General features: G+C 45.8%; 3 protein-coding genes across 9 annotated transcripts; 2 read left to right on the forward strand and 1 right to left on the reverse strand.

Moving 5' to 3' along the window:
* Positions 1–6558: 6558 nt before the first annotated feature.
* KAT7 (lysine acetyltransferase 7) lies at positions 6559–40869 on the reverse strand. Of its 4 annotated transcripts, none has more exons than XM_059670668.1 (15): positions 40560–40869; positions 37605–37859; positions 34707–34883; positions 32471–32710; positions 28077–28159; positions 24998–25087; positions 23484–23582; positions 20569–20679; positions 18692–18883; positions 15443–15532; positions 15077–15217; positions 13928–14021; positions 10291–10437; positions 9785–9891; positions 6559–8926 (listed from the first exon to the last, which is right to left on the reverse strand). In XM_059670668.1, exons 1-15 carry the CDS (start codon positions 40852–40854, stop codon positions 8825–8827), a joined length of 2223 nt encoding a protein of 740 aa, XP_059526651.1. In that variant the 5' UTR covers positions 40855–40869; the 3' UTR covers positions 6559–8824. The 4 variants fall into 4 exon arrangements, with proteins under 4 accessions (XP_059526651.1, XP_059526653.1, XP_059526652.1 ...); XM_059670670.1 differs by having other exon boundaries at positions 37605–37752; positions 40560–40720; XM_059670669.1 differs by lacking the exon at positions 24998–25087.
* A 19956-nt stretch (positions 40870–60825) lies between these two features.
* Positions 60826–102030, forward strand: FAM117A (family with sequence similarity 117 member A). Of its 2 annotated transcripts, XM_059670673.1 has the most exons (8): positions 60826–61063; positions 85349–85509; positions 93366–93461; positions 94903–95013; positions 95461–95595; positions 96684–96885; positions 98069–98219; positions 100801–102030. In XM_059670673.1, the coding sequence occupies exons 1-8, from the start codon at positions 60868–60870 to the stop codon at positions 101099–101101; spliced, it is 1353 nt and encodes a 450-aa protein (XP_059526656.1). In that variant the 5' UTR covers positions 60826–60867; the 3' UTR covers positions 101102–102030. The 2 variants fall into 2 exon arrangements, with proteins under 2 accessions (XP_059526656.1, XP_059526657.1); XM_059670674.1 differs by lacking the exon at positions 93366–93461.
* Positions 102031–104362: 2332 nt separating this feature from the next.
* Positions 104363–110553, forward strand: SLC35B1 (solute carrier family 35 member B1). Of its 3 annotated transcripts, none has more exons than XM_059670675.1 (9): positions 104365–104596; positions 105320–105423; positions 106226–106356; positions 106646–106676; positions 107244–107401; positions 107894–108020; positions 108780–108886; positions 109046–109199; positions 110351–110553. In XM_059670675.1, exons 1-9 carry the CDS (start codon positions 104391–104393, stop codon positions 110401–110403), a joined length of 1071 nt encoding a protein of 356 aa, XP_059526658.1. In that variant the 5' UTR covers positions 104365–104390; the 3' UTR covers positions 110404–110553. The 3 variants fall into 3 exon arrangements, with proteins under 3 accessions (XP_059526659.1, XP_059526658.1, XP_059526660.1); XM_059670677.1 differs by having other exon boundaries at positions 104457–104596; positions 106251–106356; XM_059670676.1 differs by lacking the exon at positions 105320–105423 and having other exon boundaries at positions 104363–104596; positions 106251–106356.
* Positions 110554–119649: the final 9096 nt, after the last annotated feature.

Below are 119649 nucleotides of genomic sequence, written 5' to 3' on the forward strand. Positions count from 1 at the left end.
GGAATTTTTACCTAAAGCCTAGAATTGGAAAAACTAATCAATTCCCCACCTTGCACCCTCAAGGATCTTAAAAGTGCAAATCGGAGCAGCCTAGAACTCTTTGGTGAAAAGGAAAAACAAAACCAAAAGAAAACAACCATCATTTACCCATCCTCTATCTTCCCACCCTTTACCCCCAGTGCTCTCAGGATCAAGACCAATGCCCTAAGGACTCACCCACATCCTTCGGGGCTGCCCTCACTGACTTAACTTCTAGCCCCATCTCTCCTTTCCTGACCACCTGCCCTACCCAGACGGAGCTAGTCTCCCTGGCGTGGGCATGATGCTACCCTTGGCACACCACACTGTTCTCCTGGGTCCCATGGCTGGGGTCCCTAGAGTGGAAACCCTCCCACAGTCAGGTAGTAGGTCACTCACTTTCCTAACAGAACACCTACTCCTTCCAACATAGGCTCTTGGCCATAAAGACGGGGGAAATCTTCTATTTTCCTCCAAGATTTTTTTCTAAGTGTTTGAGCCATTCCATTTGAAGGGCCATGGGAGTCACCCCGATACCAACATGGAAATGAATGTCCCTCATGCAGAATGCGGGCAGAATGCCACGTCATCTTTCAGTGAGCCGGTAGCAGAGCCAGAACTAAAAGCTGTGCCTCCTGTTTCCCTGACCAAGGCACTTTCCATACCCCCAGGAGGGCCTTTGGGATTTTAAGTACTGGCTTACCACTTCCCTTCCTTTACAAGGATAACGGAGGGTTGGCTCTGTCCATGCTCTTGAGGCACATACGACTGAATAACAAGATATGGCAGGTGAGTCTGTAATGGGGTCACCCCAGATATCTACAGCCAGAAACATGAATTAGGCACATGGAGGGCCTTGTGTGGAGTGACTAGGGAAGGCTCCAAGGGTGGAGGAGCCAGGCAACCCTCCCTTAACCACCGTCCATGTACAAAACTCTTCCCAGGCAGAGGATGAGGACCACGGGCCAGAGTGAGAGCCCCCATCCCATGCTCCCCAGAGGATGAAAACCCTCCTCCGTACCTGGACGCTACAGCTGACGAGCCGGCCAGGCCAGCTCTCTTCTCTGTGTCTGTCCTGTGCTCAACACCAGCATGTCCCGCGAGGCTCGCAGTGAACACCGTGGGGCTCCTTCCAGGACTCTCGGGCTCAAGAAGCCGTCGTGCATAAACGGGCACTGTTGTCAGTCTCATGCTGGAGTGACCTTGTCCTCCCTCAGTTATTTCATTGCGTAGCAGGATGAGTCTGCCCCCCACCCCACCCCCACCCCTTCTCTATCTCCTATGCCCAGAACATAGTAGGGGCTCAATAAATGAATGGACAGTGATGGCTTCTTCTCTAGTACAGGGCAGAAGGCAGAAGTGGCCTGGGCTCTGCACCATGCCCAGCAGTTTGTCACATCAGCAGGCCAGGCCTTTCCCAGAATTGCGAAGGGCAATACTAACAGTCCTGGCCCCCACCCTTGAATGGGAAAACAGGTTTGCAACACAGGTAAGGGCAACAGCCCCAGCCTGAACGCAGACACACTCTGCCGACTCAGCCATGATCTCAAGGACCCAAATCCATGTGTCTTCTGAGTTGGAGAATTGGATCCCCCGTCCTTCATCCATTCTCTTGTAGAGGGTAACTGCTGGGCTATGGGGACACGGGCACTCAGTCATTCCCTGGGCATTCAAACGAGCTCCAGAGGAGTGAAACCCTCCCCCCCGCCCCCCCAGTCGATGGGGAGACCATTGTCCCTGTGGTTTATAGGCAGGTGAGACACAGAGGACCCCAGGGTGCTTAGAAAGGGGCCTATCAACCACAGTCAACTCCTAGAGGGCACGCTTAGGTAATAAACGTCAAGGTGTTGAATGAGTTGGGAGCTCTGTGGGTTCAGCAGGAAAGGAGGCTCATCAGTTCACTAGGCTACATAACACTGACCATCTGTGTCCCTCTCCAAAAAGAAGGAACTGGGTGATGTTTTAGGGGATCTGATTCTTGGGGGGACAGGGTGGCACTAAGCTACTTAAAAAGAAGGGAAGCCCTAACTGGTTTGACTCAGTGGATAGAGCATCGGCCTGCAGACTGAAAGGTCCCAGGTTCGATCCTGGTCAAGGGCATATACCTTGGTTGCGGGCACGTCCCCAGTAGGAGATGTGCAGGAGGCAGCTGATCGATGTTCCTCTCTCATCGATGTTTCTAACCCTCTATCCCTCTCCCTTCCTCTCTGTGAAAAATCAATAAAATATATTTAAAAAAAAAAAAAAAAAAAGGAAGGGAAGATGAGCCCTGGCTGGTGTGGCTCAGTTGGTTGATCATGTAGGTTAAGTTCCAAAAGTCTGCCGCCACCCTCCCCCACACCCAACCCCAGCATTCTGGTCTCTCAAGAGGCTCTTTCCAGGGCACATGCCCTGGTTGCAGGCTCGATCCCCAGTAGGGGGTGTTCAGGAGGCAGCCGCTCAATGATTTTCTCTCATCATTGATCTCTCCCTCTCTGAAATCAATAAAAAAATATTAAAAAAAAAAAAGAAAGTATATCCCAAGAGGAAACTCCACACCCATTAAAGAGTATGCCCCCCCCCACCCCCCCGCCCCTGGGAATGAGGAAAATGTTTGGGAACTAGATAGAGGCCAAGCTTGGACGACATTGGGATGTACTAAATGCTACTGAACTGTTCACTTTAAAATGGTTAATTGTTATGTTATGTGAATTTTACCTCAATAAAAAAACTCATCACTTAAAAAAAAAAAAAAAAGAGGCTCCCCCAGATCAGATCACTCCAGGAAATGTTACATTCTGTCTCTTCCTCATGGAAACCCCCAGAGGGAGGCTTTGAAAAACCATGGAAACAAGGAACATACTGATATCCAACTTCAACTTGGTGTTTCCCAGTATCCCCTTTGCCGATAGTACTACTTTGTGTCTAATGGACACACTTCCGGGGAAGCTGGAGGCTTTCCCAGTAGAAGCAGGAAAGGGGCTGAGACTGGTCTGGTTGCAGTGAGTCTGTGTGTAGGGGAATGATGAACACTGTTAGATTGAGCCAGCTCAGGGGAAAACCTGAAAGCCAGAATGAGAACTTAATCCAATGAGCAATGGGAAGCCAGGTCAATTCTTGAGCAGGAAAGTGACCAGCCATGTCTTGATGGTAGAACAGTCACTTTTCCTGATCCACTTCCACAAGGAGGTAGCCAAGAATTCCAAGGCCAGGCAGGGGCTCAGAAGCAATCTGACTGACAAGCTGAGATGTGCTGAATGAACAAAGGGGCTGCAGTGGCTCTGAGGGCCATTAAATGGAATATGAATAGTGCCCCCTGGATTTAGACAAGGTGGTGTCCCTTTTCTGGGCACATCTGGCTTCCAATCACAGGCAAGCAGTTAATGGAACTGATAAGGCCAAACTGAGTCCCAGCCCTTTAGTTTCAACAGTCCTCTTCTTTGACTTACCTACTGCTGTTATCAAACCATCCGAAGACCATTAATGGCTTAAAACAGCGTTTCTCACAATTCTCTAGGTTGGCAGGACTCAGCTGGATGTTTCTGTACCATAAGGTATCAGCAGGGGAGGCTGTGTTCCGCTGGGAGGATGTCATTTGGATTTTTGGTGCTGCTGGCTGTAGCATTCAGTTCTACAAATGGTCTCTCTTATTTAGTCCCTCACAAAACATTCAGTTCAACTCAAGCTTCTGGTTTGGGAATATGTCACCTGGTTTCCAAGAGCAAACGTGGAAGCTACCAGAATATTATTCTGCCACATTTTTTTAAAAAAAATGTTTTTATTGATTTCAGAGAGGAAGGGAGAGGGAGAGAAACATCCATGATGAGAATCACTGATTGGCTGCCTCCCCCTCTACTCTACCCCCCCACCCCCCAGGAGCCCGCAACCCAGGCATGTGCCCTTGACTGGAATGGGACCTGGGACCCTTCAGTTCACAGGCTGATGTTGTATCCACTGAGCCAAACCAGCTAGGGCTATTCTGCCACATTTAATGAGTCAGAAGTCCAGCCCACACAGGAGATGGGACACATTGGCCATCTCTGGAGGTGATGTGCTGCACCTCCTTTGTGAGATGAGTGTAGGTTTCTAATAACATCAGAACAGAGTAAATATAAAGTGAGCTCTTCCCAGAAATACCCAGTTAAGACGAATTTCTTGGAATGAATATGGTTTGTCAAGAACAAAGGTGTTTATATCTCACACAGATCATCTGAGGGCAATGGAGCTAAAGTTGTGCAATGGCACAGGTTATTTTCTCCTCTTGGGCACAAATAAACAAACCCCCAAGCCCCGAAGCAGTGGTGGCATGACCTGCATCTGTAAGTATTGCACAAGACGCAGGATATTTCAGCACCGGGGACACTATTCATCACTGGACAGTCCTTTGTTTCTTCCTTAGTAACATTTATTGGTATTCGTTGAAGATGCCACAAAGGAAGTAGGTAATTATACTGCCCCCAACACTAGGAAGCAGTCTGAAAGAGGATGTCACACAAATCTGTATCAAAAGGTGCTGAGGTCGCCCTACCTGGTTTGGCTCAGTGGATAGAGCATCAGCCTGTGGACTGAAGGGTCCCGGGTTTGATTCTGGTCAAGGGCACATGCCTCCGTTGCGGGCTTGATCCCCAGTAGGGGGCATGCAGGAGGCAGCCAATCGGTGATTCTATATCATCATTGATGTTTCTATCTCTTTCCCTCTCCCTTCCTCTCTGAAATCAATAAAGATATTTAAAAAAAAAAAAAAAGGGTGCTGAGGTAAAACCAGTGGAGATCCAACTGTCATTGCATGATCCCAATGCATAGCTAAAATGTCTTCTAAAATTCTAGAATTCCTAGCACACATCACATTTAGTTTCCATTAACAAGCAAAACCCCTGTACAGAGTTTTGAGCATATGTGCACCTGCGAGGCTGTAGGAAACGAATGTTCAAAGCCAGCGAGACAGGCCTCTCCCTACCTGTCATTTTCCCTCACTGAATGGGTTACCTGAGGCTGCACACACCAAGACCTAGCTGTGTCTTTGTTTGTGAAGGCAGGCAGGAGCCAGATCCCTGCTTTCTTAAACCAGAGTACTTTATTTCCTAACCCCGGTCCAGGAATGGACGTCAAGGGCTCAATTTTTCAGCTATACATGAATGTGTGCAGTTTCATTATGTGAATTTTTAAAAAGGCTCAATACTTACATTTTCAAAAGCAAGGATCACTGCTGAGCTGAGGTGCTTGATCATAGCACCCCTCATAAACAAAGTCTCTTTAATGTCATTTGGCTGCTCACGTGCTCTTCAAAGACAGGCAGGTGTGTTTAGGACCACCCTGAAAGTCACTTGGCTCTAAAAAGCCATTTCTCACTTGTTTCATATTCCAGGAGGAATGTGTACTGTAAGCAAGCTGTAGTCTATTTTCCTATACTGGCTTTTCATATATAGTTTCAATCTTGACCTTGAACTTCATTTGAGGACATTCCTAACCCCAGCTAGGCCTGCCCAGAACGAAAGGGATAAACCAAAGCTGAGGACAAGTCAAAGCATCATCTTGCTAGATCAAGGGCACACCATGTTAAAAATTAAATGACTCTATTCTCTGAGGAGAAATGGGAAGCCAGGAACAGAGGCTACCAGACAGCACTGTCAAGTATGGAACTTGGAATCTGAGAAGCAGGGCTCTCATTCCGTTGCTGCATCTCAGCAGCAAGACCTGAGCTGCAATTTTCTCACGTGGAAAAGGGACAGAATACCCACCTTGCAGTGAAGTTGTGTGAGGACTGAAGGAAACCATGTAAAGGGAGGGCTTACTGAACAGTTTATTCCTAAATCAGCAGCAGAGCCAGAATGGGCACAGCTTCTACTTCCTGGGTTAGGTCTCTGGCCCCCACCTGCTGCTTATAGAATCAACTAACATCCTTTGTCCAAAAGTTTTCACCAGTTCCATTATTTTTTCTGCAGTGGAAGCCACTAGAAGCATGGGAGCTTGTGGCTAAAGCAAGGAAATCTAACTAGGAGAGGATTAGTCAGGACCCAGATGCAGCAATAACGCCAGACTTGCTCTTCTAACGAAGGAGCCTAAGCAGCTGAGATTCTTTCGTGCAGATAAAAAAGGAGTCAGAGGGGATAGACAGTTTTCCTACAAGTTGACAAGAAAACCGTTCCTATACTTGTGATTTAAACCAGAGAAATCCTTTTATAGTAGGTCCTCGAATAACACCATTTCGTTCAATGTCGTTTTGTTGGAAGTTGACGAGATGTGGCAGGAACTTAACTCTGTTTATATCAATTAGCTATGGTACAACTGGTTTTGTTAACATCGTTTCACTTAAAGGCGCAGGACCTACTGATAATGTTAAGTGAGAACTTACTGTATCCTTATGTAAAGAAAGGGGGGTGGCAATCAGTAGAGGTTGGGGACCGGGACTGTGCACAAAGCTTCAAGTGCCTTGACCTCTCACCATTCTATTTCCATGGTCAATATTACCTACTTCAATTGTCTCAAAATGTGAAAGCATAATTTCCCTTTGATGCAAATATTTAGAACCGTGAGATTTGGGCACACATCATACACTAAGAAAAATGTTAAGCGTCATTTTATTTAAGCTTCTCTTTGTGCGACCCTCCACCCCTCATAAGTGGCACACAGGACTCTTAATCTTGCAAAGGAGGACCCTTAGCTGCCCGCAGGGATGGGTTCTCACCACTACTGGCCATGGTGAGCAAAACCACCCCAGCAAATACAAACCCCACCCTCCTGCTTTCCATCATAGAGATAAGTGCCCAACCTCCCTTCCCCTGCACTGGGTAAACGCTGCAGGAAAATAGAGCTACTTTCAGGAATCATGCAACCCGAGAGAGTCAATGATTAGAGGTGATACAGCTCACTATTGGCTAATGAGCTGGAGATGAGAAGGGAGACAACTCTTCCCACCTTTCCACAAGCATCAATTAATTGTAGCCCATCTATCCTAACTTCCTACTGAGTCATTTGCCCTTGAAATCAGAGGAAAATGAACTTAATGAAAAAATGACTAATACTGACTAGTCCTTGCTACACATACCTATTAGTTGGAACCAAAGTAAGGCAGAGAATTTATTCCACCACCTGCACAAGTTCAGAGTAAGCATACCTCTGCAGATCGGCTGCATCACAGAGAAAAGATATCCCACAGCCACAAACCACACCCTCAGATAGTTTACCGTTAGAGAAAACAGACCCCAAGTGCATTTCCTATTAGTGGCAGGTGAGCTGCACTGTTTCGTAATAAGACCTCCTGTGTGAAACAGACATAAGCAGAGAACATGCTTTATTGAGTAGATATAGAACAGCACATTCTACCACATGTGGGGAAGGGTTAGCTTCAGTAAAAGGCCTTACCCTTTAAAAACCCCCAGTGAAGTTGCTTTTGGATAAATTTTAACAGTGACACTGAAACTGGCAGGGAGCTGCCACTGAACATGCTTAAAATGAGCTCCCCCCAACCCACAGTGAATATTAAGTAGTGTACAGAGATGACAAGAGAAAGGCACAAATGACCAGAGTCGGGATTGTGGTGAGGGCTCCGTAAGAAGACAGCAGTGTTATAGGCGATCAAGTTGGGAAGGGTGACATGTCACACATCAAAAGCTGCCCCAAAATAGCAGGTTATAATGGGCTAGAGAGAAATTAGAGGGAGCATTTCTTCCTTCACTTCAATACCACCAAAGATAGGAGATCAGAGAAGAGGGGACGGTGGCAAATCCCAGAAAGGAAATGGAGGAGTTCTTGGATGAGCATAAGCACTTGAGCCTAGAGGGAGGGTGAGGCACTGCTGAAAAGAGAAGCAAACTGTGGCGGGTGGCCATTCTACCTTGCTGAGTCATGGGTGGAGATACTTTCAATTAGTTTCCACTTCTCCAGGGATGTTCAGACAGAAATCAGTGCAACTTATGTGGAAGTAAAGGTGTGCTAGGTCAGACTGGTACTGGTGAAATGGTTTTGCAGTTAATGAACCAGTCAACATGCCGCATAAAATGGAGAACGGGAAATTATTTTGGCACCTGCCAACATAATGGGGGCATGGAGTCAGGAGGGAGGAAAACATTTACTATTGGGCACTTTCTGGTGAGGCAAAAAGCATTCATTCCCTTCCACCAAGACATGGCCCACTGCCCACAGGTGAACTCGGCACAGAATCTCCGCCTCTTCCCTCTCTCCATCTCATTCACATAGAGGATGTGCTGTTCTCAAGACTAATCCCTGGGGGAAGCTTCAAAAGGATTTGGCTCTGGTCAGCCTGACACTGATCAAAACAAGTCTTTCCATAAAAATGGAGGAAAATATTTCAAGTGAGATGAAACCCAAAAGGAATGGACCCCTCCCAGCACACACACGCTGAAGTGTTACCTCTTCCCTGCCCGGCCAAAACACACATGTAAGGAATAATTGGAAAGGTCCCGGCAGTGGCAACTATATTTGGAGGTCTGGCGACCAGGCGGCAAGAAACACTATTACAAGTTTAGAAGACACAACACAACCTCATGGGGCTAGAGAGCATGAGGAGAGAACCGGTGACTGGACAGGGACGGGACCAAACAGAACACCTTGGGTCAGTGCTATGAGGGACCTGCGCTCAAGTCTAATATAGATCCCATCCGGGCAACCTCACTGAGGCCGAAACAACAGTTCCTCAGAACCAGCGTCTGCAGTGTACACGAGGATCGGAGCCAGGACAGTCCTGAGGGGGATGGCCTTCCCAAAGGATACTGTACTTGCCAATCACAAGAGCAACAGAAATGACAGACAGATCCCTAGGGTACGGATTCCTACTGCTGGGGTTCGCTGGCTCAGGTAACAGGTCACTTTAAGTGCCCTTGGGAGGGGTCCATTTTAAACAGCTGGGATCCATGGTTTTATTGGAATTGGATCTCTTGGCCTCTTTGGCTATCCACTCATCAATCAGGTCCTAGAGGAGAAAAATGGGAAAAATTACACACATTAAACTAAAATGGCATGATATATGAATTCCAACATGACTGTTAGCAAAGAAGGAACCACGAAAGGTTTAATAATATACTAAGGTGTAAAAAAATTATCTTTAACTTACAAAATGCTTTACTAGCAAATCCATTCTTCCTACTACAGCCTTAGTAATAGCTGAAAATCATTAGTCATCTTCCCTAATGATAAATATGAGTCAACTAAAAATATTTTAAATGGCCTAGCCTATGTGGCTCAGTGGATAAGCATCAACCTATGAACCAGGGGTCACAGTTCCATTTCCCATCAGGGCACATGCCAAGTTGCAGGTTCGATCCTCAATGGGGGACAAGCAGGAGGCAGCTAATCAATGATTCTCTCTCATCATTGATGTTTCTATCTTTCTCTCCCTCTCCCTTCCTCTCTGAAATCAATAAAAAAAATATTTTTTTAAAATTGAAAATGGATTTGAGAGAGCTTTCTGGAAGGAATTTAAAACCACTTTCACAAGCCCTGGAGTTTATTCATTCCACTCTACAGATGAGTAATTTTCTCCAATCTAAGAAAATTATTGAATGCTAGAAGTGTTGTATAAGATAGAGCTGCTTAACTAGTGCCATCCAAATGAGACAGGAGCTACCAAAAGCTTCTGACAGGATAAGGTAGGATAAGCCGATGGAGGCATCACTGCACGCTAAAGAAAAGAGTCCATATAAAAAGATGCACATAGTCAAACTCCTTTAAGAAGGGAAGCTTACCTTCCCTTAGGGTGAGTAGGGCCCCACTTTGCTGTTTAGGCTTCCAGGGACATTTATTAATGTGCAAGGAGCTGATAAAAACTTACCTGTCTCTTTAAAACTAGGTGTTTTCCTTTCCAATACTTGAGCATCTGAAGGGCTTGCAGAGTGCTGACAATGTCCACAGGATTCACAGCTGTCTCCTGGCTAATTTCTGAAACAGAAGATCTACTAAGAACCTGGCCAAAATGCAGACTCCCTGATCAAGTCCCCTCCTAAACCCCTCCCCCTTACAGGATAGGCAAATGATCTCCAGATGGTTGGAGCATTTGATACTCAACCCAACCTGCTCAGAAAAAGTTTATGAAGCATTCATTTGACCAGTCCAAATAACTACAAAAATAGACATTACAGCAAGAAACCACTCTTGGCCCCTACAGAAATCAAGTTCAAAGACCCATATTCAGTGGGCCTCCTGTTAGGTCCAGATAAAACACAGAATGGGGCATTATCTTTGCAGGTTACAAAGCATGAATAGGGCCAAGTGGAAACGTTAAAATATTCAGTGGAGTTAACATCTTGGGTAACAACCATTCTAGAGTCAAAAACCAACCTTTGATAGAAATCTCTTTGCCTTGGAAATTATGCAGGTAACGAAGAAGCACTTCTTTCCAGTAACTGCGATAGCTTATGAGCCCCAGATCTGAGAGGGGACGTTCTGGGGAGCCAACTTTTTCTTCCACTTTGGAAAGCAAATAACCTGCCAGGGAACAAACACACAGGCTTTTTTTTAGCAACACCATATCCCATCCTAAGAGAAAAGAACAGTGTGCCAACGTGGAAGAAGTTGTATGGAGTACTCCGCAGTACCAGTTAGAGTTCAGTCAACTTCATTCATTCAGTGGGATACTATATAGCTGTTGTAGAGTATGCTGCCTTTGTATAAGCCAAAGGGGAAGAATGTGTATTTGCATTTACTATAATAGACACTGAAAATTCGGAAAGACTAATAGGAACTTTAATAGCAATGGTTATCTGTAGGTGTGAGTTGGGAACAGGATACATAAGAATTGGGATGGGAAGCCATTTCATTACATAGCTTTTATTTTTCACATTTTGAACTAGATTATCGGAACTATACCTGAAGAGGGCATGAAAGCGCTACTACACTCTTTCCTCATACCTTGCCCTGTGCATCTTTCACTTGGAGGTTTATATATATGCCTATCATATCCTTCAATAAACTGGTCAAAGCCCTGATGAATTTTTCTGAAGATCTAGTAGTCCTGAGATTGCCTTCCCTTAATGATCCAATTACCTTAAAAAGATTTTCAGTGAGAAACCTCTAAAGATGAAGAGCTAAGAAAGAAAGTTTCTCATCAGTCATTCATGCTCTTTCAATGCTATAAAAAGTCTTTGCAACAAAGTACTAATACATGCTACAACATGGATGAACCTCGAGAACTTATACTACATGAAAGAAGCCACACAGACAAGGAGCAGACTATATGCTTCCATTTATATGAAATGTCCAGAATGGGAAAATTCATGGAGACAAAAAGTAGATTAGTCCATAACACTGTATGTAATACCTATGTACGGTGTCACATGGGTACTAGACTTCTGAGATAATCATTTCATAATTATATAAATGTCTAAAACTATGCTGTACACCTGAAACTACTACGTCAACTGTAATGGGGGAAAATTTAAAGTATTTTAAAAAAAGGTTAGCCCTGGCTGGCGGCTCAGTTGGTTGGAGCGTCATCCCATATAGCAAAGACTGCAGGTTCGATTCCTAGTCAGGTCACATACCTAGGTTGCAGGTTTGACCCCTGGTTGGGGCATGTATAGGAGGCAACCAATTGATGTTTTTCGCCCCCTCCCCTTTCTCTAAATCACATTAAAAAAAAAAACACCCAAAAAACAAAAACATATCCTTGGGTGAGGATTTAAAAAAAGTAGATTAGTAGATGCTAAAACTGGTGAGATGGGGAAATGGGAAATCAATCATTGCTAATAAATATGAGATTTTTTTGGAGGGGAAGATGAAAATCTCAACCTGGATTGTGAAGACTATCGCACAACTCTAAATGTAGTAAAAAAGAATCACTGAATTTTACATTTAAAATGGATGAATGTATAGCATGTAAATAACACCTCAGTAAAGTTGCTTTAAAAAAACAGATTTTCTCAGTACCACCTATGAAGTAGTTGGGGGGGGAGGGGGGGGACCCGAATCTCAAGAAGCCTCTATCTAAACATTTACCATTAACACTATAGGACACAGTCAGCAAAATTCAGTCTGGGAAATACTGGAAAATGAACCTGCTTTCTGCAACAACTAAAGAGCAAAGAAAAAGAGATGGAATGGGAACTTTCAGATTTAAAATGTTTTTGTTGTTTTTTTAAAATACATTTTATTGATTTTTTACAGAGAAGGGAGGAGTACAGAGAGTCAGAAACACCGATGAGAGAGAAACACCGATCAGCTGCCTCCTTGGTATGTGCCCGCAACCAAGGTACATGCCCTCGACTGGAATCGAACCTGGGACCCTGAGTCCCCAGGCCGACGCTCTATCCACTGAGCCCAACCGGTTAGGGCTCAGATTAAAAATGTTTTACAAGCCACACCTATCAATTCCAATATATCAAATCTATCTGGATCTGAGTAACAATAAGAACAAAAATCACAATATAAGGGTATTTTGAATACTGTAATTTATATTAAAAACTTTTTTGGGTGTTCTTATATGTAAGAGGTCTTATCTTTTAGCAATATTAAAATAACTGAGGGTGGGAATATAAGTAAACCAAGATTTGTGCACCATGGGGGTCCCTTGGCCTGTCTTGCACCCTCTCGCAATCTGGGACCCCTTGGGGATGTTGCAGTGCCCGAAGTAGCAGGAGGCCGGGGAGAAGCCCAAACCAGGGCCGGGCGCCGCGTGGCTCCTGCTTATCCTGGCCCGCTGTGCCTGCCACCTAGCCAGCAGCGCTTTCTGCTGCAGCGGCTCCCAGCTGTGAGCCTGGCTTCTGGCGCCCCCCCTGTGGGGAGCACACCGACCACCAGGGGGCAGCTCCTGCATTGAGCATCTGCTCCCTGGTGGTCAGTGCACATCATAGTGACAGGTTGATTGGTCACTTAAGCTTTTATATAGATAGAAGATAGGCAGATTATTCTACTTTTGTATATGTTTGAAAATTTCCATAAAAATCATGCTGGTAATAGGTGTTACCCATTAAAGATACATAATCTCCGTCCCCTAGAATTCTAATTTGGACTAAAGCATGTGGAATGACAGTGAACGCAGTAAAATACAGTTGATTCTCGTTATTCACTGTACTTATGTTCTAAAAAGTCACTGCAAACACTAAATTATAAAATACTGAATCATCGCTCCTAGGAAAATAGAATTAGGTTCCAGCAAGCCTCTGGTCACATTTTTGTCAACCAATCAATATGTAACCTTTTTATGTATTTCTGTTTAACAACACTTCATTTAATAGATATTGTTGATACAGTAACTTTGAACTTACAGCACAATAATCTATCCCGAATGAAGTGTAATACATATTTCTCTGTAATGTACATCAAAGCCTTTCTAGACAGTATTTCAGCACTATGTTAGGTGTCATTTAAAATCAGTAACAAAAACATGAAAAATATGACACTAATAGACCCTTGAAAGAACACTTGATTATACTGAGAGAGCTGAAACAAGTCACCTGTTTGACCTCAGATGGAAATGTGTGGTGACTTTTTTGCTGCTACACACATATCCACAAATGGCAGCAAAAGTATTGCTGCCAATACTCTGCCAAGAGTATTGATTTTGGGGTTACAAATAAAGTTCTAGGTAGTAAGAAAATTCCCAAATACAGAAGCCATAATTAATGAGCCCCAAAGCCTCTATCAGGTATACAGGCTGCCTCTAGAAAAGCCCTTACAAAACTGAAATCCCTAACACCCACGAACAGATTTGATGCCTTATGCATGTATGTGCTGTTCATAAATCCCAAGCTGGGATCATCCTAACAACCTTACTTTATTCTCCTCTAATCTCCCACCAAGCTCAGGGTCCTGTATTCAATGTGTACCAGGCCAACTGATGATATTCAGGTTCTGCCGACTTACTTGTTCACTTAACACCAGTATGCATAGGCTACAAGCCAGGAATTGTAGAGACCACAGGACAAAAAGACAATATTCACATGTTCCCTGCCATACGGAGCTTAGCAGTTTCACTTACTGAAATCAATGAGCATCTTGCCATAGCCCTGCCTCATGTACTGAGGCATAGTAAGGATACAGGATACATTGTAGTTGAGGAATGAATTCTTCTCCTAAAATCAAGAACAGATGAGCAGGTCATACGAGTTTCAAACTAAAGGTGTCAGCAGACAGATACAAAATAAGGCTGCTTGCAAAGTATCTGGCTAACCAGTCCTGGGAGTGGCTGTCCGGCTCACAGCTGTTCCACACTCTTTATGATGGCCAAGCCATTAACCCCAGGGTTTCCCCAGCTCGGAGACCTCCAGTCTCTCTAAAGGGGGCTGACTCTGGGCTTTTTATAGTCACAGAGCAGGGCCAAACGGATTAGACTGCAGAGTCAGGCTAGGGCAGCTCCCTTCAAAAGCAATTTCTCAAAAGGGGGCTGGTTGCCTACTGAAGAGAGAGATCCCAAACAGTAAGCCCATTCTGGAAGGAGGTCAAAAACAATCCAATCATATATTGTAGGATTCCATTTATGCAAAATGTCTAGAACAAAGACAGAAGGGCTGGGAGGGGTTGAGTGGAAATGGGGAGTGATGCTTATGGGTACGGGCTTCCTTACTGAGGTAATGAAAATTGCACAACTCTGCGACCACACTAAAAATCACTGTACGCTTTAAATGAGTGAATTGTACGGTATGGGAATTACGTTTTTAATAAATTTGTTATCTTAAAAAGTCATAAACACATTCTGGCTTTGAGTCTTTAAAGGCACTGTGGCATTATCATGGGAAGAACCTAGTTTTTTTGTTTCGTTTTTTTCCAAAAAATATGGCAAAAGGAATATACTCCTGGTTTCGAGCTAATAACATAGAAGAGGGCAAAGCCAGGAGAGTTGGCTTGACTACAAGTTGTGGGCTTGTGGGTTAGAAGGCAGGGCTCTGGCCAGTAATTAATAGGCATCTCCAACCCTCAAGTCCAGAAATGAATAAACCAGAAGCTTTTAATAAAGAATGGCACATTTTCATTAAACAATCTTTGACATGGATTTTCCTTTTTTTAAAAAGGGAAGGGCTGTCATCATTATCCAGAATATGACCTTTTCCTGTCAGTGATTTGCGTTCCCAGTGCCAACATCAATCACCCTGCTCCGACCATAGCTTCTTAATCTCCAGATCCTGCTGACCTTGGAAAAATACCCAATCAGGTGACAGCCAGTGTTGTCCGCTTCTGTCATAACATAGAACAGGAAGGGCTCCACATCATAATATAATGTTTTGTGGTCCAGGAAAAGCTTGGCCAACAGGCACAGGTTTTGGCAATAGATCTGGAAGCAGAAAAACAGAGTTCATGTGTGGGCCAGTGACTTCTGAACTTATCAGATAAAGGCCTAAAATTACAGATCAGACCATTGTAGTTAATGAAGCAGAAGTGTATTTTGGCCAACAGAAGAGTTCTATCTTCTTTACAAGGTGAGATGGACACAAAACAAATTCCTTCTGAAATCTGTCAATGTACAACCACCCCACTTTCTTAGGTCACCACTTTTTACCTTGTTTTTCTTGCCATCCACTTCAAACACGGATATTGAACCTTTGCGATATATCTCATCACCAGGTGGGTGTTTCCACACACACTTGGCCTGCAAGAGAATGGAACGGACATCAGGGAAACCAACCTTCCCAGCAAGATTGCTGCTCAGAAAAGAACTACAATGTTAGTCAGCTGAGATGACAAATAGCTGAACACACTTGAGAACATGTAGTAAAACAAGATGTTTTCAGTATAACAATTTAAGGCTTCTAAATCACTGTAATATATTTATGATATTTTCTACCAGTTTGGAGTGTTTTCTGGGTTATATTCTGGCATCGTTTCAATCCAGGAGATTAAAACCATCTACTACATAAAAGCCAGATAAATAAAAATAGCCTTGCTTATTAGAAAATGCCTTGCAACAACAGGAAATCCTTAAGCAGCTTATTTCAAGCAGCTTAGAGTTAAGATAGGAGTGCTTTACTCTCACCTTTACCAGTAACTCCTCTGGTTGCCCCAAGTGTCCCCTTTGTTACATAAGGAAATAGGAGCAAATCCTTCTGTGCAAAAAAAAAAAAAGGGGGGGGGGGGCGGGGAGGCAAGGCAGCTTGGTTGAGCAGCAGGAAGCTGGGGTGGAGGGTGGCCCCCAGCAGCGCTGGCAGGGCACTTGGCCACAAGAGGGCACAAGGTACCACTTTCCTTACTCTGAATCGTTAACAGATTTAAAGCAGCCAGCCAGCCACTGCTGTAAATCAGGGATTTTCAACCTTTTCCATCTCATGCACACATAAACTAATTATTAAAATTCTGCAGCACGCCAAAAAGTATATTTTTTATCAATCTGACAAAAAAAGGGTATAGTTTTGATTGTAATTACCTATCCTTTTTGTTCCAAGGTTACTTTTTTTAAAAAATATATTTTGATTTTTTACAGAGAGGAAGGGAGAGGGATAGAGAGTTAGAAACATCAAAGAGAGAGAAACATCGATCAGCTGCCTCCTGCACATCCCCTACTGGGGATGTGCGTGCAACCAAGGTACATGTCCCTGACCAGAATCGAACCCAGGACCCTTCAGTCCGCAGGCCGATGCTCTATCCACTGAGCCAAACCAGTTAGGGCCAAGGTTACTTTTTAAAAAATCAGGCCTACACTTGTTTATAAGAATTTCTGGTTCCAAGAATTAACCAATCAGCTCTAGCTGGTGTGGCTCAATAGGTTGGGCGCTGTCCCATGCACCAAAAGGTTGCCCATTCAATTCTGGTCACATGCCGAGGTTGCTCATATGCTCAGGCTGTGGGCTCAATCCCTCGTTGGGGGTGTTAAGAGCTGATCAATGTTACTCTCACATTCTCTCTCTCTCTCTCTCTCTCTCTCTCTCTCTCTCTCTCTCTCTCTCTCTCCCTCCCCCCCTCCTCTCTCTCTAAAAATCAATAAACTATTCTTAAAAAAGAATCAACTAATCAGATGCAAACTTATTATGCAACCTGACCAATAAGATGCAGCTCTATTATATGACCTATATGTTTATGGTTCAAGACAGGGCATTCACACTGGACAGACGGCTATTGTGTTGCCTGTCTTTTTTGTATTTTACAATCTAAGGGGAAAGATGTCAGTGCCTCTGACTAAATAGTCAATTATTGTATGTTTTAAAAAGTTCTTGCAGCACACCAGTTGAAAATCATTGCTGTAAATAGGTGAATTCTTGAAAGGTTTTATGTAAATACATTTAGAAAGCATACGTACATATCCAGAACATTTTCCATTATATTTTTATTGTGACTTTTGGTCAACTTAAGAATCATGACCTAATTTGTCACATGCAAATCCAAATATTAATTGAAACTGCTTTGAAAAAGTTTCATCTATAGTTTGTCCCTATCACCACCACCCCTTTACTCATGTGGCTTTTCCCAAAAACAGACAAACTAACACAATTAGTTTAGAAACAGAAGCCAAACTGGGCCCAATTCAATGATTATGCCTGAAGCAATAGGAATCAGAAGCATGGCTTACTAGGTAAAGTAGGTTTTTATTTCCTGAAATTTGGTTTTTGTAATTCATATAATACAGTAGAGACCCTCAAAAATTCAGAATGTTTACTTGACCTTCAGATTTATCCAGACCCTGTTTTCTCCACCTATTACTAGTTCTTGCTCTCTTTGGCTGTTTTATTGGTTAGTGCCACTAAATAACCAGAAACAAAAAGAAAAAATGGCAAAAATGGTAAGTAGTTCACATCAATAAAAATAGCAGCCTTACTTTCACATAGCAAAACCATACTTTAGTTTATCTCCATGGTCTACAATCATGGAGACCAGTCCTGCTGATACCATCCTCCCCTGTGCCCTAGTGTCCCCACCAGTCTTTGCCCATCACCTCCCCTCCAGCACTCTATCCTCACCCCAAGTCAAGCGTGCCAGAGTCTGAAGGGCTTCATTCATAGGAGTGGTTTGGGCCACAATGCTATCAATTGTGTGCTTCAGGGTTAGAAACACACACAAAGAAAGTATCACCAAACTGGGGAGAGGAATGTAAGAACAGAAACCATGGGAAGCCTGGATTATGGAGGTTCACCATATGGAAACCTTGGGAAGTAAAGATGGAAGGGGAAGGAGAGACACCATAAAAGGCCTAGAGCCAAATTATGTTAGGACAATAGAAACAAGATAAAAGAAAGCTTTCCCTGTCTGAAAGAGTTATCTCTGTCCCTTACCCTTTCCTCAATCCTACTCCATGGCAGAAAGTCCCTTTAAGACTTTAATTCCACAACTAGGGAAAGGTGGCTTAAAGCGGCAAAATAGCTAATAATAAACAATAAAATCAGATTCAAGTCTTTATTCCTAAAAGAAGAAAGATGTTCTGAAACGAAAAAAAAGCAATAAACAACTTCAGAAGGCACCAAAGGACCCATTCTGTTAATGAAGTCTATTTTCATCTAATTTGCAATACTTAAAAACTAAGGGCAGAGGTCATCCATCTGCAAAAGAACAATGGAAAAAAGCAAGCAGCAAGAAAAAAAGACAGGGAGGTGTGTATGACAGGATGTGGATAAAGGCCATTGGCTGCTTTAAGTGCCACCCAGCACCAGCCAAGCCACAGGCTGTGTACCACCACCCTAATGTGGCTTTTGATTTTCTATGCCTTCATCCCATTCCTGTGGACCACTGAGAGGTGCTTAGATAATTGTCATTAGGACACATGTCAAAATGTAGAGATCCTATTGCTTACGGCCAACATGATCATGAAACCCAGACAACTTACCATGTGTCGGCGGAGTATCGTTTGGCTCTTCATGTACTTTAAACAGAATTCACACATATAGAGCCGTCCGAGGCGTGCATATTCTTCAGGATAGGGAGAATGGTACCAAGTATCAAGCTCATAGCGGCCAAAAGCTATTGTTTTAATCATGTTGCTCCCCTCTGTGATTTGGCCTTGCAGCCTTAACTTCTCCTATTGTACAAAAGACATCAAAAGTCAAAGGAGGTTTAGAATTATAGTTCACCTTTGAACAATATGGAGGGTTAGGGTCACCAACACCCCACCCCATGCAGTTGAAAATGATGTTTAACTTTTGACACCGCCAAAACATAAATACTAATAGTATAGTGTTGACCGGAAGTCTTATCGGTAACATGCAGACGATAAACACGTTTTTAGTATGTTATATACTGTAGTCTTACAAATGTAAGCTATAGAAAAGAAAATATTAAGAAAATCATAAGGAAAAGAAAATACATTTTTAGTATTTATTGAAAAACATTCATGTTTAAGTGGACCTGCAGAGTTCAAACCCATGTCAACTGTAATCATCTTTGTTTTTGTAAACTATGTGCATGCCATCATGCTAAGCTATGAAAAAAACACACACATTTGGCTTCTAAACTCATGAGAAGCTAACTGAAGAGGGCTGGCGACATGGCCAAGGGTAATAGGGAAGGCTCAGTATAGGTCCCAGTGAAGAGCAGCTTTTCTCTGCTACTTAGAACACTTAGGGTCTCCTCTCTTGAACATCAGAACAAGTCTCTGGTAAAAGTGTGTTCTTACTAGTCTGAACCAAACTGAATTCTAAAAGGCAATCTACCACTAATATAAACCCCCCACCTTTTATAAGACATTCTAAAATTAAACAGAAAAAAATATCTAGAATGTGCTTTACATATTTCCAGCCCTATGTATATCTACATGACATATACCCACCCTCTCAACCTAGGTCCTTTAAAAAATGTTTTTTGAAACATGGACAGTGCTTTACTTCTGAAATCTGAAGTCCAGGAAGCAGAAATATGTTTGGATATCTATCTCCACTCAGTCGCTATGAGGTGGCTATAGGATTTTAAAGCAGAACCAGATAGAGCATTGAAAGGCTAGCCTAGGAGTGCCCTGGTTCCAGAGTACACCTAGAGAAAACCAGCAAAGCCGCCCATCCCAGCCAAGAGCAGCTAGCAAGCCCTGCCACCTACAAAACTTTCAACAAGCGTATCAGAGGATTTTTAAATGAAGTAGTCAATAAAATGTAAAGAAACAAAAAAGAGAGGAAGAGATTTACTTTACAGAGATCCCCTCAATCCATTTAATCAATCACAATTTTCATAAAGCAAACTTATTGAAAATTCTGCCGACAGTATCAAAACTAAATGTTAACTGTTGATAAAAATCAGAACAGAAAACCAGCTTAATTGTAAAACTTGGTTTTGTCAAAAGATTAACTCTAAAATGTCTGACAAAAGCCTTTTCCATTATCCCTCTTCAATATTCTTCTTATTCTTTTACAGTTGTATTGAAGGGCTGAGGCACCCCTGAAAAGGGGAGTCCCAGTTTAAGAGAACAACAGGGTATCTCTCAGTCCACAGGTTCTCAGAATTGCAAATTACTAGAGGCAAGGGGGGTACCTATTGTTTTATTCAGCCAACCACCTCCACCAAAACAGGTCATCAGGAAATGAGGTGGAGGGAGGAGGGGTAATTAATTTTAAATATGAATGGGAAGGCAGACAGTCTCAAGTAAGGATAGCTGGGGGAAGGGGAAAGGGATTCAAGCAGCAAGGTACATTAATTCCCATCTAACTGATCACTAATCATTTTTCTTGGGCGAACTGCTCCTCACAAATGGTCCTCAGCTAGAGGCTTACTACTCACCAAGTCCTCTGAAGCGCGGGCTTGTGCTCTTCGGAAAAGATCTAAGTCATACTCGCTCGTCAGGTTTTCCAAGAGAGGTTCCCGCGTGTTCCCGTAGGTCTGCCTGTGTTCCTAGGAAAACAACCAGAGCGTGAGACTTTCTTCTTCTAAGAACACCATCTACTTCATTTCAATCGATGCCAAGCTATTTTTTCTAATGCCTACCATATGCCAGGCATTAATTACCCTAGGCACCATGGATTTGGCAGACATGCTATTTATCAGGTAGGTTAACGCCAGAAGACACCCATACTCGCTCTGGTGAATCTGGAAAGGAAATGCTCCTACCACCTCTCCAAAAGGGAGTTTCATTCTTCTCTATCTCTAAATGAGCACCTCGTGGATAAAAATGCTACGCCACCGCCCCCATTTGTCCCTTTGAAAACGTGCACCACAGTATAAGTAAGTATAACAAACCCAAAAGCACCACAGATGCCTAGAATCCTGAGATCTGGAAGAAACCCTAGTGGAAACTCCCTCCTTTAGAAACAAGACAAAAAAAACAAACAAATCTCAAAGCCTTAGAGTCTGAGATTTTAGACTGAAAGGTAAATTTGCAGGTAGGAAAGGGCAGCTGTATGAAAGTGTTTTGTAAATTCTTTCCCTTGAACTTCTTCGCCATCATTACACTGTCCGCCAAAGGCATTGTCATGTTCTCACTTTAGAACTCCAGCCCAAGCATGTATGAAAAACTAGCTAGCCCCTTTGAAAAATATTTTACTAAATACTAAGCAAGAACAAGAGGAAAGAGTCAGAAAATTAGAAACATTAAAATAATCCAGTTTTAAACAAGTATCAAACCTTACCATGGCATTCACTACAAGTATCCTTTCACTGGAAAGACATCCTACAAGAGGAACTTCCCTTTTAAACCTTTGATTCTAGCCCTTCCCACTCCATCCTAGACTCCACCTCCCACCCAGAGAATAGAAGATAATGGCAGTTAGGAGGAGTGAATGGCTCATCCCAAGAAGAACATTACAGATTTCACACATATATTAGCACATGAAGAAACCATTCAACAGTACCTGTATGCCTAGTAAAGTTTCTTAAGGTTAACCTGGGCCCACCTGATGTATACCTTTTTCAATTTGGACTACATCTAAGTATTGTTCTACTGTCATGAACTTTTTATTTTTTAACTTAAAAAAAATCCTATCCAGCATTTTCACCAGGAAGGTTGGGTCCGAATAACCTCACCCAAACAATAGAAAGCAGATGTTTGTAAGATAAATTTCAGGAACTTTTACTGCAGACACTCTTTCTACCTGTATGATTCTGGGCGAATTAGCTCTCTAAACCTGTTTCCCATCTATAAAATAGGTGAAACACCATCCATCTTTGCTACAGATTATGGGAGCAAAATAACCACAGTGCCTAGCACAAGCACTCAATAAATGGCATTATGTGTTACCATACCATTACACCTCTACCCAATTTGTAGATAAAAACATTGAACAATACAAACAGAGGTATACAACCTTGCAGGCTCCTTCCTCTACACATCCCACACAGTCTAGTGTAAGTGTTTAGCTACAAATTCACCCCACAACCCACAATTCATCTCACATTCGCCCATCTCCATTTACTCATAAAGTCCTTTTCAAGACAGTGACGACTACCAAAAAAGTAAATACAGTTGGCATATTTTTGTCTTAGTGACGCCATGCTGACTGCCTAAGTAATCACAAACCATACTTTCAATAATCTACTCTAAGGACTAAATAAGCAAACATTCCACCTCCATGAAATAATTAAAACACACACACACACACACGGACACACACACACACACACACACACACACAAAATGCATCAAAGAAAGACTGAGCGATCACATGCCAAAATGTTAACAGTGATTTATATTTTGGAGGGTCATTTTTACTGTAATTTTTCTTCTCTATTTTTTTGGTATTTTCAGTAGTTAAGCATTTGTTAATAGGTTTATAATAAAGTAAATCTTTACTTAAAAATTAAAGTTATGCAAAATATTTTTAAATTTTTTTTACTGATGGATTGATTTTGGAGCGAGGAAGGAAGAGAGAGAGACAGACACATCAATTTGTTGTTCCACTTATTTATGCATTCATTAGTTGATTCTTGTATGTGCCCTGACAGGGGATCAAACCTGCAACCATGGTGGATTCATCTGGACAACTGACCTCTAACTAACTGAGCTACCCGGCCAGGGTATACAAAAGTTTCTTGAAGAAACTTTAACAAAAATGAGGAAACTAGTTTAAGATATTAAATTAAAAATAGAATTCAAAGCTGTATTTATAGTAATAACCAAATTTTATAAATAAGGCATTATGTAAAAAGCTAGGCTACATCCCAAAATGCTAACTCTGGTTATTTTTCAGGTAGTAGGATTAATGTTTATTTCTGCATACTTTCCTTAATTGTTCTATATTTTCTACTACAAATGTACATTACTTATAAAACTAGAAAAAAAGTTAAAATACTACAAAAAGATTTATAGATTATATCACCAAATTAATACCTATTATGTAGGAATTTTATTTTTCCATTAAAGTGGACTATAGCTTATTTTGAGTATTTCTCCTTAAACAGACATCTCCATTATCATGGCATTTGAGAGGGTAAATTTAACCCTTTAAAGCTAAAGTAAAGTTTACAAACAACTAGAGGACTGAACTTTTTTTTTCATCTAAATTCTAACAGTATTTTTTTTTTTTTTTTTGGAAGACCTCTGGTTTCCACTCATAACAGCCAGTTTTGGGGGAATTTAGTAAACTTTAACTGCCAGAGAACAGTCCTTATACTTATAGAGAATACCAAACAACAAATCTGAAAAACAGAAGCTTAGAAACCAAAAGAAGTTCATGCTAATTAAATAGTTAACTTTTTCTCACCAAGTATTTCTCTTTCTGTTCTTTGCTCAGTCCGGAATTTCTTTTCTTCCTGAGTTCAGCGACCTTCTCCTTATATCGCAGCTGCCTGTCTGTTGGTGCCTAAAAGGAAGAAGAGGAGAAAATTGGCAAGCTAGGTAGAAAACTTATTGTGTAATTAGTTTCAAAATGAAAGTAACAACAAACCGGGGAGGGGGTGGCGTGGGAATGTCAGATGTGTTACAACCACCATGTTAAAATGATTGGCAATTTTAAAATTCCAAATCGAGTGCCCTGTCAGTTAATATGAGTTCAGGAATGTACTTATTTTGATATTAACCGAAATAGAACATGAATGAAGGATGGAAGTCTCCACCAAAGCAAAAGTAGTAAAATAAAGATCATTTCAATTCAATAAGCATTTACTGAAAGCTTACCGCTTTACAAGCACTGACATAAAAATTCAAAAACTGAGTAAGAATAGAGCCAAAGATAAACAAAGAGAAGTGTAGCTACCATTTACAGAGTGCTTATCCCCCAAGCACTGAGGATAGGGACGTTAGATGTATGATTTAGCTGACTACCCTGCTAGGTAGGTATTAGTCACTCCTTTTTATTAACAAGAAAATAAAATTTAGGGAAGTTAGCTGACCTGTCCAAGACCACACTGCTAGAGTAAAAGAATCACAGTATTCAAATCCAGATCTGTTTGGTTCCAAAGCCAAACTTCTCCCTCATCGCCATGCTTCCTCTGCTATCCACCTATAACCTACCTCAAAAACAGATATCACATGGTGAGCTATGTATATATAATATGTGACAAGGCCAAACAACATTCTGAGAACATTACAGTAGGAATGCATGAAGAAGAAATGCATTAATGGTAGAAGTTTTGGGAAGAATTTCTACAACAGCTGAGAGTTGTACAAGGCCTTGAAGGGTAAGTACAATTTCTTCTTGGTACAGGAATATAGAGTTTGGGCAGAAAACCAGCAAGAGTAAAGACCAAGGGCATTCAGGGAGAAAAAAGGAATTAAGTGTAATCAGTGGGTATGAATGTTCAGAAAAGCAGAAGGATTAGGGTAAAGCAGCATCTTGGAATTCAAGGGAAGAGAGAATTAGAAGAAAAAACGACATCAGCAACAAATGTCAAATGCTGAGGAAAAGTCACTGGTGATCTTGGAAACATTCTAGCAGAGTGGAAGCGTTTGAAGGTAAATTACAATGGGTTAAAAAGTAGATGCAAAATGAGGAAATAGAGCAGCAGGTGTAATCTTTCAAATAACCAGGATTATCTGTTGTTGTTGTTATTATTATAAATTGCATGCTTTCTTTATTTATGATGTAGAAGTGTTGGTTTCATGAAAATTTACTATTTGAAAAACAATTATGATTCTGAGTTTGACTAAAGACCAGTTATTTAGACATAATACCATAGGAAACAAGAGGCATGAAATACCCAAAGACAGTCATGGGCAGAGCATATCCAAAACTTGGCTCTCAACTGGGAATGGCCAGAGCTTTAACAAGGCCCATACCTGATGCCTGGTTGCATGCCTGTTGTTGTCATCTTGCCTGTGGGACAGCATCCTTTCTTCTATCTGCTTATCCCGGCTCTGTGCTCTCACCTGCAACCAACAACGTCAATAAATCCACCTGCTTCTACAACTGTTTACTTAACGCAAATACAAGAACAAATCCCCTGAATTTATGGGGTACTTTCACTTTCAAAGGGTCTTCACATTTATTATCATCAAATCTGTAAGATACAGATAAGGCAAGCTTCCATTCCATTATCTCAGCCATTAACCGAGAATCAGAGAAGTGAAACAATTACAACTAAATCATGATAAAACTAAGAATTTGAAGTTTAATTGATGACTCTGAGCCTGGACTCTTTCCACTGTACAATGAAAAAGAAACAGTGCAAGACAGAGGAAGTGCAAGAACAGAATGAAGAAGTACAGAGAAAATGTTAGATGCCTGGGGTCAAGTCTATTAGGAAACTTAACTATGTAGTTATGTTATCTTCGACAAATCACATCATCTTTCCAACAGTTTCGCTTTCATCTTCTGGTAAGTGAGGACTCATATACAACTGCCTATTCAACTTCAACAAACTCAGCACGGTCAAAACAGAAGACTGACATTCTCCCACAGATCTGCTCCACCCAAATCTTCCCTACATCAATAAAGAGCAACACTTCCTAAACAAATGATCAGGGCAAAAACTTTAATGCCATCCTTGATTCTTTTTCTCTCACACCTCACATCAAACCCATCAGCAAGTCTATTACGCTGCCTCCCTCCAAAATATATCCCGAATCCAACCAATTTTAACTATCTTCACTGACAGAACAATAGCCCAGGCCATTGCCTACTGCCTGAACTTTGGAGCAGCCTTCCAACTAGTCTACCCTGAGTCAGCTCTTGCCCCCTCCAGTCCATTCTCCACACACTAGCAAGCTGTGATTTTTGAAAAGGGTTTATGAAATTACATCACCCCTTTGATAAAGCCTTCCAGCTGCTTCCCACAGCCATCAGAGTACAAATATACCCCTTGTGCCAAGACCTTCAGGTCTTTTTGATCTGGATCCGGCTTCCTCATTTCCCATCATGCTCCAGTCACAGTGGCCAACTTTTGGTCCCTCAAACCCAACAGTTTGTCTCCACCTCACAACCTTTGTGCTTGCTCATCCTTCTACTTAAGATCTCTCATCCTACATCTTGACACAACTGCCTCTTTGTCGTCACCCATGACTCAGATCAAATGCCAGCACCTCAAAAAGGTTTTCCTAACGCCCCAAGCAAAAGCAGTGCCACACCCCTTCACCACCCCCAAAGCAGTCACTTTCTGAAATGGCTTTAGTCTTTTTGTTTCTTATATTTATCACTTTATTAAATTCTTATTTACTTAGTAATTTATATGTTGATTTGGCTTCCCACCATGAGAATGTAAACTCCTTGAATGCAGTAGCCTTTTATCTCATTCACAGAATCCTTAGTTACCAACAACAGTGTTTGGCACATGCAGTCACAGAAATCTAGGACTGAATAAAAATGGTCATATCACTGAGAGCAATCATTTACCAGGACACTTAGAGTAATCATATACATGCAAGTATTTTTAAAATGTTAGAGCTTTGAATAAATGTGAGGAATTAGTCTAATCTTTCCATTTGGGATTCTAAATATAATAAAAATATGTGTATCTTTCAGAAATTCTCCTGATCCTCCAAGCACATGTTCCAGTGGTAAAGATGGATTATGCTGAGCCTGATTCCCCTTGAAAGAGGAAAAGTTCAAGTAATGCTTTCCTTTCTTCAGAATTTTATTCCACTACTGAAATTTTTATTTTTTAAAAAATAAATTGCTAAGGAAGTATGCTTATATTGCTACAGGCCAACAATCTTAAATTATAGCTTAGGAAGACTTTTATGTAAAACTATTGACAGTATCAGATCGTTCTGTTTAGAAACAAGAGGTAGAGACAAGTCTCAAAAAACAGAGATCACAGCTATTTTCAGAGAAAGAAGCACATAATGCCTTGTCAGCTTTGATGCAGATGTTGGTAGAGCTGCTCCCGTTCTGACCTGGTCTCAGACTAATGGGAAGACCTGCCCCTTACACTTACACAGAGCAGAAGAAACTGCCTTGGTTATACAAGAGAATTGGAATGAAAAATACAAGTGTCCTCAACCTTAAAATCCATGTAAGCATTGGCAGTATACTACGTTGCTGAAAGAATGAACACATAAGGAAACTTTCCATCCTGTGGTCAACTTGTAAATAAGAGGAAAAATTCCTAAATCAGGGAGAAGTAATGTTAGCTGGGGAATCTAATTTTCTCAGGATGAAACTGCCTCAGACAGGAATAAACCTGTGATCCTGAACTTATTAACAAAATAACAACCACAAATCAATACTCTGGTTTAACCAGCTTGGATAACCTATCCAAATAGTATCCAAGCAAACCATTTAATTAACAATATTCTCAACTCTTGCTTCCCATAGTTAGTTTTCTGGTTCCATCCTTGGTAGCAGCAACCCACACAGAAACATATAAGATAGGATCTTAGGTTCTACTTCTAAATCAAAGGTTATTTAAGACTACATTTTCCAAGAATTTAAAACAAGAATTAGCCAAGAGTAGATGTGATTGAGAGTAACAAAAAGGAAGACTATTCCACAGAAAGAAAAAAATTATGAAAACTTTTTAAAAGCAAAATGTCTTCATAGATTTACAAGATGAGAACTTAATGCATAAATACTGAGACCATATATTTATGCAAATCAGTACTTAATGAAAAAGGTCCCTAGAAGTCTTTGTTACTTTCAATGAAAAATAATGCATTAGAAGGTGATTCTCCAAATATTCCATAAATAATCTTCTTGTTAATTTCTTTCAAAGCATTCATTACATACTATAATTATTTTATCTGTTTAATTAACTATTGTTTTTAAACACAGTTGTTTTATATGATGTTTCCTCCACTAGAATTTAAGAGGGAGGACCTTGCCCACTGTCCACACTGGATCTCCACTATTTAGCAAAGTGCCTGGCAAATGGTAAGCACTTGTGATAAGTACATGTTGAATAAACGAGAACATAATTACCTTGCACTCGTCAGCTGAGAGGTTGTGATAAAGCGGGCATCCTGAGATGGAAAAATGTCTCTCATGTTTTCCTGTAAGATGTCCTGTTAAAGGAGGGGAAAACTTAATTTCAAGATAGAATATTTAAGCTTAGAAAGTGCTGTTTTTCTCCATAACAAACCTGGTTTTTTGCTATATAATTTTTATCAAATATATGTCTGGTCAAACAGATTGAATCAGACAGACTGAATCCAAAAGTGGTAAGTGCTACTAAGGACCATGAGTTGCACCCACAATAAATTCTTTCCTTCCACAGGTTGAATGTGGCAATATTTGAGGATACTTGTGTATTTCAATATAAATTGTAATTCCTTCTGTTCTGATGATGTATTTCTCAAATTGCAAAATGTCATAAAGCCATACACTTATAATAAAGGCACAAAATCACAAGCAGGAATATTCTCTTTTGGCAGAATTTAATTTTCCTATGTTAAACTGATCAAGTCATAAGGTAACAAGTGTACTTCATATTATGCAATTTTATCCTAGCTGATGAACCTCTTTCAATAATCAACAGAAACATAAAAAATAAAGAAGGAAATGGCCTTTTCTATTCATATAAGCAAATATACTTGATAGTTTGGGGCCAAATTAAATATATTCCTTATTTGGGTGGTGGGACTGGTTTCATTTAAAGATTTAGGCTTCTTCCATAATCAAACTTTTAAACAGGCAGTTTGCACAAGGCCCTGTTATGAGGAGAAAATGTTAGGAATAACAATACAAAAAGGCTCATTTTACCTAAAGGGGCATCTCCTCATTTTTCTATTTTTCATGTGCTGAAAACATACAGGGAATTAAAAATTATTTCCTTTTTAAACATCTCAACCAAAAGTTTATAAAACACCCAAGATAGAGAGGGATGGTGAGAGAATACAAGTGGCATAAAAAGATAAATTGGCTAAGTTAAATCACTAGTCTACGGATATCTTTACCTTTCTTTCATAAAAAAAGACATTTAATTTTGTGTAAATGAGACACTGGAATTTAAAAAATTATACTTCATGGGGAAAAAAAGAAATAAAAAAATTACTTCATGATTTATAGAATAAGCTTTAAAGGGCAAAAATAGTCCAAGTTTTCAGGGAGATGGGAATATATGATACACAGACTGCCATTTCTCTGAAACTGTAAAATACTAGTGGCCCGGTGCATGGATTCGTGCACATTAAAAGGAAATTAATTAGAAGAAATATTTTAATATCGCTATTTGCCCTTTCTCTATAATAGAAGTGTCAACCAAATTCATGATCGACAATGACAGATTGAAACACATACATGCAATTGGCGCCAGCAAGAGCTTTATATGTATTGCACATGTGCGAGTCAACGTTTATTTTTAAATTGCCAGTGCGCATCATATGTAACGGTCGGTTGGACGGTCACTTAGCCTTTTGTGTGTGTGTGTGTGTGTGTGTGTGTGTGTGTGTGTGTGTATATATATATATTTATAGGTAATTTTTAGAAATCCATACATTTTTATCTTGGGCACAGAAACTACCTCCAGTGGTCAAACACAGTATATAAAATCTAAAGTATCACCGCTACGGCAAGCCTTTTTAGATATTGTGCATTTATAACTTCTGAGTAAATTATTCATGTTTTACTTTATATGTAAACTAAAACTAATTTAATGTGTCTATATTAAAAATTTTAAAAGGACAGCTGATCTATTGACCTAGCCATTGCTATCCAACAGATTTTCTAAAAACACCAAATACACACATACAAGGCTATCCATTACAGTACTAATCAAAATAGGTAAAAATGAAAAATAATCTAAATGTCAATCAACATAGGACAATTTAAGTAATTTATGAACTATCAATACAATGGAATGCTCTGTATCCTCTAAGTGCTAATAATGTAAAATACCCAAGATATCAAACCAACCATTGTGTATTTTCCTTTTTATGAATACCAAAACAAAAGACATATGTGTACATATACGTGTGCTTACACTGTATGTATAGAAACTAACTAGAAGCACTCATAAAAATTACCAACAGTAGCTTTATATCTGGGGCATATGCAGGAAGAATTTTTACTTATGTACTTCAAGCCCTCTTATAGGGTTTTAACTTTTCATAGGCACATATACTTCCATACCAAAATTTTTTTAAGTTAATGCCATTGCTTTGCCTATGATAAAGAGTAGAACAGGATCAAGAATAATTTTGGAAGCTCAGGTTCATACATTTCAAACTCTGCAATAAAATAAAACCAAAAGTCAAAATAAACTTTCCTCTGACCCAGCACCTCTATATTTACCCTCTGGTCTACCTCACTAAGGGGGCTAAGCCCTGGGCATAACTAACGCACAATTAGACCCCTGCTCTGACTTCATCTCCTCTTCTCCATTCCTGTCACTCTGCCCCAGGCATAATGGCGCTGAAGTGCGCCTCACATTGCTTAAGCATTCTCCTGCCCCAGACCTGTGGCACTGCGGTTCCCTCTAAGCTTATCACTTAGTCCCCTGATACTCACATGGCTCTTTCTCACTTCTTTCAGGTTTCTCCTCAAATGTCAAGGTATCAGAGTGGCTTTCCCTAATCTACCCTCTTTGCACACCATACTATGTATTTTCCTCAATAGCATGTATCTCTAGTTAATGAATATATGTAGCTATCTGGTTTGCCTTTCCCAGTTAGCTACCTCCAAGAGAATTGGGATTTAGACATAGTCACAACCATATCACCAGGACTTTATTTACTTTTAAATATGTTTATTGATTTCAGAGAGGTAGGGGAAGGGAAAGGGAGAGGGAGAGAGGGAGGGGGGAGGAGAGGAAGAGGGAGAGGGAGAGGGAGAGAGAGAAACATCAATGATGAGAGAATCACTGATAGGCTACTTCCTGCACGCCCCCTTTTGGGAACTGAGCACACAACCCAGGCATGTGGCTTGACCAGGAATTGAACTGTGACCTCAATTCATGGTTCAATACTCAACCACTGAGCCACACCTGCCAGACATCACCAGAACTTTAAAAAGTGTCTGACACATGGCAAATATTCAATAAGTATTTATTGAATGGCTGGTTAAACATCTATAAATAAAAAAGGCTAAGTGACTGACCATCTGTTGGTCCAACCAACTGACCGGTACATGATGTGCACTAGCAATTTAAAAACAAACGTTGACTCGCGCGTGCTTGATACATATAAAGCTCTCACTATAAAGCTCTTTCTTCTAATTTCCTTTCAATGTGTATGAATCCGTGCACCAGGCCACTACTAGTATATATAAAATAAAAGCACAATTTAGGGATGCATGGATAGTGACTAGCAGATTCCCTTACCCTCTTAAAGTACATTAGCTATCTCTTGCTTGTACTGGGGTTTATATGATGACACCTATTCTTAGTTTTTCATTATTTATCCCAAGGAAATTAATTTAGGCCTGAAACAATTATCTTGAATGATAATTATTACAGCATTCAGAGGAACTTTTGCTCTATTTTATGCATTTTTATGGTTAATTTTTTTTTTTTTTTTTTGAGAAACTGCTGCTAAAATCAAGAATATATTCAAATAAATAAAATACTAGGAAAAATGCACTGGTAGCCTACATAGCAGCGACTTACTCTGGTCTACCTTTTTTCCTGAACCTGGTAGCCACATTCAAAGGCTAAATCTGAGTAATGAAAGGCCCCTTATCTCCCAACCAGCACCTTCCAACTCTAGACAAAAGCCTAAGTCTAACGTTTGCACCTAAGCTCACCTAGAGAGTACAAATAAGGTTTAAGCCGTGACAAGAATCCCTCCGTAAGGATTCAAAATCTGTCAGAAGAAAACAATAAAATATTCTATATGAGAAGAAATATTTATCTAGTTTGTATTTATTAAATACACAAAGCCACAGGACCAAAAACCACTGAAGTCACAAAAGTCCAGAGTTTCATCTGTAGTCTTTTAGTTTAATTGCCTCTTGATAAGTAATCTGTTTTTCCTCATTTAACAGCTATGGCCCTATCACCACTATTCTTCATTAGCTTATACTCTATTAATCCTCATTAAGCTTATACCATGTACCATACAATGATATATTGGAAAATAACTGGTCTTCTGTTTCATTTTTGCTAGAAAAAGGAGAGACTTTTCCCATGGGAAAAGCTCTCAATTTAAACTGAATAGTGCATCACAGTTAATTTCCAGATCTATTATTATGGACAGTAGGCCACGAAGCAGAAATGCTTTTATTCAAGTGGGCAATTCATTGTTACTCTGAGCATGTGGCCACTGAAGAGCCTAAGAAGCTAGATCACAACGGAACATTAAACATTTCTGGGTGATTCTAATTCTGGAGGGAGAGAGAACCACAGAACACAGGGTGTCATAAAGTTGGGGCACACTTACCTAGAGAGTTACAGCCTGGTGTAGGACACTTCATGTTAAAATTATAGCTTTCATGGAAGCGACGGCGTTTGGGGCGATGAGAGAGGTCGCTGCCCGAGTCTTTCAGGGACATGTCCTTGGCAATGCTCTCATCATGAGACACGTTGGGGCTGGAGATATCTATGTCAGACTCAGAAGAAGGTGCATTTCCAGTTGGAGTTCGAGGTGGAGACTCATCATGGTCAGCTGTATTTTTAGTTTCTACAATAAAAGCAATTGGTAGAACTTGTGAAAAGGGTTCATTTAGTTAGAGGTTTACTATTCAGAAGTGTTTATGGTCTTCCCAGATCTTCTATGATTTGACCAGTAACTTTTAGCTACTTATCTGCTACAAAAGCTAAATGAAGAACAAAAAAATGAACATTGTTCCTTTTGTGCAACTTTAAATTCTGATTAAAATTTAAACTTGGAGTTTCCCTAATACATTTTACTTATCTGTGTTTCTACTAAGCCCTCAATCATGGCTAATCAAAACTGGATAGAAAAAAAAATTTTAAAAACATTACCATCTCACTCTATTTCTAGGAGATACACAGGATGGAAGACAAATGAAAATGTTTTGTCTTTCTGGATGACACTGAACAGACTTGGTGTGAAAGTGTGAATAGACTGACTCTTGAGTTAGCTGTTGGTAATCTAACAATTCCAATTCCAAACTCTAAATCAGGAGTTGCAGCCTTGGCCAATATGGCTCAGTTGGTTGGAGTGTCGTCCAGTGCACCAAAAGGTCACAGGTTCAATTCCTGATCAGGGCACATGTCTGTGTTGCGGGTTCTCTCCCTTCCTCCCTCTCTAAAATCAATAAAGTAAAAAAAGAAAAATGTTAAATCAAGGGTTGCAAACCAAATGCCTACAGGGGCTGAGCAAGGCCAAACAGAAAGATGACTGTCCATCTCTAGGGACAACTACCATTCAGTCTAGCCAATTATCACTGTGGGCGAGGGGCCACCTAGTCTTCCCAGAGCTTTCCAATTTGTAAAAGAAACTAGTCGCCCAGGTTTTCAGATACAATTTCTGTATTTTCAAATACTGGCAACACACTTTTTAAAAATGTAAACACTGTGCAAGCAAACCAACCAACCATGTTGGCAGGCTGGAAACTCACCAGTCTAAAACCTCTGCTCAGAGGTCTCTGATTTGGGCTGGTGAATCACAATCTCGATAGCTTATCATTCCCATTACTAAACGGCACCTCTTCTCAAAAACTCAGAGATAACTGGACTGATAAGCATGGCTGTAAGAAAACCTGGTCCATAAACATGGATGGACCTAGAGGGTATTCTGCTAAGTGAAACAAGTCAGAGAAAAACAAATACCGTATGATTTCACTTATATGTGGATTCTAAAGAACAAAATAAATGAACAAGCAAAACAGAAACAGACTCATAGACACAGAGAACAAACTGAAGGTTACCAGATGGGAGGGGGTTGGGGGACTGGGTGAAAAGAGTAATGGGATTAAAAAGTACAAATTGGTAGTTGTAAAAGTCATGGGGATGTAGAATACAACATAGGGAATATAGCCAATGACAATTTAATAACTATGTATAGCCCTAACCAGTTTGGCTCAGCGGATAGAGCGTCGGCCTGTGGACTCAAGGGTCCCAGGTTCGGTCCGGTCAAGGGCATGTACCTTGGTTGCGGGCACATCCCCAGTGGGGATTGTGCAGGAGGCAGCTGATTGATGTTTCTCTCTCGTCGATGTTTCTGACTCTATCCCTCTCCCCTCCTCTCTGTAAAAATCAATAAAATGTATTTTTTTAAAAATAAATAACTATGTATGGTAACAGGTAGGTAGCAGAATTATCAGGAGGATCACTTTGCAAATTATATAATTGATAACTACTATACTGTATACCTGAAACTAACAAATTAATACTGAATGTCAACTAAAATTAAAATTAAAAACTTACTTAAAAAAGAAAAGAAAATCTGGTCCAAGCCTTCTTCACCTGTGAGTAAGAGGTACCCAGACCCTTTTGCCTATTGCAGGTCCAATTTCTTAGATCCGGCTACTTTGGACCACAAGAATATTCTAGTACCAAACTGTCCTTGGCAAGATATAAGAAAGGAATCAGGCAAACAGCATGGACGTAGCTGAGATATTGTCAGTATTAGGCATCTGTCTGCAGTGGCTCCAAGACTTCCTTATGAAGAAACTGACCACACCCTCTCTGGAATGGCATTACCCACTCACCTCTATCGGAAAAGTCAACCACTTGCTCAGTTTCTGAGCCAGACGAACGAGTCTGCCGAAGTGGGTACTTTTTCGGAGTCACTGGGGGAGGCTGCTGCTGACTGCGGGTCACTCTCCTGGTAGAATAAACAGGCTCCTCGGCGCCAAAAGACGGCAAATTTCGAACAGGGCTGGAGTCTGAAAAGATAATATAACACTTAAAGAAAAAACAAGGAAGTCTATTTCCCATCCACATGAATCATCCTCTTCATATTTCACAAAATCCAACAAATCTTTAAAATATCTATTTTATTAAATAAAACATAAGCAAAAGAGCCTCAATCAGGCATAGAAATGAAATATTGTGTAGAATTAATAGTTTAAGTTCTGGAATCACGGCTAAACATGATTCAATTCCACTCTTCCATACCAACTAGCTGTTAATCTCTCCAAGCCCGTTTCCTTATCTTTAAAAAGGAAAATACTAGCAGCACACTCTTCATGTTTGTCGTGAGGAATAAGTTCGATAACTTATGTAAAGGACTTAACGTGATACTTGGTACACAGATCTAGTGCTTTATATATAATAGCTGCATCCTCTCTTTCTCTCCTTACTCTAACCCACCATAACAGGTATTCTATTACTAAAGGTATAACAATATACAAATATTTTCTTTCCTTAGGGGTCTCTTTTTCTCTTCCTAATTACCCTTTCTGAAACCCTGAAGAGAAATAATAGACTCATAAAGGGTAATGCAATAATACAGCTTTTAAAATTGTTTTGGATGGCAAAACCTATTCTGAAGCACCCAACAGTCTTTCTACATTTCCAAACTGATGACACTTAAAAAAGGTATAAAAGAAATTCAAACCTGAAATTAAAGCATATTTTAAACAAGGAGAAAATTGAAATTCTCAAACTTTTGTGTCAATTAGCACACAATTGGGTTATCAGTTTGCACACGGCCAGGGGGCTACATTTACAATGTAGTCTACATTTTGCTTTAGAGAGGGCCGCCTTCCATAGACTGCATTGTGAATGGTGTCCCCAGAACTCTGTGGTCATGAAGTATAACAACCAGAAAGAGACCCAGAGCTCATGTATTTCTTAGCTGTTTTGAATACTTAAACTTTTACGTGTCCAGGGCATGGCCAATTAATACTTTCTAAGAACATTATGCTCTTTGCTTTAAATATACTGTTCCTTCTGCCTATGATGACACTTTCTCATCTTTCAAATTGGAAATTCCCACTAAATCCTTTAAAATGTCCATTTGGGAGTCCTGCCATCATCTGGCTGCTCCATTTCTTGGGTCCCATAGTAATCCATGCAAACTTCTCTGAGTTCTTACCACAATGCATTACAATGATCACTTTACATATCTTTATCTTGCACTAAACTGAGCAGTCCTTGAGGGCAGAAACTGATTCTTCCATCATGGCATTCCATTCATGGGATAGTACCTGAATTATAGTAGCCATTTATCAATATTCCCATTGTGCTAGAAATAAAACTTAAAAATTGAGAAATCAAGAGACAACAGCTATAATTCAGCTGAAATTTTAAATTAAAAAATCAAGTTAGGAACAGGTAAGAGACTATTTGCACTTTCTTGCTTGAAAAACTTATGTTTTTCTCTCATGCTCACACAGCAGTAACCAAATCAGCACTATTTAAGTGCTCAAAGTATATTAGATTTCCCCCCTTAACATATTATCACTTACTGATCATGAGCTTTCTGTATTAACTGCAACCTTCTTTCCTCCCCAGAGAATCCCAGAGCAGAGCCAAGAGGGGTCAGGGGTACCTTCCAAATCTAAGAAGCTCAGGTGACTAATTGCACTGGAGAAACTTTTAACACAGAGATTCTCTATTCTCTATACCAAAACGCAATTTTGGGTATTTACAAAATCAGTTGAGTCAACTGATATTGAGTCAACTATTAATTGTGTATCTAACTATATTATGGAATTAAACATGGTTTTAGAAGTATTGAGTCCCTACCAATTGTCAAGAAACTACTTTAAGTCCCTAAGTCTAACCAGTGGTTCTCAATCTTTCTAATGCCGCGACCCTTTAATACAGTTCCTCATGTTGTGATGACCCCCAACCATAAAATTATTTTCGTTGCTACTTCATAACTGTAATTTTGCTACTGTTATGAATCGTAATGTAAATATCTGATATGCAGGATGTATTTTCATTGTTCGCGACCCACAGGTTGAGAACCACTGGAAACCATTCTAACAGAAAGTGACAGGATGACATTCCCATTTTACTGATAGGAAAACTGTAATCTAAAAAAGTTGCCGAAGCCGGTTTGGCTCAGTGGATAGAGCGTTGGCCTGCGGACTGAGGGGTCCCGGGTTCGGTTCCGGTCAGGGGCATGTTCCTGGGTTGCGGGCACATCCCCAGTAGGAGATGTGCAGAAGGCAGCTGATCGGTGTTTCTCTCTCATCGATGTTTCTGACTCTCTGTCTCTCTCCCTTCCTCTCTGTGGAAAATCAATAAAATATATTAAAAAAAATAAAAAAAATAAAAATAAAAATAAAAATAAAAAAGTTAAATGACTCAAGACATTCATGTGCTACACATCCATTATACCAGACATAGTTCGTTTGGATCTAAAAGTGAGATAGCACCCCCAACAGAACCGAATCATTTGGGGAGGTTTTTTTTGGTTAAATTTTCTTTTTATTGTTGACATTATTACAGATGTCTTCGATTTCCCCCTCTTTTCGCACCTCCACCCAGGCCTCCCACAGAACCATATTTAAAGACCTGATAATTCTGTTGTCATTTGCTCTGTATTCACCAGACTCTGTCATCTACATCAGCCACAGGGCAGTTTCCACATTAACACATGTGATGACCGTCAGCAGGTTGTGAGGCGTGGCAGGGAGAAGGAAGCCTTTTACCTTGGGAACTCTGGCTCAGCCGGGCTGAGGAGCGGGTGACTCGGGCAGATCTCCGAGATGTGCCATCGCTCTCTGAACTGTCTGTGTGCTCGAGATCTGTAGAAAAATCGGAATCTTCGGTTCCATCTGAACTACTGCCTGCATTCCTCTGTAACACCATAGATCCAGACATTAGCACAGAAGCATTTACTCTGTGGGTTTGTATTAACACTGGAAATAAAACGAACCGTGATGCTGAAAACGCGAAGTTCAAACCTAAGAAAGAATTCAACAGTCAACCTCCCTTTATTTAAAACATTTAAATGAACAGCCTACAAATAGTGCATCCTCATTAAATAAATGAAGAGAATTAATTTTTCCTGTATTAGGATTAATTCTAAAACAAGTCCATGTGGAGGTCAGTATCATAAACTGGAAATAAAAGTATCCAACTCAAAATGATCTGGCTGACATAATAGCCATGCATTTATATATAAGTCCAAGGCAGTGAGAAAAATGTTAGTGCTTGCCTCCATTTAACTTTAGGGAGTTTTTGTTTAAAGTCTCCATGAACAGCTAACACATTTTTTAAAGCCATACACTAATTCAAAATATCATGGTCAACTCTGATCCTAAGAGAATTTAAGCAGAGAACGAGTAAAATTCTTCTTTCTTATATTATCTACCTTTGAAGCTTCTCCACATGAATAACAAAAGGGCTTAAAAAGGGGGGCAGCTTGCACAAGAAGACTTATAGGCATTCAGAAACAGAGGTTTTATTGTCTTTTCAATTAATAATTATTTGTCACTTATTAGCCTCCAAAGGCATAATTAGCCATAAGGATAACTTTCATCAGTTGGGCATTAACACTATACATCTTTTACTAACCCAGAAAGGGAATAGCATTTGCAAAAAAAAAAAAAAAAATACAAAACTTCACACTGCAAGTCCCCTATTCTTTATTCAAAACCCTTAGGGCCGCCCTAGTCGGTTTGGCTCACTGGATAGAGCATCGGCCTGGGGACTGAAGGGTCCCAGGTTCGATTCCGGTCAAGGGCATGTACCTTGGTTGCAGGCATATCCCCAGTAGGGGGTGTGCAGGAGGCAGCTGATCGATGTTTCTCTCTCATCGATGTTTCTAACTCTCTATCTCTCTCCCTTCCTAGCTGCAAAAAATCAATAAAATATATATTTTTAAAAAAAAAACCCTTAGGGCCACTTGTGTTTAGAATTCATAATTTTTTAGATAAACAGACACTTTATAATATGTAAATAATCACACTAAAGAAGCCATGCAAAAACTGCAAGTAACCTCAGGACCGTTTAGGACAGGTTTTGCCACCAAATAAGTAACCAAGAACAAACTTACATGTTTAAGAGCTCTTTGTATTTGGGGAGACTGTGGACCTATTCCAAGGCATCAATACTATTCCTGCATTTGGTGAGCTTTAACATAAACATCTACCAATGTAGGTCATTTTAGGAGACCTTAGAAAAATGCAAATAATTTATTTGAAAACTTCTGTGAAGAGAAAACTTTCTGCAGAAATGAGCAAGATACCACCCAGCTTTCCAAATAGTTCAAGGGTAATCTGCTCAGAAATGAGCAGAAGCCCCAGAATCACAGTAAATCAATAGGATGGGAAGGGAGGGGGAGACCAAAGGTCATCTAGTCCAGTTATCAGTTATTGAATCACTGATCATCTCTGACCATCCTTTCCTGACTTGACCTCTTCTCTCTGGCTTTCCCTGATCTACTCCCATCCTACTCCAGAGCAGAATTACTTGCTCCCACACTTGCCTTCCATAACTTTGTCTATATACTTCTAAGTAGAGAATTTACTAGATCCTTCTACAGGTATTTATATGCCTGTTTCCCTGCCCCCCCCCCCCAATCAGATTTTTTAAAGCCAGTGATTATGTTTAATTTTTGAATCCCCAGCAACCAGCACATAGCAACTAGTCAATAAAAATTTGTTGAATTATGCCCTGCGATGTGGCTCAGTGGGTCAAGGTTGGATTCCAAGTGGGGTTTGGGGCTAAATCCCCAGTAGGGTTTAGGGCTGGATCCCCAGCAGGAGGCAGCTGATCAATGATTCATTACTGATGTTTCTCTCCCTTCCTCTCTGAAATCAATAAAAATACATTTTTAAAAAAACTGTTGAATTAGATTTGTTCTGTAATGCTGGCACAGCCATCGCCTAATTGAGTCCCTTGGGGCACTCCTTTAGGCCTCTCTCTGTTCAGCTGTAAAAAGAAGGGATGGGGGTGATCTCCTAAGTCCCATGTAATTTTAGGAAGTTTCTGATTTTACGAAATGCATTTTCTAGGCGCTGTCCAACTAAGCTAATACGGAAAAATTACGGCTGGGATGCAATGTCACAGTGGGATCCCTTGGGAGTGGGCGCTGGTTCTCTATCACCCAGAGTCTCTGCTTTGTTGTGCCCCCCGCCGGTAAAGGACGGATGCTCCAAAACCCCGCCTCTCCATTTACAGCATCACCAGGCCCAGAGGGCGGGGATTCGTGCCACCCAATCGTAGTCCCGCTAAGCCGCACCCCCACGCCAACCTCAGCCAATCAAGAGAGGAGGGATCGTTCTCTACAGCCAATCCGAGAGCTGCGGGGCCAGGCTCAGACACCTCCCCCGCACGCGGGGTGGTAACCGTTGGGCCCAAATGGGCGGTGTCACCAGCCAATCAATATGCTTCTAGACGTTTCAGCGACCAATTAACGAGAAGAACGCCTCCGAGCCAGGCAAGCAGAGGGCGGGAATAGTTGCTAGCACAGGCCAAGGCCAGCGTCGGGCCCACATTTTTCTGTAGGATCTGGACTGAAGAGAGGGTTGCGGAGCTAGATTCGGGGGGTCGGGAAGTTGGAACCCAGAGGCTGTCTGGGGAGCGTGACCAACTGCGTCACGCTGCTCAATCGACTTGTCCTTAGACACCCGCCATCCCTCCGGTCCCGTTCCTCTCACCTTCCTTCGCGGCATTGCCGGCGGCTGCGGCCCGACGGTTCCGACTCGGGCAGCGGCGGCAGCAGCGAGAGGAACGGTAGCTCCGGCGGGCTCCGTGGCGGCCTCTGTGGCAGTCCCAATCCTGCGGACGATCCCAAGTGCCTCCTGCTCCACAGCGTCTACAGCCTTCTGCGCAGGCGCCGCGGGCTGGAGCGCTTTTTCCTTCACTTCCGGCTGCGGCTCGCGTCGTCTGACGTGATGGGCCCGATGGGGTCCTGGGAGTTGCGCTGTGTCCGGTGAGGCTCGTGAGCGCCATGTTGGAACTGGGCGCCCAGTGCAAACCGGGGCCGGCCATTTTTACTCGGAGGAATGGCACCCTTTGTGTGCGCGTGGGTAGCCATTCTTGTTTGGGGCAGAAGCCTGACCGTGGAAGGGAATGGTTCTCATCTTTACCTTGGGCAAAATGTCCCTTCCCGGTAGCTCTCATTTCTGAAGCCGGGGACGGAAACCCCCAGAATTCAGCAGGTTGTTGATATTTAACCCCTTCTTTGCCTAACGGGCTAAAGGACGTTTCCGCGTAGCCCATAAACTCAAAGCTGAGAAGGGATCGTTTGCACACACACACACAAATAATTGTTTAAGAGCCATCCCGTGTCTCAAAGTGGTGGGGATGAAGGCTCCGAAAAAGAAACGCAAGGGTAGCGCCCCCCACCAGGAAGCTCCTTGTCGGGCGAAGGAGACATTGTCCTTGCCCTTAGCGAACAGCAAGTGAGTTAAGTCGTTCAGGTCGCGGGAGGAGGCAGAACCCTTTCCTTCTTGAGAAGCCGTAGCTCCACAGAATTCCCGGTTTAGCTTTGTGGTGCGCACCCTCTTTTCCCCCCCGCCCCCCCCCCATTCGGTATGTGTTCCAGAGGCCTGGGCGGGCGGGGGCGGGGGCGGGGGTGCCGCACCAGAACCGGAGAAGCCGTGAACCCCACTGTAACCCAAGTGACCCCTGGAAATCAGAAGCTTGAGCCAGGAGTTGGGGGAGGGAAGAAGAAGAAGGAATCTTTTTAGTGAAGCTGGAGCTAAAAAAAAAAAAAAAAAAAAAGGATGTTTAAATAATAGGGCCTGCTTTAAATAATTGGAAGACGTCGATGAAGGATACAGGCTGGAAGAAGAGCCATAGAGGAGGCTGGGAGGGGAGCGCAGGCGCCCAGGTCCGCAGCTTGGCCGGGAGCGACTGGGCGGGGGCGTGGCACCAGCGCAGTCGTTCATTCAGGAGCAGGGACCCCGGTTCACCCGAGGCCCGCTAACGGGGAGCTTCCCCCCGGAGCAGAGCCACAGGGGACCGTCGCACTGATGAGCTGCACAGAGGACTCTGAAGAGCGCCGGTTCCTGACCCTCAGCCCGCACTCTCCTCGGGGATACCCGGGGCGCTATCAGCACGGGCAGCTTTAGTATTTGATACTTAGCTTTTAGTGTTTAGTGTAAAGACCTCTGAATAACCTACTTAGGTTGAACCGCACATAGAAACGTATATGGAAAGGGGCTCGAGTTTCTCCAAGGATAGCCCTAGCACGTCAGCATTTAATTTCACACGATTTCTGTTATTTTTTGCACTTACTGGCGTGTTTTGAGGTTACTCTTGGATGTCTGGCTCCCCCAACTAGTGGTCAGGAGCTCTTATGTTAAGAATATAGCTCAAAAAAAGGGGGGGGGGTTGCAATTAATCAGTGATGAATAAAAGTTTTAACCAACTCCCCCCCCCCAAAAAAAGAACATACCTCAATTCTTTCATACCATTCTTAGTAGTGCTCAGACCATGCTCCACCCACAGTAAATGCTTTCTAGTCAAGCAGAATGTGTTGACTGTTTTATAGTCTCTGAATGTACAGCCCTCAAAGATGGTGAAGTTAATATTTTAGAATAAGATCTTATCCGGACTTCACCATTCATCATACAAATACCAGCATTACAAATGTTCAACATTAGTTAATCTCTTACATTGGATTTTTTCAAACACTGCAGCTGACACTAAAAGAGTTTACAATTCCATTTAGACACGGTTCTTGTCCTTGGAAAGTGTAAACTCTGGCCGAAAGATGAAAAAACTAACGCCACTAGGATAGAAATATAATCATAAGGAAAGATGAAAGTAGAATAGCGAGGCATATTTAGAATGAGCAAAGAGGGATCCCGAAAGCGTTTTTCTTTCTTTTTTTGAACCAACATGTTTACTTTGAGTGTCATTTTCGTCATGACTGGGTTCGCTCTTGAAGCAGGAACTGATGTTGGTTTCAAAGCCCTTGAACAGTTGCCCTCCTGCCCATCCTCATCTGCCAGAGGTCACAAAGGTAGCTCTGCTGTTCTTCCTGCCTTGATACATCCAGTCTTCTTTACAATTTCCTTTCTTCAGAAAGCCTTTCCTGATTTAGTATTTCTGAGGTAGTAGGGCGTAGTGGTATGTTATTTTGCATTTACTGTGATACTTAGACTCTTAGACAAACAATGGGAACACATAACCCCTATTTGTTCTGTTCATCAGCTCTCCTGGTGTCTAGTACAGGGCTTTGATGTCATGTCTGGATTTGAATTTTAGCTCTGTCTGCATTGCTCTTGGGTAAGTTTCAAAATTTATCTGTGCCTCAGTTTTCTCACCTGTGAAGTAGACACTCATAGCCGCCTCACAGGGTGGTTGTAAGGATTAAAAGATTACCGCAATGCATCACAATGGTTGTCGTTACTGACATTCGTAATTCTAGTCATCCTAGTCATGGCTGTAACATCGTAATGTTTGTGAATGCATCTTTACTTTACGTGGTCTCAGTGGTTGTTTGCTCTTGTCTGTTCACCCTCACTTCTGCTCAAGAGACAGAATGATTACCCAGGCACTATATACCAGGCACTGAGTCACACCAACATGGAGAAAGCATTGTGTTTCCCCAGGCCAGTAAGGTCATTGTTCCAAAATACTAGTAGGAAAATAGAAGGATGGGCCACGTTCAGAAGTGGTACAGAGGAGGAATGGAGTGTTTTATCTCGAGCGTTTAGGAAGGAATTTATAGAACAGGTTAAATAAGAGTGGAATTTCATGGGACAAATAAGTTGGCCAGTGGACAAAGAGAAAAAGGCTTTCCATGCAAACGGAACAGTATGTGTAAAAGTGTAGCGGTATGGAGCAGTATTGTGTACAGGGTGACTGACAGCACGGTGGAGGAAGGATGGTTGCCTAAACAAGAGCCAGGAATGGTTGGGGGAACCAGTTCATGCAGAGCCCTGAACACCCTGCTAAGGACCTGGACTGCAAGTAGTGGGAGATACCTGAAGGACTCTAAGCAGGGAAGTCCCGAGATCAAATTTGCACTTTAAAGATCTCTGGAAGCTGTGAGGGGGACTGAGCTGAGTGGCAGGGGGACCCAAGGCAGGAAGACTGGTTGTAACAATGCTGCAATCATCTCACCCAGAATTGAGGAAGAACTGTACAGGGCAGGGAGTCTTTTGAGTATGTCCTTGTTCATTTTCTTTCTTATAACTGTATCTTACCGCATCAGCTACGTTTGTGAATTCCCTAAAAGGTTCCTCAATTTTCTTTAAAATGTTCCCCTTGCCAGTAAAATGACAGGTACCAGATTTCAAATACAAAGTGTAGTTGTTTGTTGTTTGCTTCAAAGGCCCAAGAGCTCCTGGAGGTTGGGAGCCTTGCCTGGCTGGCCATACTGTCTTTAGCTTCTCCCTTACTGCCTGGCATCTAAAAGAGCTCAGGTAATGGGGTGGCCACTGCCAGGTGTTGGCTCAGTTAGGAAACTTAGCCATTCTCTCTCCTCTAAGCCTCTTTTTGAACCAGTGATGTGCCTAGGAAGGGTTAGGAACAGCAGTTTCCTCTGTGCAGATACTAGGAACTGTCCTGTAAGGTGGGGAAGTGTGCCTTGACCCAATGTTAGTATAGTCAGGCCAATCTTATAACTTCTGAGGACAAGTGATTGGCCTTGTCTTTATCCCTCTGGGAGAATCTCAGAGGTTGCTAATGTGATCATAATTCATATTAACATTTTTTCACTTTTGAGCTGCCTTAAAAAGTGAGTCAGCACAATCACTAATGGTCCTTCCTTGTTTACTCCTGCTGGAGATGGCCTGGAACTTCTCTTACCTGGTTGGACACTTGTTCATTTCGTTTTTGTATCACCCTTACCCACCACCTACTCCCAGCAGCCTCAGGCACAGCTCCCCACCTCTGCAGCTGGGGTTATAAATAGCCACCAAAACTAAACAGTCAAATTACCACATTGTAAAGATTGCTAAAAAAAAAAAAAAAAAAAAAAATCACTGTTCCTGATTCAATAGCAGTTCTCCTCCTCATGCCCTTCATCTCCCCCTCTTCCTCCACTTACCTCCCTCCCTTCCCTGATCCAGGCTCCCGCGGGAAGTCAATCTGAGCACAAAGCTGTGCTATGATGAAGACATCTTTTTCCATATTTGACAGGGCCAAAGCCCTCCAGGGCTGTAGTTATAGTTACATGATGTTGTTATGGCAGCAGAGGCCTCAGGGCGACATATGTTCCTGGGTGGTAATTGGGTTTGCTTTAACAGGCTGTTTCTCTCTGGGTCCTTCATTCCCAAATTCACTTATCAAGAAGACCAGGGAATTGCCATTATGGATGGGCCTTCATTTTTTAATTCCAACAAAACCAAATTTCTCTTTATTCCCCAGGATGGAATGTACCCAGTCATCATGGGTTGAGACTTTTTAGACTTCAGGCATTTTCATTTATTCATTCAACAAATATTTATTAAGCATCTGATAAGTGCTAGGCATTGGGCTGAGAGCTGAGCGCATACTGCGAATAGACAGACATGGTCCTTCCCCTCCTAAACTGACAGTTTTAGGACAAAATGTATAGGGGGGTCTGCAGGATTTTCACCTGCTCCAACCCCATCCACCTTTTCAAATATTCGAACCTGGTGTAATAACACTAAATAAAATTTTAATATATTTTTAATTGATTTCAGAGGGTAAGGGAAAGTTAGAGAAACATCAATGATGAGAGATTATCTTTGATCGGCTGCCTCCTGCACGCCCCCTACTGGGGACCAAGCCCACAACCCGGGCATCTGCCCTTGGCTGGAATGGAATCCCAGACCCTTCAGTCCACAGGCCAACACTCTATCCACTGAGCCAAATCAGCTAGGGCAACACTAAGTACATTTTTTGAGAAAATAAAAGACAGTCGTAATCTCACTGCTATCACAGCGCTATTTTTATCTTTTACATATTGCCTTCCAGTTTTTCTCCACATGCATACATTTTATTACATGTGCATGGTTTTGTATAGATACATTCATTGTTTACATTAAATTTCATAGTTTTTACACATTCTCAGCATTTCTCATGTTTCTCCAAAAATCTTCATAATTGTCATTGTAATCACTGTGTGACATTACCTTATGGTACTGTAGCATAATGGATTCCCCCTGTGAGAGGTTATTGATGGTCTTTTATGTCAGATAATGCCGCAGTGAGTATTTGCATACATCTATAGTTCTTATATATTGCTTTCTTTCTTTCCCCAAAGATTTGCCCACATGTAAAGTGTCACCACCATTGTGTAAGGGTGCCGACTGTAAGACATTGTTCCCAGAACTGAGTGTTCCCACTTAATAAAACCTTGCAATTTTAGTAAAAATGAAAACTGCACCTCAAATGTGCTTTTGATTTTGCTTCTAGTTAGGACATACTTCAATCTTCCATGTGTTTATATACTAGTTTTGTTTCCTCTTCTGTGAAATCCTATTTCTACTGGGGTCTAATGACTTTTAAGTTTGAATGAGAGAGAGAGAGGGAGAGGGAGAGGGAGAGAATGATGTTTTGTAACATACAGTTACAGTCAGTGTTATTAAGAAGGCAGAACATTTGCCTCATGATTATTTCTGTAGTATTTTCTTCTCACTTTCATTCTGGCTTTCCAGTTACCTATAGTGGTAAACTCTTTGTCAAATATATAATCTGTTGAGAAATAGAATGAGATTGTGAACAAAATGTGTAGATGACATGGATGATACAGTGAGGAGGCAGGTTATGTCTGATCTCAGCAAGAGTTGAGGGACCACTTTATTTTTTTTATTTTTTAAATATATTTTTACTAGAGGCCCAGTGCACAAAATTTGTGCACTCGGGGTGGGGAGGTGGCGTTCCCCAGCCTGGCCTGTGCCCTCTCACAGTGCAGGAGCCCCACAATCGATCTCCCCAAAGAGGTAGGTCCTGCCCACCCATCTGGGGCTCCTCCATGGATTGCCCCAAAGAGGTAGGCCTGAGCCGCCGGGACCCACCTCTGTACTGTGCACGCAGCGTCAAGTCCCCGCCCACCCACATGCGCCCGCTGCACATGCAGCCTCCTGGTGATGGATTGTTACAGTGTGAGGGCATCACGGCGTGAGGGCGTGATGACCACATAGGCATTTGTTAGTATAGATTTATTTTTGTTAATCCTCATTCAAGGATATTTTTTCCATTGATTTTTAGAGAGAGTGGAAGAGAGGGATGGGGTGAGAGAGAAAGAGAGAAAAACATAGATGTGAGAGAAACCAATTGGTTGTCTCCTGCACGCACCCCAACCAGGGCCCAGAAAAATCTGAAACCCTTCTGTGCTCAGTTGACACCCTAATGACTGAGCAACGCTAGCTGGGCTATTTTTATTGATTTAAGAGAGAGAGGAAGGGAGAGGGAGAGAGAAACATCGATGTGAAAGAGAAATATCAATGTGAGAGAGAAACATTGATCTCTGTAAACTGGGTATGTGCCCTGACCAGGAATCAAACCGGCAACGGAACCCATGACACTTCGGTGCACAAGAGGGCATTCAGTCAACTGAGCCACACCAGCCAGGGCAAGAGGCCACTTTTAAAGCTGTAGTCACTCTTGCACACTATAGAAAACGTGAATATGGTTCTGTAGACAGTTTTTTTCCTGGGAGGAATTGAGTCCCAGAAAAAAACATTTCCCAGGCCAGCCAACTTTAGGAGGATGAAAAATGACCCTGTATGCTGCCATTTATAAACTGTGGGTCATTTTATTTTTTGGGAAATACTTTCCCAGGAATAGCAGCTAGGAACAGGTCCCTCTGAGTCATATACAATGCTTACCCAGTCTCCCTTGTAACAACTGTACCCAGATGTGAATCAACTGGCCAAGGTGAGGGATGCAAGCTATAACTAAGAAAAACATTTCTCTATTTAAGGCAAACCAGCACATACATGGTCCAAATCCACAACCTTGGACTTCTTAGTCTTGCTCTAACCAAATGAGGTTACTAACCTCAACCCAATCTCAGGGTTAAGAATGATTTTCCTACTAGTCTGGAAATGACTGGAGGATGAGTAGGCATCTGGTCATTTTCTTACCTGCCTAGCCTTGCCAGTAGATGTCACTACACCAAACCACATTCTCCAAAGATAGGACTAAGACGCAAAGAGAGGTCTTCAGAAAAGCTGAGTCCAACCATCATAACCCTTTTCCATGGTTTCCATTAATACCTCTGGAAAACTATCAAGGGTATGTAAATACTAGAGGCCCGGTACACAAAAATTTGTGCACTTGGGGTAGGGGGTCCCTCAGCCCTGCCTGCGCCCTCTCGCAGTCCAGGGCCCTCGGGGGATGTCCACCTGCCAGCTTAGACCCGCTCCCAGGGGGATCAGGCCTAAGCTGGCAGGCAGACATTCCTCTGGCAGCTCAGGAGCCCTCGGAGGATGTCCAACTGTGGCTTAGGCTGCGGAGGAGGCAGGAGAGGCTCCTGCCACCACCACTGCACTTGCAGCCATCAGCCTGGCTTGTGGCTGAACGGAGCTCCCCCTGTAGGAGCGCACTGACCACCAGGGGGCAGCTCCTGTGTGAGAGTCTGCCTCCTGGGGGGTCAGTGCGCGTCATAGCGACCAGTTGTTCCTGGTCGTTCTGCTGTTAGGGTCAATTTGCCTATTACCCTTTTATTACATAGGATGCGTGGTTCCTGGCAGTACAGAAGCCTGAACTCAGCAGGTCAAGACCCCAGGTTCTGGGCAGAGTCAGAGTTCTTATCCAAGGGCCTTCCCCAGGTTGGGTGGGGAGCACAGCTGCTATAGGAAGGGCGGTAGGGTGAGCAGACCATTTAAATGGGGGAACACATGATAGAGTTATCTAGGAACAAGAGCTATAGTCTTGGGTCTGTTCCAAATGTCACTGTGGAGCTGATACCTCAGGCAAAGCACTCCACCCATCCTCCACCCCTACCCCTCTGTCCATACTGGCAGGGGCCATCCCTCGCCTGAAGGCTGCAAGGCTGGGGTTGGCTCATCAATTTGGGGCCTTCCCAGTGCCAGCCAGACAGAGCCACACCATGCAGGGACACTGGGGAAGTTCCTAGTAGTTCAGACTGTTGTTATTGTTCTCCTTCAAGACAAGTATTAGTAAAGCATTAGTAATTTGGGAAAGAGCCATTATCTGCTCTTTTGTAAATACTTTTATTCCATGTGCTTCTGTAGGATACAGACTGAAATTCATATTGGGCCTGCAGTGTCCCACATGGTCTGTCCTCAGGTTAACTCTCCAGCCCATTCCACACAACCTCATTCTCTGTGCTGCAGCCTGATTGGTCTTCCTGCAATTCCTTAGGAGTGTGCTGGTTCCTTCCACCTCAGGACCTTTGCACACATTCTTTACTCTGCCTGGAATGTTCTTTCCCCATATTCTTTTTCTCCTATCCTACTATGTGCCAGGCATCATGCTAGGTGCTGTGGATATAGAGATGAATAATAGTCTCTATATCCGCAGCACCTAACATGATGCCTGGTACATAGTAGGAGCTTAAGAAATGCAGTTGAACTATTTTGTTGCTGAAGCTTAAAGGAGGTAGACTGGTTCTGGGGCTAAGTAGTATGCAATTATTCACTTGGGGAAACCACAGAGGCAACAACAAAAAAAGTATGAATAGGGTCAAGAAGGTTTCCTTTACATGTATAGACAATAGCCATACAATAGACTGTTTCAGGGGCATTAGGGCTATTCAGGGCCCATCCCTTGACCTTTTGAGATCATCCTTGTGAAGGGCAATTACCACCCACTCCCACAAAATACATCTTTCCACCAGCAGGCTCAAAACTAAACTATAGAAAACATTGGTCTCACCCTGCTTCACATTGCTATCTTCCTTCAGCGCCCTCCGGACTCTCGGTCCTTTGGGCCTATTCTACTCTATTTTTCACCAGAAAAGGGAAAATCCCAGAAGGTGGTGCCCTTCAATCAGAAGTAAAAATGGCTGCGTCTCTCAGGGCAACCAGAGCCTGGGCCTAGTATTCCTGAGCCCACAGCAGGGAGGCCAGTAGCCCCAGTCCCAAGAATCCCTGCTACCAGCACCCCTGGCATTTAGCCTTCCATCCCTGGCACTTAACCCCCTGGCCCCTTAAGCAGGGACATTTCCAATAGTTTTTCTTGGAACCATGGAGGGTTCAAAAGAATTCTTGTACATTAAAAAAATAAATCCTCCCAAAACAGCCATTGAGCTGCTCGACCTCACATTTCTTCCCTCTCGCAGCAGTGTGGGGCTTAAAGAAAAAGATAAGGATTTGGATGTATGTTTATTCACCTCATTCCAGCTAGTTGCTGGTCTCATCCTATATGGCATTAGAACGGTGGGCCCCAGGGGAGATGAGGGCTGTATCTTGTCCCAAAGCTGGGCCTGAAGGCGCCGACATCAAGAAAATACTTTGGACTCTTGACAATGGTGTGCTGATGCGTCATGGAAACTAGTCCCAGGGGCTTCCCCTCTCCGGCTTCCCCTCCTTCCCTTCCAGCTGCCATAAATCACTGAGTATTAAATACTGTCTGTAGGACCCTTCTGCCCCCACCCCTGCTCCAGAGCTCCCTGCCAGCCAGAAGACTGCAAACTAAGCAGGGAGAAAAGAGAGAATGGGCAGCAGGCAGGGGTGCCCATCATTTATCGACCAAACACAGTGGTGGGTCACTCTTTCCAGCAGTGCTCTGGCAGGCTGGGCAGGCAGTGCCGCCAGTTTGCTGGCAATGGGGATCATGGCCCAGCAAGATTTCCCCTTACTTGGCTGCCCCATCCCAGAGGTGGGGAGACAAAGTCAAGGGGTGAGTCCCTTTATTTACTTATTTTTGGTAAGAGAACATTTATTTGGTAAATTACAGAGGTAGAAAAAGTAATTCCTAGAAGAAATGAGCTTAGGAAACAAGCCGTAAGGTAAAGGAAGGGCCCTAGGAGCTTGGGAATGTGGAAGCCAATGGTAACATGCCTGGCAAGGGGGGGGGGGGGGGCGGAGAAGGGGGCATGGGCGTGTTCCCTGGACGGGGAGCACCCCATTTACTTATTTTGGTGGTTCCAGAATTAAACACACACTTTCAGTCCTGGATAGAGTCTTACCTCCTTCCCACCTTCTGCCAAGTCTTCCCTAGGGCCTCCTCTTGTAGCTTCTCTTCTGACCTCACGAAGGGCTTTCTCACTTTACCTGGCACACTACAGACGTTTCTTAAGAGTCCCAGCTCCAGAGCCCTGGCAGGCTTTCTTAAAGGGCAGCACCACCCTTCTGCCTCCTTTAATCTTCTCTGGTTTCTTCTTAATGGAAATCCCCCAACTTCCCCATCTCTCCCTCTCTCTCTTTCCTCCCTCGAGAGAGGAAGCTTGGAGAAAGGGAATGGATTTGGTCCTAGGCTAGCTAGTCCACTGAAGGACAGACATGCTTTTGCCAAGGAGAAGTTTAAAAAAAAAAAAAGTTTGACTCACACAACAGGAACAGCTGGAACCTGCCAGACTCACCTCCATGATTTCTGAGCACTGCTCCCCTGCAATATAAACAAAGTTTGAGTTCCAGAGAATTTAGAGCTGAGGGAGTGACAGGGAGACAGGGGAGTACGTTATAGCATGACTAGTCTGACCTATATTCCTATCCCTGACCTTTAATCTCTGGGTAAAGAGTGAACCTCTAGGTCTGCATCCCCCTCACCTAGTCCACTGACACCACCTCCAGTTGTGGTCATACAAAACAGAGGTGAAGGCAGGTCACCTCTAGCTATATAACCTTTTTAACAGGTTTCCTAATCATTCTGAGCCTCAGTTTTCTTGCCTGTGAAATGGGAATAATTATACCTACTATATAGGGTATAATAACTATGACTGAGGATCAAATGAGAGGAGGTGTGCAAATTGTGTAGCCTATAGAAAGTGCCCAGTAAGTGGAAGTTTTCTTCTGTGCTGTGTAGCAGGGGCAGATGGTCTGTAGCGTCCTGATTATATTCTTTCCTTCCTGGGGCTCTGAGGTTTCTGTCGCTATAGGTGGTACAGGCTCCTTGGGCATTCTGAAGAATGCAGACACACCACTGGTTCAGGAAACCCAGATTTCTAGTCTGTTTGGGGAAGAATTCAGAACTGGGTATATAGAGCCAAGAAATTGATAGAGTTGGTATCTAAACCCTGGCTTGACATTCTGGGAAAATATCCAGGTGGTCAGAGAATTGGGTGGAGCTGTTGGGTGGGACTTCCAGAGAAGGTGCCACCTTGTGTGATTTTATCAGAGTGGCATGGAAGAGGCATGTCCAGCCTGCTTCCTACCCCAGCAGAATACAGGCCACTTTGTAGACTACCAGGCCTTTGCCCAAGTTGAATAGAAGCAGGGGTCACAGAGGCCACTAGTGGAATGTACTGGAACATTCCAGGCCCTTCTGCTACACAACAACATAATTCCTTGAGGCTTGAGCCATCAGGGGCTTCCAGAATTAGGTACAAGGTCTTTGCCCTCCACCATGCATAGCAAGAGAAACCTCCTGCTTTGAAAGGAGCAATATTTTATGTGCCACCAAGTTATTAAGTGGGAGGAATGTCAGTCTAGCCCAGGGGTGGGCAAACTTTTTGACTCGAGGGCCACAATGGGTTCTTAAACTGGACCGGAGGGCCGGAACAAAAGCATGGATGGAGTGTTTGTGTGAACTAATATAAATTCAAAGTAAACATCATTACATAAAAGGGTATGGTCTTTTTTTTTTTTTAGTTTTATTCATTTCAAATGGGCTGGATCCGGCCCGCGGGCCGTAGTTTGCCCACAGCTGGTCTAGCCCTTTGAGACTTTTTCATTAGATAAAGAGACTTGGCTACCGAGGCCATTTTGTCAAGCCAGAGCCATTGAATAGATGTGTTGAGTCTAGGATATCCACTAGAGAAACCAGGAATAGATAATTCAATCAGGGTTGAAGAGTTGGATGGGATGTAACCAGGCTTCATTCTTTCAGTTAGAACCAGATTTACATTGAAGTTAATGAAACTTAAGTGTCAGAGCCTCTTACTTGCACAGAACCCTTCCAAGCCCTCATACCTAACTATAATTTTTTTACTCACAAAACCTGGAGCCTTCCCTGCTTTCAGTCTGCAGGACTTTTAGCCTCAACTTTTAGGAGTGGTCAGAAACATTAGTTGGAGAAACAGTCAAATATTTAACCAACATTGATTCCACATTGCCGGATGCAGTGGTTTGCACTAGTTGCTGATAAGAAATACCAGAATAAATGGATTCCTTTGCTCAGAATTGGGAAGAAAAGACCAACAGATATAAAATGACTTAGCAGAAATGATAAAGCTACCCGTAAGCTAGTACTCATATATTGTGCTACATACTGAACACCTGAGTCCCTAGGGACTCATCAGTATCTCATAAGGTCAAGTGAGGAACGTTTGGAGGAAGTGAGATCTAATTGGAAATGGAAGCAGATGGTGGAAGATGGAATTGCAGGGAGAAGGAATGTTCATAAACCAAGGAACAGAAATAAAACAGAGGAAGAACCTGTGGTGATATTTTGCAGTTATCTATTATTACGAAAGCCCTTTAGAGATAATATTTTTGGCTCTGAAAATAGCTCTGGAGTCTGTGTCCTGGATCTAAAGGAAATCAGACTACAGACCAATTTTCAAGCCGCTTGTCCCTTCTGTTATATTTGTAATATTTTTGAAATTGGAATGATACTTGATGTCTGATTTGGTGCACAGTGTGAGAGGAAGGGAGAGGGACTGGAATCAGATGGAGTAGTTTAGAATATTGTAGGTTATTTGCCTTAGGGGTAATTACATTGTTGAGGCCAACTTGAAGAAGGTGAATGGGAACAGTGGTGGGGAAGAGGGAAGTCTAAAAGGGGCTGAGACAAATGGGCCTTTTGGTTTATACCCAGTCTCCTGGGAATGTACATAAACCAACTCTCCTCTCCAAAGAGTTTGATCTCTCAATGGGCCTGGGAAAGTCGGGAGTGGGGGATGCAAACTGTTCCCATCAAGGCACTTCTCTAGAAACCAGATGGTCCCCTAGTCACATGATGCAGCAGAATTTGAGTTTAATGAATTTTTTTGTGAAGCCACATCTGCATGCTGGTCACAGTGAGCTAGGTGTAGTAATTAAAGTGATGACCAAGACACCTGTTCTCCTCGGGAAATATATTTTAGAGAGGAGGATAGTTTTAAAAACAGAAAAATGCCAGCCTGATATTCCATAGGCGAAAGAGCCAAATCTTACATCTTGTACAGTGACCTTTTAGGGATGTCATGGGTACATGTGTTTCCTGAGACGTTCCCTTAAAAGGGAACTGCCATCCGCCATAGATCTCTCATTCATAAGCATATCTAAATCCTTTTTTTTTTTGGGGGGGGGACGCCTTAATGAGGTATAAGTTACATACCATAAAATTAATAATTATACATGGTTTTTAGTACATTTATAGAGTTGTGTGATCATCACCACATTCCAGTTTTAAATCATTTCTATCACCCCCAAAAGTTTCATTGTGCTTCTTTGCAGGTAATCCCTGCTCCCACTCCCAACCCTGGATAACGATTGATTTACTTTCTGTCTCTAAATTTGACTTTTCTTGCCGAAACCGGTTTGGCTCAGTGGATAGAGCGTCGGCCTGCGGACTGAAAGGTCCCAGGTTCGATTCCGGTCAAGGGCATGTACCTGGGTTGCGGGCACATCCCCAGTGGGGGATGTGCAGGAGGCAGCTGATCGATGTTTCTCTCTCATCGATGTTTCTAACTCTCTATCTCTCTCCCTTCCTCTCTGTAAAAAATCAATAAAATATATTAAAAAATAAATAAATAAATAAATTTGACTTTTCTGGACATTTCATATAAACGAAATCACACAATTTGTGGTCTTTTGCATCTGGCCTCTTTCACTTAGCATAATATTTTAAAGGTCTATCCACATTGTAGCATATATCAGTAGTTTGTCTCATTTTTATTGTTGAATAGCATTCCATCTAAATTCTTTTAAAATTATTTATGTTTTGAGGCAACACCGAATGGGATAGAAGAACCCTGGTCCCTGCCCTGCCTCTGATTTGCCGAGTGACCTCTGGCAAGTCCTTGCCTTGTCTGGGCATCCATTTCTCTATCTGTAAAATGCGGGGACTAGATTATATCTAGTCTCTACTGTCTATTCCAATGCTTATAAAAACTACAACCTACTTTTGTATTTTTCACAGAATGTGCCACTAGGTCCAGTATTCCAAAATGTTGATATCTCAGATTCCACGATTACTCTTTACCTGTTTTAAAACTTCTTTCAGCTCCTTTATTGTCAAGGATGAGGAATCTTAATTTTTTTTTAAATATATTTTATTGAGTTTTAGACCAGCTCTAGCCCTGCCTCCTCCAAAAATATATTTTATTGAGTTTTTACAGAGAGGAAAGGAGAGAGATAGAGAGCTAGAAACATCGATGAGAGAGAAACATCGATCAGCTGCCTCCTGCACACTCCCCACTGGGGATGTGCCCGAAACCAAGGTACATGCCCTTGACCGGAATCGAACCTGGGACCCTTCAGTCCGCAGGCCGACGCTCTATCCACTGAGCCAAACCGGTTTTGGCGAGGAATCTTAATTTTAAAAAAGCTACAGTTTAGCAAGAAAATTCGATTCCCACCAAGAGAGAGGAAAAGAAGAGTTAAGGAGTAAATGCCATGCAGTCAGAATGAAGGAAAATGAACCAGTGAGATAACTAAGCCAGAAACTGGTGGTGGTGGGCCGCAGGAAAGGAAAAATGTGTCAGACTGGGTCCCGAAGGTCAAAATCCAGGCCATCTGGTTACCTTGGGAGTAAGAGGGAAGGGATAGAGAGAGAGGGAGGCCACCAGAGTGGGAGAGTTGTTGAGGCCTAGGCCCCCCTCCCTACTCTGTTCCCATAACCTCATTCATTCCCTCAGCCCTCCTTCCCAATCCCTCTCAGGCTGCTCTGCTCCTTCAGCTCTGACCCCATTTCCTTAGGATCTCATTCCCTGAGGATCGAGGCCTGACATTTCAGACAGAAGCTGAAGAAAGGAGGTAGGTCGGAAAGAGACACTGTGTGTCTGCGTCATCTTGTTTTCTGTTTTATTATTCTGGAACCCTGGGGGCCAAAGACATAAGCACTTAGACATTTACCAAGAAGTCCAGTCCCCCAGGTATCAAGGAATATCAGAACTTCTTTATTCTCTGCTGAACAGTTGCTACTGAGTATCAGATTTTGGGGGCAAAATGATGATTTGGAATTGCCATTCTTGTTGGTTATTGTGCCATAAATGCACAGAGTGAGGGTCAAGGTGCCCTGAAAGTAGGACCAGTTCCTTCAGACCTGGAAAACTCTTGGCTGTGACAACCCTATACTTCTTTTAATTCAGTGGCCAGCAGGATAAGGCTTCCCTGCCGATCCTCCGATCTGCCCAGCACTCCCTACAGCCTTTCATCCTTGGTAGTCCGCCAGACTCCTACAGCTTTTAAGACCCTTGGGGCTTATAGGTACTTTTTGGGGAGTGGCTATACCCCTGATACACACCTGTAGAGAAAATAACTCCAATTCCTTGATTCCTCATGTATTGTGACATCTGTGGACATCCCAAGAGCAGGCCAGGATCAAGGGGCTAAGTAAGCATTTGCTATCGGTACCCTCTGAGGCAAGCAATTCTCCTATAGATGAAAAATAATTTATTGGTATATGCAATTCTCCACTTCCGATGTTTATGGGTGCCTGCCTGTGACCCAAAGTCCCTGAAAGCAGGAACCAGGTCATGTCTCAACTGGAATAGCCTCTAGCCCAGTACCACTTCTGCAAACAGGCTTCAAGGCTTGCTGGGCTGTGAACTCCAGGGTGGAGAGCATGCCTCTGAACATTATTAACTAGCGCCTCATTCTGTGTCTGGCACATACTGGTCATTTCACTAAATTTGTGATGAGTAAATTAATGACAGTTGTGTTGATAAGGATGACGGGATGGTGACAAAGGTTTCTTATAAGCTAAAAGATGCTTTTGAAGGCAAGGCATCACCCCTCAGCAGTACACATCCTTCCCAAAGCTATGGCTTCTTTTATTGGAGGAAACAGACGGCGTTGATCTTCAGAATGAAGTCCTTATCCTCCCATCATGCCCATGCCAGGAGAAGCTATCAGTGATAGAGAAAGCAATAAGAGACAGCTGGTTGGACATGATACCTGGTTAGTGAGAGGACAGGGATCTCCTATGCCTCCTGCCTTCTCACTCCCTCAGCTAGGTCAGCTTTAGTGTCTTTTGCCAGCAACTTATCAGGAAGAACCAGGACTCTCTGGACTCAGAAGATCCAATTCTTCAGCTGTGCCGCCTCCCTGGCTCTTCTCCCACTGTCCAGGTCTTAAACTCCTCGTAATTTGGCTTTGGAACAAAATTTAAATCCCACGTCCTTGAGACTACCCACATTGCCCTTCTCCCCAAGGGAAGAACGCAGCTATCCAGTAATATGCCATTTTATCTTTATTTGGTATAAAGAAAGGATACCACTTGCCCAAAGTATTTCATGGTTCTTAATTCCAGGGCCTTTACCTCTAACATACACTGTATGGCTCAAACAACAACAACAACAACAACAACAACAACAATAATAATAATAAATCAGCCCTAGCCAGTGTGGCTCAGTTGGTGAGTGTTATCCCATTCACCAAAAGGTGGTGGGTTCGATTCCCAGTCAGGGCACATACCCATGTTGCGGGTTCGATCTCCAGTCGAGGTGCGTATGGGAGGCAACCAATCCATCAATATTTCTCTCTCACATTAATGTTTCTTCCTCTCTCTAGAATACATTTTTTAAAATCACTCAGCATCTTCTAAGACTACCTGAGAATTTACATGTTGAGGGCTCCTAAAATGGAATAAGTTGTGAGGCAAGAACATTTCAAGAGACCAACTAGCCTATCCTCTCAGGCAGGCCAATGGTTTGGAAGTTGAGTATTGGTTGGGAAAGTACTTGAATCTGAGTCGAAAGACCTTGGATGTAAGTCCTGAATTTGTCATTTACTAAGTGGGTGATATTAGGCAAGTTATCTAGCCTCTGTGACTTAGCTTTCTGAAAAATAGAGACAATATCTGCATTTTCTGTCTTGTATGCCTATTGTGAAAACTCAATGAGATTATATATGTAAGAGCTGTAAAATACTAGACAACTGTAATTTTAACATATCAGCCACGTGTGCAGCTTTGGACATTCTTTATGTAAAATATAAATAGTAAGCCTTCTATATTCATAAAGTTTTACAAGAATAGAGATAAAGGAGTTCAGCTCTGGAGTCAGGATGTTGGAGTAACCTTAGGCATGTTATTTCTTTTCCTTAAAAAAATATTGATTTTAGAGAGAGAGGGGGGAAGGAGAGGAGGGGGGGAGGAAGTGGAGAGAGAGAGGTAGAGAGAGAGAGAGAGAGAGAGAGAGAGAGAGATTTGTTGTTCCACTTATTTATGCATTTATTGGTTGATTCTTGTACGTGCCCTGACTGGGCATCAATTGAACCCCTCACCTTGGCATATCAGGATGATGCTCTTACCTAGCCAGGCTTGGGCATGTTATTTCTTTCTGAAGCCTCAGTGAAGAGGAAATGATACTCATAGGTGTGGTCATGAGTGTTAAATGATATAAAGTATGCACAGTGCTTAACATGTACCTGGCATGGAAAAAGGGACTCAATGAATGTTAGATGCTACCATTGCTATGATTAATGAAGATGTGAGGCAGTGTGGTCAAATAAGATCTCATAGAGACATGAACTAAGAATCAAAAGTACTTAACCTTTTTGGGCCCCAGGTTTCTTACTTGCACCATAATAAGAATCCATGCTTTTCTTTTTCCAGATTGTCATGAGGATATATATAAACTTTGAGCTAATTAGAATTGAGGAATGTTATAAATTGGAAGATTTAAAAATTGTTTAAATTGATTTTAGAGAGAGGAAGGGAGAGGGATAGAGAGAAACATCAATTGGCTGCCTCCTGCACACCCCCCACTGGGGATTGAGCCCAAAACCCTGGACATGTGCCCTGACCTGAATTGAACCCTGACCTCCTAGTTCATGGGCTGACACTCAACCACTGTCCCACACTGGCTGGGCTAAATTGGAAGATTTTCTTAAAAAATGAGTTAGATTTATAAAGAATGAGTTTTTTAAAAAATATATATTTTATTGATTTTTTTTTACAGAGAGGAAGGGAAAGGGATGGACAGTTAGAAACATCGATGAGAGAGAAACATTGATCAGCTGCCTCCTACACCCCCCCCCCCCAATGGGGATGTGCCCACAACCAAGGTACATGCCCTTGACCGGAATTGAACCCGGGACCCTTCAGTCCGCAGGCTGACGCTCCATCCACTGAGCCAAACCAGTTAGGGCAAAAGAATGAGTTTTAAACAGTTCATCAGTTTGTGTTCTTTCCTATCTGCCTTTGGTAAAGTTGTCTTCTTCATGGAAAAGGAGTACAACATTTCCCAGTCAATACAGAAAGATTTCACATGTCAGATCTTGATGTAAGTCCTTCAAACCTACAAGAGTACACTCTGCAAAGAAAACCTTCCTTCAGGATGTTCCATTGCCTCAGTATGTAGACTGATTTTAATATTCAACCAACTCTTGAATTTCCACTTTGGGTATTATCTGTTTCAATATTTAATCCCAGAGTGACCTCTTCTTGCCTTGCAGCATGCTCCCAGATTACCTCCTCTTCCTTGATTAGTTAGTATAGCTTCAGGGAATATCTTTATTTTAACATTAAACTGGGCAAAAACAAAAATAGAAAGATAAATTTGTAGCAAGATCAAAATTAGAGTTCATAGCTAAATATAAATCTGGAGGGAATTGTCCAATTACTTGGATGGTCCCTTACCGCAGACAATCCAGGGTTGATTGTCTTTTGCTTTTTCTATATATAGAACATGGTTAATAAATATCAAGGGTAATAATTTTTTTCTTTTGAAGAGTAATTTTAATAGTGACTCAAATGCTGTTTTCTTTCTCAAATGTCTTCATATATAGCCTAACATGTGATTTTTACAACTGCATTTATTCTCTTTGAGGACTATCTATTCTCATTTTGACTTGTAGGTCAGAGAGCTTTAAAATGAGAAGACCAGGATTTAGAATGGAGTTGCTGTGTATATTTGGGCAAGTTTTTCAGTCACTTTGTTCCTTCCACTCAGCTGAGCTGGATTTGAAATGGACGACTCTAAAGAGAAATTCCTGCTTCTTTATAGTCTCAATTTAATTTACAGGCTAGCAGTTTGTGTGTGTGTGTGTGTGTGTGTGTGTGTGTGTGTGTGTGTGTGTTTAGGTAGGACCAACACCAAGTACGAACTTGGAAACGTGGAGAAAGACAAATGTGGGTGTCACATGAGGCACGGTAGCCATTAAGTGCACGAATATAACGCAAATCGCATGCAAATGTATGCAAACTTTGCATTAATTTGTAGACTTTGGAGTTGAAAGCAGCACTGAGATCCTGAGGGCTCAAAACTAAAGTTTTTAGATTAAACTAAAAGTAATGCTCTTTTAAGGTATCGCTTTCTTGATGCTTGCCAGGACTCACTCAACTGCTGAAAGTTTGACACTCTTCCCTACCCCCCCCGTGATGATTTCAATGCCTGATTCCATCTTACGCCTGGCCCCGCCCCGCTCAGTCTGACGTCACGTGACACCGTATTTGCATACTACCTGGGACGGGGTGTGACGCTCCCCTTTTCTGCGTCTTCTCATTGGGGGCGCTGGAGAACCAGCCCTCTTCTGCGTAGGCCAATCAGTGGTCCTTCGGACATGCGAAAGCAGGCGGGGGTGGGATGGGGGTGGGGTTTTGGGTCGGATCGCTAGGCATATTAACCAATTACCCTCTGGGAAGGGATGATCAAGCCGAGGATTGGTTGGGAGGAGAGGCCTGGGAATCCGTAGGCCAATGAGAGCTCTGGGTTGAAGGGGCTGGTCTCTGCCTCGTAGGGCAGATAAGCAGCCGCAACGGGGGTTGGGGGCTGTGTGGGGCTCGCTGTGGGGCCGAGGCAGGCGGGCGGGCGGGCGGGCGATGGCGGGGGCCGCAGCGGGCGGCAGAGGCGGAGGTGCCTGGGGGCCGGGGCGCGGAGGGTCGGGAGGACTCCGGCGGGGCTGCTCTCCCCCAGCCCCCGCCGGCTCCCCCCGGGCTGGGCTGCAGCCGCTCAGGGCCACGGTCCCCTTCCAGCTGCAGCAGCCGCACCAGCGCCGGGACGGGGGTGGCCCCGCAGGTGAGCTGGGCCTGGAGCGGGTGCCGGGGGAGGAGCCGTTGGGGGAGGGGGGCGCGTGGTGGGGGGAGGGGGTGTAGGAAGAAGTGTGAGGAAAAAGTGGCCAGGGGCGAGGGGAGAGCAACGGGGTCGTGCAAAGTCTCAGGGGGCGGCGGGAGCGAGCGCGGGGAGTCGTGAACTCGGGGTGCACCGCTGGGACAGTGTGCAGGGTGTCGGGGCCGGGAGCTGAGGGGAGGGACCTGGCAGATGGAGGCTGGCTTTGGGGGCGTAACCGAAAAGTGGCAGAAGTGTCGTGTGGGGGTGAGTGGAAGATGCCGGGGTAGCAGCGAGGCGTGAGGAAGGAGCGAGTGGCGCCTGATGGGGGCGCCCTGTGCCGGGTGGGCGCTGGACGAGTGCACGCGGAGGGGGAAGGGCATGGAGGAGAGTCCTTTTGGAGCCATGTGTTACTTCGACTTGAGTTTGGCCCATCGTCCCGCTCTACAGCTCTGGTTCCTTTCCTCCCGCTTCTCGTGCGCTTCCCTGTCGGCCTCCTCCTGGAGCTGATTTCATCTGAGTCGTTGGAGTAAGTTAGTTTTACGGCTTTGACTACAGTGCAAACGCTCCGCTCCGCTTCCCCAAATTCCTGTCGTCCCCGAAGTTGTATGTCCTCAGATCACAGACCTGCTTCATATGGCTGTCTCATCCCAGCCATCGTGTGTGTGTGTGTGTGTGTGTGTGTGTGTGTGTGTGTGTGTGTGGAGAGACCTGGGCAGTCCCGCCGTGCCCCCCCCCCGTCTTTTCCCCCTCCCCCCACTAAGGCCGTTTGTCCTGGGCATTGTCAGCCAACGTGGCAGTGGGGTGAGGGCTACAATCAAGTACACTGTGGCAAATACCCCACTTTCTGAGCAGCACTGAACCGGTGTCTTACTAGCAGCTTGATGTTGGTGTGGGAAAACTAGGGGGGGTAAGCTTACCTGACTTTGACACTCAAGCTGTGATGGTTCCCCCCCCCCCCCTCAAATGCAGGCAGTTAGGAATAGGAAAAGGCACCTACTTGCATGAAGAAGTTGGCAATAAGTTGAAAGTGAGGCTTGCATTTGATTCACACCATATGTGAAGAGATCATTGCACACTTCCAAAGCCCCAGAGTGTACCAAATGTACAAAAGTCATGGTCTCTGCCATCTAACCGTTAATGACATTCTCTAACCAGAGTTTCTTGAACTTAATACACATCCCCCTCCTGAAAGCACAGCTGCTACCCTGCCTTCTAGGTAAGAATGAGATTAAGAGGTCTCTGAAGTAGAAAGCCAAGTCTATCCGGACCTCACTGTAAATGTTAGCATTGCATCTTGGAATGCAGAAACTTGGTCAAATCTGGTAGCAAGATGGTGACCAACTAGTAAAAGTATGCCTAGAATCTGGTGGTGTAGAGCAAAGCAATGCTCAGACAAACTCATGCCTATCATGAGCTGTAAAGTAAACCACAAGACTACAAACCTGTTGGTTTTGTTTAGGCTTCCTTGGAGTCCAGGGAACTTAGTGTAACAGCAAGCACCAGAACCTTAGTCACTTTTAGTAGAAATCAATAGAAAGCCTGCCTGTGTACCAGCTAGAAATTGATTAGCAGTAATACTTTAAGAGCAGTTATTCTGTGTCTACCATAGCCTTTATATTAAAAAGACAAACACTGGCGAATGCTGTGGAAAGGAGATGAGTGTAGGTTTGGATGACTGGGTTCTTTACATGACCTGTTCCTTTTATAGGGCCAGGGGCTCTACGACACTGGTAAAAACATAGGGAACTAGAGTTCTGCATTACCTGTCAAATTATTTAGGACAAGGTGGGTGGTCTTTTGCATAGGGATTGGGCTGATGGATTATTTCTTCACCTATGGATATCCCAGAGGCATTAATAAAGTGCTTACTTAGTGTGTAGTAGGATTATTTGTAGGTTTTCAGTGAGGTAGGAGAGAGGAAAGATAGAAGAGGGAAAGCGGCCTGAGTCTGAGGACTCCTTTGTGGCCAGACATTAAGGGAATGTACCTGGCCTTTGGTTAGGGAGTACATCAGGTTTTTTGCATGTTAACTTTACCCTTTATGTGTGTTCAGATTGTTTCCATTCTTTGGCCTTGAGAAGTGGTAGAAGTGGTTTTCTGTAGGCCATATGTGCTAGAAGGAAACATCTTGCAGTCATAAACCCTTAAGAGAACGGCTTTGGGTGCCAGAATGCCTGGGTTTTGAATCCAGGCTCTGCTACTTACTGGCTGTGTGGTTTAGAGGGAGTTACTTAACTGTTGTGCCTCAATTTCCACATCTGCAAAATGTGAATAATACTATCAACATCCTGAGAATCATATGAGGTAATAGGTACAAAGTGCTTAGAACAGTGCTTGTCCCATAGAAGGTGCTATAACAGTGTTTGCTGCTACTTATATTGTTATTCTCACCTAGCCAAGGTGAGAGCACTGTTGGCCAGAGCCCCATTGCCTTTTCAGGCTTCAAAGAGCAAACCCATATTGGTCTGAAACCAGTACTGCAGGTTTCAGAATTTCAGGGCCTCCCTTTGCACTTCCATTCCCTCATCTTTTAAAATGAGCTTTTTAAAACAGGGCTCTGAAACCCAGCTGTTTAAAAAGGCAGGTGAGCAGGGACTGGGTTTCAGGAACAATTAAGTGTCGTCACCGTTTCTGTTTCCCATCTCGGAGTGATGTAGTGCTCGGCACCATGCAGTTATCTCTCCACCGCACACCCTGTTGTGTTCTTGACAAGATATATTAGACCTTGTAAAAAAGTTATGATGTAAAGAGCAGGATTTACCTTCTGTGACCATTCATCCACAAGGGATGTCTTCATAAAGTAAGGAATGGCTTCATTTTATGAGCCTGGGCTAGGGATGTGGAAGGCAGAAGAGAGTAGAGGGAACAATAAAGGTCAACTCTAAGAAAGCTAAGAGCCACTAGTGGGTAATAGAAACCCAGGATAAATTTCTTACTGAAATTCCTCCTTTAATTAAATTATCATCTGTGCCGTATGTCTCTTGGAAGCTGTTAATGTTTATGTTCTTCCAGGACCAATGATGATGGACAAAATGGTACTAAGAGGTAAAATTGTTTGGGGTTCCAGTCTTCCTATCCTGTTAGGTGTCTGTCTCCATAGCCTTAGAATGAAGCTAATGTTTAATCCAGCCTTGCAAACTCTTCTCCAGTGGACTAGCCCCAGGCGGGTGCTGGAGAAGCCAAATGCTGCCTCTGTACCTCCTCTGCCCACCAGACCTTCTTAAACCAGAGGTTGGCAATTAGGGCCTCCAGGCTAAGTCCAGGTCTCTGCCTGTTTTTGTAAATAATGTTTTACAGAATACAGTCACGCTCCTTCAGTTAGGTATTGTCTGTGGCTGCTTTTGCACAACCATGACAGCGTTGAGTAGTTGTGATATAGACCATTTGGCCTGCAAGACAAAAAATTTACTACTACTTGGCACTTTAATAGAAAAAGTGAGCCTATCTTTGTCTTAAACAGTGTTCCTGACCATTATTCCTATATAAAGATCAGTTTCAAATGTGTGTAATACCCACCTCCTCAGAAAATCTTAAAGAGGTAAAGAAAACTAACAAGCCTGTGTCCCCACACGTATTTTAGGGGTAAAGCAAAAGGGGTCATCAGCTTCCAGTCCTCCATCTTTGTGGAAGATCAGCACGTGTGAATCCAGGCTGCCCACCCCACTGCTTTCAGGTGACATATGTTCAATAGACATAAACTAATCTGGATTTACATACAAGCTTAACTGTTAGGCAAATGTGTGCCCCCTTCCCACTTACCCGCCTTGCAACCCTAACAACTCACAACTGCAGTGAGCACATTTTAAAATCAGATGGAAATTACTTTAAGCTTATCTCCTGTTTTGGATTTTTCTTGTTACCTTTTATTTTTCTGAACAGATCATTGTGAGCTGGCAGTCGTCATGGCTGCCCTAAAATACTGGCTTCCCCACAGGGACATAGGAAGGGTTTATTTTAAAGGTTTTCCAAGATGGCCGTTTCAATGAATAGAAGGCAGCATTGTTATCAGCAATGCTGTTGGTAATTATTAAACGTTTTTCCTTGAAATGCTTTGAAAACTTAGTTTTGGGGGGATGGGTGTTTAGATAGGTGTGGAACCTCATAAAGGAGGTTGCTTATGGTAGAGCCTGGGTGGAAGCCCTCATCAAACCATGGTCCTTTTGGACCCTGATGCCAGAAACAGCCTGGAGATTAGAATAGAATGCAACTCCTCTATGCCAAAGAGCCATCTTGCTGTAATGAAGCTTGGGGGTGCAGTTTCTTTACCTCTTTTAAGAGCTGCAATTATTCTTTAAAACCCTGTGAGTGAAGTACCTTCTGTTTGGGAAGTATTAACAACCAGGCACTTCCCAGCCTGATACTGCTAACTTGCTTTTGATGGTTTTGCTGGTACCAGGCACCTGGTCAGCAAAATGCACTACTGAAATAATCTGACTCTTAAATATTATCAGCAAGGGCATTCTTGAAATTGGGGGCCACAGTACCTATCTGCTTTATCCCTTGGTACCTAAAGGACTGGGTCCATGTGTTCTTCAGTATTTTAGATAGAAAATTATGTACATACTAGAGGCCCAGTGCATGAAATTCGTGCGCATCAGGTCCCTAGGCCTGGCCAGCAATCAAAGCGCGAGCGTCTGGTGTGGAAGGGAAGGTCCCAGCTGATCTCTGGGCCCTGGGCAGCACCTGGGCCCCTGCTCGCACCCGTCTTAGCCTGGCGCCACCCACTCACCTGCTCCACCATCCCACTGTGGTCCCGCTCTCATCAGGGCCAGCAGTGCCTCCACTGCTGACCGCTGCCAGCACTGTGTCGCCAATGCCCACCATGTTCTCCGCTGCCCCCTGGTGGTCAGCACATGTCATAGTGAGTGGTCAAACTCCCTGTCTCCCTGTTGAATGACCGCCCGAGGGGACAATTTGCATATTAGGCTTTTATTGTATAGGATGGAAGTTCTTCACTTATGTAATGTAGAACTAGGATATTTCAACCATTTGAGGTCTGTGGAGGATAGGTGAAAACAACAGTGGGGTGTGGTAAGAAGATATCATTCTCTCTGGTTTCAGATATAGATAGATCTCCAGAACATTTGAAGCAGGATTGCAAAAAAATGAGTATTGCCAAAGTGATTGGTGGGCTTTAGTAGCCAGAGAACACGTACCCTGCATTTTCTGCTATTTTATACTGAATAGTATGATGGGCACCAAGGCCACACTATCTCTTGATTTTAATTGAAATGTTAGAAATTGAGCTTCCTCCCCTGGATTCTTAGAGCTCTCAGGGAGAGCCTTTGTGCCAAAGGATTCAACTTTAGGGTGTGACATGTTCCACGGACAGGTCTGGTTTTGAGTTCTTATTGACACTATATATCAAACTAGAGGCCTGGTGAACGAATTCGTACACCAGTGGCGTCCCTTGGCCTAGCCTGTGCCCTCTCGCAATCCAAACCCCCTTGGGGGATGTCGGATAGCCTGTTTTGGCCTGATCCCCGCAGGCCCAATCCAGACAGGAGGAGCCCGATCATGTGCGTTGAGCGTCTGTCCCCTGGTGGTCATTGCACGTCATAGCAACCCGTCCCGTCAACCAGTGGTTTGGTCGCTTAGGCTTTTATATAGAGAGATGCTATTTGACACTAGCTCACATGCTTTACTAGACTTACCTGGGCTTACTCTTATTCCACAGGCAGCTTGGAGCTTTTTTAAGGGGCTGGAAGGGAAAATCTTTGTGTTTCCTTCCCAGTTCAGAGTCAAGGTGGGTGACCACCAGCAAGTTAGTTTAGTGAGAAGTGGACAATCTCTTCGTGGGTGAGTGAGTTTTACTTCCCTCTGAGTGAATAGAAGAGGGCGCAGGGAAGGGTGGGGGTGGAGGAAAGATGGGTGGGAATGCTGATAACTTCCTACCTCTGCCTGAACGGAATCTTCACAGAGGGCTCCCGTTATTTGGTTTGCAGGGTTATGAATTAACCAAACATTAGCCAGATCTATTCACACTGTTAGGCCAAAAACAAACGCCGACCTCCAGGTCCTCTCCAGTCGTGGGGAACTTGGGAAGGGGCTGTTGGTGGGAATAGCTGTATGGTGGGAAGTTCTGTACAGCTAGCTGTTCATCCTCAGGCCTCCAGCTCCTGGTCCCCACCAAACCTCCTGGTTTTGAAAACTGGCACTTTGCTTTCTCCTCCACACTGTTGCTGGGGTCACTACAAAGCTGAATGCCCAGCTTGGAGTCATTTAAATGTTTATCCTCAGGCTTGAATAAGCCTCAATTGACTTTTGCTGTGTGGGAGCACCACAGCCAATCAAGGGTAGCTTTAACAGACTTAAAAGAATGCTATCAAAGTATTTCATAATAGGAAAACTTTTAACTCCAGCCCCTGGGGAACCTGGAGCTGCAGTCGGGGCTGTGTACAGACATTCACGCTGCCCTGCTCACGAGCCACAGACAGCTGACACTGGGGGTGGATAGAGTGCCGTGGGCTCAGCCCTGCCTGCACGTTAGCAGTTTTCCAGCTCCCTAATAAAAGGGGTGGAGGTTGGGGGAGGCCTGGGAAGACTCCTCAGGAGGTTTTGGTTGATCTGAAGCAGCAGGCCTATGATTGGGGGGTGGGGGTGGGGGGAGATTCCTCTCAGGGGTGACTGACTGTGACTTCTTAGAGAATGCACAGTGTTTGGCAATGCAGAGTTGTAAGTTTGGGATGCCTCTTCTTTGACCTTGTGCTCCCTATTTTGTGAGTGGTGGGTGGTTTTTGGAGGGGGGACTATGTTAACAAGTATAGTCTAGTCTACTACTAGTTCTGCCACCTGAATAACCTATCATCTGATCCTAAATGGAAACATGCAGGAGAGCCTTGAGGTCTAACCTCCTTGAGAGGCAAAGGTAGCATTAAATATACAATTCTAAAAGCAAATAACTGACATGTCCACAGGTGAATAAAGTATAAATTCAAGCTGGAGGTCACATAGGATGAAGGAATACCGTGTTCAGTGTTAGGTGGGCTTAATTAGGGAATGACTAGGGTTTGAGTAGGCTTTTTTTAATTTTTATTGGACATCATATTTGTTCTCTCTAGGGTTAAGTTTTTATTCTCCCTTTCCTTTCAGAAGTGGCATTGATGTGGCCTTGTCTGATCAGCTGTATTCCTTAACTTTCCCAAATCACTTTAGTCCTTTCTGCCTCGTGCTAGAAATTGTGTGCCTGCCTTTTTAAAAGGTAGGCACCTCATGTTTCAAGTTCAAGTGCAATGGAACTCACCCTGCAGCTTGAACAGATTTGAGTGTTTTTGCAGAGGGAGGGTGAGGGCAGATGGGGAGTGCCGTGCTCAATAAATACTTGTTGGATTGAGTTGCTGGAAAGGCAACAGGGGTGGGGAGAGTGAGCCACACTTCCCCCAGGCTCACTTGAAGTGGTTTTTCCCACTTCTGGTCCCCATACACTATGCCCCTTTATAACACCTCTCTTCAGCTACTTATAAGCTCCCCAACCCCCAAGTGTCAGTTCTCTCTCTCTCTCTCTCTCTCTCTCTCTCTCTCTCTCTCTCTCTCAATCACTGTTCTCCTATTCATCCTGGTCATTGGGCCTGAAGTCCAGCTGGTGGCAAAGATGTGGCATTTCCATGGATGTCATTGCTGGGCCTGTAGACTCTCTTCCCCACACACTTAAAGCCAGAGGGTGACTTGGGTAGTTAGTTACCAGGTTGATCCATGGAAACAGCCAATGTTTAGGATTTTGTAAAAAAGCCAGACTACCCGGCTTTAGGCTTAGATGTGGATATGGGTGAGAGGCCAGGGAGCAGAGTTGTCTCTTGGCTCCTAGGATGGCTTCCGAGGTGCGATCAGGCTGGAAGCCCCTCTCCCGGGCCGGGTGCCGTCCTGTGATACAAAGCACTGCTGTGCTCCTTTTCTTCCCTAGCCATGAGCGGAAATGCTGGAAGGAGATGCTCATTATCATCCCCAGCCCTGGGCACAAACACTGTCATCCGTGGAGTCTGTGTTCCCCTGCCTTCAAAGTTGTAGACCACGGGCCTGGGGTGCAGTCAAAATGGCCTAAACCTGCTCAATGGGGGGTAACCGAAAAGAGTGAAAATGTGACTGGGGAGAAACAAAGGCAGCTTCTCTTAACCTCCTCTTCCCTCTCCTCTTCCCCACACACTGCCTCCCCTTCAAGGGTTTTCTGTGCTCTGTGCATGTTTGATCGCCCACACAGCTTTGAGAGAACCTCCGTTGATAACACGTGCGTTCCCTGCCCCACACCTGCAAGCTGGCTGAAAACCTGCCGCGTGGCCCCTGCTTGGGATTGTCTTTGTAATTCTTGCCCATCAGATAGGACATACACAGTGGGGTGGAGGGTGGAGTCGCATTTGGCATGACAGAGGGGATGCAGCCAGAGAGCTCTCACAGAATTACGTAGTCTGGATTGAGAGATTGGGGAGAGGAGGGCGATATGAGTCACATCCATGCGTACGTGCACATCTTTATGCTGAGAGCAGCACCTGGACTGTTCCTTATTAGAATAGAAATCCTGGGTAGCTCTGTGTTCACAGAAGAAGACTAACACAGGTGCCTTGTGGACAGGAAGAGTTTGTGAATCTCAACTCTGGTAGGCGCCCAAATTCATCTATATTTTCAGGGAACTGGAGAGTATCGATCGTTAGTTTTGACAATGTGTACCATTTGCTTAGCTCTTTGTTGCTCATACTCGGTGCTCTGGAATGTTTCTCACTCATCCATCCACACGACAATCCTTCAGGTGCAGGTGGCATTTAGTTGTGTTTGCAGATAAGGAAACTGAGGCCCAGAAAGGAAGTGACTTGCCCACCATGTGACTAAGAAAGCCCTTTTGCTCCTGATCCCAGGGCTCTTCCTACATAGTCTGAACAGCCTGTTACAAATTTCCACCCCAGCTGGCATGCTCTGCTGTCTGCCCGGCACATGCCCAGTCTTTATTTCCCTTCTACTTGTATACCTGTGTTCCAGAAGCTAAAAGTCCTTGGGAAGGAAAATGGGCTGTAGAGAAGTTTGTTCCTTTAACACCCCATAAGTGACTGACTACTTGGTGTGGCTAATTGGAAGGTGGTGATTATTACATTATATGTGTGATATGGTGGTGGCTTTTGAGTGTTTCCAACTGGTTGGAGATAGGCAATTTCCATGTTGAATCAGAAGCTCACCAGAGACAGGTAGGGCCCAGGAGACAGGCAGGGTTTTCCTGCCTCTAAGCGTCTAAGGCAGCGGTTCTCAACCTGTGGGTCGAGACCCCCTTGGCAGTCGAACGACCCTTTCACAGGGGTCGCCTAAGACTATCCTGCATATCAGATATTTACATGATGATTCATAACAGTAGCAACATTACAGTTAGGAAGTAGCAACGAAAATAATTTTATGGTTGGTGGTCACAACATGAGGAGCTGTATTTATTTTTTTAAATATATTTTATTGACTTTTTACAGAGAGGAAGGGAGAGAGATAGAGAGTTAGAAACATCGATGAGAGAGAAACATCGATCAGCTGCCTCCTGCACATCTCCTACTGGGGATATGCCTGCAACCCAAGTGCATGCCCTTGACCGGAATCGAACCTGGGACCTTTCAGTCCGCAGGCCGACGCTCTATCCACTGAGCCAACCCGGTTTCGGCAGAGGAGCTGTATTTAAAGGGCCAGAAGGTTGAGAACCACTGGTCTAAGGGGTCATGATCATTGTTCCAAAGCTTGGGGTCATATGGAGATTTTCTTAAGATGGAGCTTATAGAAAAGGGCATCTTTTTTATCTGTGACTATAGGAACCCATAAAAACAACTAGGGATAAATGTGGGTGGTGCATTCCTATGGTTGAGGGTAGGTGCAGGTGACATTCCCTCATGATGACAACTTAGTCCTCTGTGTAGGAAAACCCTGGTGCAGACCTTCCCCCAAGGCCCCTGCTGTGCTCCACCTCAGCAGGTCTCCCTCTCCTAGCTTTAGGTTAACTGGACTGGAGTCATTGTGATACATGACTGCCTTTCTGAGACAAGCATGTGCCCAGGAAGGGGAACAGCGGGGACTTGAATTCGGGAGGACGTCCATCTAGGGCAGTGGTTCTCAACCCTCCTAATGCCGCGACCCTTTAATACAGCTCCTCATGCTGTGGTGACCCCTGATTTCATTGTTACAAATTGAACATAATTAAAGCATAGTGATTCATTACAAAAACAATATGTAATTATACATGTGTTTTCCGATGGTCTTAAGTGACCCCTGTGAAAGGGTTGTTCGACCCCCAAAGGGGTCGCGACCCACAGGTTGAGAACTGCCGGTCTAGGGCTTGGTGTCATGGAGAATTGCCTGGCCTGCTTCATAGAGGTTACCTAGCCTTCCCGACAGGGTTATGGGCGGTCTTACCTCCTCACTTCTCTTACAAAACCAGATTCTGTGTAGAATTCTTGAGTGTTCTAATAACCATATGCTTATGTGGAACCTTTCTTTCCCAGTTACTTCCCAACTTTATAAAATAAAATCCCATTGTAAACAAATATTATAAATATTATTTTGTATAATAAAGCTATTTTCATGGTTTATATAAATGTTTTGTGGTTGTTTTTTGTGGTTTTTGTTGTTTAAAGAAAAAGATAAGAGTAACCAACTATCTTCTGTAACAAGTACTTTTTCTGGTCCCGGTCCACTCATAGTTCATCTCTAAACCAGAACACTTGAGAGCTTGCTGTTAGCATTGGAGGGAGGGAGGAGGAGCAGAGCTGTGGAAGCATCAGGTAGCAAGGCCTCTTTTGCTTTCTCTTCATCTTGAACCTCCAAGACCCTCTGATACTTCCTTGTTGTTTTCAAATAAAACACCACACAGAACCCCAACAAAGGGTGGCATGTGTTTATCTGAATGTGTGTACCTTGGGTGTAAATGTGTGTGTGTCGAGTGTGAACGTGGAAGAGTATATACGTATGTGAGAAAAAGTACACGTGAAAGAAAGCACATGATAAAGCAAGTGGGGCAAATATTTAACAATAGGCGGATCTGGGTAAAGGTTATATGGGTGTTCTGTGTGTTCTTGTTCTTGCATCTATAATTTTGAAATCATTTCCAAGTAAAAAATGAATATATGCCAGACCAATTTGTACCCTGGAAGAAGCTTTCTTCTACCATCCTCATGCCATCTCCTGTTCTTCCCATTTAACAGACGGAAGTCAATGACTCATCTAAGTTCATGTAGCCCATTGGGGCAGAGGCAGATTTGGGCCCATGAACTGACTGTTATAGTAGGTCACCTCTCAGGAAATTTCATCTTTTTCTTAATAATCAAGCTGAAAAGGTTGGGTGCCTGCTGCTGTGTGTCCGAGCCCAGTCCATTCCCCACGTTGACCCAGCAGAGGGATCGGCAGGTCACAGCAGTCTGCTGACACTCACGGAGCATATTCAGGGTGTCCAGGACTTTCTAGGAGGAAACTGTTTTCTTACTCTAAGAAACACTCTTATTGTGCTCTTCACTCTACTTTTTTAATAAAATACATGAAATCAGAAGGCCCTCTTGCACCAGATACACGGAGTATACCACTTCGCTTTTTTTTTAAAAAAAATTTTTTTATTGATTTCAGAGAGGAAGGGAGAGGGAGAGAGATATAGAAACATCAGTGATGAGAGAGAATCATTGATTGGCTGCCTCCTGCATGCCCCCTACTGGGGATCGAGCCTGCAACTCGGGCACGTGCCCTTGACTGGGAATCGAACCCGGGACCCTGCAGTCTGCAGGCCAATGCTCTATCCCAGCGTGGGCAAACTACGGCCCGCCGGCCGGATCCGGCCCGTTTGAAATGAATAAAACTAAAAAAAAAAAAAAAAAAAAGACCGTACCCTTTTATGTAATGATGTTTACTTTGAATTTATATTAGTTCACACAAACACTCCATCCATGCTTTTGTTCCGGCCCTCCGGTCCAGTTTAAGACCCCATTGTGGCCCTCGAGTCAAAACGTTTGCCCACCCCTGCTCTATCCACTGAGCCAAATGAGCTAGGGCACCACTTTGCATTTTTATTGTAAGGTTCTGAGGGGGAAAGAGTTGAATTTGGTTTAGAAAGCGATGCCAGGTTATGGGCCTGAGCCAAATGGCTTCCTCAGCTGTGTACCAGTCGGTTTATTGTACCAACTGTCTTCTGAATGTACAGGAACCTGAGAGAGCGCATCTATATGGTTTACTACAGAATGCCTTACCAAGTGGACAGGAGTTACAACTTCAAACACAAAGGGAGGTTTCACTCTTGGTCAATGAAACCTTCCACATACTACCTGACCTAAGGAGGGGTGGATCTGATGATTACTGCTAAGCAGAAAGAGTTAGAGTTCAGACACTGATCTTTATTTCCCGCCCCGCTACTCTGACACCAAACCACAGTGTATACATCCATCAGTGCTCCATGAAGGCAATTGAATTATCCCTGACATTTTTACTTACTGATACTTCCCCTAGTTTTCCAGAATTGGGGTAAGTAAATGAGTCCTATGTAGAAAAAACAGGTTTTAAAAAGTCTCTAGCTTTCGTGTGTGTCCTTTATCTGGAATGTCTCCCTGCAGCTACCCTAGAGCCGTGAGACTGTGGTTCAGTTGGCATCAAAGGGTTTTTTTTCATGGGCTCCAGCCAGTTATGTAAAATAGACCCATGAGCATTTACTATATTATTACCCAGCTTACATACTTAGGCAGTTGCTCTTAGGCAGTTACTAAGTTCTATCTGCTCCCCATTATTCTCTGATTCTTCTTGGCTCTGTCTGCCCAAAATCAGTGCTGGGTGCATGGGCATCCAGAATGAGGGCACGATGCAAAAAAGAACCACCCAGTGGGTTGTCTGCAGCTTAGAAGTCTGCGTTGGAGCAGCTGCGCGGATGGCCACAGCTGCCTGCTTAGAAGGGACCGGGACAACTGAGCCTTTTCCTTTCAGTTCTTAGAGACGTGGATAGGACGCCTTGGTAATTAACATTCCAAACTGCTTCCCTTTTGCATCAGGAGGATAAGACTCATAAAAGAAAATGGCATTACTGTTAAGCAGCTCATGACTTAACCAGATACAAAGCCCATCTTTTACAGGGAAGATAGTGTCACTTACCCTCAGTGACTGGAAGCCCATGGGGTGAGGTGAGCTGACCAGCATCCTTCTGCTATGAAGTCATCAGTGGTCAGGCATGTGCTGATATTGGGATAGATTTTGCCAGTGGCAGACCTGTCAAGGTTCTTTCTGGAGGGCCATCTAATCTTGCTTTTCAGGCTAGGGTTACCCTGGAGGCTCTACGCAACCTTTGAGCCTCCCTTAGGAGATCTGAGCAACTGGCAAGACCGGGGCGTCAGAGCAGGGGCTGACCTGGAAGGTTGCCCAGCACACTTTGGGGGGTTTTCCACCTGTAGACACAGTCTGGGAGTTTGCCACTGAGTTGAGGTTAGGCTGGGTCAGTTCCAGAATGTCCAAGGCCAGTTGGGGAACCACTAGATGGGGTGTCGTGGTCTCGGGTATCTCCTCGCTGAAGCTGGACACACAGACTAGAACTTGAGTAAGGAGATGGAGATAACCAGAGAAGACTTTCTACTGGTGGGACTCAGGCCCACATAGCTTTTCAAGGCTGTGAGGGTTGAGCAGAATGACTAAGAGGATTTTAGACCCTTTAGGCAAAGCAAATTCTGTGACTACCTTCCTGGCCCTGAGGAACATAACTGAGCAATTGCTCCCTATAGCCCTGCTCCCCGCTGCCCCACCCCAGCAAAATGAACCAGGGATAAAAGCAGAGTTCCTGACAGATTCCAAACTAATGAGGTGTAGCAAGTGAGCAAACCTGCCCTCTGAGCGCTGATGTCTACCGGGGTGTTTACGCCAGCTCATCCAGTCATGTGACCAGACCTGCTTGTGGCTTGCCATAGGTAAATTGAGTGCTATTTATAATCTTCTGCTTGGGGGAGGAGGTGGGAGAGATCATCTGGGAGCCCACAACACAGCTGTCTGACCAGCCTAGGTAAGGCAAGTCTCCCTTTGACTTTGTGCCTTTTCTCTCTCTTTAACTTATTTTGCTCCAGGTAGTAACATGAACTCTGAGCTTTCAATTGAGCTGATTGGGTCAAGAAGCCTCTCTTACTCACCCTTCCATGGTTGGGGAATTCTAGAACTAGTGGAGCCTCAGACTGTTCTGATGTAACATACTGCCTTCCGGGGTGAACACTGAGACATCTGGAAGCATATAATTATCTCTTCCTGGAGTTCTTTAGTAGATGCTGCAATCTCCCTCATTCAGTTCTGATGAGCAACTTCTTCCTTTTACCTCGCTAGAGTCTCCTAATTAAAGTCTTTTTACTACACTTTATTTTTGCACCCACACAGAAGACTGATAAATTCTAATTAATTTCACCTTCCTCCTGGAATCTACCTATCGTCCCTTGAGTCATCCTTATCCGTCTTCCCTCGGATCTCTCTGGTTTCTACATTCCTTTTGAAGAGCAATAATGGCAAATGAATCCCCAGGGCTAACTTGGTTGGGCCTGTATGAGCTTCTATCCAGCTTCAACTGTGTTTCTGGACCTATAGGAACCCCTCAGTTCTACCCCTTAGTTCTACCCCCAGTCTTGCTCTTCTTGGGATGACGTGACACTTCTTAATATGGTTTGAAGTCTTCACATAGTATTTTTATTCTACGTTGTACTGATTTACATCTTTCAATTCCTTGCCTCAGATTAAGCCTCAGTCACTGTTTCATTTCTTCTCGCCCATCTTCTCTTTCCCCAAATTAGAAATCCAGGGCAGTGACCCCAAGTGACCTGCCAGGTGTGAAACGCTAAAGGGTTCGGGTCCTTGCAGGGGGTGAACTGAACTGCCGTCCTCCCAAATTAAGCCAGTTTTACATTATTACCTCTCACGACTTTATTTTGGAAAAATTTCAAACCTTCAGAGAAGTTGTAAGGACAATGCATACCCATTTATTCTTCACCTAGACTCACTGATAACTTTAATTCACAATCATCTAATCTCTCTTCTTTCCTTTTGTGTATTATGTATATGTGTGTCTAGACCAGCCGTGGGCAAACTACGCCGGATCTGGCCCGTTTGAAATGAATAAAACTATTGGAAAAAAAAAGACCGTACCCTTTCATGTAATGATGTTTACTTTGAATTTAAATTAGTTCACACAAACACTCCATCCATGCTTTTGTTCCGGCCCTCCGGCCCAGTTTAAGAACCCAATGTGGCCCTCGAGTCAAAAAGTTGGCCCACCCCTGGTCTAGACAAACATACATCTGTGCGTCCCTGTGTGCTTTTTTTGGTGAACCATTTGAAAATAAGTTGCAAATATCATAGTACTTTGCCCTTTACTTCAGTGGCCACTCCTGAGAATAAGGGCATTCTTCTACATAATCACAGTATCATTATACTAAGTAAATTATAAGTCCATATCATCTTATATCCAGTCCATTTTCAATTTCCCCTTTGACAACTTTTTTGTGTTGTTTTTGATCCAGGATCCAATGTCAAGGTTCTTGTTTGGTTGTGTCTTTTTAAAAAGCCTCTTGCAAAAAAAAAAAAAAAAAGTCTCTTGCCCTGGCCAGTGTGTTCAGTGGTTAGAACACTGGCCCATGTACCGAAGGGTTGTGGCTTTGATTCCCAAAGACGTGTACCTGGGTTGCAGGTTCGATCCCTGAACTAATCGATGTGTTTCTCTGACCTTGATGTTTTTCTCTTTCTCTTCCCCCCCTTTCTCCTCCCTCCCTTCCACTCTCAAAAAAAATATTAATGGGAAAAATGTCCTTGGGTGAGGATTAACAAAACAAAATTCTCTTAATAAGTGGCTTATGTGGTGATACTTTGGCATTATGTAAATATTCTGTTCCCCCAGTAGTTCTGGTATCCATTGATGGCACTTCCTGATTGGGATATTATTGGGAGTTGTATAAAGCCAGTTCTGAATTAACACTAATGGATGTAAGTATTGACATAAGCCATTCAAAAGAAGAATTAAAAAATTGGGGGAGGGGGTTTGAATCATTGTAGGGAAGCAACAAAGTGGGGCCATCACATCCTGTCCAAGTCTCAAGTATTTTGTGTGACGTGGTTTGATACGAATTGTAGCAGTTATTTACACATACATTGCCATCCAGAAGTTTGCTTGAGGTCAGGAAGAAAGCAGGCTGACTAGAGCTAAAAATAAGTCGTGGTTGGTTCACAAAGGAAAAATTACTTTGACTATTTGAAAGTAATTCTATTATTTCCTTTTTTTCTCTCACTTGTTTTCCACTTTGCTCACTAGAAAAGGGATCCCTCACATCTTAATTGTCTTCCTTCCCTCGCCCAACATGCCAGTTGGTAAAGCAATGTTCCTGAGACCCAGGTATGTATGATCATCCTGGTTCCTAGCAAGGGGAAGGATTAGGACCCTTTGTATCCATGGAGTGGCCCCTGGACCAAGGCAGGCATATGACTGTTGAGTCTGACAATGAAAAGCAAGTGTAGGAAATGTAGTTTCAAAAATTCTTTATTGGGAAAAAAATGCCTGTGTCTCAATTTGCTCTGTGGCATTAGAGAAGTCAGTTCACCTCTCTACGTGAGGATGTGCCATGGGTTCCCCAACTGTAACACTTGGGAGCTCTGCCTCCCTTTCCAGAGACCTCCTGAGAGTATATGGGCTGCACACACTCAGAACAGAAATCAGGGTGCAGTTTCAATCACAACTGTCCTCTCACAGGGTGTGCTGCCGATGAACCTCCTCAATCTCTGGTTCTTTACCTCATTTATCTTAAAAGACTACCTAAGAGCTGACTGGAAGTTGTGATTTCTCATCTACTTGATAGGAATCAGATCATTGTGAGAAGTGAAGATACTGAAGGGTTTATGTCTGTCTTGTGAGAAATTCATCATTCCCAAATAACTGCAGGGGTGAGGATTTTTTAATTTTTTTTAATTTTAGGGAGACAGGGCTAGTCTCTGCACTATTTTTGCAAAGGCCAAGTAGATTCTAAAGGAAAGCCTGCTCCAATCAGTAATTGTTAGTATTTTGTTTTAAGAATGTCAAAATCTTACAGAACTCTTTAGAGAATTGAGATAAAAGGTGAAAAGTTCACCCCACTTCCTTTTCTAACTGCAGCTTCTTGAGAATTGAACAAAATGTCTAACTGCTGTCTACTCTTTCTACACACACACACACACACACACACACACACACACACACACACGGGTCATCCTTTTCCTCTTTGCTGATGGTGAATAGTTAGTACTAGTATACTCCTTGTTTTCCCCCACAATGACATCTCCAGATGGGTTTGTCCTGGCCCTTCTCTCCAGCTGCCTATAGCTGTGGTCTGCGCCCTGGAGAGTCAGACATGTAGCCAGAAACGCTTTCATTTGAGCTACACACTTAAATATGGAGTCAGTACTTAATTGAGGGGCCTGTCTGAGAAGTTTTTCACGCATATACAAATCTCATCGCTCTTTTCTGGTTAGGTAGGTAAGCCTTCTTGGTAAGGGAAATGTGATGTTACTGTTGATTTCTTCTTCCTTTTTAATCTAGTTTCTTTGGTTTCTTCTCCCGGTTATGGTTGAAATGAGCTATTGCCTGGTGTTGAAAGAAGTATTCAAAGGCCCAAGTTTAATTTTCCCAGCTGGGATGGATGGGGTCTCCTTGGGCTTTCCAAGGAGGGTTCTAACGCTTGTACAGTCAGATTGGGGATTTCGGTTTGACCGCAACTTCCCTCCAAAACCCACACGTCCCCGAGTTAAGCAGTTAAGCGGTGCTGGAGCGCTGGGAGCTCAGAAGACTGCCTGCCCTGTGTAATCCCAGCACGTGTACCGAAATGGAAAAGTAATCCCTGTGAAGCTGTAGGAGGGACTTCCCCTACTCACTGCAACTCTGTTATTGGGGAAATGTGTAGGGTTCTGAATCCCTATTTCACTTTGCTCATCTCCAGATTAACATCCCCCTTCCCCCCTCCCCCGCTCCAAAAAAAATCTCTGCATCACAGCTAGGAGATGGGACAGGGTCGCGCCTGCTCCCTCCATGTGCAAACCATGTGCCCCGCCTCAGCCCTGGGCCTGCTTGTCCTTCCTAACTGAAGATCGGTGACTGAAAAAAGCAGATTGTAGAAAAATGTGTATGATGTGATCTCATTTTATAAAAAATATGTATGCACCCATATGTGCATGAAGCGGGGCCAGGGAAGATATGCACAGTAGTGATCTTTGAGTGGGGGCATGCATAGTTTTTAGTTTTCATTTTTTGTTCATCTGCATTTTCTTCTTTCCCTCAACATATGTACAGTTTTTGTTCTAAATAAGAGCCATTTTCTCTTTAAGAGGGGAGGCGAGACAACTCGAGCTAATAATGCTTCAAAGCCCAACAACATGAGAAAGTGACTCATAACTTGTTTGTTGGACCTGCTAGTTGTTGAGTTCTTGCCACGTGTGAGGTCTCATTGGCTGCCTTTCTCTTCTTCTTTCTGTGCTCGGGTATTTTGGGATCACTAGGTTTCAGGCTGATGGAGGATGGGTGGAGGGCAGCCTTGTCTTATTTCCCAGGCTTCTGTCTCCTACACGAGAGTAAAATAAGTGAGGTAGCGCCCCTAGATGCCCAGCCAGGACCCTTTGGTCAGGGCCTGATTTCTCCTCATAAGCTGCTAAGCCTCCGCCCCACAGTCCATCTCCGGCCAAGTTGAGAAGGGCAGCCACAAACGCCTCACTTCCTGCGCCATCTGCTGCCTTCCCCCTTCCCCTGACCCTGTCTTGCCCTTCTAAGAGCTGTCACCTTTCTCCTTTGGGTACCAAGGATGGGCGTTTGCGGGTGTGGTCAGGCCTGAGCTGATTTCCAGCCAGGGGATAGGAGAGAGCAGAGAGACCATTGGGTGATCCTTCTGAAGAGGCGCTGGCTGGGGTCCCTCAGGTGCTTAGGGGTTGTAACCTTGTTAGCAGCTTCTTCTCCTACTCCTCCTGTATCACAGCGCTTATCACAGAGCTGGCCTGTGGTGGGCATGCAAAATCTGCTTGCTGGAGCAATCCGTCGGTCCCCTGTGGTGTGCCAGGCCCCGGCTAGCACTCTTGGTTCCGTGTCTTATCTGCCCTTGTGTGCTCTCCTCCCTATTGACTGTCCCCCAGTGCGCAGACATTTGACTGCTGGTCCTCTGCACCCAGAGCCCCCTCTCCCAAAGCCATAAAAATGCAGCAGTTGGGAGCCAGGGCCAAGTGGCTCTGGAAGATAGCACTAAGGCTTCTTATCTCCGGTGTGTGCTGGTTTGTTTTGTTTTTTCCATTTGCCGTTGCCCAAGAACCAAAGCATCCGCCACTGATCAGCTACAGGGTGAAATGGCCTGGCCCGGTGCCAAGCGCCCCGCCAGGTGGTTGGGCCGCGGAGGCTGCTGCATGCGATGGGCCGATAATACCCCACAGCGCTGTAAACAGGACACTCCACCCTCCCGCAGCCACCCAGCCAGGGCCCTGGCGGCCTGCTGCTTTGTCATGGCCTGTCATGACACGGGCGTCTCTCCTCAGATAGGAGAGCCGATTGTCTTATAATCCTCCCCGTTTCCCAAATCTGAGAGGGGTACTTTCCAGAAATGAAACCAGTTCATCTTCTGACCACAAGCAACCGTTGTTGCTTTTCGGAGCTCCTCCGTTAAGCATCATCACACAGTGGCAGAGCAGAGCCCTCTCCCTAGATCCTTCTGGTAGGCCCATGAGGGACAAGCTCGTGGGTCTCTTAGGGGGTGTTCCTCACGGAGGTGGGTCTCAGTGAGTAGCACAACTTGAGTGCTGCCCCGCGGCTGCTGGTGCCCACGTCTCCAGGCAGTTTTATTTCCGCCCCTGCGCCGTTTACTCAGGGGGGTGTCCATGCCGCGTTTGACTTCCCAGTGAAGGGCAGGGCTTTGACACTGCAGATGTGCACCTTCCCAAGGGACAGTGGTGGCTAGAACTCGCGCTGCTGTCTTGTCTGGTGGCCTCTTTCTAGGCCCCCTCACCCCCACCTTTAATCCTAAAGGATTGTGGTATGGGGAGGGATTATGACAGTGGGTTTGACCTAATCTAGCTAGCTAATGAAGACTTCCAAGTGCACTTGTATCTCATCTGTTTTTTTACAGCATCCCTAAGAGGGAATGTAGGCGGAGTCGTGCTCCTGCTTGCCAGATGGGAGGGCAGGCCCAGGGAGACTGCCTGGTGTTGGCTACAGTCACACCGCAGTACAGTGAAGGCAGAGCTGCAGTCAGGACTAGATCCCTCTGGTCTGAGCCCCCACATATTCGGGTGGGGGAGCACTGCTTCAGCCTGTGGCCCCTTCCAGGATGGAACAAAATGTGTCTGATTTTGGCTTTAGTTGGGGTTGCATTTGGGGAGAACTTGACACCTTGGTTTAGCCCTTAATCAGTTTTGGTGCCCTAATTAGCAGGTGTTCCCCAAACCATTGGGGATGAGATTTTTGGAATAAAAATCTAATTTTTAAATGCCTCCCCCTCCCCTATATTTTGGACAAGAAGGAAGCATGGCATTTTATGGACTCTTCCAAGGCGCCAGGACCTGCTAAGAATTTGGGGGTTTGGGAGGGAAGAGATCCTTGCTGAGGGCTCTGAGACAGAAGGTAAGTCAGTCATTTTGTGGCTTCCTAGGAGCTGTGCCAACACATTGCACTAGGATGTGGTCACTATAGAAATAGGGCGAGGCCCAGCTGTCTCATTTGAGGAAAAGAAACTGAGGCAAGTCCTCTAGTTCGACTGAGCTGTGGTGAGACCCTTGCAGATCTAGCAGAGAAGAGGGTGTCCAAGGCAGCTGGGTCTGGATTAGGTGCTTGATTTCCCCCCATTCCCTTCCCTCTCTCTTACCCGCTTCCTCCCTGTCTCCCTCCCTCCCCCCCTCTTTCTTTTGTATGTATGGGGTATGTTTTGTTTTGCTTTTGTTTGTTTTGTTTTGTTTCTGGTATATGGAGGAGTAAGTCAGTACCCATGAAGTCCTCAGAGTCTTTGTAAATAACTTTGGTCAGAGATGGCCTGAAAGCATGCAGAGTTGACCATAATGAGTGGTGGTTGGAGTCTCATGTCAAATTCCAGGACTCTGAGCCCTCCCTAGCCCAGGGAGCAACGGGAGTGAAGTACCACATTGACGGCTGCCCTTGAGATTGGAGTTCTGCTATAGCTCATGAATGGATGGGATATGAAGGGTAATGGAATGATTTAACATGGGTGGGGTGTAAATTGTCCCCAGAAGATAGCAGAATGCTTTAACCCCACATTTCAAAGACTTCATACCCCCCCCCTACCACCCCAAGGAACCCATAAAATGAAAAAGGTCATTGTTGACCTTCAGGTCAGGCCTATTATCTCCTTCCCTGAAAAGTAGCTAACGAGGCAATCCTTCCTCCAGGTGTCCAGGCAGATGTTCCAGCAGCCTCAGAGCATGTCCTCATGCAAGAGGGCCCGGAGCCCCAGTGAACTGAGATAGGAGGGAGGAAGCTTAGATTTAGATCTGGGACTGTCTCTGACTTGCAGGGTGACTGAATCCAATCTGAGACTGGGCTTCCCTACGTGTTGGTTTCCTTACCAGTCTTTCCCTAGCACCTTTGAAAGCTGCTGGGAAAATAAAAGATGCAATTCATTAACAAACTTTGTGGGATGGGGCAAAACTTGAGGACTATATAAACACAGTAGAGCAAAGGCAGCAACTTCTGCCAAGCGACTGGGAGAGGCGTCTCCAAGATATCTTTCTCCCCATCGCTTCTTTCTCAGCCCTGGAGCCACAGCCCTCTCCCTTCACACAGGGATGACACAGCCATGAGGATTGTGGCGTTCTGGCCTTTATACCAGTTTCTTGCTCATCTGCTACCCACCTGTTTCCTTGTTTCTTTGCTTCTCTGTCATGTAAACTTGCTTTTCCAGAGCCCCCACCTCACTGCTGGGCTCTTAAAGACATTGTAGGGGGGCCACAGCATTTTGGTGTCTGACTTGGCTGCTGACATTCAGGTTAGAAGCTCCCAGAACTATCTGATTGCTGCTTTTTTATCTTAAGTGCAGAATAGGAAGGTGAGTGATAGGAAGATGAGTGATTGAAAAGCTAGTGTAGGAGATGAAGTTGGAACTCGAACCCAGCGTGCCTGTCATTGACTTCCAGGGCGACAGGGCGCAGGATGGGGAAGAAAGAGGTTGGGTTTTCTGAGCCTCGGAGGAAAAGAGGCAAGCACTTCGGGTGGCTTTACCCCTGGGGAGTGGGTGGAGCATGGATGTGCAGGCAAACTTGGAATCCACGGTATAAAGCAAGTTTACCCTTACAGTAAGAGTTTATTTTATGCAAATACTTAGGCACCTGCCGATCACCAGCCCTATGCTCTGGGCACTGGGAGGGGTACAAAGATAAACTAGGGACCGTCCATGGCCACAGGTTGTTTATTATATAGGAGTCACACGTACCCATAATCCAAAAGAGAAGATGGTAAGTACTAGAAGGGTACAAAGTGCTGGAGGAAATGAGAAAATCTGGAGAGATTGTTCCAGAAGGCTCTTGGAGGTGGAGGCAGGCCTTGGTGGACTGATAAGATTTCAACCTTGGACACATGTGCAAACCTCAGAGGAGCGAAGGCCCGGGACCTGGGTAAGAAGCTGGGTAGTGTAGTTTGTGCAGGACGGAGGCTTTGAAAAGGAGTGAAATGTAAGGCAGGTAAGTGGGGTCAAAACATGAGGCTTTTGATTACCATCTTGAAAAGAGGGCCTTTGAAGAGTTTTAACAGAAACGTTAAGATCATTTAAACTTTATTAAAGGAATGTGTTGTGTTTAAATCAGTGTATATTGATTTGGAAAGGTGTTTATGATATAAGGCAAAAGCACATTGCAAAATATGTACAGTATGATTTCTTTTTTTGTTGTTGCTAATCCTCACCCGAGGATATTTTTTCCATTGACTTTTTTTAGAGAGAATGGGAGGGAGGGAGAGGGACAGAGAGAGAGAAACATCACTGTGAGAGAGACACATCGATTGGTTGCCTCCTGCACACACCCCGACCAGGGCCAGGGAACCTGCAACCAAAGTACGTGCCCTTGATCGGAATCAAACCCGGGACCCTTCAGTCTGCAGGTCAAAGCTCTATCCACTGAGCCAAACCGGCCAGGGCTGTTAGTGTCTTTTTAAATGTCAAGCTCTTCAAGTTTATTGATACCCACAATCCCCAGTTCCTTTTGCTGTGCTTAATGCACAGATGAATTATTAAGGGATTAATACAAATGTGAAAGCATCTTGCTCTGTTTAAAGAAAAGAACCTTACAGATCTTAAGTTAGTAGTGTTTTGAATGTGGCCATGGAAAACATGGTCCACCGAGATGATTGAAAATTATAGATAATTCCGGAACCCTTACATGTTATCAACAGTCTCAACTTTTACTTTCTCCCAGAAAGCTGTGGTCCAGGTAAAATTAAAGTGAATGCATTTATGATTGCTTTATTTTTGTCCCATTTAGCCAGAAATCTGAGATAGAGGAGAGAACCAAAACGTGGATATTTCCCTAAGCTGACTCCTCAGGCTCAATAGTTGAAAGTCAATATTATATCATTTTCTTTGTCTCAGGCATCTAGGTTCCCTGGGGCTGACCAATCCTGAAGGAAGTATAAAGAGTCCTTCAACCCGGCCAGTGTGGCTGGCTCAGTGGTTGAGCGTCAATCCATGAACCAGGAGGTCACGGTTCTATTCCTGGTCAGGGCACATTCCGGGGTTGCAGGCTCAATCCCCAGTAGGTGATTCTCTCATTATTGATGTTTCTATCTCTCTCTCCCTCTCCCTTCCTCTCTCTGAAATGAATAAAAACATATATATTTTTTAAAAAAAGAGTCCTTCAGGTAGTTGGTTGAATTTGTGTAGTGCTTAGGAGCCCTGCAGTGAGTGCTGAAGGGAAGGAGAAGGGCGGGAGATAAAAGATGGAAGAAAATTTGGTTTTTGTCTACTTAGCGTTCCCTCTCTAATGATGGGAAACAGTCCTGCTCTCAGGAAACTCCGTATGGAGGCCTCAGACTTCACAGTTCCTAGCCCATTAGGAACAGGAAAAAGATGGGGGACATGTATGTAAGGTCATCCCAGTCCAAAGTAAAATGGTGCAAATTGTTTCCAGCGATAGCAGCCAGCTGGTTAATCGGGAGAGCTCTCTGTGTGTGCTTTTATGGGCAGCTCCAAATTCCTTTAGGGGGGGCGGATGCACGTGAAGAGGTGGCAGTCAGGCGAGGCTTCGGAGAAGAGAGAAGGTTGGTTTCCATGCCTCTTCCCACCATGCTGATGCCAAGGGGCGTGCTGTGCTCTCTTCCAGCCAGCGTCCCGTGTGCAGAAAAGCCCGTGTGTAGACCTCAGCCACCTCAGGTCCGACGCACATTCTCGCTGGACACCATCCTCAGCTCGTACCTCCTGGGCCAGTGGCCACGAGATGCCGATGGGGCCTTCACCTGCTGTACCAATGACAAGGCCACCCAGGTAATGCTCTCCCCTCACTGGAAAAGGAATAAGGATGGGGGCAGGGGCTGGCTGAGGAGGCCTTTGGCCTACTTTCCAACCCTCAGTCCTTGGCATTACTTGTCTTGGGTTTCGGCTGTACGTATTCACCATGTAGCATTTTGTCACCTCATGTTTACCAGCTCGGTTTTCTTTGTAAACTTACATGAAAATGAGTATGTATTGCACCTGACTGATGGGAGAGAAGTCAATCTGGGTTTTTCAGTTTGGCTTGAGTATTGATGTGTGGGTAAGCAAGAGCTGATTTTGGAATTTTATCTAGGTTTTAAAAAATGAGATTTGCCTTGCTAAAATTAAACCGAGGCCAACATCCAGTTGAGTTTGCACTCCCCAGACAACTGGAAGAGGTGGCCAAAGAGTGTGTTGAGCCAGGATAGATCTCACTGGAGCAATAGGAGTAGAAGGCTCTCAGATAATGGAGAGTTGATCCCTAGCCAGCAGCTCAGTCTGGGATTTCAGTGGACTCATTGGAGTCCTGTGGAGCCCAGGTCCCCTTTCTTCCCGACAACCTTTTCACTAAGCTTCGTGAACTTGGAAGGAATCGCCGCAGATCACCCAGCCCATTTGTCAGCTTTTGAATAAGATAGTGTTAGCCTGAGCAAGAAGTCACCTGTGAAATTATACAAAGGTATTTCTTCATCTGATTCAAGACTTCAACAGTCTCAGCCGTCATGTTGTTAAGCGTCAAACATTTTCCCTTCTGATGTAGTTTAAACCTATTCCTGTTCAACCTCAGGACAAATGAGTCGTCCTCAGGAAGGAAGGTACGGGCTCAGAGGCAAAGCAGCATCCTGGGGAGACTGGGCAAGTCAGCTCCTCCTGTGCAGCTTGGGGGGGCGGGGGGCGGGGGGCGGGGCGTGCGGTGCCCGCTCTGCCTGGCTGGAGATGGGGGGGGTGGTGGCCAAATGTGGAAGTGTTTCGTGCGCTCGCTTCACCCTGCCTCCTCTTCTGAGCACATCACGTCAGTCCCTTTCTTTTATTTATTTATTTCTTAATGAGGTCCGTTTTCCAATGGTGTTAGTGAGAGTCTGAATGCCCAGCACTGTTCTTGGCATGTCGGAGTGAAGAATAAGGAAATGAGAACAAGATTTGGCCGCTGTGAGTCTGGGTGCCAGTTCCATGGAGGCCAGTGAACAAACAGCTAAGGGATGCTTGGGGGCAAGTATCTGGCACATTTCAGAGGAGGGGAATTCTCATGGGAATGCCCTACCTTGGCCCTACAGGAATTTACTGCTGTTGGAATCGATGGCTCCCTTTAGATCTATGAACAGAAAGGGAAGGGAGAACACACTCCAGGTGGCGGACAGAGCAGGTCTACTTCCTGGGAGCCCTGGGAACTGTTGCTCCCTGTACCCTTAGAAAAGGGCAAGTAGGATAGGTCATTCTTCCCCGTCACCGACCTGGAGCACACACCCCTTTCTCTTTGGAGAGTCGTGTTTAGCCCAAATAATGTATGTAGTCAAGGAGGGCTTCCCGGAGGAACAGGACTTGAGGTTACTTCACGTGTGTAAGCTCATGAATGCATCCCTCTTTGTCAGATGGCAGGCTGCCATGTAGCCTGTCTCTGTCATTTCCTGCTGCCAGACTTCTAGGAAGCCTCCGTCCCACTCTTCACATAGCATTCTCTGTGTCAACTCCAGGCAGGGTTGGCCTCGGATTTAGAGGCATGGACTCTAGGCTGTGTGTTGCTGCTCAGGCTCCAACTGCAGGCCAGATCTTTTATATAACAAGTCTGGGCTTCCTGCCACAGCAAGACAGAGGTCAGCGATGCGCCTCCATGGGCCTGGCAAGGCCGAGCTGTGCAGCTTTCCTCTTTCCCTGGGATGGGCTCCAGCCCTCGAGGAACTCTTAGCAACCTGTCAATATTGTGGCTGCAGTCAGGAGGTGGGAGAATTCTGATCAACGTAGGCATCCAAACCAAGTATGTGCTCTGCCCATCTTTCATTCCTGGCCTTCTGGGAATTTTCTGCTTCTAGGTTTTGGGCACCGTTCAAATTCCTGCTTGGGTCCTTGGCCTGGCACAAGCTACCTTCCACACTGGTATTACACCATGATGACCTGAGGCTCTCCTGGCATCTCCCTACTGAGCATGGGTATATCACCCAGAATGGACTGGAGATGAGTTTTTATTGAGGAGATACTAGGGAGTAAGGGGAAAGGTAGGGAGGTGGGATCTACCAAAGTTTTTGAAAGCTTTTAAACTGTTAAAAATAAATTGGCGCCCTCTCTTACCCTAATTTTTCTGAGCTTGAGGGGGCCTGTTCCCACCCCTACCCCACATTCTGTCCTTTCTCTTCCAGCCACACCAATATAGTATCCTCTGTATCTGGCTGGCCTTCACTTCTGCACTCTTCCTCCCCGCACCGCCTGCACCTCTCACCACCCCCCCACCTCCTCTTCCCCCCGACCCAGAGTCAGCAGCCAGAGTGTGTGTGTGGAGACCTCATCAGCCCTGGCATTCCCGGGGGCCTGCCTTGCAGTAAACAGGGAACCACTGTGCAACTCCCTTTTCTGAACCCCATAGAGCAAGCAGGAGCCCTGCCCGTTCCAGGCAAGTTTCAGACCTGGGCAGCAAGCACAAGTCACCTGCCAGGCTATTTGGATAGCCAGTTGGGCTGCATCCTCAAGGCTTCCTCACAGGCAGAAGGTGGAGTGAAAAGCCCTCCGTTGTCGAATATAGCAGGTTGACAACAGCCCCAGTAGCCCTCCCTGGGCTTAGCTGTGTTTTAAGCCCTTAGGCAGGCACAGGTGGTGTCCAGACAATTTAGGGTCTGACATGGAGGGCTGAGTTACCTCGCTGCTTGGGGCCGGGGAGGAAGAGACGTGGATGGGTCCCACTGGGAAGCTGGTGGTTCTGGGAAGGCGAGGAGGTCTGAATGTGGTGCTCGGGGAAGGAGTGCTTTGGAGATGCTGCATGTTCTGAGGCAGGACGAGCAATGGGAGAGGGATGAGCAGGTCTCCCAGAGACCAGCTTGGTGAGACCAAGGAAGCGCTCAGGTGCAGCAGGAGCTGGACGCACAGTGGCCAGCCAGGGAGGAGGAGGAGGGCTTCTGTGCAGTCACCTTAATCTGGAGGACTTGTCAGGATTCTCCAGATCAACCTGAATTTCTGCTCCCCTCTCCGGACCACTCTTCCCCCAACTCAGCTGGTAAACTAGAGCTGGCTGCCAAGTGGCCTCTCCTAGCGGCTGGACCTGGGCCAGGGTGGTGGTGGGCCCACATGCCCGTTGCGGTCACCCCTCTCTCTCCTTGCTGTGCAAAGCACTGGAGTCTTCTGCACTCTTCTGGAGGGAGGAAGTGGTCTCACCACAGCTGGCATGGCTGTTTGAGCAGAATTCCCCTGCTGGTGTTCTCATCTGCAGACAGATGGGACCTGGGGACCTGCTCTGCCTCCCTCCACCCACCGCCCCCACCCACCGTCCCCTCTTCTGTTCATCCCCAGCCTCACTTGTTCCAGGGGAGATGGGGAAGCCTCCATGACAGACTTGTTCCTTAGGCCTGACTTACCCTTTAGGAAAAAAGATGGCTTAAGTCCTTGACAAACCTCATGGTGTGCCCTGAAGGCAGGAGGCAGGGTGGCATCTCTGTTTGGGAAGACTTCCCTTTCTGTGACTTGCCCTACCTGTGTCATGTCGTCCTCCTTCTCCCAAGCCAGTGCCTTAACATTCAGTGGTGACACACAATTCAGTTTGCCCATGATGGGCCTGCCTTTGTGGGGGTGGGGGCCTGGGCACAGCGCCCACTTCCCCAAATGGTGAGCAGGACCAGTTGTTCAGCATGTGGTGTGACAACAGCACAGAATGTTTGAAAATGGGTTCATGATGGAAAATGTGAGCGTTGCATGGTCACTGTAGGGCCAGAGATGGTGGCCTTGGCCACCTGCAGCCGGAGTTCTCAGAACTGGCCGGCAGACCCCCCTCAGAGTCTTTCCTGTCTCTGTCTGGCCAGAGTCCCAGGGAGCCGATTCCCTGCTGGATTTCATTTCAACACGTAGTTACTGACCATCTGGACCAAGCCAGGCACCATGCTGTCCGGTGCCTCCACACAGGTATACTGGGTTATGCTCTAGGACCCAGCTGGGCTCTGCCAACGTCACTGGAGACAACACAACTAGACTCTTCCTGCCGCAGAGTCCAGGCAGAAACTTAGTTGGGTTGGGGGCAGAGAAACAGACTATAGTTGGGAGGGTTTCAGCTCCATTTGGCCCCTGCCTTGTTCTATCAGGCTGGTCTTTGGAAATCTCTCCTCCATCCCTGTGCCCAGTTATCCGTCCACATGGTGCTCTGGGATCCCAGAACCCCAGGCAAGGCTTCCTTGCTCTAACCCACATCAGTTTTGCATAATCCGAGCATCATCTGCACAGTTGGCTGGTAAATAGCCCTGCTTTTCCTCCAGCTGCTCCCCCCGGGCCAGGGTGTTCACACAAATCTGTTCCAGTGCATGAGTCCCGTTGACCAACATGACTTTGGCCTGCTGAGCACAAGCTCCACCCTGCTTCCAAAGGGTCATCTGGAACGACTCCTTACCGTGCTGTCACGCAGCATGGCTTGGCTCCTGTTGTGCCCCAGAGGGCTGCTCTTTGAAGGGTAGCCTTCAATAGCCGTGACTTCTCTGTGCTCCAAGGAGACCTCTGGTGAGACCCAGAGGAGGAGGGGCTTGTCCACCCAGGGGCACTGAAGATAAGGGGCAGGGCAGGGCCCCCACTCTTGACGCTCCCGGTTCAGTAGGAGGCACCAAAGACCACACTTGTGCACATGCCTGCCATGAGAACTCTCAAGGCCAGCATGTGAACAGCTTCAGATACAGCATAATCTATGTATAGGTACCCAAAGCTGCTATAACAAATTACTTCAAACTTAGTGACTTAAAACAACAAAAATTTATTCTCTCACAATTCTGGAGGCCAGAAGTCCAAATTCCATTTCACTGGGCCAAGATCAAGGTGTTGGCAGGGCTGCACTTTCTCTCGAGGCTCTCTGGGAGATCCGTTCCTTGCATCTTCCAGCTTCTGGTGGCTGCCAGCATTTTTTGGCTTGTGGCCACATCACTCCCATTTCTGCCTCCATGTCACATCGTCTTTTCTTCTGTGTCTGTCTAATCTCCCGCTGTCTCTCCTAAGGACACTTGTAATGGCATTTAAGGCCCACCCAGATAGCCCAAGATAATATTTCTACCTTGACTTAATCATCTCTGCAAAAACGTGACTGCCTAAGTAACATTTACAGGTTCCTGGGATTAGGACCTGATACTGTGGGGGACCATTTTTCAATCTGTCACATCTATTGACCTCCCACTGCTGTGCCCCTGGCTCACTCCGCTCCAGCCGCACTGACTTCCTCATCGTTCTCCACACATCAGGCTCGCTCCTGCTCCGGGGCCTTTGCACCTGCTGTTCCTGCCGCCTGGATCACTCTTACGGGGCTCACTCCCTCATCCCCTTCAGGTTTTTCTCCAGGCATTACCTTTTCGTTGAAGACTTCCGGACATTTAAAATCAAGTCGGTCTCCCCATCGCCCCACCCACATCCCAGCATTCCCAGCCCCTTTCTTTGGTGTACTTTTCTCTTTAGTACTTGTCATTGTTGAGACTGTGTCCCCCAACTAGAACATAAACTCGAGGGGGAAGAGGATTTTTGTTGGTTTGTGCATCGTAGTGTCCCCAGCACCTGGAACACTGCCTGGCACAGTTTGCATTGAGGAGCTATTTGTTGAATGCATGAATAAGAAGAAGGAGCTGGGATTGGTTTGCCTGGGTAAGGCAGAGCCAAATATGGAGAGGAGAGCCCATGGAATGGAGGGTAAGACGGTGATATCTACGGCCGGGTGGAGTGTTGAGGCAAAGCGGTGGCCTTGGTAGCACAGTTTACACAGAGTAGGCAGTAGTTGCTGGAAGACATTGCAGAACAGAGCGCAGGGAAGTAAAGCAGATTGAGAGAGGAGATGATCCTCGCTGCCGTGAATTTTCACATCCTTTCTAAACTCCAGCGCGAGCCTACATTTCTCCTTCCACCCCCTCACATGTTTCAGAAGAGAGAAGGCAGTTGAAGAGTTTGCCAGAGATGTTAGTGGAACCGGTGGCAGCCTGAATGTGGCTGTTTTTACCTCTCACCACCCACCTGTGAATACAGCATCTTCCTGGAGGAGGGGAAGCAGGCTCATCACCTTTGTCATCCCTCCTCCATAGCCGCTGCCACCTTTCCAGGGACAACAGGCTAGTGGGAGACTCAGCACTTTGATTAGCAGAGCTAGTCACCCGTGGGGTTGGCTTTGGAGCCCCGGATGGAGGAGAGTTCAAGCACTCCGCCGAACCTAGGGGGCTGAGGGGGAGGTGGACTTCCTCCTCACTTTTCAATCTGTGCAGCAGCCATTTCTGAGGTCCGTCTGCCAGCTCTGGTTTAGAGAGATGTAGGCATCTGGGAGCAGACAGCTGCTTGCTTTCCATAGACTGTCAGGCAGCTTCACCTCTAGGGCTTTGGGGTCTGGGCCAGAGGATGTGCTGCCTGCCTTTTTCCTAAAGGAGGGGACTGTGGGGGGATGGATCTCGGATAGTCTCCCGTGGTGCTAGCCTCAGGGAAGGGAAGTAGGCAGTTGTCTCACCCTGGCTGTTGTTTCAGTCCAGCTGAGGTTCTGATGGGTGGGCAGCTGGGAGAAGGTAGAACCAAGGAGCCCCTGCCCAGGGCCCCTCCCCGGCAGCTGTCACAGGACAGGCTGCTCCCACAGCCCTGCTCAGCCTGTCCCTGCTGAGCTCTTCTTAGCAGCTGTTGGGTGTTGAGTTGTTGGGTTTCTCTCTCTTTTCCTCCCCCTTCTGTTTGCAGCAACCTCTCCGGGGAGGTCAGCAGATCTGTTGTAGGAGACGGTTCCCAGGCCCTCATGGTTTTGGCAGCTCATGCAAAGAACTTAGAGAGGAACTGGTTCCACTGGCGCATTCCCCCTTGGGCCCCTCCCTTGGAATGGAACTAGGGATGTTGGTGGTGGGAGGAATCTTGTCCTCCTGCCTCGTGCTTAGAGCCAACAGCTTCCTCCCTCGGCTTGGGGCTCAGGAAGTGGGTCTACACACTCCCCCTGCCTCCCACCTTGGGCCAACTCTGTCTTCTGTGCAGCAGCAGGAGGGCGGCCAGCAGACTGACAGCCCTGTTCTCAGAGGAGCAGCGCAGGGCCCAGGAGAAGGAGCTGTGACAAAGCCAAGAGCGATCAGGAGTCAGGGCTGAATTCAGAATCTGGCTCCCTCCATCTGAAAATGTCCCATCCCTGGGTATTCAGGAGGCCTCCCTAGCACTTACTCTGTGTGCAGGGGAGACTCGCGGAACCAGCTTGAGGCACCGCACCGCACAGACAGGGATGGAGGGAGGGGGTCTCTGTTGACCTTTTTTTCTGCTTTTCCAATTCATGCTTCCTGTCTAATAACTTGCTTTCGTTAGGTTCCCAGGAACCTGGGCCTGTACAGGGCACACGGAGGGTTCGAGCATAAAGGAGGCCAGTGGGTCCCTGAGCCCATGCCTCTTTGGAGCTGGTGGGGACAGGGAGGGCAATCCTTGAGCTCACTGTTGGGGAGCACTGAGAACTGGGCCTGTCAGCCATGTGTGGAAGTCGTAGAGAACAGAGAGCAGGCCGGCCTTGCTGGCTCGTCAGGAGGAAGGTGATGGGAAAGGGAGTCAGTGGAGAAGCCTGGAAAGAATAACAGAGGCTGACAGCGTTGAGGAGGGCTGTGGAGCAGATGAGAGAGCAGAGGCCACTGCCTCCTGTCCTGGGAGACTGTGTGTCTGCTTCCCCTGAGCCCCGCCTGAGAAGCTGCTCCGTTTCACGGTTCTTCTCCCTGCAGACCCCCCTGTCCTGGCAAGAGCTTGAAGGAGAGCGGAGCAGCTCCTGTGCGCACAAGCGCTCGGCGTCCTGGGGTAGCACAGACCACCGCAAAGAGGTAACCGTCCCCTTTGACCTCCTGGCCGGAGTAGCTGCTCTCGTCCACCCCCAGCACCGCGGGTGCACCTGCTCCCAAGTGGACCCACACTTCCATCTCACTTGCCTTGACCTGGTCTTTCCCTAATGAGATGGCTCCTTGCAGCTGCCTCCCAGCCGCCTGGTGGCCAGGCCTTTGGAGCCAAGACCCTCCTGCCAGCAGGGGCTTGGCCAGTGGCCGCTGGTGCCCTTCAGCAGCCGGGCACAGGGTGGGAGCCACCATTGTTCTCACTGTGCTTTGAGGTTGGATCCAGATAAGCGGTTCAGAGGCTGGAGGAAGATAGGGAGTGCCTTCCTGGGAACTGAAAAGCCCCAGCCCCATATAGTACTTACTATTCATCCAGCCTTCGTTTTAAAAGAAGAAAAAAATAGTTATTGTTTCCAAGCACTTTTTCCTGGCCCTCCTTTTCTCTCAGGAGGGTTCCAGTCATCAAGGTTGACTAGAGAAAGCCATAGACCGGAATTCCAGGGCTCCCAACCCAGCTCTGTCTGCCACCGCCCAGCTTGCCAGGGGTCACCCTTGACTCTTTTGTGGGGGAGTCACTTCTGCCTTCTTGGTTGCAAAAACAGAAAAAATATGAAGTCTTTAAGGCTAGTGGAAAATGCAGAGTATTTAACATTTGTAATTATCAGAGTAAGCAAGTTATTTACACTAAGCATGGAGTCATGGTTGAATGATCCCCAATAGCAAATCTGAAAGCACTTTGTTTTTGGCAGTAGTCATTTTGCGTGGCTGTGGGCAGCACATCTACCCTCCGAATTCCATTTAATTTAGGCCCATATTTAAATAGCTCGGCTTCTGAGCATTTGCCAGCTGAGGCAAGTAGGTCTAGAATCCCAAATGTGACAGGGATAATATTCAAAATTGTGGATGATAATCCATAATTGTTACAGGAAATGGAAGTCGGGACAAAATCTGATATTCCCTCTGGAGAGCTTGCTCCTCACTCAGCGCAGTCTGCTTCTAAAATGGGGGGAAATCCTTCCATCCTTCCTGGTCCCGGGCCTTTGAGATAGCTGTGAATGTACTTTGGGGAGTGAATTCAAAAACATCATTTCCCATTTCTATTCATAGAGTAGTATTCCATGCCTTCGGAATCTGTGAAAGACAAAAACGGTTTGAGTGTTGTATATTTTTAAATTTTTTGGAAACTGATCCATCTGTGCAATACAGGGTAATTCAAACTATCAAGTCACCCAGTTGATAAGGTTCCCAGCTTGCCCGATGAACCCATCGTCAGAGTTTGGAACACCACGGAGGTGGCTTGAGATGGAAGATGAACTGCCATTTCCCTTTTAGGCATTTCCATGGGCCTCTGGCAGGAGCCGTGCTGGGAGGAGGGACCCAGTGCACTTTTGCTTTGCTTCACCTGCCTCCCCTCTCCCTCTCTCTGGGCCCCCAGATTACCAAGTTGAAGCAACAGCTGCAGAGGACAAAGCTGAGCCGCAGTGGGAAAGAGAAGGAGCGGGGCTCCCCCCTGCAAGGAGACCATGCTGTGCGGGGAACACTGAGGGTATGTCACCACCCAGCTCTCCCCTTTGTCGTCCTCCCTGGCACACTCCCCCCACCACGTGGGCAGAGCCTCTCGGGTTGAGCCCTACCACACCATATGTCCTGTGGCCCCGTGGGTGCCCAGGTAACGCCTTAGTGTGAACTTGGACTTGGTGAATGACATTGGAAGAGCTTCCCACTGTTCTGAGTTTCTCTCTCCCCCACCCCCATCCCCTGTACGATTGAGGCCGTGATGCTCCTGCAGCCGTTAAAAGCGTACCCCCGACCTCTCAAGGCGCCAACCTCTGGAGAAAACCCCACTGACTGGACCTACTGCAACCAGTACCTGTGCCCAGTTCCTCCTTTACTCACTTGGTGCTGCCCTGTAGACATGACCATTACCCCCGGCCGAACTGATAGCTCCCGGGCTTGGTGGGTTTCAGGGAGTGCTTCATGTGTTCCTCCTCAGGCGTCCCCTCCCAGCTTCCCGGCAGGGGCCCCTGTCCTTCGACTCAGCCCCTGCCTGCACAGGAGCCTCGAGGGGCTCAACCAGGAGCTGGAGGAGGTGTTCGTGAAGGAGCAGGGTGACGAGGAGCTGCTGCGGGTGAGTGGGGCTGCAGCCTGGGTGCGCTGACAGGTGGCGTCTGGCCGGGTCTGGTCGCCGGGGCTGGGACTCTTGCTCTTTGGGGCTCACAGGCGACGGCCACAGCAGCAGCGTGACGGGCAGACACCAGCCTGCAGAAGGAACTCGAATGGAGTTGATTAGACTCAAATGGACTTCCCCGCAGGGCCAGCAGAGCTGTGGGTGTGACGGGGAGGCTTTCTGGGGGTGGGCCGGCAGAGAGGCAGGTCCCAGAGGGAGGAATGAGCGAGGCGTTGTTCTTCAGCCAAGCACCAGCTCACTTCCCGCATACTTGGCACCGCTGCCGTCACCCCTGTGCCCAGTGAAAGCCACCCGTTGCCTGTATTACCACTCCCCTCCCCCGTCTCCACCTGATGACAGATATCCATCCTTCCTGCCCAGTGCCCCCATGTGGCCTTCCCCACCCCACTCCCAGGCTGAATTATTTGCTACCTCTTCTGAAGTCTCGGGCACATTTGTGTACTGACACGTACAATTGGGGAATGCCATTTGGGCAGTATGAATATAATTCTAGTGGGCACACTCCTCCGTTTACATTTACTTGCTGACTGATTTTAAGTTGGCATGTATGTAGAATTTTATACCCACCCAAACACACGCGCACAATTTGGTGAGCTGTAGGTACAAGTGCCACTGAATGTGAGGGGGGCAGGGTGTTCAGTGCGTGGTGTTTGCGTACTGGTCCCATCGTGGCCTACAGCGGGACGGTGTCCTGGTGGCTGGCACACAGGAGGTCCCTGCCCTCATGAGGCTTACAGCCCGATAGGGGGGACACACTGAGAAACCATTCAAATAAATATGCAATTATAGATCAGCTGCAAGTGCTACAGGGAGAAGACCGAAGTGCTAGGGGAGAAATAGCAGGGGGTTTCCCTTAGATGGGGCTGGGGAGTCGGGAAATCAGTGACTTGAGGAAATGGTGTCCTGCTGTCGCTGTGCGTTATGAATAGAGGATGGAAACAAGGGCAAAGGGAGGACCCCAAGGGTCCCCACAGCTCTGTTGTCCTGAAGAGCCAGGACAGAGTCATCACCCACCCTTTCCCCGGCAGATCCTCGATATTCCTGATGGGCACCGCGCCCCAGCTCCCCCCCAGAGTGGCAGCTGCGATCTCCCCCTCCTGCTCCTGGAGCCTGGCAACCTCTCCAGCTCTCCCTCCATGCCCCTGGCATCCCCCCAGCCTTCTGGCCAGACCAGCCGCGAGGAACATCGGGGTGCCGTCGAGGAGCTGGCATCCATCCCCAATGACAAAGGTAAGCTGAGGAGGCCCTGAGGCGGCCGAGGCAGCAGGGCCCACTCGGGGTGCAGAGCCATCTCCACTCCCTTTTCTGCCTCTAGTCAATGGCAGGCCTGGCATCTTTATTTGCCAGGCAACTAGTATATCTTTGTGAGTCGTCTTTATTCCATACATTATACTAGTCATAACAACGGTCCTTGATATCGATTCTGATTTGTAATTTACATAAAGTCCCTGCACCTATACTTTTATTTAATCCTCACTGGAATCCAAAGAAGCCCTCCCTTCATCCCATATTTGGCTTGAAAGCCCTCAAGTCTGTTCAGGTGTCCACTGTACCCATTACCAGCACTAGGTCTCAAGGTGGTTGTAAATGACATAAAATAAGAGAATGTGCCCTGGTTTGACCCAGATGGAAACCCAAACTTTCTGACTCCAAATCTCTACTTTCTGCTGCGCCCTGGCCGCATCACGAACAGGACAAGATCCGAGTCCTTCCTTCCCGATAGTAATGATCCTTACTTTATACAGCACCGTTGCCTGCATCGCCTCATTTGATTCTCACAGCAATCCCATGAGGTAGGCTGGCCAAGGGCAGGACCTAACAATACACAGAGGTAAACAGAGCATAGAGTAAGAAGGAATAAATGTGAGATAAATACAGATAAAGTCAATATTTGCAACCTAGGGAAAGTACATTCGCTGCGTGAGAAGCAAGAGGAATTTTATCCCACGAGTGGGGTTGAGTAAAGATTGCTTCTCTGAGTCAGTACAAGAGCTCTTCCTGGAAGAAGGGATAGATTTTCAAGGCTGTGGAGAGGAAGAAGCTATGGTATGTTGGCAGGCAGGGCAGTGCAGCCTTGAAAGAAGGAAGAGAGAGAGACAGAAATTAGGATTCCTTTAAGTCCGAGGCTTGGAGTTCCCATTGCCGTTCATCTCCTGGAACATACAGTTGGTATTAGACCTGACTTTTCTGTCAATTCAGCTGCATTTTTTTTTATCCTGTGTAACAAGATACGTATTTTTGTAAGCTGCCTCAAAGATCTTTTAAGGTCGAGTATAGAAAAACAGCCTGATTGAGCATGACCCCTGCCCCCACCTTCCTGCATCAGCCTCTTCCCTTTACGCCAGGGCCTGAGCGGAGGGCGGTGGAGATCCTTCCTTCAGCTCCACTGGACTCAGCCTTGCTCTGTTTGCAGCCTCCCCTCCAGGCCGCCCGGCCTTCCTTGAAGACGGCAGCCCATCTCCAGTCCTTGCGTTTGCCTCCTCCCCTCGGCCCAATCACAGCTACGTCTTCAAACGGGAGCCTCCGGAAGGCTGTGAGAGAGTGCGTGTGTTTGAAGAGGCCACGTGAGTACATTAGCGGGAGGGACAGGGATGGGGGGCCAGCCCTGTGTTGTCCCACCGGATAGGCCCTGCTTCCATCTTGGACTCTCCCTCATCCCAGAGGTGCTGTCAACTTTAGATTATTGGTGCTGCAGATTTTCCATGATCAAACTTGTTGACATTACCTACTCTGAGCACCAAATTTTTGCTTATCATTATCTCCATAGAAACCTGCTCTCTGCCCACATGCCAGCCACAAGCGCAGCAGGAGCTGGAAAGGAAAGAGTTCTGAAACTAAACCCTTTGTTTCTTCTATTTTTTCCCATCCCTGGGGAAGGTGTGAGAATTTACTAGACCATAATCAGAGAGAGAGAGAGGATATATTATAGTTCTCTTCAGGCAGAGATGAGAAGGGTCTCGTCCCCACTGAAGCTTTCTAGTTGCTTCCGAGTCAAGTCTTCACCCTGCAGCTGCAGTGATTCAAGTGTCAAGAATGTCCAGACAGAAATTTCCCGTCCTTGCAAGTAAGGACTATGGAATATTCCCAAACCTGATTGGGCAACTCAGAGGCCGTTCTTCCATGAGCAGAGAACATTGAGAGCCGGCCCACACAGCCAGCCCCTGTGATAGGCACCCTAAGAACTCATTTCACTCCCCGCCCCCCCCCCCCACCAGCTTTAATATTCATCAAGGCAGATTCACCGTGGATGTTGGTTTCCATGGCAGCCAGGAAGCTTGGTCGCAGTGTGTGAGTGGACATTTAGCTGGGACAGGTTTGTGGCCGTGAGGGCTCCATCTGTATCTCAGGTAAGGGAGAGACTGGCCCTGGATAGTGGCAGGAGGTACATACATAACCCAGAGTAGGAGTTAAGGAGAAAACCATAGCCAACGGGGTATTTCTCGCATCCTCACTGTTGCCTGGTACCTCTCCAGAACCCTGAGTCCTCTGGGTGAATTGGAGGGAAGAGGCCAGATTGTGTAGCAGACTCTGGACTTGTGTGCCCTTCCCTAGTCCACGTTACAGCTGAGTAATTACAACATCGAATTGCTTGTGGCAATTAGGCAGTTGCTTGTCTTGAGTCTTTTGTAGACTCCATGTTGGAAGAGGTCTTAAAGTCATCTCATCTAGATTCCTGCCCCAGTCAGCCCTCGAAGAAAGTTGCTAATCCATCCCTTCCTTTCTAAGATATCCCGGGATGGAAATTCTCGGCTCACTGGGGTCTCTTCATTGTGTCAACTTTCCTCCTGAAGTTCTTGTATTTCGTGGTTCTTTTGCCACATTTTCCCCTCCTCTCCAGCTGCTGACCCGTGAGATGGCCTGGATTTCCCAGAGGGGAATCAAGCTGTTCAGGGTCGTGCTGGCTGCCCTCATGTCCCTCACACGTTGCTTGGTCTCTGGGTCACCTTCCTCACGTGCGTCCGCGCACCCCGAGAACATTCCCTCTCCTGCCCATTCCACTCTTCTTGCAGGGTTGGAATTCTTCGAATTTACACCTAAAGTAGTAACCAGCTTATCAGGCTGCACACTCAGTGCCTTTTTCTGTACATATTATACTTCAAGGAAAAGGTAGTTGCTAGGATCCACTGGCGACAGAGCTTCCCCCATCTTCCTACACATTCATCTTCACTCGGGATCCTCATAACCAGCAGCTTCTCAGGCTGTTTAAACCTCACAACATGGTTATCCACTTCCTTTTCTTATCAGAAGGATTCCTTATTCTAGGACTGTCCGACCTAGCCTCCTTTTACCCTTCCATTTCCCCTACCTGATCAGAAGGGTCCAGATCACTCTGTCCTCGTTAAAGGTGAGACAGTTCAGGCCACGACCACAGGGTAAGTTAGAACTTAGAGCTCCTGATGAGGTCGGGCTGCCTTTCCCACAATGGTTGCTATCTTTCCCTCCTAGCACATATTTTAAAAATCACACCTTTCCATTGTGCTCAAGAATGAGATTCTTTAGGCCGGGAGATTTCAATGGAGGACAGTTTTGACTCCCACGGGACATTTGGCAATGTCAGGAGACATGTTTGGTTGTCACAGCCTGGAGGGAGGGGGTCAGGTGCTACTGGCACACCTAGTGGGTAGGGCCCAGGGATGCCATTAACATCCTGTAATGCACGGGACAGCCCCCACAACCAGGGATTGTCCAGCCCAAAATGTCAGTGCTGAGGCCAAGAAACCCTGCCTTAGACTGTGAACGTCTTAGAAAGTCATTTGCATGGATCTCTGCTTTCAGGCAAGGGGCCTGCCCCCAAAACACTGTTTATTGATGAAATCTCCCAAGTTAAAAGATCCCTTAGTCTCTTCTAGAATCAGATTGTCAGGAAGTTCTCCTCTCTGTCTAGCTTCAATCCCTCCTGTTTCAATTAAAGTAGATTTCCTGTTGTTCAGCCATATTTCTAAAACACCAGAGCCAAGGAGCCGAAAGACTGGTTGGTGCTCAGTACCCTTTCGTTTTTTTGGTCAAGTTACCATCCTGTTTTAACAGAGACCCAGCTTCTCTACTCCCTGGACGCTGGTGGTTTCTCTTTTTGCTTTGAGTGTGCATGCATGTGTGCGTGCGTACACACATGTATATCTGTGCGTTTCTTTCTCCATCCTCCAGATCTCCAGGTCCTGACGTGGCCTTCCTGACTTCCTGTCCCGACAAGAACAAAGTCCATTTCCACCCGACCGGCTCGGCCTTCTGCCCCGTCAGCCTGATGAAGCCCCTCTTCCCCAGCATGAGCTTCATCTTCCGAAACTGCCCCACCAGCCCAGGGTCCCCTCTCCCTCCCGCCAGCCCCCGGCCACCGCCTCGGAAGGATCCAGAGGCCGCCAAGGCCTCCTCGCTGCCCTTCGAGCCGTGGCAGCACACCCCGCCCTCAGAGGAGCCCGTGCTCTTCCACAGCTCCCTGGTGGTCTGAGGGCACCCCACCACTTTACCACGGAGACCAGTGCCTTGGTGGCAGGCCCCTCCCTAGCTCCCCTGAGGTGGGGGATAAAGGCGCCCTTCCCTCCCGGCCTTCGAGCACTTTCACTTATTGTGTCAAAGCCCTGGGTCCCCTCTCTGATGGACGCTGCCCCTCCTAGTGGGAGGGGACCTGCCTTCTCCACTAGCCGCTGGGCAGCTCACAAATCATACCTGTGTTCTTGCCACCCCCCTTACTCGGTGGAAAACTCACTCAGAGGGTCTTGGGTCCCCTGCCCTTGGGTGTGAGTCCAAAGGACTGTATTTGGGGCCCTTGTCCTTGTCATAGAGCAAGCTGGCCTTGAGCGGGGTAGAGGGGACACCGCAGATTTCTTCCCCGCTCCTCCACAGACGTAGAAGAGGAGACGGGAAGATCAATCCCCACATCTTCCCAGCCTCCATCCGTGCTTCCCTCTCATTGGAGGAGCAGACCAAAGCAGCCCTAACGGGCCATAACACTTGACCAGTCCAGCTGCTGGCAGAGCGGGGACCCTAGCGTTTTCCCAAGTGGCATTTTCATCTCGCTTTCATCCTGACTAAGATTGTCTTAAGCAGCAGCTCAGCCTGCCCAGCCCCAGGTGGGTAGGGGAGGAAGGAAGAGCTGGCATTCCGCCAGGTGGCAGGTGGGGACTCTGTACCCTCCACCTGCCCCAGGACTGGGTTGGATTAGAAAAATGCCTATTTTTCTTGTATCGATGTAGAAACTCTATTTTCTCCCAAAGACACTATTTTTGCAGCAGTTTGAAGTTTGTATATTTTCCGTGCCGCAGAGCTTCACAAAATTGAAGAAGAATGTTAATGTTCAAGTTTTCTTATCCTGTGTTTAGAAGTTGTTTTTTTGCAGATCTTGGTGTTAATAGACCAAATAAATAAGTATTCCCAGCAGTTTGAGGTTCTGTTCAATATTTAGAGGGGGAGGAGAAGATGGAAATTGAGGAGATTATATTGATTACTTCATCCTTGTCTTTAAGAGGAGCCTTAACACATAATGATGTCAATGAACTGAGTCCCTGTCCTCAAGCCACCAGGCGTGGATTCTTCACATGGATGAGTAAACAGTGGACCCACGGAAAGACCGCCCAGAATGAAGAGTGTGGTGGAGGTTTGGTGAGGGAGTCATCCTTTTCTGGAATGAGTCTGGAACGCTACCTCAGGGGAGTGGGTGTCAGAGAGGAAATTAGGGCGACCAGTGGAAGACAATCTGACGTCGTGGGTGCTCCCTGACTAGGAGAAGAAATTTCTTGTCCTGCTGCTGCCTCTCAGCTATTAATAGTGCCACACCTGTACGGGCTCTTGGGCTTTTTGGGGAAATGGAGACAACCATCCCAACATTCTGATGGTGTTTTGCAGTTTACAAAGCATTTTCACAAAAGACACTGATCCCCAAGGTATGGATGAAAAGTTGGCTACCCCAAGGGCAGTTGTAATAACTACAATTATATCTGTCTGAAAGACCTCAAGACAAACTCCTACCCCAACGTGGTAAACATCAGAGAACGCTTGCATAAAATGCCATTGATGTGCTTGCATAAGATATCATTTCAAGATTAAAAGAACTCAATGAGAGAAATGTGATAAATCCCACTGTACTCCTGAGGGAAGGACAGAAAAGACTGACTACCTTCACCCCAAAGACAAAGAAAGATACAATGGCTGGGATTGGGAACCAGGTCATTTGAACCCAGGGCCCATGCTTCTAACCACAGCGCAGTCCCACTTGTTACGTCCCCATTCATTTCAGAGGAGGGGGTCAAGGGGATCGTTTGAAATCCCAGCTGGTGAAGAGGCGGAGAAGGGAACGGGAACCCAGGCCTCTCCCAGCTGCTGCTCCGTGCCCTGCAATCACTGACAGATTCAGTGGACAGGCAGTGCGAGGGCTCATGTATGGCGGTCTCTCCTCCCCCACTAACACGAAGGAGAGAAAGGCCCCAGGACAGACCCCATCTCCTCTCTTCTTCTCCTCCCGCTGAAAGGTATTTGGCCTGTCCCCTAACGCCCCATTAGTCAGCCAGGCCCGGAGTGATGGGTGTGGTGCTGCCCGAGTTTCCTTCCTCTGCCCGAGGCTGTGCCAAAGGAGCCGGCTGCTAGGAGGGGAGCAGGCGCCGCTCCCCAGGGAGCCCAGATGCAACGAAGTGGGGGTTGGGGGCGGGGAGTGGAAAGACCGGGGTCCGTCTTGCCCTGGTTCTTGGTGCCAGCAGGTGGGTGCCCCACACTTAGATAAGGGAGGGGTCCAACACGGAGCTCACTGATCTGATCGGGAAGAATCGGGAGGGTTTGCTCCATTGTTGGTAAGTTGTGAGACCCTAGAGCAGTGGTTCTCAACCTTCCTAATGCCGCGGCCCTTTCATTCAGCTCCTCATGTTGTGGTGACCCCCAATTCCATTGTTACAAATTGAACATCATTAAAGCATCGTGATCAATCACAAAAACAATCTGTAATTATATATCTGTTTTCCGATGGTCTTAGGCGACCCCTGTGAAAGGGTCGTTCAAAGAGTAATGAATACCTTCGCACAGCACACTTTACAATTTATAAAACGCTTTCACAAACCGCAGCTCCTTTGATCCTCACCACAGTCGAGAGGTGACAGGGCGCTTTTAGGAATTACCCCGTTTACAGACAGAAAACTGTGGCACGAAATTGGGTGACAGACGCAGGTGGCCCTGCCTGTGGGTGAAGGAGAGGGAACAGAAGGCCTGCCGCGCTTGGTTTGCCGCAGGAGGAGGACCGCTGTCCGAAGCCGGGCCTTGCACATCCTTCTGGTGGAGGCGGGTAGGCGCTGGGCAGCGCTAGGGGGCGCTAACGCTCCACTAAGCAGTTCTTGGCGTTAGGACCCAGCAGAAGCCGGCCGGCCGACGGGGAAAAAGACCACTCGATTTGCCCAGCCGGCCGCCACGCCTTCTCCACGCCCACCTGTCAGTCTTTACACGGCGCAGCCAATCGGTGACCTCCACATCCTTCTACATCATCACTCCACGCCCGCATAGCTTGTAGGTCGTCCCGTGGAGCTCGGGGTTGTAGTTGTCCTCGGAGTTGCCTGACTGGAAAAATCTCGAGGGCAAGACATTCACCTCGGGGCAGCTGCCCCCCCTGGCCGTAGAGACGAAACCAAGATCCCAGGGTGCTTTTCCTTTCCTTGGAAGCGGTTTCTGGGTTCCGAGGCGTTTCCCCCTCGGCAGCCCTGAGCTGGCAGTTGTGGCGGTGGCTGTGGGGCCCTGCTGAGCGGCGGTCGCATGCAGCTCCTATGAGGCCCCTGTCGCCGGTCGGCGATGTCCGGCTGGAGCTGTCGCCGCCGCTGCCGCTGCCGGCTGTGAGCGGGTCTCCAGTGGGGTCTCCTGGGCGTCTCATGGCCGCTAGCAACTCCCTGGTGCCCGACCGGCTGCGGCTGCCGCTCTGCTTCCTCGGCGTCTTTGTCTGCTACTTCTACTATGGGATCCTGCAGGAGAAGATGTGAGCTGGTCCCCGGGTGGGGAGGCAGACACCCCCCGCCCCCCGCCATCCTGCCCCTCCCCGCAGCCTGCGGCGGGGTTCGCGGTCTTCACGCCCCTGCCCCGGGTGTTCCCTCTTGCCCTCCCGCCCTTCCAGCGCCCCAGCCCCTTTGCAGCGCCGCGCCGCCTCCCCAGATGTCCAAAATGCGAAAGTTGGTCTTTGGATTCTTGGGACCTGGTGATTTCCCTTGATTCCTTCCCCCCCCCCCCCCTTTTGGTCCTAAGGGCTTGGGTTTTACGGGATGGGACTTGCTTACGTCCCCTCCCCCACCCCCACCCCACCCCCCACCCCCAACAGGTTCCGTGACCTGCGCGGTCCTCTTTGGAATTGCCAGATGCTTGCACACAGCTGACTCTTCCGCCCTCGGCCCTGCTGCTGTAGCCCACATCCCTTCTGCTGCCGGGGGTACCTCGTTTCACCATCTAGTTTTCTACGTTTCTTCTAACTCCATCCTGTACGGACATTCTTGTCCCGGGCCATGGGATTAGCAGGCTGGGGCGTCTAGTTTCTAAATCCCATCTCCTGGGCCCCTTGAGTAAATGAGCCCAGTGGTCCTTGCCAGGCCCTCCCTGCCTCCAGCGAGGCAGGATAACTTCAAAGTGCCAAGCGCCGCTGGACACACTGGCTGACGCTGAAGGAAATACACTGATTCCTCCCCGTCTTTTTCACGCGTTTCGTTCCTAGAACAAGAGGAAAGTATGGGGAGGGAGCCAAGCAGGAGAAGTTCACTTTTGCCTTAACTTTGGTCTTCATCCAATGTGTGATCAACGCCGTGTTTGCCAAAATCTGTGAGTACCGAGCTCGTGTTCTGCAAGGTGCCCCCTCCCCTTCGTATCCTGGACGGTAGGCAGGGACCCCGCCTTAAGGTCTCACTCCCAAGGTCTCCCGCCCCCTTCAGCCCGCGCATGGCCTTTCTGTGGAGTCTCTCAAACGCATGGCTGTGGAATGGAGTGAAGCCCTGTTCCCTGACATTAGACCACCTGGGTCAGATGTGCAGAGAATGGGTCCTCCGTCTTACAGCTGCCCCTTGAGAGTACTTAGCTTTTCTCTGTCCCCTTGGTTTTCCTTTAGGTGTCAACTTCAGGCATGTTTTGAGCGTCCTCCCTGCTCCCTGGGGACTAACAGCACGCTAACTAGTCCCTTGAAGGGAATGATTCTGTGCCCCACCTCTGCCCTGCTTGTGGTCTTGTGTTAGGCTTAGGTGGGATAGGAGCGTTGAATCAGCGGTTCTCAACCTTCTGGCCCTTTAAATACAGTTCCTCATGTTGTGACCCAACCATAAAATTATTTTCATTGCTACTTCATCACTGTAATGTTGCTACTGTTATGAATCGTCATGTAAATATCTGATATGCAGGATGGTCTTAGGCGACCCCTGTGAAAGGGCCGTTCGACCGCCAAAGGGCTCGCGACCCACAGGTTGAGAACCGCTGGGTTGAATAATCTACAGGTATTTCCCAGTGTGAGAGGACAGAAATAACTTGTACTTAGCTTATTTTACAAGTTTTTTTTTTTTTTCATGTGGCTTCAACTTTTGCTCAGTGGTCCATTCCAGGTTTTTCTTGCCTGTTTTTTTTTGTCTTCCCCCAGTGATCCAGTTTTTTGACACTGCCAGGGTGGATCGTACTCGGAGTTGGCTCTATGCTGCCTGTTCTATCTCCTATCTGGGGGCCATGGTCTCCAGCAACTCAGCACTACAGTTTGTCAACTACCCAACTCAGGTGAAACCTCAGGGTGGGATGAGGGTTGGATCAGAAGTTATTTGAAAAGGACTAAGGGTTTTTCCCTCGGGTCTGTGACTTAAATAAAAAGAAAGTATGTTTGAGGAATGTAGAGTGCAGAGAGCCAAGGGTCTGAGGTTTAGCGGTGGTGGGTTGGCCACGATAGGGCTGCTTTTGTGAGGCTGCCATCTCTGATGTAGGCCCACACGTACTCATCTTAATGCAGCACTTAGCATAGTACCTGGCAAATCACAGATGCTCAGAAATTATTTGCTGAATTTAATTTCAGGTCCTTGGTAAATCCTGCAAACCAATTCCAGGTAAGGAGAAGAAGATGGTCTCCCATCTTCCATCCTCTCTTCCCATCATAAACCCTCCCCTTCTCTGCTGGAGCTCTGAGTCCCTACAGGCCTCATCATCCCATTATAGCTATCTCCAGGACTCCCTCCATCCCTCCCCTGCCACCCTTCGTCTGTGTCAATACCTCTGGTGTTGGGTATACGTGAGCTGGGAGCTAGAGGCTTCACGTGGTCAGTCATTTTGGCGGCCATGTGTTTACATTGTCACCCTAACTTCCATTTTGACCATCAGTTACTTTCTCTCAACCTTTCTCTCTTCCGCACGGTACCCACCTTTGCCCTGTTTCTTCCTGGACCTTTCATCTTGGTTATCTCCCCTTCCCTGCCTTATACTCTGTTCAGCCCTGTTGCTCAGTCGTCTCTCTCTAGGTGCCAACCTCATACCACACCCTCCTCTTATCCTCTATAGGCCTTCCTTCACGGGCATACTTTTCTCCCATGAGTCTTTTCTCGGCTCCTAGGAGGAGAGTGTTGGGCTTATCAGTGTCTACGGGTTCCTGGATTTTCCATTCTCTTTCTTCCCTGTAGTCATGCTCCTGGGAGTGACCCTCTTGAAGAAGAAGTACCCAATGGCCAAGTACCTGTGTGTGTTGCTCATTGTGGCTGGAGTGGCCCTTTTCATGTACAAACCCAAGAAAGTAGTTGGGATGGAAGAACACACGATTGGCTATGGAGAGCTGCTCCTGGTATGTGTTCCTGGTGGGAAAGGCAGCCTTTTTCAGTCATCTTAACCAAGGAAAAACCCCACCCAGGCAGACAGAAAGGCCACTTTTATGTCTTGAGAGAGAGTGTGGTGTTCCTTGCCCCCATTTTTGGTCTTTGTCTCTTGCTACATGACCCCTGGCTCCGCTAAGGCCATAGTAGGAAGCTCAGCTCTCCTGGGAAAGGGATGACACCGAGGCTTATGTCTAAATGCTCGTGTGACATCACAGATCTGAGAGCAAAGAGTGAAGAGTAGTATGCCTCTCACTGTGGCTTTCCAGTGCCTGGGGGACGAGGAGCTTGCATGGTCTCTCCCCATCCTCCACCCGTGACCAAATGGCAGCATTTTGTTCTGAGGACTCTGTCTTAAGGCAACAGCTTTCTGAGGAGTCTCAGAAAGGTGAGAGTCCTGGGTCCTGGGTCAGGGAGCGGCCCTGTTGGCCGTCTCACCGCAGGGTACAACCTTTCTTTTCCAGTTATTATCTCTGACCCTGGATGGACTGACAGGTGTTTCCCAGGACCACATGCGGGCTCATTACCAAACAGGCTCCAACCACATGATGTTGAACATTAACCTCTGGTCGACGTTGCTGCTGGGAGCTGGTAAGGAGCCGTTCTGCTGTTCTTTCGGTGTATCACCAGAGGGCAGACTGCCCTCACTCAGTTGATCTCTAGCTCAAATGGCAGTTGCTCACTTTGCCCAGGCCAGAGTCCTACCTTGACTCTAAGATGCCCTATGTCCCAGCCCCGAGAATTGTCCTGGGTAACCCTTCACCGGCAGGCTCGGCTTGCTACTCGCTCCTGGCTCAGTCGGGGCATACTGTGCTAAGCAACATGGGGGGACACACAGCGGTAGAACCAGGGGTGCCTTGGGAACTCGTCCTCCTCTGAGGCAGGTGAGACATTGGTATGTGGTGTATGTTGAATGTAGCTTGAAAATGGATGTATTTGCTTTTAGATCAGTACTTCATAATCTTGTCCAAATCTGGGCACATGTAGAAAGTATATATTTTTTTACAATATAACAGAGAAGGCTGCTGATGGCTGGAAGTGACCAGTGCTTGGGGCTGCCTGGAACTAGGGATGTGTGGATCAGTATTTCCACAACATCTGAGGATCTCTGCTTTCAGTCACTTTTGGCAGAAGTAACTAGTTAGTTATCAAGCCTTTTTAGGAAGAGCCTTTAGTTAGTTTCTCTAGTCAGGAAAATAGAAGAAGGATGCCTGATGGGAAGATAAAAGCTCACTCCATGCATTTCCCACATCCTATCCCCTTTCAGCGTACTTTAGTGGGCCGCGTGCGGGTGTGTGCAAGGGCATGGGCACACAGATGCACCCTTCACCTTTTGACATTTCTTCCTAGCGATCCTGTTCACTGGCGAGCTCTGGGAGTTCCTGAGCTTTGCTGAAAGGTACCCTGCCATCATCTATAACATCCTGCTGTTTGGCCTGACCAGTGCCCTGGGTCAGGTGAGTGCTTTGAGACGGGTGGCGTGGCTTCCCTCAGAGACTGGCCTGGCTGGGAGAGGTGGGGTGGCAAGATTAACTCTGATATCCTGTTCAGACTTTAGACCTCGTGGCAGATACCCAAGAACCAACCTGAGCCCGCCCTTTTCTGTCTTTCTCTAGAGCTTCATCTTCATGACTGTTGTGTATTTTGGTCCCTTGACCTGCTCTATCATCACTACAACTCGGAAGTTCTTCACCATTTTGGCCTCTGTGATCCTCTTTGCCAACCCCATCAGCTCCATGCAGTGGGTGGGCACTGTGCTTGTGTTCTTGGGTAAGTTCCATGCAGAGCAGGCATCTCTGGGCCATACAGAGAATGATAGAGCTTTATTTTTCCTCTCTAAAATTTACTTGTATAATTATTAAATTAGTTATTTTATAGAAAACTTAAAAAACAATTATAGTTGGCATACAATAGTGTATTCATTTCAGTTGTACAACATAGTGATTCGACATTTTTATACTTGATGTGATCACCACAATAAGTCTAATAACTCTGTCATCATGCCACGTTATTATATTATTGCCTATATTTCCTGTGCTGTACACTACATCTCTGTGGCTTATTTTATAACTGGAAGTTTGTATATCTTATTCCCCTTTACTTTTTTCACTCATCCTCTGCCTCCCTCCCCTTTTGTTTACCATCAGTTTATTCTTTGGTTCTGTGAGTCTGTTTTTGTTTGTTTGTTTGTTTGTTTTAGATTTCACATATAAGTGAAATCATTCAGTATTTGTCTTTCTCTGTCCGACGTATTTCACTTAGGATAACACCTTCTAGGTCCATCCATGTTGTTGCAAATAGCAAGATTTCGTTCTTTTTTTATTACTAATATTCCATTGTGTGTGTGTGTATCACATTTTTTTTATCCATTCATCTACTGATGGACACCTACGTTACTTCCATGTCTTGGCTATTGTAAATAACCTTGCAACGAACATACATTTTTTTGAATTAGTGTTCTCATTTTCTTTGGATAAATATCCAGAAGTAGAATTCCTGGTTTGTAAGGAAACTTTTTAAATCCAACCTTTCTAATAAGCATTTCATTTTAGTGATTTCCTTCCAGTGACTCAGGTTTCCCCAGAAACTGAACAGGGTAAAATTATTATATTTATTCTCTACTTTATGCTCTCTATGAGTTGAGAGAATGAGTTTAGAAATTTGACTGTTTCAGTCTTGCTGTAATACACACACACACACACACACACACACACATAATTACCTGTGTCTTGGTGATTTTTTTTTCATTTGATGCCATTCTCTTTTCTCCGAGGGAGCTTTATAAAACCCATGTTTGGAAACTAGTTTTATTTAAAGCCCCAGTTTTGGAGAATCAAGGCTGAACTTTCCTTTTCCCCCCAAGTCACTGGTAGGTTTTATTTTTCCCCATAATTTTCAGCCCATCTTCTCCCTTCCCATAGGTCTGGGTCTCGATGCCAAGTTTGGGAAAGGAGCCAAGAAGACGTCCCACTAGGAAGAGAGACTACCTCCACCGCAGGAATATTTAAGTTATTATTCAAATATTGATATCTCTTAGGAAAATGGACACAATAGGGATAAACGACTGGATTTGTCTGTTTTTTGTGGGGTTTTTTTTTAAAGGAAGCAAAATCACATATTCTGGGGGGAAAAAAGCACTTGGATTTTAACAAAACAGAGTTGGCAGTGTGTGTTCTTGATGACCTGGAGCACAGCCTCACACAGAGAAAGAGGGAAGAGGCAGACCTTGACGCCCATTCCCCAAGCTGCTTCCTCTCAGGTGTGGTCACCTGGTTGGATGGCTAATTCCTTCAAGAGCCTAACCATTATAGGGAGGAACTTTAATAGATTGCATCCTCCATCCCACAGATGAGAGTCTAAATGTGCCAGGAGAGGTGGCTGGGTTAGAGCCTTAGAATGTAAAAAACCCCCACTTTCTCCAAGCTCTGGTGGGCAAATATTTCTTTAAAAAACTATATATATTCTCGCCTGAGGAAATTTCTCTCGAGGTTGGGGAACACTGAGCCCCGAGCCTCAGAGTCTGCTGTTTTCACATTTCCCCACTGCCTCCCCTTCAGCCAAAGCTCACCCAAAAGCAGAGCCCCAAATGTGTGTCCTGAACAGCCTGGAAGGTCCGATTCCCTCTCCATCTCTGTCTGAGTCCACCTGGTCCCCTCCTGGGGGGGCTGGATTAATCCTTCCTACCCTCCTGCCCCCTTCAGCTGCTAAAGCACTGCAGTCCTGCCGCCCTGGCTGAGCCCAGGTGTCACCATGCCAGCTTCTGTCTGTTGCTGGCGGAAGGCATGGTGGCTGAGTCCTGGCACAGAGCCGCTGCTGAGTTTTCTGGGTGGCAATTGGGGGAGAAGGCGGAGCATGGACCAGAGCCACCTGCCTACTGCTGCCTTCAGAGTTGGAAATCGCAATCCTCCAGGGACCACACTTTACACATGAAAGTGCATTTCCACCAGCTGCAACTTTCACTCCATCTGTTCAGCAGCCCCGGCCCTGGGCTCTCCAGATGGGAGCCCAGCCTCCTTCCTGAGCCCTGCCTTGCCACCCCCCCGCCCAGCCTTTCAAGCCCTGCCCCATTCGCACTCATCTCCCTCTAGGGGCCTGGGTGTCGCTGCAGCTCTGGTCCTAAGGCCCTCTCTTATTTTGAACTTGAGAGAAGAGGTTTTAGGTACATCTACTGAAACTCCTTCACCCCTTACCCCACTCCTTTCCTTTTTTAAGAAATATATTTTTATTGATTTCAGAGAGGGACGGAGAGAAACATCAATGATGAGAGAGAATCATCGATCGGCTGCCTCCTTCATGCCCCCTACTGGGGATCGAGCCCACAACCCCGGGCATGTGCCCTTGACCAGAATCGAACCTGGGACCCTTCATTCTGCAGGCCAATGCTCTATCCACTGAGCCAAACCAGTTAGGGCCCCACTCTTTTTCATCCTGAAAGTTGCATAATTAGCTGATTGTTCTTCCAAACTGTCTTCTGTGGATCGGTTAGGTAGTATGTGACCAGACATGCCTAATGCTAGTCACCAAGAACAAGACAGTTCTCAATAACTCAGCACGGCTCTCACCTGTTCCTAAAGCAAGCATGTCCTACCAAGAAGGCTAGGAGCCCAGTTCTGGTGTGTTCATCCAGTCCCCTGTCCACCTAACACTCCCTTTTGTGTGCCACCTACTGTGAAATGCTGGGAGCTCAAAGTTGAGTAGAACCAGTACTTACCCTTTAAGGGGTTTATAGTCTAATAGGGAGATGGGTAAACAAATCGTTGCATCTCAAATGTTCAGGGGTGACAAGGAAGGAAGATGTCTGGGCACGGTGAGGCTTGAGCTGGAGGGAGTGGGAGGATGAAGGAGGAGGTGGTGAGCTTTGGGCCCACTGCCAAGCAGAGAATGGGGCTTTAAACTGCCTGGCTTCTCGCTCCAGTCACTTCAAGTGAGAGCTCAGGCAGAGGGTGGCTCTGCAGTGAGACAACTTCCAATTGAGTTGGGAGATATTTGAAAATGTGAGCTGCCAGCTTGTTCGGGGCGGCAGCCTTACCTCCGGGATCACAGGAACTGAGTGCCAGGTTAGACAGTGAGTAACACTGCTGGTTTTTAGGGCTGCTACATGTGAAATGCCAGACAAGTTCAAACAAAAGTATGTTGATCCCTAACCTTGGGCAGCCGGATGCCTCGTGTTTCTAAAGATCAAAGGACTTTCATGTGCAGTTAATTCTCAGCTATGTGTGAAGGGAGGGAACCAGCACAGCTTTCCCCAGACACTGTTCTCTGAGTTTGAAGTGTATTGTACTGTGTCTATTTTGGTCAAACATCAGACCCACCTCCTCAGCTGTTTGTTTTTGTTAATCCTCACCTGAGGATATTTTTCTATTGACTTTTAGGGAGAGTGGAAGAGAGGGAAAGACAGAAACATCCATGTGAGAGAAACACATCGATTGGTTGCCTCCTGCAAGTCCCGACCGAGGCCCGGACCGGGGAGGAGCCTGCAACCAAGGTATGTGCCCTTGACTCGAATTGAACCCAGGACCTTTTGGTCTGCAGGCCAACGCTCTATCCACTGAGCCAAACCAGCCAGGGCAAGCAGTTTTTCCATGTCCTGTACACCACTTAGCCTACGGCAAGGGGAGTGACCACAAATGTAATTTGGGATAAAACCATGGGGAAAGCTGTTCTAGAATTAAACATTAGAAGAAAAAATTATACATTGTTTTCCAGAGGACTTAAGGGGGCAGGATTTAAACACACTAGCTAATCTTTAAAGTGAGGTATTTAGGGAATGGATGGTGTGCTTTCTCATAGCCCTGTGACACCCTCATGAAGAGGACTGAGCAAGCATCTGCACCTAGTAGAAATGAAAAACCAAGTTAGGGGAGCTTGGGTGACCTGCGGGAGGTCCCTGGGAATGTCCCTGAGAGATCAGCTAGAACCCAAGACTCCGAGTTCTAGTGTCTTGGACCTGTGCCCTTAGAGGGAGAGGAGCAAAGCCCCTCAGGAGACCGTGGCCTCTGCAGCCTGCCCGGTCCCACTGGCAGCGGAACAGTTGGCACATTTTGTGAGCGGTGCTGGTCACTTCCCCCAGATGCCCTGCGGAGAAATTCCCTGGGTCCCCGCGGGACCATCCGGCCCTTCCCACTGAGCACACACCAGCTGTCCTGAGGAGCAGCAATCTCGTGTATTTATTGAGCTCCTCCTTTCCCAGAGCTTTTTAGTCCGTGACATTTTATCCTTACAACACTCCTGGGGAGAGCGCGGGCCAGAAACAAGTCTCCCCACATTGGAAACTGCATTAACTGAAGGTCACACGACTCGGTGGGAGGGCAGGGCCCCAGAGCGAGTCCACGCACCACAGGCCAGGTCAGCGAGCTAAGCCCAGCTGTTTGGATTTCCTGGTCTAGGAGAATTTCCAAATAATTTGGAGGGCTGACAGGTATGCTGCTTTTTAAAAAAATCTTTCCAAGTAAGAATATTTTAAAAATCTAATATCACCATTATGGCTTAGAAAAGGACATTTTAACTCGTAAATTGTAGCCCTGGCCCATGTGGCTCAGTTCAGTGTCATTCTGTGCACCAAAAGGTTGCTGGTTTGGTTCCTGGTCAAGGCTCGTACCCAGGTTGTGGGTTAGATCCCCAGTCGGGTTGCATGTAGATCGATGTTTCTCTCTCTCCCTCTCTCTCTCTCTCTCTCTCTCTCTCACACACACACACACACACACACACACATTTATATATTTAAATTAGGAAAAGCTACCCATATCAGAAGAACAGACCTTTCCTCCAAAGAAATGATGGTTGGAAATCACACCACCATATAGAAAAAAAGATCAATTAATTTTTTAATTGCAGAAAATGTTCAACGTAAAACATCCTATGGTAACACATGGTTAGGCATTTCATTATGATTATTGATGCAACTAGGTCAATTGGGGGCACTGGAACTGGAATGTCCCGTAATCATGCTGACAAGGATGGAAGCAACCTGCAAAGAGGTTTTACATCATTTAGCACATACTGAGAGAGTGAAAACAGCACCCTGACCCAGGCCACTCCTGCCCTCCCTCTGTAGTGCCAGGAGCAGGCTGTGGGGGCCAGGGGGCTTCCCAGTTAGGGCTGCGAGAGGGAGACTCCGCTCCTCTACTCCAAAATCTACCCCCCCACCCCCCCATTCCCGAATGTTCAGGCCATGGTTTTGCTCACCCAGCTGAGGGTATCCAGCACTTATTCTGGCAGGTTTCACCTACTAGTGAAAGCCAATTTCTGACAGGCACAGCCCTCAGACTGGCAACCAGTGGGCTATGCCTGCCATGGCAAGAAGGATGGGAAGGGAAACCAAGAGGGTCTTGGAAGAACAGGTTATTTCATTCAGGGCCTTCCACTTGGCTGAGGCGCAAGTCCATGCAGGCTGGTGGGTTTTCTGTCCCAATATGCCTGCCCTGTTAGTTCTGGGAGAGGTGGGAGAGGGAGGAGGTTCAAGGCATTTACCAAGGACAGAAACGGACTTTCTTCTGTGTTTCGTCATGGTATGTGGGTGGCCTGAGCTAGAGGAAGCTCCATGTTTCAGCTTAGGTCCTGACGAGCACCATTTCCCCCTCAGGATCTAGAACTGCCACATTCATACCACATCCCTAGAAGGGATGCATCACTCTTACATGAAGGCTGGGAACTCCCTGAAATTTCATGTAAAAGTGTGTGTGTATGAGCAATGGCACAAGTGCTCACACGTGTCAAGCTGATAGGTTCATTTCTCTGTAAAAAAAAGAATCCATGGCTCTCTTCAGTTTCTCAGAAGCTCTCTTCAGATTCTCAAATATACAGGGTCCCGTATTAATGGGACTCATTTCATTAAAAGTTATTTCCCAAATAGAGGTGAACAACTGGGCACCACCGCAGAATAATAAGAAAGCATCATTTCCCGCACTGCTTACATGGAGGGGTGGGTTGAGGTTGCAGAGATACCCAAAGAGAGTAATCCATCCAATTTCATTTCTGCTTGCCTCCCAACTCCTCCTACACACATTTTATCAAGGATTGTCAGCGTTAGTGAATAAAAATTAAGGATGCCCAGCTAAATTTGAATTTTAGATAAACACAATTTGTTAGACATACTTCTACTATAAATTGTTCGTGCATTATTTGAGACATACTTATACCAAACATTTTTGTGTTGTTGATCTGAAAATTCAAATTTAGTCAGCATTCTGCATTTATCTGGCATGACTGTGGCTTTAGCCATGGTCACATACACTCTCATGGGCCTCTCTTTCCCTAGGAGAAGGAAGGCCCTCTAGATACATCACCACAACACTCGCAATTCTGTGCGCAGGGCTTCCAGACACTGATTCAGGGCCAAGCATAATTTCCCCCTTGGTCCGGGGAGGCGCAAGCCCAGACTTAGTCAGCAGGGGGCACCATTTTCTTAAAGTAGATCCCAGTGGAGTGTAGGGGCCTCAGAAAGGTACTAGTAATGGAGAGCTTTGACTTGAATTCTATTTGCTGCTTCTGCCTTTCTCTGGAGCTCACTTCTCCCCACCCAACACTCTGCCAGAGTTTTCTCTGTGAACCAAGAATCGGATCCTGTCACTTCACTCCTTAAATCACTTCCAAGGTTCCCTGGGTACCTTCTTACTGTGGCATCAAAAGTGCTTCGTGATCCCACTGGTGTTATTTTCTCTGCTCAACTGCTGCTGCTTCTACCCTTCGTGATCCCTCCCACCTCACACTTCCGGCACTCCCATTCACACCAAGTATTTGCAGTTTCCCTGTACACTATTTACTCTCATGCCTTTGTCCCACAGTTCTCTCTGCTTGGAACTGCCTTTCCCACCTGGTGCTTCTAGTGACTCCATTCATTCAACACATCTCACAAGTATGCATTGAGACCAGCTGAGTACCAGGCTCTGCTACTCGCCGGAGATACTGTGGAGAAGGTAGCCTTCCCTTATGCTGTCTTCTCCAGGGGGAGGAGGGAAACAACAACTAACTAAATCAATGAAGTATTTCGACTTAGTTCAAGGGCTAACTCATCTGACTTTCTGAAGCAGAGTTAATGGTTCTCGACTTTGGATCCTTTGATGTCTTTTCATTTTAAGGGCCCCATGTTCTCACACCTGCACAATCATTGCAGGGAACATGGATGAATGAAGAGCCAGTTGAATTAATGGTGAAGAGTGTGGGTGGGAGATGGGAGTGTGTAGCCGGTGACAAACCGAGAATGCCTTTCCCATCTTAAAGGGGACACTTTCACGTCTTTCCAGTTGTTGCTAGATTTGTTTTGGTTTCTTTAAATACATTTTTATTGATTTCAGAGAAGAAGGGAGAGAGAGAGAGAGAGAGAGAGAGAGAGAGAGAGAGAGAGAGAGAGAGAGAGAGAGAGAGAAAGAGAGAAAGAGAAAGAGAAACATCAACGATGAGAGAGAATCATTGATTGGCTGCCTCCTGCATGCCCTACACTGGGCATTGAGCCCACAACCAGGGCAGGTACCCTGACCAGGAATTGAACCCTGACCTCTTGGTTCATAGGTCGATGCTCAACTACTGAGCCACGCCGGCCAGGCCCAGATTTGTTATTTCAAAAGAAGATGGAAATACTGACTTCCACATGAACTTTTCCAATTTTTAAAAATTCTTTGCCAGCTACACTACACATGCCTACAGGTCGGATTTGGCCTGTGGCCACCATCATGTAACACTCTATTATTGTCTTGCATCTGATTAGTATTCATGTATACTTTCTCCCCCGAGACTGTGTCCTTGTGTCTTTAGCTCTTACCACAGTGGCTGGCACATGGTAGGTGCCAGTCAAACATCAATACATGTCAGTGGAAGGGCTGAAAGAAGGGAGGGAGGAAGGAGGCAAACTGGGAACAACAGTTTTATTGATGGGAGTTTTTATTACAGCTGCTTTGGGTGTGGGGCACATGGAACAAGAAAACCTGAAACTATTTCTGAGTTGCGTGTGTCTACATGAGTGTGAGTTCCCATGTGAGCAGGTGTGACAGCTGGAAAATGTGTCTAAGAACCACTAGCTCCTTTCTTGATGGGCTCCCAAGCCATCCCTCCCCATTCTTGGCGGATGAGGGGGAGGAGAAGAATGCAGGGCTCTTGGTGGCCTCCTGGCTTCCTTCCAGGACCCGTAGTCACTGGCACAGAGATCAGAAAGAGCTTATATGGGCTTTTGGCACCAACTGAGACATCCTTGGGGGAAGGTGTCTGGCAGCTGTTGCCACCCACTGCCTACCCGGTAGAATGCCCACTGCATAGCAAGCAGTTGTGGGGATCAAAGCAGAATGCTTTCTCTTCTCACTTGTCCAAAGCGAGATTGTCGAAATGACCCTTCACCCTGCAGTGGGGTCAACACTCCCAGAATAAAGAGAAGGTGGGTGGCTTAGACGGCCCATCACAGCCCGAGACAGCGCAGGGGCGTGGCCCCTGGAGCAGGCTGCTGATTGTTGCTAATTGTATGCTGTCCATTTTTTGTTTGTTTTTTAAATCCTCACCCGAGGACTTTTTTTTTTCTTTCTTTTGCATTGATTCCAGAAAGAGAAAGAGAAAGAAAAATCAATCTATTGCCTCATGCAGGTATACTGACCCCCACCCAGGATCAAACCCGCAACCTGGGTATGTGTCCTGACTGGGAATTAATTGAACCTGAGACCCTCCAGTGCACGGGATGATGATCTAAATACTGAGCAACACTGGCCAGGGCTATGCTGGCTGTGTGTGTGTGTGTGTGTGTGTGTGTGTGTGTGTGTCAAGAGAGGATGCTGCCTTGAGCCCACACAGAGCATCCTGTATGTATTCTTGCTACCCCAATGAGTATGGACATATCTTTGGAAAATAAACATCTGAGATTTAGAAACTATACTTTGTCTAATTTTCAGGAGAAGTAACTAGATCATTTAGGAATCAGAGCCTCCATCTTGACTCCGAACTCTCATGTGAGGCCTGGAAAATGCAATTTTCTGAATCGGGGAGGATGGAGGGTATTGGCCAGCTTGAGGTACACTGGAAGCACTCATTAAGCTAGACTATGGAAATTCCTATCCCATGATGCTCTCTCTGGTGAGAGGTATCTTGAAAGCTAACGCTACCTCCAGCCTCCAGCGTGCCTCTTGCTTCCTACCAGCACTCGGCCAGCCAGGAGCTTTGAAGCAAGACTTTCCAGGAAGCAATCTCTTCTACGAGTACTGCTGACTCAGCCCAGACTCCAAACTCTAAGCCTGGTCCCTGTCCCAGAGTAGCAGGAAGGGGCAGTGGCACATAGGGGGCTATGACCCTGGGCTGTGTGTGTGTGCTGCTGGGGAAAGGGGGGTAGGTGGGGCAGAGAGAATGGGGCATGGATCCTGAATTGTTTAGGCTTTTGCTAAGGGAAAGGGGAGGGAGACTCAATAGTAGCTTGAGCCCTGGCTGATGTAGCTCCGTGATTGGAACATACCCAGGTTGCCGGTTTGATCCTGGGTGGGGGTCAGAATACCTGCATGAGGCAATAGATTGATTTTTCTTTCTCTCTCTCTTTCTGGAATCAATGCAAAAGAAAAAAAAAATGTCCTCGAGTGAGGATTTAAAAAACAAACAAAAAATGGACAGCATACTATTAGCCTGAGAACTGAAGGGTCTTGGGTTCATTTCTGGTCAAGGGCACATACCTGGGCTGCAGGTTCCCCGCCACAGTTGGGGCTAGTGTGGGAGGCAACTGATTGATGTCTCTCTCTCTCTCTCTCTCTCTCTCTCTCTCTCTCTCTCTCTCTCCTCTCTCTCTCTTCCCCTCCCCCCTTCCTTCCACTCTCTCTAAAATCAATGGAAAGAATGTCCTCCAGTGAGGACTAACAAAAACAAACATACACAAAAAAACAAACAGTGGGCTTGAATCCAGCACCCTTGGATGAAATCTATTTTTCCTAAATTCCCAGAGGCAGGGATGGTAGCAAATTCAGTACCTTGAGTCTGGGAGTGAGAACATTCTTTGATCTATTCCCTGGCTCTCATTTCTAATCTGCTGTGGGGGAGGAGATGACTATCTCTCTGGGGCCTGCCCCTGACTCTCCAACCTCCTCTCTCCCCAAATGACTCCACTCGGATGAAAGGGAATTCATGCTCCCTCTCTCCTCCTTACTTTCTCCACAAACTACCTGATTCCTTCCATCTGCACTGCTGCTTCCTGCTTCCCTCCTGCCTTCCCTTCCTTCCTTCCTTCTAACCTTCACTGACATTTTCCTTTTCTCCACAACTTCTC

This window comes from Myotis daubentonii, chromosome 16 (genome assembly GCF_963259705.1).
Source record: "Myotis daubentonii chromosome 16, mMyoDau2.1, whole genome shotgun sequence".
Classification (NCBI taxonomy): Eukaryota; Metazoa; Chordata; class Mammalia; order Chiroptera; family Vespertilionidae; genus Myotis; species Myotis daubentonii.

Coding starts and splice junctions, on each gene's coding strand:
- FAM117A (XM_059670673.1), top strand. CDS start 60,868: ATGGCGGGGGCCGCAGCGGGCGGCAGAGGCGGAGGTGCCTGGGGGCCG. Junction 95,596..96,683: donor GTGACGAGGAGCTGCTGCGG/GTGAGTGGGGCT, acceptor TTTCCCCGGCAG/ATCCTCGATATTCCTGATGG. Junction 96,886..98,068: donor ATCCATCCCCAATGACAAAG/GTAAGCTGAGGA, acceptor CTCTGTTTGCAG/CCTCCCCTCCAGGCCGCCCG.
- SLC35B1 (XM_059670675.1), top strand. CDS start 104,391: ATGAGGCCCCTGTCGCCGGTCGGCGATGTCCGGCTGGAGCTGTCGCCG. Junction 106,677..107,243: donor ATCCTGCAAACCAATTCCAG/GTAAGGAGAAGA, acceptor TCTTCCCTGTAG/TCATGCTCCTGGGAGTGACC. Junction 108,021..108,779: donor GACGTTGCTGCTGGGAGCTG/GTAAGGAGCCGT, acceptor ATTTCTTCCTAG/CGATCCTGTTCACTGGCGAG.
- KAT7 (XM_059670668.1), bottom strand. CDS start 40,854: ATGGCGCTCACGAGCCTCACCGGACACAGCGCAACTCCCAGGACCCCA. Junction 25,088..28,076: donor TCTCAGCTGACGAGTGCAAG/GTAATTATGTTC, acceptor TGTTGGTTGCAG/GTGAGAGCACAGAGCCGGGA. Junction 14,022..15,076: donor TGATTGGGTATTTTTCCAAG/GTCAGCAGGATC, acceptor TCTTGATTTTAG/GAGAAGAATTCATTCCTCAA.